The sequence below is a fragment of the Equus quagga genome, chromosome 9, assembly GCF_021613505.1.
Source record: "Equus quagga isolate Etosha38 chromosome 9, UCLA_HA_Equagga_1.0, whole genome shotgun sequence".
NCBI lineage: Eukaryota > Metazoa > Chordata > Mammalia > Perissodactyla > Equidae > Equus > Equus quagga.
Genome location: NC_060275.1, coordinates 12,747,231 through 12,891,409, shown reverse-complemented (window position 1 = coordinate 12,891,409; position 144,179 = coordinate 12,747,231).

Below are 144,179 nucleotides of genomic sequence, written 5' to 3'. Positions count from 1 at the left end.
GGCAAGGCTTTAATTTTATATAATTTGTGGCTTACTTCTCTATGAAGAACAATATTCAATGCTCCACCTTCTACCTCCATCCAGCCGGACTAAAATGAGACCTGGAAGGGGATATCTACAGTTTTACAGATCTTGAAACAACATAGCATATTAAGCTGCAGAGAAATACAGACATGAGTTTGCTGATGAACACAATGCCGTTTTGTGATGCCCTTTGCTTAATTTAAAATGAAGCTTCAAGTGGTGTTTGGCTTTTGGAGGGCTCCCTTTCAAGCAGTATGCTGTATTTTCAAGGAGAGAAATGTAAGCCTTTTTTGCTGCCCTTTCCACTATACATCAGGTAACTGCCTGGGTTTATATAAAAATAGATACAAGTATTGATTTGGACAAAGTGCAGAAAGATCTTCTGAGGTGTTGTTTTTAATAACCATCCTATCCATCTGTGTAACTCCTTTGCTCTTTCTGCTGATCGGCAACATGTGGGGATACTCCAGTGCTAAACAGAGCCTTTAGCTGGTAAGAAAGTCTTCCACTGAACCAACTGTAATCAAATCCAGAGAGAGAGAAAGATCTTTTTCTACAAGCCAATTGTCGCTTAGCATTTTTGAAATTCCTTTAATAGTCATCATTCTTGTCCTCTCTTAAAATGGTAGGCGGTGAATATTTTCTTCTTCCTTTCTTATACAATATGCATAGCTCTAAGCTGTTGGATAAAGCACACGACATGCACTTTTTGGAAGTTTCAAGAAAGCATTTTAAATCCTGGTGAAAATATATTGCTTGCACAAATTTGGCATAAGCTCAGGCCCTGAAAAAAAAAATCAAATGACACAGGTCTAAACAGCAATTAATACCATGAATTGCTATTTTTCATTTCATTTTATTTGGTTCCACAGTAACTCTTTCTGTATGTAAAACCTGAAGCTACTTTCTTCATATGATTTGGTTCTATGTGTTGCCAAAATTCATAACTAATAAGTCTTTGTTTCTCAACTGTTTCTTTAAGTTATACTTTGTTTGTTTTAACCAAATTTCTCTGGTTTCAAGGCAGTGATACAGGAGACAATCAGATGGATTTGATTCAGCTATGATAAGGCGATGCCTTTGCTGGCAATTTGAGACCAAACTTTGGGTGTTTTTTAGTGATTGCTATGAAAAACAAACAAACATACCAGAAACTCTCCCCAAAACAAAGATAAAAAAACTTTTTTCGTGGTTTCTGTTTATTTCTAATTTTATTTCAGCTTTTTCGGAAAATATTATTTGTATTATTTCTTTTTGAAAAGTATTGAAGTTGCCTTTGTGGTCCAATTTATCATAATTTTAAGGAATATTTCTTTAATACTTAAAAATATGTTCAGAATTTGATACAAATCTATAACAGGCTTATTTTATTATTTATATGATTTAAATCTAAATCCATTCTATTTTTTAAATTTTGGATAGTGAGCAGAAAATAGAAATATTTCATTTTTGGTGTCTTATTTATTGCTCCTTTCATGACCTTTTTTTTGTCCTATAAAAGTTGTTGCTGTGCTGTTGTGTAAATAAGTATTTATAACTCATGCCTTTATGGAGATTGTACTCTGTAGCGTTAAGAAGGCTCTTCATACTTTTTGGGCTGAATTCTGGCCCGTTCTTTGATTTGTGTTTGCCTGGTATATCTTTGTCTTTTCTTTTCTAAAGAAACCTTCTGATTTCCTTTGACCTCAGTCACGCCTCTTGTATTCTTGTATATTCCATCATCTTAGATGATGCTTTGTAAGACAATCTAATTTTTTTCTTTTGATAGATTAGATGTCACTTATTTCATTGATATGATTGAAGATTGCTTCACCAATATTTTGTTATATGTATAAATATGTATGTGTATATAAATATCCTTTTGTACTTTACGTGTGTGTGCTTACGTACAAAGATTGGTGGCCTCACTAGGTGGAAGAAATGGAGATCAGAATTCTGGATTAAAGCGAGATTTGGGGACAAAGTACTAGAAAAAACATAACCTAGGCAAAGAGCTCTCACATTCTCCATGGAAGTTCATCTTTGGGTCCTCTGCCAACTCCTGTGGTGAACATATTCAAGGCAGGACTTGAGAACCCTAGTCAAGAACAGCTCCTAAGAAACTGAGAGTTCAAATGACATTTCAGTCTGCACAGTGTTGAAGGAATAATAGTTAGGATTTTTCTACATCTGATGAAAGACATCAACCCACAGAAACTAGAAACTCGGTAGGATATATATACAAAGAAAATGATCTCTAGGGTTTCACTTGTTTGTTTATTTTACTTACAGTATTACTTCTGTGATTAGGATAGCATGAACTTGTCTTTCCTTTTTCTGTAGATCATGTCTGATTTCTGAGTGTATGTTCTCTTTTTCCACTTTCTGAAAGAATTTATATATGATTGAAACGAATTCTTTTTCTCACTCTGATCTTCCTTTCTAATAATTTGTCTTAATATTCATTTTTTTGACTCTCTATCCCGTATTGTACATATTTTCTTTCAGTTTACACATTCTCTTCATCTGTAATTTAAAATGTAGACAGTTTATAATTTGGGGTTTTACAGTTTTCTGGAAGTCTTATTTAGCTCTTACATCCAATTAATCAAATGTTTCAAAATTGCAATGGATACTCATTACTTTTAACTTATCTTACAATTACTTCATGATCTTTGATAATTCCATCTTATATCTTATGTGTTTGTAGGTCTAATTATATGGTTTGCTATTTCATTATTGAGGGCCCACTCAGAGAAGCAGAACCACTAGAAATTAAGTAGAACAAGAGATTCATTATAGTAATTTGACCTTTTGAAATTGTGGGAACTGGTGAAGTAAACTTAGTTCTTCTGTTTCTTCTGAATCTGTTTCCAAGTCTGATGTCACAGAACAGATGGTTGGGGCAAAAGAAGATGAACATGAAGTGAGGGAGAGTAGGGAAAACTAGGATCCTCATTGGCCTCTCCCATCTCCCAGTTTCTATCCTTGCTGCTCTGTGTGAACTGGTTGGCTTCTTTCCACAGAACCTCATTGGATCTTTTCAGGATTTGAAAAAACAAAAACAAAACTAAGAGAGGAGACACCACGGGAGCAGGAGCTGTGGGATGGACTGCTGCTATGCCAACAAAGTGAGCCCAAAGATACACCAAATACAAGCAAGCCTCACGTAATTGACCTTTTAAAAGTGGGCGTTTACTGCTCCACATTCAAATTTCATGCAGATTTCTCTTGTACCCAACACTAACCAAAAGTCCCTGTTTCCTCCTACCCAAGGTGGCATGTTACAAAGCCACCAGAGTTATACACACTAATTCTCATTCACAGCAGCTTGTTCACGTGTGCCTAGTGATTTTTGTTCATGAACCATTGGTTCTTAGTGCTTTATCTTCAGGGCTTCTCTGAGGCTTGCATTGTTTTACATCTTAGCATTTATTTGGACCATCAAAGTAATGAGAATTCAGGATTTGAATGTTTGAAATTTGAGCAATAGAATTTTTTCCCTTTTTTCTTCACTTTATCAAGAGTCAAAGCTAAGATAGACATATACTGCACCGTATCTTCTTTTCTTTTTTTTCCCTTCCCCAAAGCCTGAGTACATAGTTGTATATTCTAGTTGTAAGTCCTTCTAGTTCTTCTGTATGAGCCACTGCCACAGCATGGCTACTGACAGACGAGTGGTCTGGTTCTGTGCTCAGGAAGAAAACCTGGACCTCTGAAGTAGAGCATCCCAAACTTTAACCACTAGGCCATCAGGGTTGGCCCATATCTTATGTTCTTATTCCTAACTTATCCACTACAGGTGCTGCTCTTTAGGAATCTTAGCTTAATGCACACCATCTTCTTTGACCTCTCAACCTGCTCAGGCTACTGACTTTCCTTCTGAACCCAGCCTGACAAGTGCATTAAAATACATGCTCTGATATACCAGGAATTAGCTGATATCCCCATCCTAAAAAAACAGTCCTTTATTATTCTTCTGGATTAGAACTAGATTTTTCTGGCTTCCACAAAATCCCTTGCTTTCCCAACAGTTTATCAATGAATGATTTTAGGTAACCCAAGATTAGCAACATCAGAAAGTCACTTCCACCCAAATGTTATAGGAACAAAGGGAGAGGATGGTGCTACTGGTGCCCAGGGACCAAAGTCAAGTATGGCATCTGGAATCACAATGGTCCTGTCCAGGAGGAGTTGGAGACACTCAGATACCAGCTGTTACCAGTGACACTGTCCAAAGTAGAAAGGGACAGAGATAATGGTCTGAATTCTTCCTTTCTTCAGTTTTCTAACGGTGCCACCCATTGCTCTAACCTAGCTGGAAGCTAACAGGTCCAGCAGCTTGGGCCTCGAGCCTGGACTGGCCTGCCTTCTGCTTTAGAGACCAGAGCAGAGAAAGGTTAAGGAATGAATCCAAGGACAAGCAAGCCCAACAACCTACCCAGAACCTCAACACTATTTTAACTTGGTTCCAAGAAAGTAAAAGGAATTTGACTATATTTGGAAACCAAATCTGTGAAGCCATAATTTTACATTTATAATTTTGAAATTTGGTGTAATTATTTCCATTTTACAAATGAGGGGAAAAAATTCAAATTTCAAAAGGTTAAATATCTTGCCTGAGTTCATATAGCTAATTAATAATGGTGCCTGGAATAAAGCTTCTTAACTTTCAACTGCACTGTCTTTGTTTCTTGCTTTTTCTTCTGATTGATTAGTATCACCAAATAACCCAATGTCCAGACAACTGCTATTTTGCCCCACTGACACAGACTCTCATTCCAGACAACCAGGGAGACAAGTCGCACTTGAGATTCTAGTACTATGTATTAGAAGGATTGCATGTACTTCCCCAGCTTCATTCTGGGCACACTCTCTGGGGAGATTATGCGACCCTCAAGACAAGCAATGTTTGTTGTACAGGTATTTGCATCCACAAATGCCTTTGATTCTAACTATATGCAAATATCCAAAAGAAGTGAGAAGTGGTTCCTCCTGGTAATTGGGATCCTCCAGGGATTTAATTAAGGCAACATCCAAGTTCATCTGCCTGCCACGTTCTCCAGAGGCTGGTATCTATATTGAAATGCATAGCAAACCTGCCAGCTATTCCCAGGAAACACTTGGCAATGGCAGTCGGATTCTATTCCCCAGGGATGTGTGTGAAGGGTGGGGAGAATGGGAGGCTCCATTTCAATTTTTATCAGGGTTTTCCTGTCCAGGTAAGAGAGCTAGATAGGCAGCCCCTCCCTCATTCACAGACATCACCTACTCTTGACTTCATGCCACACTTGTTCTCCTGAACACGACATCCCTTGTAACATGTAATCATTCACTTGATTGGCCTGATCAAGTCTCATTTGTAAGAAATGTGAATAGATCATCTCAAGGCTTCTTTTTCTGCTTTGAAACCCCATGATGCTAGTCTGAAATCTGTTTTTAATTGGACTTAGATCTTTAAATAATAATGTATGAACACTACTACTCTAATTACCACCACTAATACTACTTCTGCTGTAAATAATAATGATGTAAACTTATCTTTAAATAATGATTTGCAGTATACACATCACTTTCCTAATATCATCGAATTTTCCTCTGCCAATAATGCTGCAGCTCAGCAGGGCTAAGAAATAGAGTAGTGAGTCTAAGGCCAAAGGGAATGAACTGATGAAATGCTCTTGAACATTACTTGCATGAAATGATAAAGAGACATCTCTGTGATATCAATACAAGGGAAAGTTATTTACCACTAGAATGAAGGCAAGAACATTTAGTGTAATACAGAAATACTTAACAACACGAATATGTTATTATTGGTTTTCCTAGATAAATTCATGTTTGGGATTCACAGGTCACACGGCCTGCATGTTAGTTCTTTGCTTTCCCTGGGATGTCCTGCCTTTCTATCCTAGATTTTCTTGGCTGGCTCCTTCTTTTAATATATATCTCAGCTTTATACCATCTCTTCTTACTACTTCATTTGTGTATCTATCAACTCTCTATCTTAATTAATTATTACCACACTCCTCTGTAATGTAAACTCAATGAAAGGAAAGATTTATTTCTGTAATTCACTGCTTTATCCCCAGAACGTAAGACAGTGCCTGAAATAGAGCAGGAACTCAATAAATATTTGTTGATTTAATTACTAAGTATTAAATCTATAATAGGAAAAATATCACAAACATTTTATATTATCTTTATTTTAAAATGGGATCTTTATTTTAAAATGGGACTTTGTCATAACTAATTAAATTTTCTGAAAAAGTACATCATTATCAAATATGGAGGGTAAATACTTCTTATAATCTGGAGTCATAGCACTGTCTTCTGTTAGAAAGCCTGAAATCAAATAAAATGGGCTTCCTTACTTTACTAGAAATTAATGGATTTGAAAAATTATTCAGAGAAATAAGCCAGTCATGAAAAGACATTTACTTTATGATTTCACTTAAATGAGTTATCTAAAGTAGTCAAATTCACAGAAATAGAAAGTAGAATGTGGTTACCAGGAGGAGGTAGGAAAAGGGGAATTGTTGTTTAATGAGTATAAAGCTTCATTTTACAACCAGAAAAATTTCTGGAGATCTGTTTCACAATAATGTGAAAATATTTCACACTACTGATCTGTACACTTCCCCACAGATTTACACAATACTTTTATTTGCCTTGTTTAGGATCATTTCATTACTTAAATCCCCCCATATCTCTTCAGCACATATTACAATGCAAATGCACTTAAACAATGAGTCAGGATGGAGATGAAGACACATTATCAGATTAGAAATGCACTTTTGTGGCCCAAGAGACCAGCAGTTACAAACAGATTTCAACATGGCTATGATATCCCACATGAGACCGTGATTCAGTAACTAGCATTGTGAAATGGTTTTACTTTGCAAAATGCAAGTGGCAAAATCGCTCACCAACTTAAAATATCTTAAATAGCCCTGTATTGTCTTTCGGATAAAGTTCAACATTCTTGGTTTGCCTATAAATCTGGGCCCTCCACAATCTTCTTCAGAATTTCCAAATTCATCATCTACTGCTACTGCGCCCACTCCTCTCAGACACATTCAGCGGTCCACCTACTTTCACATGCCAAGCAAGCTCGCATTTCAAAAGCCTTTTCACCATGCTCTCTTCTATTGCAGGAATGTCTTTCAACCAAGTCTCTCATCTGTTTAAATCCTGCTGAAAAGGACCTTCTTCAAATCGCTTTGTGAAACTCTCCCTGATGTGTTCCTCCCTATCCAGACCTCCCTTATAGCTAAGTTAGTTTCTCTGCCAGGCCCCTAAAAGCTTAGCATACTGTCGATGGGAGTAAGGGTAAGACAGTATTTGGCCTGGTCAGGGACTCAGGACCCCAAACGCTGATGTTTTCCTTCCACTTGTAATCCCTCTCCAAGAGATTCCCTTGATACATTATTTCAACAGCAGACACCAAATTGCTCGCGGAGAATAAATAAGTTAACTTTGAGCGTGAACATGTTTTACTACTCCTTGTGGAATAGGAGCTGAGCATATGAGAGCCACAATAGGCTCAGCTAATATTAAATCTGAAGTTATCTGAGTTGCTGAAATATAAGCATCTCTTCCATCTCTACATCACATCTGATCTACCAATTGTCTATGACACAAATGCTTTGTGTGATCATGTGTGTATGTATATGTATGTGTATGAATTTCTATATATATTTATTTGGAGAAATCAAGGAAGTTGTGACCTGCATCTTTGGCTCAGATGGTATGGAACGGAGACAACACATACATAGAAGCCCAGATCCATAATTGACCTGCAGAACAGAAGAACTCCAAGACAGGAATCTTTGGGCATGTTAGAAAAGAATGAGGGATTTTCAAAAAGGATAAAATAGCCATATAAACTCATCATTTTTCAGTCTCACATGTCTTGGAGGAACAACATTTGCTACTTAAGTAAAATTTAATATAATATTGAGTATTTTTAATGTGTGTTCTTTTTATAACAAAATTTAGTCATTTTACTGGATGTGTTTCTAATGGTGGTTTACATTTGCATTTTTCTGATAATTAATGATATTGAGCAGTTTTTCATGTGCTCATTGGTTATTCTCATGTCTTCTTTGGTGAAGTGTTGTTTCAAAACCTTTCTTCATTTTCTAATGAGTTGTATGTCAACTTATTGGAATTTAAAAATTCCTTTGTTAATATAACGATTTTTAAATTAGATATGCATTTGCCAATATTAGCTTCCAGGCTGTGATTTTTTTTAAGTGTCTTTGAAGGTGCAGATGTATTTGATTTGATGAAATGCAATATAGCATTTCTCATGGTTTATGTATTTTTGTGTCCTAAGAAGTCCTCACTAGCCCACAGTCGTTATATTAGCTTTCTATTGCTGCGTAACAAATTACAACAAACTTCGCAGTTTAAGAGAACAGTTAAGTGAGGTGAGGTAGAATTACAAACACACTGTGTCCTGCTTCTCAGCTGAGGACCTCATAAGGCAAAAATCAAGATGCTGGTAAGGCCATGTTCCCATCTGGTTCTCTGCTAAGCTCCTATGTTTGTGGAAGAATTCAATGTCCTGTGGTTATAGCACTGAATATCCCATTTCCTCACTGGCTATCAGGGAGGACCTCTCAATTTCTAGAGGCTGCCCAAATTCTTTGACATTAGCCTCTTTATTTCCAACGTCAGCATTGAAGACTCTTCCTCACATCAGATTCCTCTCATGCTTTGAATCTATTTCTCTAGGAAGAACTCAGTCCCTTTTATGGGATCACCTGATTAGGTCAGGCCCACTCAGGAAAATTTCCATATTTTAAGGTCAACAGATTTGGGATTTAAATTACAACTGCATAACTTTTTATAGCAGCCCCTAGCATAGTGTTTGATTAAATACTTGGAAAAAAGGGTATGCATTCCAGGGGATCTTGTAGGATCAGTTTAGATTCTGCCTATCACATTCCCTTACATTTTACCCTATATATTATTCTCAAAGTTTTATAGTTCTTTTACCTTTAGTGCTACGATTCATTTTGAGTTAATTATTGTATAAAGTCTGAGATAAGGCGTCATGTTAATTTTCTTTTAATTTGATGTAGATATACAATTGTTGTAGCACCATTTGATGAAAACACTATACTTTCTCCACTAAATTACCGTTGCACATTTTTTTAAGCCCAATTGATCCTATATGTGTAGGTCTCTTTCTAGATTCTCTATTCTGTTCCATTTATCTCTGTGTGTTGCTACTTCAATACTTCACAGTCTTGAATACAGTACTTTTATATTAAATCTTGAAATAAGGTGGTTCATTTCTTCTTCCTTTTCAGAAGTGTTTTGGTACTTCCAGGTCTTTTAGATTTCCATAAAAATTTTAGAATCGTCTTGTCATATTCTATAAAATATGCTGAACCTTTGAGATTTTATTGGATTTATAAGTCTATTTGGAGGGATATAATATTTTCAAAATATTGAGTCATAATCCATGAATATGGTATATCTCTAATTGTTTAATTTCTCTCAGCAATTTTTTTTTCTTAGTTGTCACTGGGAAATTTTTCCATTTTGTCCCTAAGTATTTCAAATTTGTTGATGTTATGGCAAATGGGTTATTTTATAATTCCAATTTTCTATGGTTTCTTGTTAGCATATAGAAATATATTTGATTTTTGTATGTTGCCCTACTATCTTACAGTTTCCTGAACGAACTTAATAGTTCCAGTAGCATTTTTGTGGATGCTCCAGGCTTTCGACATGAGCTATCATGTTTGCAAACAGAGCTTTACTACCTCCTTTCCAATCTATATATCTTTTATTTATTTTCTTTTATATTTTTCTTGTTTCCCTGGCTAGGACTTCCAGCAGAATGTGGAATAGAAGTGGTGAGAGTGAATATTCTTTTTCCATTTCTTATCTTAGGAGGAAAGCTCCATTCCTTCAAGACTTAGTATGACATTAGCTATATGTTTAAAAAGATGGCTTTCAATTGAGTTGAAGAAATTCCCTACCGATCCTAGTGTTTGAATGGTTTTTTAGCTTTTTTCTTTTATAACTAACAGTGGGTGGATTTTTTCAAATGCTTTTTCTGCATTTATTGAGAACATAGTTTTTCCCTTTTAGTCTGTTCTTATGGTGACTTGCATTGATTTATTTTCACATGTCAAATCAACCTTACATTTCTCTAATAAAACTCTTTTTGCTCGTGATTTAATCTTACTCATATTGTGATCTTGCTCACGATGTGACATATATACAGACACATGCACACACACACATTTACACACACATATCCATATATATATGGGTTTACTTTGCTAACATTCTCTTAAGGATATTTGCATCTAGTCTCAGGAAGAAAACTTGTCTGAAGTTTTCTCTTTTTTGTCGTAGGCTTGTCAAGTATTGGTATCAGGCTAACTCTGTAAAATGAGTTAGGAAACGTTTTCTCCTCCTCAATTGTTTTGATGATTATTGTAGAATGGGCATTATTTTTCTTTAGCTGCTTTGTTGATTTCATTATTGAAGTCATTTTGACCTGGAGTTTCCTTTGTGGAATAAATTGAACTACAAATTCAATATATTTAGAAGATAGAAAACTACTCAGTTTATTTATTTCCTTGTGAGTGAAATTTGGTAGATTCTAACTCACAAATTTGTCTTTCTCTAAGTTATTAGATTTATGGGCATAAAATTCATAATATATGCTTATTTTCCATTTTCTGCAGGATCTACATTGAAATTTCATTGTAACTATTTTTAATTTGTATTTCTTCTCTTTTTATTACTAATAAATCTGGGTAAAAGTTTATCAAATTTATTCATATTTTCAAACACCATTTTGCTTATTTTTCCTATTTATTTTCTCTATTAATGAATTTGGTGGCATAAAACAATATATATTATCCTACAATGTATTTAAACAACGTAATATTATTCTGTGATTCAAGACAATTTTCTTTCTTCAACACTTTAATTATTATTTTCTTATTCACATATGACATGTCATGGATTGAATACATTTTTGAAATCAAGTCACATTTTTGCAGTTATATTGGGGCCTAACTGACATACATGAATAATAGATAGTTAAAGTATTCAATGTGGTTTATTTTGACATATGTCTGCACCTGGGACAACACCTTCACAATCTAGATAATAAATAAAACTCCCTACCACCTCTTCTACAGACAACAAGTGATTAACTTTCAGTTACTATAGAGTAATTTTCATTTTCTAAAATTTAAATAAATGGAATAAAACTGGCTTTAATTCCCTCCATTTCATTCCTTTTCATCTGACTTGTCTCATTTAGAATAATTATCTTGAGTTTCATCATTGTTCCTGTTTGTATCAATAGGTCCTTCCTTTTTATTGCTAATTTGTATTCCATTTTATAGAAACACATTTTGTTTATCCATTCACTATTTTATGTGCATTTGTATTGTTTTTACTTTTTGGTTATTATGAATAATGTTGCTATGAACACCCACATGTACATCTTTGTGTGCACATGTGCTTTTCCTTTCTCTTGGGTAGATTCATAGAACCAGAATTTTGGGGTGGGATTGTATAGTAAATTTATGTTTAACACTTTGAGAAGCTCTAAAGCTCTTTTGCACAACAGCCGCACCATTTTCCATTGCCAGCAGCAATGCATGAATGTTCTGACAATTGTAAGTGTTATGGAGGATGTGGCAAAGCTGGAACATTAACATGTTGCTGGATTCAGGACTATTGGTAGAGCATAGCTGAGTCCTCTGTTCAGGGTATGACAATGCTGCAATCAAGACTTCAGCCAGGCTATGGTCTCATCTTAGCTCAGCATATTTTTCCGAATTTGTCAGGTTGCTGGAACAATTCAGTTCCTTGTGATTGTAGGACTGAGGTCCTCAGCAACGAAAAGCCACCCCCTTCCTTCCTTCACCAGTTCACAACATGGCTGCTTGCTTTTCCAGGATGAGCAGGAAAGACGGTCTCTGAATTCTAGACACTCTTTTCAAAGGTTCACGTGATTCAGTCAGGCCCACTAGGATAATCTTTTTCATTCAGTTAAAACTGACTAATTGGGTTGGCCTCGTGGCATACTGGTTAAGTTGGCATGCTCTGCTTCAGTGGCCCAGGGTTTGATGGTTCAGATCCCGGGTGCAGACCTATGCACCCCTTATTAAGCATCCCACATATAAAGTAGAGGAAGATGGGCATGGATGTTAGCTCAGGGCTAATCTTCCTCAGCAGACAAAAAGAGGAGGATTGGCAATGGATGTTAGCTTCGGGGTAATTGTCCTCAAAAAAAAAAAAAAGGGAAAAAAAGAAAGAAACTAACTAATTAGGGATCTTAATTATATCCACAAAAATTTTCATCTTTGGCGTTTAAGATAACATAATCACAGGCATGATATCTCATCGTCTTTGCCATATTCTATTGGTTAGAAGCAAGTAACAGGTCCAGTTCACACTCAAGGAGAGTGGATTATACAACAGCATAAGGCATTGGGGGTCATTTTACTATTCTCTCAACCACACCCTCCTTTTGCTCACTTTGGATTTAATTTGGTTTATTATTTTTATTTATTTTTTCCAGTCATGTTATTGATATCATAACTGTTTATAATATTGTGTAATTTCAGGTGCACATTACTATTTATCAGTTTCCGTATAGATGTCATTGTGCTCACCACTAGTAGGCTAATTTCTGTCTGTCACTATACATATGTGCCTCTTAACCCTTTTTGCCCACATCCCAACCCCTTGTCCCTCTGGTAACCATTAATCTATTCTCTTTATCCATGTATTTGTTATCTTCCACGTATGAGTGAAATCATGCAGTATTTGTCTTTCTCTGTCTGACTTATTTCACTTAACATCATACTCTCAAGTTCCATCCATGTTGTTGCAAATGTGACGATTTTGTCTTTTATTATGGTTTTTATTATTAACTTCTTGAAGTTTAAGCTTAGAGCATTGATTGAAAATTCTCTTCTAATAGAGGGACATAAAGTTTTAGGCATCTAAGCATCACTTTAGGTGCACTTTACATATTTTGATATACTATGTTTTGATTTTTCTCCAGTGCAAATTATTTTCTAATGTTTCTTGTAAATTATTTCTTCAGTCTTGGGTTTAGAAGTATATTTTTAAATGCTATAGAACTTGGACAGTTTCAAAATATTTTTGTTATTAATTTATACTTTTATGCATTTGTGGTCAAATAACACCCTCTTTAATATATTAAACAATTTAATTTTGTTGAAAATTGTTTTTTGGTCCAAAATATGCTCAGTGATGATGAAAGCAACATGTGAAATTGAAAATAATATATACTCTGCTATGGCTGTGCGGGGTGCTCTAAAAATTGTAATCAGGTCTAGTTGCTTGAGAACATTGTCCAAATCTTTTATATTATTACTCATTGTTGTCTTTCAGATCGCTTACCTTACCCTTTGTCTTTCTGATGAAAACTGGGTACAGGCTCATGGGAAAGAGTGTCGAGTGGGGGCCCCTGCAGCCGGAGGCTCCCAGGTTTCATAAACTTTGATGCTTGCCTGTACTTGTCCTTTAAGAATTGATTCAAATTTCACTGGATTTTTTTCTAACTGGATTTTATGGTTGCCAACTCTCCCACCAAGGCCAAAGGGGAAACAATTCTATATGACCTGTCTCTTGTCACAGGGGCTTATCACCTTTAGAATTCAGTTTACCTTGTGAACTTCGCTCCAGTGGAAACTGTAAAAATGATTTTCCCATTTTTAGAGTGTAGTTATCTTCTCTTGTGATTTTCTACATCCTAAGTACAAGCAGAACTATCAAACCTTGGGGCTTTGAAACTGCCAGAAACGTTTCTGTGACCTCACTCCCAAGTTGGAGCCTGAGTGAACCAAATGGGCGTCCCCACAGGTCTCTGTCCACCTCCCAAATGGCCACAACTGTATTTACAGGTCATATTGAGCCCTACGTGCCACCTCTGGATCTTTTACTCTGCTGTTGTGTGTGGTTTTCATGAGAATAGGAAAAAGTGGTGCCAATTTCCAGAGAGATACATCCTCAGTGCTAAATCCGCAACCTGGGGGGCGGGATGGTTGTTTTGTGATCATCCATGTCCTCATACATGGGCGTGTGCATGTGAGGGACAGCATGGCCCAATGAAATACTCAGCACCTACTTCCAAAACCAGTAAACACCTGTTCACTTTTAAAATGAGATACCTTCCAGATTATATGTTTATTTAAAATAGTTTATTTCTTCTATTGTTCTTTAGAGTACAGTGCAAATTACCGTAACGTATTTTCTAAAGTGGAGATGCATTTTAAAAGAAAATAAGGATATATTAAGAAATCTTATGAGTATATTAGGAAATAAGGACTGCACTGGCATAGGAGGGCTGAAAGGGCCACAGAGGGTGAAACTCTTCTTTCTTCAGGTCTCTGAAGACAAAATCTCACGGAAAAGATCTTCTTGTTCTGTGAACCAATCCAATCCTGATTATACTTTCTATGTGCAATTTGTTTAAAAAATCTAATCATCCTCTCCTGCTCCAGATATAACTTCTCCACCCCATGTGGTTCATATTATGCAAATGGAGTCAGAAATGTAATAGCTCAAATTTGATTATAGCGGCTTGTTGCTCATGGTATCATTAAAAGTGCAAGTTGACAGGTGAGCCTCTAGTTTATGGAACGGCATGTCACACGCACATTAGTTAAGGCAATAACAGCTCCTGTTTGCTTTTACACTGCAACTGACAAAAGACATGATATGTGTAGGATACGCTAACTGTTGTAACAAATAACTTCCAAATCTCAGTGGTTTATGCAACAAGTCTCTTATCAGCATCTCTGTGGAATGTAGGTGGGCAGGGAGCAAGGAGAGTCCTCCACTCCTAGGCTCTGTGCCTTCCTGGGGTTTCCCAGCCCTTCACTGGATCAGTTTGCCTCTGGTAACAAATAAATTAGGAAGGATTGCACAGAAGACTTAAACAAGACGTATAGAGTGGGCTGCAAGTAACACGCATCACTTCTGCCCTTTTCATTGCATAGATCTCAGTCACATGGCTGGTTATTACAAGGGCATTGTGAAATGTGTTAGCAGTGTACCACTAAGAGCAAACATGACAATTGTCGGACAACTTATTAGGGTCTACATCAGACAATGCACAGTAAATGGGAAAATTGATAACATACAATGTGATCTGGTCCCAAAGGTGTATGGTCAATGGAAAGAAACAATTATTTTTCCATAGGTCAATACACTGCAGACTCATCTGAGAACTACTTATAAAAATAATGTTTCCAAGGGTGATGTTGTAAGCTTTTATCAAAAAAAAATTTTCTAAACACAACAAATCACTAAGAATGTAGAAAGTTGAGTTCAGAAGTGAAAAATAATTTTTAACACTGTAGATAAAAATAGTTTTATTCAATAGATAATTTCATCAGAGTCACCGGCGAGTGGCAAAAGTGACAGGGAAATGAGAAATGAGAAGAAAATGCTCTCTATCCTCTACCATGCCACGGGTAGATCTGTCCAGAAATTCTGAGAGATGGTAGAAGTCCTCACAGAGCCACAACAGGGGTTTGAAGTGTTTACTCCAGCTGCAGGACCAAATGCCAGCCCCTTAAGCTATTACTTTGATGAGCATAGTTAAGCATGTACTGACAAATGTGTCAGGTTTTTCTTTTTTCTCTGGTTTTTACAATGCATGTGACTTCTTTCTGAACTTAGAGTAGTAGTCTAACTTCCTGCATACTATGATACCATAAAAAAGGATTAGATGGGTCATTTTCTTGTCACTCTAGTACCTCTGAAAAGTGGTATAATGCATCAGATCATAGTTTATTTTGTCACGGCAAAGAAAGACCAGATTGTAGTTTATGAAAAGCAACAGACTCTGGATAGAGAATCCTCAAGACTGCACATTCTGTAACTCAACCAGGCTATTTGCAAGGGTAAAGTTATGGAAACTGATGGTATGTAAGACTGAATGGCAAGCCTTGAGAGGGTTGACAATGATTCACAAAGGAACAGAATCAGCTTCAAGTAAGAGAAAAGGAACCAATTGTATTATATGTGTACACTTAACATTGAACAGTCCTAGGGTTTCCATATACATTGCTTTGTGTCATTGTTAAAACACCATTAAGTATCATTGTCGTTAACATCGCATATTACAAATGATGATAGATTTTAGTAAAGGGTGAAGCTACATATTTCATTACACAAAAAATTTGAGAAAACACAGAAGAGCAAAATGTGAAAAAGAATAAATTAAACTAATAACCTCACTTCATGGAGACAACTGTTAACATCTAGGAATACAGCTTTCCAAAATCCTTTTCTACATTTTAATGTGATCACACCAATGCGTTGAGGATGATCCATTGAGCAGTTTTCAGTCCATTCATTCTATTATCTACTTCCAGTGGTAAATTTATTTCAACATTGTTAAAATTGAGTTGATTTATTTTTATGACGTGCCTTATATATTTCATTAGAGTTATTTACTTATCTTTATGTAGAATAGATTGCACTGAGATTTCTAAACTCACCATTGCATTGAAAAAATGAGTCAGATATATCCTGGACTATAACATCCCTCTCATTCCAAAATGGCATTTCCCATTCCACTAGGTTACAAAAAGCACACAGATGCCTCAAAACTTTCACAAGCTTCCAAGAGTAAAGTGTCTATTTGGCCTCTTTTTTTGAATTGCATATTTAGTCATTTTTCTAGCAATCACATTGTGTCATTTACAAATGGAGTCTCATAAATATTCCAGTTTGCACTTTCTTGCGTACAGACCATTCATGTTTGAGGGAGTAATTTCATTTTGGTTAAGGAAAATTTTATGCATTTGGGATCCTTTTAGTTCCCAACATGACTAAACCTGTTGTTGGAGCTAAAAAGCACTTATGGCAATTTATCATGTTTTGGCTTAAAGAAATTTTCATTACTTCATCCCATGACATAGCTTTCTTTCTAAGTTGCAGAACAGATTTTTCACGTAAAGACACTGTCTCTTCTCACACTCTACTTTCCATTACCGCCCGGACTCTCTTTCATTCCAAACGTTTTTTTTCTTGAGGCAGATCCAAGAGAATACTTATACGAAGAAAGAGTTTCTTCATTTCTTCTTCTGAACCTTGGAATTAATTCTACAGACTTCCTTAGTCTTTCTACTTGTTGCCCATTTTTCACTAAAATACTTCACAGGAGTTACAAAAGGAAACTAGGCAATCTGTTCACCTGCTTGCAAATACAAACAATGAAACTAATTTCCACTTCTCAAAGTCGCACCATGTACTTTGATTTATTCTTGGTGCTTGAAGTTAATTATTTAATGTTTAAAGCCTCTAACCTAGAAGATTGTTCATATAAATTCATAGAAGAGAAACTGAGGATCCTAAATTATCTAGGGTTCAAATTCTGATAAGCAGAACAATCAACTTTCACTTCCAGACTCGACTGACTCCAGATCCTCAATTTATTACCACCCTGCCGTCTTGTTTGGCTACCAAACACCTGACAGAAGAGTTGTTTAGTAGAAAGAAAAGAAATGATAAATTAAAATAACTTTGTGCAATTTATATCTGTTACTACTCCTTTCTCTCACTATCACAGAAAATTAAGAGTTGCCTGTACCACAACCAAGAAATTTTTGGGGGCTACAGTGAATGTAATCTGCTAGTTTTCCTTAAGATCGAAATCGTGACAATATCTTCGAAAAGAATCTTAAAATGCTTTGTAAATAACTTATTTTTTAAACTTTTTAGAAATCTTTTCAAATTGACAGAAGAACTCCATACTTGTTTATAGTTCATTTTGTCTTTAGCCTGATGGTAAACAGTCAACAGACTGTTTCCAGAACATACTTGGTCTAGTTCTTCTTCCCATTTAGCATAGTTATGTCATTCATTTTAAATACAGTAAGATTTATTTGTTTGTGTTTGTATTCCACCCTTTCCCATCTTCACTATTAATTTTATTTTATTTGAGTGTGTGAAGGATTGGCATGATTCTAAAAGTTAGAACTCAGTAAAAAGGTAAATTCAAAGTGCCACTTCTTCATCCCTTTCTACCCAATTCCCGAAAATCTCCCCACCCCACAGAGAACTGGCTGGTTACTGATTCATCCTTCCTGTGTTTCTTTTTGCACAAATGAGCATTTACAGGTATATTCCTTATCCCAACTTTTTTCTTACACAAAAGGTGCACACTATCCATATTACTTTCAACTTTGTATTTTTTCATATCTAGCTTCTTTCGCTTGGCCTAGGGAATGACAAACTACAGCCTTCCAGCCAAATAAAGCCCATGGCCTATAAGCTGAGAATAACTTTTATGTTTTTAAAGTTTGTAGAAAACAAAAGAAAAATAAACGTTACAGAGATTGTATGTGGCCAGCAAGCTTAAACTATTTTTTTTCTGGTTCTTTATAGAAAAGTTTTCATACTCGTGACTTAGCATGATGTATTTAGGCTCATCCACGTTGTAGCATATACCAGCAGTTCATTCCTCTTTATTGCTGAATATTACTCTATTGCCTGGATATATCATATTTTGTTTATCCATTTATCAGTTGATGGGCATTTGTGTTATTTCCACTTTGGGACTATTATGAATAATGGTTTTATGAATATTCATACACACAAATCTTTGTGGGGACATATGGTTTCATTTCTCTTGAGTAGATTCCTAGGAGTAAAATTGCTGTGTTTTATGGCAAATATGTGTTCAATTTTTTAAGAAAATTCAAAACTGCTTTCCAAAATGGCTGCACCATTTTCCGTTCTTACCAGCAAAATATGAGGGTTCTTCTGTATCCATATTCTGGTCAATATTTGTTATTTTCTTTTCTTTTTATTATAGTCACTCCAGTGGGTGTGAAATAGTATCTCATTGTGGATTTAATTTTCATTTCCCTAATGACTGATGATAATGAATATCTTCAAAAGCACTTTTAAAGTATATTTGGACTGTACGTCTTCTAATTATTGAGCAAAAAGAGTTTGTTGTGTATTTTGAATACAAGTCCTTATTCAGACATGTGATTTGCAAATATTTTCTTCTAGTTTGTGATTTCTCTTTTCATTTTCATAATAGTTCTGTTTGAAATACAAAGGTTTTTATGCTACTTGATTTGCTTTCTTGAGGATTTGCACCTATATTCATGATGACTATTGATCTAGTTTTATTTTCTTGTAATCTCTTTGTCTGATTTTGTATCAGAGTAATACTGGTCTCACATAATGAATTTGAAAGTATTTCCACCTCTTCAATTTTCTGGAAGAGATTCTGTAGGATTGGTATTATTACTTTCTATAAAGTTTGATAGAATTCACCAATGAAGACATCTTGTTGAAGGATGATCTGTAATTATAAATTTAATTTCTTTAATAAAGACTGAATGCCTTCATTTGTCCTTGGGCTATTTCCTCATCAAGGCTAGATTCGAACTTTCATGGAAAAGTATAGTGGTAGTAGCTTTTATGTACCTATTTGTTGAAAATAGTTTTAACTTCTATTTTTGCTGGTGGGATATTGAGGGAGTAGTAACTTTAAAAATGCTCTTTTTTGATTTTTCCCTGCAAGATTTAGGAAAGAATGCTTTCCTGATGAGAGATGGAGAAAGAGAAGTTAGTTTGTACACAGCAAAGTGCCTATTTATTTATCTCTTCTATACATGTTCTCCACTTCTTGTAGGGTTTTTGTTGCTACCAGAAGAAATGCAATGGTTTTGTGTCTAAAAGTAACAGCATATCTGTTTTTATGGGGCACCAACTGTTAAATTCAAATCCAGCAGTAGGCTTGAAAAGATTCTATATAGCAGTAAGTCATAAAAATTATAATTTTGTTGATTTTCCTTTCATCTTTATTTTTAGTTTGTTGAATAAATTAAGTTTATTTCTTCTGGTAGTAATTTGTCAACTTTAATCCATTTTCATAAGATTGGTTCTATGTAAATTCCAAGGGCTTTATAACTACCATGTTTTTACTTCATACAACCAATTACCTCAATATTATGTAGTATTTACTTAATTGGAATTACAATGAAATGATTAAAAAAACCCAAAATTTATGTGTTTATAAGTAATATGTTTTTCTAAATGGAATAGACTATATTTATTATGCCATAAAATGTCTTGACATCATGGTAAATAATCGTCACTTAGTAATTACTACTCTTGTATAGTCCCTAGAGAAAAATGAAAATGAGAGGAAATGAGTAACCTCTTCAGTGACTTGTAACCCAATAACATATTGGAGTTTGGTAAGAGTAAACAGTAATATTGTGTTTCCAGTTATTTGCAGACAGAGAATCTTGCCAAAACCATGCAAATACAAGGGGTAGTGGGATGTTTAAAGATCCTTTTCAAGTCCGATGGTACGGGCAAGTTGAACATTAATCAGAGCAGGCAGGCACTGTCGAACATCAAGCTCATAAAGACGGATCACCTTGACAACGTGCTTCTGTGGTTAGAAATTATACCTTCCAGTTGATAAGCCCTATTTGCTGACTCCTGTTGGGCATATTTCTGTTTGTGAGATACATAAGAATTAGAATTTTAAACAGAATTCACCTGAAAGATTGCTTTTGAGACAGTACAAATATGAGACTTACCACCTCTGGTCTTAATAATGGAATGATTTTCATTTCTAAACTATTTCTAATTTCTCAAATGTTAGAAGATTGAACAATGCTCACTACTTCCTGCCTGAATACATATTTGAAGTTACGGTTTTGACTTCAAGTGGACATTTTCGTTTTGTTTTGGTTTTGTTTGTTTTTGATCTGTTTCATAAAAATACTTGAACATATAATGGTATTATGTCTTCTGTTCAGATTTATCTTCTCTGGATATATATTTTATTATATGTATAGAGAGAGTCACGTGTTAATTATCCACATCAATTAGTTTAGAACCCTATAGATCATCATGTAACATAATTGTCAGTATTAAGACTATTTCATACGGGGCTCACATACATACACACACATATGCACATACAGGCTTCATCTAATTTTGATTCCTCTTTAGGATTAAACTTTATTCCCTGTACTTACTTTGGTTCTTTGATCTGTATCTTCCCAAATTTCTACTGATTGGAACAACTCTTTGAATAAAGGGGATAAAAACCTTTATGTGTTTTCTGACAGCTTCTCCCAGTCCTGTCATCAGAACATCACATTAATAAAGTACCATAGCAAATCGTTCATGCCAGGTATAGATTTCAACTAATTTGGTACAGTGATAAAGTGGGATTAGATTTTTGTTTTGGTAGTACTAATCTGTGAAAAGATTTAGTTAAAAAAAGAAGTAGAAGGGCTGGCCCAGTGGCGCAGGAGTTAAGTTCACATGTTCCTCTTCAAAGGCGTGGGGTTCACTGGTTTGGATCCCGGGTGCGGACATGGCACTGCTTGGCAAGCTAGGCTGTGGCAGGCGCCCACAGAAAAAGTAGAGGAAGATGGGCACGGAGGTTAGCTCAGGGCCAGTCTTCCTCAGCAAAAAGAGAAGGACTGGTGGCAGATGTTAGCTCAGGGCTAATCTTCCTCAAAAAAAAAAAAAAAATTCACTAGGATATAATTGTGTTGAATACAGTGTATTAGTGCGTAAACTTTGCATTGATATATTTTCAGTAAGGGAATAATAATTTTGCATTAACTAATATGCATAAAGCATAAAGAGTTCTTCTCATTGCCATTATTCCAATTTTCAGCAAACTTTTCACCATTCCTTAAAAGCTACAAATGAACCTAAGAAATGATAAAAATCTGAATATTTTCATGAGACTCAGTTTCTTATCTCTTTTTGTCACTGAACTACTGTGCAGGAAACTATCTTTCACTTTCAATTTCAAAGTCATGACAACTTTGAACATTTGATAAACATTTTTCAGATGTTGATTTACTAAAATAAAAAAAAAACTCACATGATTTAGAAAAACGTCCCCTTGACTTAGATGAAACTAGAAAGCTTCCTTGATTTTTCAGACAAACTTTTATCAAAAAAAAACTGTAACCTTCAGCAGACATTCAGCAGGACTTGACAAAGTTTTGATTGAGGAAAGATTGATTCTCTAAAGTTTGAGTGGTCAGACATGCACTGAATTTGCTGCAGTTCATTGACACATCCCAGAAAGGATTTCTAGCCATTCTCGCCTAATGAGCTTATTAGTAAAAGGCTGAAAGGATCACAGATTGTCTATCAAGGAAGATTGTCAGTCACAAGCTGTTAGCAACTCTGCTGTGATTTATACACCACGAGTAAAGAACAGAATGGTGCTAAAATGCTGCTTATTATGTCCCACAGCTTGTGCAGTAACACAAATAAAATATGTGGAGCAAAGGTTTAAAGGAAAAAAATAAGTTCTGAAGGAGAAAATCAAAGGAAACTAGACAGAATCGTGCTCTGCCACCTCCCATTTCCTTTAGTGGTAATTATAATGCAGAGGAGAAATCAAGGCACCTGCAGCAATAATAGCCAAAGTTCAAAATGAGGCTATTAAACTCCTGTCGGAAAAAAAATCCCAACAACGCAAAAACTAAAAGTCTGCTTGACTGCTGTTAGCAACAGGTGGAACGGACTTTTCTCCTTGGAGATGTACTTTTTCCTGTATTGAACAGATTTTTGGAATTCTGCTCCATTTTACAATTCTTCATTTATACCTTAGTTTAGCTTTAAAAATAAGTATTTGGGAAAGATGGAGTCAGTATATCTTCTTTGTAGTCAAATAAGTATTTCTGGACCAGATGTATTTGTTGATGAAAACATCTGAATCTGATAAAAATTGGCAGGGGCTGGCCCCATGGCATATTGGTTAGGTTCAGCACTGTTTTGGTGGCCTGGCTTCACTGGTTTGGATCCCAACTGCAGACCTATACCACTCATCAGCCATGTTGTGGCAGTGACCCACATACAAAGTAGAGGAGGATTGGCATAGATGTTAGCTCAGGGCTAACCTTCCTCAAAAAAAATGGAAAAAATGGCAATACTAACTTTTATGTATTTGATCACGCTTTTATATTCTATTTTAACTCACATTGTTATACAACTAGTATAATTATATTTACATACTTTTATTTTCTGACAATCGATTAGGGACCGTATCTAAAACTCCTGTCTAAAGTGGATGAGGATTGAATTCTGTTGTCAATGCTTATTTAATACAGGCAAAGTAGTTTAGAATTTGGTTTGCTTTAAAAAGGTTTATAGAACTCCTCTTCAACGAATGAACACATTTCTTTCTTTGTTCTCCACACCTATCCCACTGAATTAGTTGATCTCTGATCCTGACATAACTTGCCAGCTACAAACTCTTCTGTACTGCAGTCATATTAATCATCCCCAGGGCTGATGGAGTTAAACTGATCCTCTTCTGATCTATTCACATCCTTTACCAGGGGATGGTACTGTCAGGGAGAAGAAAGGAAAACAGGCCATGGTCTAATTTTCTTGGATAACGTGATAAATGGACCTCTAGGTGAATACACCAATGACATTTGGTAGGAAAAGTGTCCTTATCATGGAATGTTCCTAATAGGATGTCCCTAGTTAAAGACTGCTTATAGTAAATAAATCCAGAATCTAGGAGTTTATTAGACATGATTCCCTTGAAAATATTATGTAAGGTGGGGTATGAAATGGAGATACTCATAAACTAAATATATTCTCTGGTGTGTGATAATAATCATGTACCTCATTTGGAGACCTCATCTACTCTGGGCCAAAGAATATATTTTAGATGCTGGAAGAAGGACCTATGGAGCTGTCCTCAATGTCTGGACTACAGCCTACTTTTCCTGAAGTCTTGGGAACTTATAACCTTGACATTATCAGTGAAACTTGATCTCATTTGTGGGAGTCATGAGTCTGATTTTCTTGAGGAGACAATCAGATTCTTTATGTTAAACCAATGCTACTTTTATTATGTCACTTTTTTGGTAAAAGCAAAGAACAAAATTCCATAGTTCCAGAACACCCGTTATAATGCTCTTGGAAGAGTCTTCCCTCCCCTATTCTCTTCTGTCAATCTTCTGGTTGGGGGAAACTCATTAACTCACAGTCCTGCAAAGCAATTCAAATATTCCCATTCCTGCACTTTTCTTGATAGTCTCCCACAAGCCTCCAAGATGTGGCTATAACCTACGTCCTTCTCGACCATTACAGTTTAAAAGTGATCTCTACATTAAGCTGGATTCCTACTACCTCCTCAACCACCGCTAAACCCCACCCACACAGTCTCATATTCCAAACAAATCAATTTTTCTTCAAATTTAAAAGGGAAAGCAAGAAAAATTAAGAAAATGTAGCTAAATTTTTTTAGGAAATTTGACTTGAAAAACTCATAAATGCAAAAGTGCATGAGCTTGACTATATAAAAACTTAAAACTTCTGTTGAAAAGAACAAATAAGTCCCCAAGAAAACTGATTAAGAAAACATTTGTGAGATAAATAATACATAAAGAGTCAACGTTCCTAATCTGTAAAGATCTCTCACAAATCTATAAGGAAAGTGTGCAAGACATGTGAAGAGGCAAAACACAGAGGAAAATAATCTAAATGACAAACAAATATGAAAATAATTCTATAATCTTGCTCAGGCATTAATGCCATGAGCTGCAGTTTTTCCTAAAAAGTTTGAAAGCCAAACGAAGTTCAAATACACGTCTTTAACGAAGAGATTAGGAAACTGAGATTTTCACATACTCTTCCTGGATATGTAAGGAATAAAATCTTTTAAAATTAAGGCAGCTTGTCAAAAATTCAAACGGATATCCCTTTTGCCAATGGATTGTGAAAATTCTACTCTTAGGATGCATAAACCAAAAAGATATCACAAATATAAGGTGTATGAACTGGAATGTTTTTTAAAATATCATTTTTAATAATATGAACTTAAAAATGCCTTAAATATAAATCAAACGTGTATAGTTAAATATATTAAAGTACATAAACTGGAATATAACACAGATCTTAAAATATATGGTATCCTATAATTATTCATGGGAGAATATATCCTATTATTGTGTTAAAAAATCACATATCAACATTTTGAATATGATGACATATTTGTGAAATATATATACATATATATGTATATAATTTGCACTATAATTATAGAAAGTACACATACAATACAGGTTGGAAAATATAAACCAATATTCCCAGTGGCTCTCTGTGATATTTGTATTTACAGTGACTTTCACTGTCTAACTATACATTCATTCAATATCTAATATTTTTAGATAAGCAGTATCTTTTATTCTTTGTAATGAGATAAAAATTAATATCTTTGCCACATTTTGTCTTTATTAGTTTAGCAAAATTCACATTTATCTTACTGTTATGCTATCCGATGGAAATGATGCCGGTGGAAGAGTAGGAGTAACATGGTTGAAAGACAACTACTCCTGCTGTAGCCGGCGACACAGAGTGATCAGGAGTGAAGCTTGGTCTTATGGGACTGAAAACTATCTCCACTGTGGCTGTTAGCTCTCCTGATAAAAGAAGTCATCGACAACACCTGCCTAAATGGCAAGCACAATAAAGACAACAGCCCAGGAGCACTCAGAGAAAGACTGGAAGCAGATAAAGCCCATTTCTTGCAGTCATTTCCATTCTATTAGCTGTTAGCCATTACATTACTGTAATCAGTAACTGTCATCGGGCATTTGTCGGGGATCTTTGTTAGAAAGCTCTCCTTTAAATGGAGTCAATAAAAGTCTCTATTACTAATGAAGAGATGTAGAATTCTCTGAAATCACTAAAAAGAAACCTCACCAAAACAAATAAATGAACGAATGAACGAGTAAACAACAAATAAAGTGAAGAGAGCAGACAATCCAGTGCAGTGTTTTATGTACCAACTTCATTGTGGGACACAGTGATAAAGATCTAGTAAACGTGGGGGGGAAGAAGAAAAGGAGAGGAAAGGAAAGAAAGAAAGAGAAACGAGAAGAGAAGAGCAAATTCAGCCTGGATTAAAGATATTCTAAGTAATTCCATTAAACTCATCTGGCTAAAAGTAGAATGGGAATATCATTTATGTTTTGAAAGTAATTATGCCTAAATAGACTGTGGAAAAATGTTCTCAGTCAAACTACTATTTTTGTTTTAAGTTCTGGGTTATAACATACTTCTAAGTAGTTTATACTTACATAATAGGATTGACCAATCAAGATGCTTGGGCCCATTGAGGGACATCAAGTAAGAAGCCTTTGAACGTCCACCTGCCTGTGCTGCTGTCTGGCTGAGCAGGACACAGCTATGGTTATAAGTCTGATATCCCTATGAGATGCATAAACTCCAAGAGTAGGCACAGTCATGTCACATGACCATCTGGTTTAGAATCTTTTTCATTATTTTTACTACTTATAACAGTAAGAGATAGAAGGAGGAGAAATAAATGCTCATTATAGATAGTCAGTATATTTATATATGCCCTTATGTCAGAAGCAATTTAGAGCAAATAAGTTTCACAATCTTTAGGAAATAGGGTTTTCTATTTGGATTAATTGTTCCTTTCATAAAATACCTGCAAATATGTTTTTGTTTTATTCTTCCACCAAATTGATCTACATGCTATTAAATAGCCAGACTAGCTGTTTTCACGAATGTCAAAGTCACAGCCTGGTTTGAAATTCAGCTTCTCAACCAAACTCTAAGGTTGTAGATTTCATCACTTCTATTATATTTGCTATTCAAGTATATAATTGACTTAAAGTTATTTTGTGAATTTTTTTGAAAACTAAACAATTCTTGATGTAGGTTACTTTTGCAAGAGAAAAGGCATATTATGTTATTATTATTGATATTGATACTAATTTTGTGTACGCAAGATGCTATTGAGTACATAATAAAATTATTCAGAATGAAGATAATCTTAACAGCAATTATATGTACAATAATCTTTTTAATTATAAATTTCTCTTAACTTCAAAATCTTTATAAATGCCAGTCATTTCATGTAAATATAAAGAAATAATGTAAACCTTATTATAAAATATCCATAAATTAAAATTTTTGTGTGATTTACTTATATTTGAAATATTTTCTCTATTACCATTCCTAGCCTCCATAGTGTATAAAATGCCCTAGAAAGAGACAGTTTTAGCTAATGGACTTCACTTCTAATATCAAAGACTGACAGTGACCAGCAGCTCTGCAGAAATGATGGTCTTGAAGTTTCTAAAAGTAGAGGGAACAGGTTGCACCTTCTTTCATCTACCTGAGTCCTGACAGCTGATAAGCTGTCAAGGGTATCCTGATGGCTCTCCAAAGAGACACTGTTGCCCTTCTCAAAGCTGTTCACTAGAACTAGTTCCAGTGGAAACAGAAGAGAAAGGAATAATTGAAGAGAAAATAAACAAACAAAAATGAGTGTTTGATGATAAAAATCAAAGTTCTTAAAAGTGATTAACAAGATGATCCCACTTTCTGTTGACATAGAAAACAATAATTGAGTCATTCTAAAATGAAAGATAAACCACACTCTTGTGAATTTTAAAGTACTGGTATATTGCATGTCAATGAAAAGAGCATAGAGAATGTAGCAGATAGGTCAGACTAAAGAGATATTGGGCTTTTCCTACTTCAAGCTAAACTTTTCTGGAACACGTGTTCTTTGATACAATTTGTTGTCTGCTAGCTGTTACTTTAGTTGTTAATTTTTAACTTATTTTTATTGGTACAAAACATTCCATTGTATTTTCCCTTCTCTATTATTAAAATGCACAATTTCCGTAACTTTTTAAATTATGTCTCCTGGTTCTCACTCTTCTTCTTGAAACTACTTCTGAGATTATTTTCCTTTTAGTACTGCTTTGTTTTCTCAATTTTATACTTGGAAACCAAAAAATAAAAGTTTAAATAGTCATTATCCTAAAAAATGTTCTTTTTGATATTTTTTGAAATACTTAAAATTGAAAATGCACTACATTTGATAATTTGAATTTTTTTCTCATGAAGAGAAATGCTTCACACACATGTATCTGGGCACATTTTCCTTTCAAATTGAACTTTGAATAACATTATTAAAAGATTTTATCAGATAGCTAAATTATCCATGATTACTAATTGTTATGGACTGAATTGTGTCCCCCTAAAATTCATATGTTGAAGACCTAACCTCCAATGTGTATGTGGAGATAGGGCCTTTAAAGAGGTGATTAAGTTTAAATGAGGTCATAAGGGTGGGGCTTTAATCCTATAGGTCTGTTGCCTTATAAGAAGAGGAAGAAACTCCAGAGATCTCTCCCTCTCTCCCTGGTGAGCACAGAGGAAAGACAAAGTGAGGACATGCTGGGAAAGCACCTTCTGCAATGAAACGAGACTCTTCACCAGACAGCAACTCTGATGTCACCTTGAACTTGGGCTTTTAGACTCTAGAACAGTGAGAAAATACATTTCTGTTGTTTAAGTCACCTAGTCTCTGGCATTTTATTATGGCAGTCCTAGCATACCAACCCACTAATGCTTCAACATTTCCTTTGGTTATTTAATATAGTTCCCATTGTATACTGTAGTTTTGGTATTCTGAAACTAAAAAAGGAAGAATCAAGTTTAAAGCATGTGTTCTCAATAATTTGGAGTGAAAAAAATGAATACACTAGTATTTAAAATCTATTGGTGGCTCAAAAGCAATTCCCTTTAGTATATTAAGAGAGAAAAGAGAGGAGTGACATCAGCATCATGGTGGAGTGAATTGTTCCCTTAGTCTTTCCCCCTTAAGTTACAAGGAAATGAACATTCATTAACCTACAAAGGATTCCCTACTAAGCACAATAAGATGTCTAAGAGATCCGTGCAGCCATACATCTGAAGGTGGGGGCATTAGCTCCCTGGAATCAGTGGAAGGAGGTGAGTGGATCCTTCACCTCTCCCAGCAGCAGTGATCTAGGTCACAGGTCCTCACACAGCAGCTGTTGCATGGCTGTATGAGGAGGCAGGGGGCCAGGCAGGCCTGCATGTGAACACTTTTGCTTTCAGAGTAGCAGCCTGACCCATGGGAGCACCCTCTGTGCCACAGTAGCCATGCCTGTGGGAAGGTTCCACAAAGAGTGGTGTGGCTCAGCCACTGCATGGATGCTGTCACCAAGCACAGCAGCACAGGTGAACTGCCTGTGAACACAGAGTGGGCCCACATACATGAAAGAAAGTGCCTATACCCTCCCGCCTAGTGCACCAGGTTGGGCAGTCCCTGGGCAAGGCAGCTGACCCACCCCAGAGCACCTGTGTGTGTGTGACCCACCAAGCGGCTGTGACCAGTGGACAAATGCAGACAAGCCCTGTCAGCATAACTTTCAGCAGATGTGACAGGTTCAGAAAACATAGCTCCTGCCCCCTCCACAAGATGGCAGGTGGAATCTGAAACCTGATACTACTACACATCAAACACCATGAAAAACTACAGTAACATTTCAGGGCAGAAGGAAAATGACAATTCTCCAGAACCAATTCTGAAGTCACAGAAATTTACAATCTAAATGACAGAGAATTCAAAATAGTTATCATAAAGAACCTCAAGGAGTTACAAGAAACTTAAAAAAACAAAACAGAAATTCTGGAGGTGAAGAATACAATGAATGAGAGAAAAAACAATCTAGAATCATTAAAATACACAGCTCGCATTAGGGAGGACAGAAGTAGTGATTTTGAGGACAGAAATATAGAAATATTTCAAGTGGAGAAGGAGAGAGAACTAAGACTTTAAAAATTGAAGAAATTCTTTGAGAAACATTCAACTCAATTAGGAAATGAATCATAAGGATTATAGGTATTCCAGAGGGAGAAGAGGGGGTGAAAGGAGCAGAGAACCAGTTCAAAGAACTAATAGCTGAGCACTTCCCAAACCTGGGGAAAGAACTGGACTTACAAGTCCATGAAGTGAATAGAACTCTTAATTACATCAATGCAAAAATACCTTCTCTAAGACACATAATAGTAAAACTGGCAAAAGTCAATGACAAAGAAAAAATATTGAGGGCAGCAAAGTAGAAGAGAATAATATATGAGAGAACCTCTATAAAGTGTTGGGCAGATTTCTCAGCAGAAACCTTACAGGCTGGGAGAGAGAAGAATGATCTATTCAAAGCACTGACAGACAAAAACTTTCAGAAAAGAATACTCTATCCAGTACAACTATCCTTCAGATATGATGGAGAAACAAAAGCTTTCCAAGATAAACAACAGCTAAGAGAGTTCATTGCCACCAGATCTCCCTTACAAGAAATGATGAAGGAAGCCCTCATACTTGAAAGAAAAAGGCAAAGATTTACAAAGGTTGAGCAAGGAGATAAACCATGAAAGATAACCACCAAAGTACAATGGAAGTCAGAAATATGTGGGACAAGAAACAAGGGAAATACAGAACAACTAGAAAACAAGAGATAAAATGGCAGCACTAAGCCCTCACATACCAATAATCACTCTAAATGTAAATGGCTTGAATTCTCCTATCAAAAGACACAGAGAAGCTGGATGTATTAAAAAACAAGACCAACAATATGCTACCTCCAGGAAACACATCACAGCTCCAAAGACAAACAGGGGTTCATAGTGAAGGGATGGAAGATGATGCTCCAAGAAATTTGGAAAACAAAAGAAAGCAGGTGTTACCATACTTATATAAGACAAAGCATACTTCAAGATAAAAAAGACAATGAGAGACAAAGAGGAACAGTATATATTGATAAAAGGGAGATTCCATCAAGAGAACATAACACTTTTGAATATATATTCACCTAACACAGGAGCACCAAAGTATACAAAGCAACTATAAACAGAATAAAGGGAGAAATTACTAGCAACACAAATAATAGTAGGAGCCCTCAACACCCCAATTATATCAATAGATAGATCATCCACACAGAAAGTCAAGTAGGAAATAGTGGATTTAAATAAAACACTAGATAAGATGGACTTAATAAATATAGAGAGAGCATTCCATCCAAAATTAACATAATACACATTCTTCTCAAGTGCACATGGAACATTCTCAAAGATAGACCAAATGTTGGTAAACAAGGCAAGCCTCAATAAATTCATGAAGACTGAAATCATATCAAGCATCTTTTCCAACCACAATGCTATGAAACTAGAAATCAACTGCAAGAAATAGTTGGAAAGTCACAAAACTGTGGAGATTAAATAACATGCTACTGAACAACCATTCAATCAATGAAGAAATCAAAGGAGAAATAAAAAAATACTTGGAGAGAAATGATAATGAAACTACATCATACCAACTCTTATGGGATGCAGCAAAAGCAGTTATAAGGAGGAAATTCATAGCAATACATGCTTACCTCAACAAATAAGAAAAATCTCAAATAAGTAATCTTAAAGTGCACCTAACAGAACTAGAAAAAGAACAAACAGCCTGAAGTCAGCAGAATGAAGGATATGATAAAAATTAGAGCAGAAATAATGAAATAGAGACCAAGAAAAACAGTAAAAGATCAATGAAGCTAAGATCTGGTCTTTAAGAAAATGAGCAAAATTAATAAACCCTTAGCCAGATTAACCAAGAATGAAAGACTGAAGTTTCAAACAAATAAAATAAGAAATGAAAGAGGAGAAGTTACAATGAATATCACAGAAATACAAAGGATTATAAGAGAATATTATATGCCCACAAACTGGATAACCTAGAAGAGATGGATAGATTCTTAGACTCATACAACATCCCAAAACTGAATCAAGAAGAAATAGAGAATCTGAGTAGACCAATCACAAGTAAAGAGATTGAAACAGTAATCAAAAACCTCCAGAAAAACAAAAATACAGGACCACATGTCTTTTCTGGAGAATTCTACCAAAAATCCAAAGAAGATTTACTATATATCCTTCTCAAAGCATTCCAAAAAACTGAAGAACACAGTATGCTTCCTAACTCATTCCATGAGGCAAATATTACCCTAATACCAAAACCAGACAAGGACAGCACAAAGAAGGAAAATTACAGGCCAATATCAGTGATGAACATTGATGTAAAAATACTTAACAAAATATTGGCAAACTGAATACAGCAATACATTAAAAGGATTGTATACTATGGTCAAGTAGGATATGTACCAGGGATGCAGAGATGGTTTAACATCCACAAATCAATCAATGTGATACACCACATTAACAAAACAAAGAATAAAAGTTACATGATCATCTCAATTGATGCCGAGAAAGCATTTGACTAGATTCAACATCCATTTATGATAAAAACTCTCAATAAAATGGGTATAGAAGGAAAGTGCCTCAAGATAATAAAGGCCATATATAACAAACCCACTGCCAACATCATACTCAACAGTGAAAAGTTGAAAACCATCCCTGTGAGAACAGGAACACAACAAGGGTGGCCACTCTTGCCACTCCTTTTCAATATAGTACTGAAAGTTTTGGCCAGAGCAATTAGGCAAGAAAAAGAAATAAAATGTATCCAAATTGGAAAGGAAGAAAGGAAACACTTGCTGTTTGTGGGTGATGCGATCCTGTATATATAAAACTCTAAAGAATTGACCAGAAAACTGTTAGAAATAATTGACAACTACAGAAAAGTTGCAGGGTACAAAATCAACTTACAAAAATCAGTTGCATTTCTAGAAACTAATAACAAACTAGCAGCAAGAGAAGTAAAGAATACAATCCCATTTATAATCACGATGAAAAGTAAAATATCCAGGAATAAATTTAACCAAGGAGGTAAGAGACCTATAAAATGAAAACTATAGGACTTTATTGAAAGAAATCAAAGATGACATAAGGAAATGGAAAGGTGTTCATGCTCACAAAATGGAAAACTAAACATAGTTATAATGTCCATTATACCTAAAGCAACATACAGGTTCCATGCATTCCCAATCAGAATCCCAAAGACATTCTTCAGAGAAATAGAACAAAGCATCCTACAACTTATATGGAACAACAAAAGACCCCGAATAGCCAAAAGAATCCTGAGAAAATAGAACAAAGCATCCTACAACTTACATGGAACAACAAAAGACCCCAAATAGCCAAAAGAATCCTGAGAAAAAAGAACAAAGATGGAGGCATGACAATCCTGGACTTCAAAAGATACTGCAAAGCTATAGTGATCAAAGGAGCATGGCACTGGTACAAAAACAGACACACATATCCATGAAACAGAAGTGAAAGCCCAGAAATAAAACCACACATCCATGGACAGCTAATCTTTGACAAAGGAGCCAAGAACATACAAAGGAGAAAGGAAAGTCTCTTCAATAAATGGTGTTGGGAAAACTGCACAGTCATATGCAGAAGAATGAAAGTAGACCATTATCTTATATCCATACACAAAAATATTCTCAAAATGGATTAAGGACTTGAATGTAAGACCTGAAACCATAAAACTCCTGTAGGAAAATATAGGCAGCACCCTCTTTGACATTGGTCTTAGCCGCACCTTTTTGAATACCATGTCTACTCAGGCAAGGGAAACAAAAGAAAAAATAAACAAATGGGAAGACATCAGACTAAAAATTTTCAAGGGAACCATGAACAAAATGAAAAGACAACCCACTAACTTGAAGAAAATTTTGCAAATCATATACCTGACAAGGGGTTAATTTCCAAAATATATAAAGAACTCATACACTCAATGACAAAAACACAAACAACCCAGTCAAAAATGGGCAGAGGATATGAACAGACATTTTTCCATAGAAGATATACAGATGGCCAACAGGCACATGAGAAGACATTCAACATCACTAACTATCAGGGAAACGCAAATCAAATCTACAATGAGATATCACCTCACACCTGTCAGAATGGCTGTAATTAACAAGACAAAAAAATAACAAATATTGAAGAGGATATGGAGAGAAAGGAACCCTCATACACTGCTAGTGGGAATGCAAACTGGTGCAGCCACTATGGAAAATCCTATCCCACTACTGGGTATTTATCCAAAGAATATGAAATCTGTTGATTTATATATATATATATATATATTTATATATATCAGAGAGATTTATGCACCCCATGTCTATTGCAGCATTATTCACAATAGCCAATAGCCCATCTACTGATGATTGGATAAAGAAGATGTGGAATATATATACAATGGAACACTACTCAGACATAAAAAAGACAAAATCTTCACATTTGAACAACATGGATGGATCTTGAAGGTATTGTGTTAAGCAAGATAAGCTAGAAAATAAGCTAGAAAAAGAAAGACAAACACCACATGATTTCTCTCGTATGTGGAATAAAAATAATTGGACAAAAAGAACAGATTAGTGGTTACCAGGAGGGAAGGGAGTTGGGATGTGGGTGAAAGATATAAAGGGGCACATATATATGGGAACAGATAAAAATTAGACTCTTGGTGCTGAGCATGATGCAGTCTATACAGAAACTGATAAATAATAACATGCGCCTGAAATTACTCAATGTTATAAATCATTATCACTTCAATAAAATAATTGGGAAAAAAAAGAGAAAAGAGAAGTAATCAGAAAGTAGCACACTCAAATCCTGAAAAGATGAGTTTGCATTGTATTGTATAAGTATCACATATAAAATGTGTTCCTTAATATATTTCATATTCTCACAATTAGAAATTATTTACAACATCTAAAAGGTAAATGTGGGGGAAACAATTTTAAAACTGTGTAGAAATAGGGATGAAGGGGTTACAGGCCTAAAGTAATATTTGATATAGCAAGTAATTGTTGGTCCTCTAAAATGCAAGCTCTAACTTTGCACTGTTTGCCAATGTTCTGGAGCTCCTGGAAGAGTGCCTACCACACAATGGGTGCTGAGGAAATACTTATCGAGTGAATTGATTTTTATTACTTTAATTACTTCTGTGCTCATATTGATACAAATTAAAAATCCATTCAGAAATCTCGATCTTCCACTCATGTTTTATCAAATTATCCATAGGCATACTCACCATCAGTGTTTCTTTATCACTAAACCCACCTTTTGAGTCTTCTAATTAAGATTTCCATATCAGCTTTACTTGTCTATAAATTGTCTGAGAAACAGCAATTTTGGACACATGTATTTTTTTTGTCCCTGGAAATATTTCCCCACATCACCCGTATCCAATCACACAAAATCAGGATGAAATCAGTTTTTCTCTCCTAAGCATCTTGTAGTTGTTTGTGTGTGGTCGCCACCTGATAATGACTTAGGATATTGCATTTTAACTGATTGGTACAAGGCTTGTTCATAGTTACATGCAAGACTTGTTATCCTGCAGCCACATCCCAAGAGTAATTACTCAAACTCTAACATTTATTTGTTTCCTTTTTAATACATTTTACAGTTGACTCTGAACATACTGAAAAATTGTGTTTTTTTAAACAGGCGTTAATCAGGCTCCCTACAGACCGACGCAGTTTTGCCAAAATGTACTTCGTCTTTTCAAAACATGCTCTGGATTTCCATTACGTTCCCCACCCCAAATACTCAAGAAACTCACTTGTCTGCTGTGCTATGTGTGCCCCATATCCTGAAATTCGTCTTCTCTCCTGAATGTTTTAATGTAGGAAATGCAACACGCGTAACTATTTCTTGTCTTAAAGCAAAACAAAACGCAAACGCCCCTGTACCCCAGAATTTCCTTCAGCTCACTATCCTATCTCTTTCTGCCCTTTCACAGTAAATTTCTTAAACCAGTGGTTTGCATTCTTTGATGGCACATCCCCCTTCTCATTTATTCCCTTTTCTGTCCCCACAACCCAAAAGTCGATTGCTTTTGATAAGGTACTGATAACCCCTGTGTTGTTAATCTTTTAAACATTGTAATACTGGAAATTCTGATAAAGCTGACCACTCATTCTTTCTTGAAGCACTCCCTTCCCACAGCATGGGTGGTAGTTACTTTCCTGGTTCGGTTCTAACTAGTTATTCCACATCACTAGCGCATTTTGTCTGGTCTTCCTCTTTTACAAAACCCAGATCTTTTCCACCTGTCTCTCTGCTCTCAACTGTACCTGCAGATGCGAAGAGCATCCGTTACTCCCAATCGTTACTTCAAGGAGAGGCCTCCCTTCTGAGCAGCAGATGTTGTAGCCAAGTGCCTGGTTCGCATCTTCCCTTGGGTACCTCACTGGCAAATCAATTCATACTTTATAACTTAAAATTTTCTTTAAAATATACACATACATTAGTGTTTCATATCTCCATCTGTGTTATTTCTATGCACCCACTTACTGAAAATTAAAATTTCTCTTCCCTTAACTCCATTTATTCAATATATCAATACATTAATCTAAACCATAACTATATCTCAAATTAATTACGTATTGCACACTATCTCCCTTCCGAAACTCTGGTCTACACAATATCTGATTGAGAGCAAAAATTCTGGACAGACTGCTTATTGTTCTCTCCCAGGTCGTCCACTTACCTGCTTTACGATCTTGTGCAAATCAGTTAGCCTCTCCGGAGCTTCAGTTTCTCCATAAATAAAGGAATGATAAAAGTAGTTCTCTTTTAATGTTCCTGTGTGGAAATAATATCAAAAACATTTTCTTTACACACTGCCTGGCCCATAAAAATTTGGTGGTCAATGAGAGTGAGTGATTACTATCAACTTGCCCAAGTCATTTCCAGACCATTGCTACAGCTTTTTCACCAATCTACCCATGTCAATTCTTTAAAATAAAAATATGATCTTTTCTCTCCCTTTCTGAAAATGCTTCAATGGTTTGCAATCTCTCCTAGCATAACGACAGAATCCACCATGTTGCCTGCACCATGGGCTCCTCCCAAACTGTCCAGTGCATCTCTCCCCACCCCCCCCCTTGCTGTCATCAACCCATGCAGAGCCACCTGGGTTTTCTTGAGCTCCATCTATGTACTAAGCTGCTTCCCATCTCAGGGCTGAGGCACATGTGATTTCCTCTGCCAAGAACAACTTCCTCTTTATTCTCTTCCCTTATAATATACGAGAAATTTTTAGGTGTCTGTCTCCCAGAATAATTTAGTGATATTCCTCCTACCACAAGGTGACATAGTCTCTGTAGTTGTTCTTAACTATTGTCTAAAAGATACAATCTGTTTAATTATTAATTTAATGTTGATCACTCCTTCAGACTAAATTTTTTGAAGTTAGAGACCATGCCTGCCTGGTTTACTGCTAAGCTTCAGCGTATGTTGTAAACAATCCTACCGATTAAGCAATTGATTTGTGTCTTTTAAATATAAAAATGGATGAATAAAGGAGAGCAAGAATGACTTGAATGGAGAAATGACTCTTTCAGTTCCAACCTAGTATCTGCAAAAATGTCAATTCTTCCAAACTTTATTTACTCACAATTATGAAGCAGACATTTTAGTTGTCTTCCAAAAAATATCTAAGTAAGGAAAAATTGATCTCCAATGCCACTTTTAAAAATACAATACAATTACAATGAACCAGAAAGATGCTGCACCTAGCTTAAGGTTGTAAAACAAGCTCCTTGGTACATATATGCTTTTATACCCTGCTTATAATGCAAAGTCTGAAATCCTTATTTTTATGATTTAATATATTTAGTCCAAATATATTTTATACAAAAACTAGTTAGCAACTATTTTAAGAAAAAATAGGGTACAGTTGCAGGCTTGCATTTTTGTCTACTATTACACATATCATATTCTAATAATTCTGAAAAGAACTATTTGAATTAGTGCTTTAGTTAGCAGGACTGGAGGAGGAAAATAAAGAGCAGCATAATAGAGGTGGAAGTTACAACATTTGTCATTTATATGGCATATATTTTACTTTCTAAGGCAAATGTTAACACTTTCCTTCTGTTACTTTTAAAAGTGGACAAAAATCTTTAGCTTTAACATGTACTTTATTCTGGACTTACTTAGAGAAAAGGTAATTACTGCTTAAAATGAAAACTACTTGAGAATTCTTTCCAGCAACACCATAGACAGTTGCTCATTTATCTCTTATACCTTAATATAAAATTAGATCACAATTTGGGAAATATGCATTGGCATAACTTACTTATTTTTCAAGCAAGTTATTTCAAAGTGCATTTTAAAATAAGCATGATTAGTGAACGTTCTTTGTCATGAACGACAAGATAAAACATACTATGTAAGTATCGGTGTCCTATATGTAATGAAATGGACACATTTCTCTCATGCTCCAATTATTAAATGAATTACTAAAATTCACTGAATTTCACCATATTTATAGAAATATGTTGTATTATATCAGTGTAAGAAAAAGAACAACCAATAAATTTGCTTCTGGTTAAGTGTTTCTTATTTGCTGTTACTGATTTTCTATAATTATAACATATTTACTCTTAACAAGAATGTAGCTTTGATTAACAATTTCATTCTCATATTTCAACTCAAAGGAGCAAAAAATTTTCACTTTGTCTATCTGTGATAGTTTGGAGTATTATTCAATAAATATTTACTCTGCTTCACATGCAGCTATGGAAAGAGTATACTTCCCCATTGATAGGACTACGTGCTTCTCTGTGGCCAACGGGGATGTTTAAACCTCTTGATCCCCGCTGACTCTCAGATGCATAAGCAAGAGGAAAGCATTGATCGGTAGCCACCAAGTTTTGGGATGATTGATTACAGAGAAATAACTGAAAGAGCTCCTTACATGGTTTAATGTACAAAGTGTTTTTCATTGTTTTCATAAAGTTTAAGACATATCCTCAGGGACAATTTCTATTTTAGACAGAATATGATCTAATTTCATGGAATTGAAGACAGGTAACATGCTAAATGTATGTGCCATTTAGACAAGCCCAGAGTTTGGGCATGATTTCCAAATATGTCACTCTGCATGGAGCACGTATGCCGTACACTTTCAAAAGTATAGAGGGGGAAAAAACTTAAATATAAGGAAGAATTAGTCATAAACAAATCCTAAGACCAATCCACAACCACATTTTTTTGAAATCTATTTAGAAGTCCTACTCAATAAAAAGGATTTTTGTTTTCTCATATTTCTAGATCACTACAATATTGAGATTGCTTAATATTATTGATCAAAGGTCAATATTGATAAAAGGTCGACCAATAATGAAAATTGATCAAAGATAAAAGACCATCAATAATAAATACAAAAATTATCATGACATATTTTAAGATAGTAAATTTAGCAACAGATGATTTTACTCTTCTTCAATTCATAAATTAGAAAAAATATGTTTATGTATACTTTTGTGTGTGTGTACACATGCAAATATATACATGCACACCCACAAACACACATGTATATTAAAACTAAAGTGTTTCTGTATCAATATTGTAACTTCTTTATTTAAAATACCCCCAGTTTAAAAATTAAGGAATAGACTGTGGAACAAGTATTTGCAGCATACATAGCAGATATGGGATTATTGTCTAAAATATATAAATAAAACCTGCATGATAATAAAACTAATTAAACAACCATTGGTAAATTGGCAAGAACAGGGACACAAATATGCAGATAAGTCAAAAAGTGAAAAATGAAAATATAAAATAAAATTCATTATTAATTGAAAATGCAAATTAAAACTCATGAGATTTGCAAAAATTAAAGTTTATGTCAAATGTTGGTGATTGTGGAGAAAAGGAATACTCTGTTATGTTATGGTTATGAGCACAATTTGGTTGTAATCTACAGAAATTTGCAATGTGCGTACCATGATATACAGCATCTCTACTTTTTTTGCATTTACACTAGAGAAAAAACATTTACACAATAAGACATATAGAACAACACCAATAATGCACTGTTTATAATAACACACCACTGGAAATATTTTAAAAGTTCATTAATAGAGGAATGGCTAAATAATGTATAGTATATCCATAACTATGACATATTCGTCAATTAAGAAAAATGGGGTAGTCCATAGTCTAACATGAAAAACGATTTAAATTTAACTAAAATAATGTGACAAAAGTTTTTTTAATGGTATTTAAACTAAATCGTACATATTATATGTATATAGTACACATATTAACTAATTCTCAAAAAATCAACAATATTGTTTTTGTTTTTATCTCAATTATATAAACAAGGAAATGGAGGTACAGAAAATATATGTAACATGTCTGTTACATGTTTAACAAGGAAACATAGCTATTAAATGGTAGAACTGAAATTCAGATGCAAGTACACTGGCTCCAGCATTCATGCTCATGAGCAAGCTATAGAATTACAAATACTAGGGAAAAAAGGCAAAGCAATGATATATATTTCATATATCTATATTCATAAATATATATTAAAGCATAGATAAAGAACAGGAATGTTATACATCTTATTGGTAACAGGGGAAACCTCTGGCAATGAAGCATGTCAGAATTTGAGTTAGTTACCCTTACTATTCATCTTTTAATCAAGGACAAGGAAAATGTATTCACATATAGTTCTCTAATTCAAACCTAATAAAAAGTAAAAGTGTCGATTAATTTTCAGTCAATAATAAAGTAACTTAATACAATTAATTTTTTATTTTTGAGAACAATTTAAGGCATATATTTCGTGAATATAAGCAGAAAGTGAAAAATTATTGAGAAAGTGACTTTAAAAAGGGCTTGAAGTGAAAGGAATTAATTGACTCAAAATTGAGTGGTTTTTTAATGGGCATAATACATGATTGAAAATTTAAATCAATAAAGTTTTTTCTTCTTTCTATACCATTTCAAGAAAATATCATTGATAGTATTGTTTTTCAAAAGACATCTCATAGAAGTTGAGAGAGAGAGAGACATTGAGTTCCCAACGCTTCGCTAACTTTAATGTATAAAAATGTAAACACACAGAATGAAATGAATACTAAATCTGGGATATTTTGTTTATAAGTAAGAAGAACCAAACTGAGAGGAAGCTTTGGGAAGAGTAAAGTAATTTATTAGTGACATATCAGAAAGTTTCATAAAATCCAAGTTATGACATTCATTAGGTTTCAGGAATGAACTTACACCAACTCAACATGTTTATTTTTAAAGCTCTTTTTGATTATTTCTATACGTTTTGTTTCCCCCTCTTTCTCTATAGACGTCTGCCTAAAATTAGAACCACATACAAGAAAACATCACTGCTTATACAGCCACCCAAAGAGAGAAAGAACTAGAGAAAAAGGTTTGTCTTTATCTTAATCATAGAGTAAGCATTAAGAACACCCAAGTTTGCGTCACCTCCTCTCCGTCTTCCAATCAACACTGGACAGGATGTAGTTTATGTTGTAAAATGAATCTTGGATTTCATTGCTTTAAACCATAAGGATTAGGTGCTGGCAATTTCCCAGAAAAAGGAACACTCAGTAAATGTCTCCTACTCTTACAAAATTCTTATTTTCAAAGAAAATAACTCCCTTCTAATGGAGAGGATGTGTGTCAATTGGACTCTACTACCTTACTGGTGAGAATATAAAAATGGTCCAACTACTTTGGAAAATGCTTTGGCAGTTTCTTGTAAAGTTAAACGTATATCTACCTAGAAATTCCTTTCCTTAGTATTTACCCAAGTGAAATGAAAACATAAACCCACAACCGGAATTGTAAAGCAATGTTTATAGTTATTGTATACATAGTAAGAAAGAACTGGAAACAATCCAAATTGTCCATCATAGGAGAATGGATAAATGAACTGCTGTGTCTTCATACAATGCAATACTACTTAGCAATAAAAGAAGGAGAAGGAGAAGAAGAAAGAACTACTGATCCACACAACAGTATGGGTGAATCTCACAAACATAATTATGAGCAAAAAAGCTAGACACCAAAAAGTACATATTGCATTGTTCCATTCATATACAGCTCAAGAACAGATGAATTTAATCTATGGTGCTAGAAATCAGAGGAACTACTACCCGTGAAAGGTAGAGATTACCTAGAAGGGGTTAAAGGTTATTTTGAGGGGTCAGCAATAGTTCTGGATCTTGATTGGGGAGTGGCTATATTGCTGTACACATTTCTGAAAACACATCTAACTGTATGTTTATGATATGTGAATTCTACTCTGTACATTTTACCGCATTTTAAAAGTTTATGTGCAATATCTTAAAGTAAAATACCTGAGGTCCTGAAAATAACCTGCAAATTGGAGACAATCCTAACAACGTGAGCACAAACAAACCCAGGGATGGGATCCTTGACCATTCCTCTGCTCCTAACATGCTCTCAGTGCTGACTACATTAAATGGTATTTTTTAAAAAATTGATACTCTAACCAGATTTGAAAATAAATTGGCAAAAAAACTATGAAATGGTTATTTTTCTATGTATTTACATCTATTGTTATTAATTATGATTTTCACCACGAATGCCTTGAGATTTTACCAATGATAAATTGGAACCACAAACAAACAGACTGTGAAACAAAATCAACATGCTTTTTCAATGACACTCAATCATGCAATATTCAATCCAAGACCTCATAATTTCACCAAATTAATGGTTAACATTCAGAAACCTTCTTTAAGTCTTTTACTAAATACCTATGAGAAAAAGATGCACAACATTCAGAACAATTGTTCTTCCTGCTATGGTGAAAACACAAAATAACATACTGAAATGATATGGCAAAAAAATAAAACACTTTTTTGTCAGCAAACAACATTCAAAAATTAATACAAAATATTTCTGAAAGTTTGAAGAATATTGGAGAAAATTATGGGATATAAGCAGGTAGAATACAATTGTGTAAAATTTTCTCCTGTCTTTCCTTATAGAACTAGCTAATGTTTTGTTTTTGTGTGTTCTTATTTTTTTCTTTCCTTTTGTTTTGTTTTTGCTATGAAATATAGCAAGAATGGCTTCTTGTGAACCGCTATAAGACACGTAAATCAGAAAAAATACATATTATCAACAGAAAATTATCTTTTACATAAAAATATGTGAAAATAAAATCACTTAATGGAAGGGCTACTTTGGGAAAAATTAGGCATCTTGTGTAAACTTACTGTTAAAGTAACTAAACCAGGAGGCCTTTAGTCAGACACAGCTCTGATGCCTTGACAGCCTGTCAGTAAACCAAAACCTAAGCCAGAGTCCATGCACTGGAAGCTGACAAGGTGAAACTTACAGCCAACCAACCACAAACAGCCAATTTCCCAAATAACGCACAGCTTAAGCTATAGCCAATCAAATAATTTCTTTGCTTGTCTTCAGTGTATTCTCTATAAAACCTCTCCCCTAGCTCCTGTGGGAGAGTTCCTAACCACCCTTGGTTTGGTGCTGCCTTATTCAAATCTACGTGCATATGCTCAAATAAACTCTTGAAATTTTTTTTGCTGAGGAAGATTCACCCTGAGCTAACACTGATGTCAATCTTCCTCTGTTTCTTAGTATGTGGGTTGCTGCCACAGCATGGCTGCTAACAGCGTGGTGTAGGTTCATACCCAGGAACCAGATCCAGCCTGTCAAAGCAAAGCACACTGAATTAACCACTAGGCTGCTTGCGCGGGCCCTAAACCCTTGAAACTTTTAATGTGCCCAGGGTTACTTTGTAGGATTACAAAGATGGTATCACTCCTCAAATTCAATCAAGGGATGATTCATAAGCTTGTTATTGAAGCCATTAAGTTGAACTTGAAGCCAGTTGTGAACAAATCCATGCAGGATACAATCAAAGTGATTATATTATGAAAACAAGAGGTACAAAATTATTTAGACTATTTCAATACTTTGCCTTGAGAGGGAAATGGCTGTGAAAATATTTTATTATTATCTGGAGGTTCACTGATCATCACACAGCAAGCCTGTCTCTACATACCTGCACACTTTAAAACTGTGGAGATGCTCTTAACTAAACTGTTTGAGAATCTATTAAATTGATACTTTCAATAGGTTTAGAGCCATTAGTTTAAAGTTATATATATACAATTTCTTCAATTCACAAAATTCACAAGAACAATGAACATCAGGAAGAAAGAAGGAATTACACTAGTCAAAACAAAATTAAGCAACGTAGATATTAAAGCTAAGTATCAGGATTAACTCAGATTTAGACCTGAATTGGTTTATATCAAATCATTAAAATTTATTTTTCAAAACTAATGAATCATATTTAATCACATTGTTCACTTTAGAGAATGTTATTGATAACATTTTAATCATTAATATACAAAGTAAAATAATTGAAATTATTGTTTATGGAATATTATTCTCATTTTCTTAAAAATCCCATGTTTATATGTGATTTAATGTGCATAATATGTTGGTACACATAGGAAAGACATTTTATAATTATCAAGGAATGAGAACTGATACTTTTTATCATTATTATTGTTACTTTTATTGTAATAATTTATTTAAAAGCCCTGACTCACTTTATAATCTTGATAGCTGTCAGATATTTTCTCTTCCAACCACATTTATCAAAGGAGTAAATAATGTAATGAATAAAACGCTTTAAAAAACGCAGAAAGCTATAATTTGAAGGAATTTTTAATTTCTTGTTTTGCTTCAGTTTGGGATTCTGTCCAGTCAAAGGGGACATGGTAAAGCTCTCACTTGTTTCTATAAGTTTATTTCAAGATTCCTACTTTCTTTTCTCCAAACATAGTGGAAATTAATTACACATTTTTAATTTTCTTGATGCTTCCAATTTTTTCATTTATACCAAATTCATTGGTTTAAAATATATTAGGCATTCTTAACATGTAGGAACTTGAAATCCATTAAGATATTTGAAAATACTGTATTGTGCTTATTTGAAATTAGCAAATCAGTGATAATGAATACTTTAATAGCTATTAAAATACTATCGAATTCTTAACTTGGCTTAAATGATTCTCATTTCTAGAATTGTTTTTGTTATTCTCTACCCTTACTTACATTTCAAGCTAAAAGTAAGCTTTGGGTATTAAGCGAGTTTTGTGATAAACCTCACAGTACAGACAATGCTTAATTTTCCCTTTGTTCTTTCATGTATATTATCTCTCCTCCTAAAAGCAGCCCTTAGATTAACTGGGGAATAAAATCTTCCTTGTTCCACCTCCCCGGGGTGACAACTACTAGACCATCTATGCTGGCAAACTATGGACCACATTATGACACGACTGGAAGATCAAACGTTTAAACGCTTAAATAATAAAGCAGGGATTCTCATTATTTGCATATACTCTTCAGGCTTTATCAGGTTGTGTCCAGAAAGTTCATACCTGTGAGCTGGTGCCAGGGCAGCCTGTTTCCTAGGTATACAGTCATCTCAGAAAGCCACAAGTTTCCTTTCATGAACCATATGTCTGTCTCTTGCCAGATGCCATTCCCATTGCTCCCCCCCCCCCCCCCGCCGGGTCCCTGCGCTGCCCCCCCCCACCCAGACAATGAAATTAACTAGGCCCCCCTTTCCCTGAGCCTTATGACAGTAAGAATTGAACTACCTCACTCCAGAGATCACTGAGTCTATGGGAAATCTTTCTTACTCTATCTATGCATGCTGTCATCTAATTCCATTAAATCCACAGCTTTTCACCTATTAGCTTTAATGAAGTGTTACCCTTCACCTCTCTCCATGCCATAATAGCTACAGCCCTGGGTAATTCAAGATCTCTTCACACCAGGGATTACCTCCAAGGGCCCCTTGATTCAGGCTGAGGACTTCTGTCCTTTGGGTATTCACTCTTATGTTACAGTTGGCTGGAGTCTAACCCTCAGACTATATTGGAAAGGAAGAATAATAATAAGAAAAATTATATTTCAGTAGAGCTAAAATTAAAATATTGATTGCTGTATAATTTATGTGTGAACACAGAGCCATCTTTTTTATTTCATTACAAGTCTAAAAGATTCAAATTTACTCCATTCTTCACGTACGCCTCATGCTGTATTTCTCTCAATTGTAAGCACTAAGGGCTCTATACTTCCCATCAACATCCTTGAAGGACACTCCTGAGAATAAACACACTCTTGCTTTACTTTGCTTATTAATTTTCTTCTTCTTAAGGGAACTGAACCACGTGCTATCTACATCGCATAAGCACTACTTTATTTGCAAACCTTTATGAGATTTTCACTTAATAAACCTTGACACATTTTGCAGTTGGTGATATTAATAGCCACACGGGAGCAACTTCAGTGGGTCATGTTTGATGGAACAGTGACTCCCACTCCAGGTTTGGTGACACCCCTGGGTGTCCTAATTATCACACGGGCTCTCGTGAAATTCTAAAATGACTCTCAGAAGAAAATTAATTTTAATTAGCCTTAATTTTGAAAAATACATCCTGTACAACATTTTTCATGGCCGAAATGTTCACAATCAAACATGGAATGTCATAAGGCTGAAACCATATCCCAGGGATGCAATTCGATCTCACGAACATAGCTTGAACACCTTGTCTACTTAAGGTCCTGAGACAGGCCCAGCGAATGTTCAAAGATGCATTAGAAACAGTGACTGCTATTGAGAACTGAAACTCTAATGGGAGACATAAGCACATAAGTAAGTAAGTAAACCATGAGAAAATTAATTTGCTAAATACAAGTTTTGCCATGGGAGTGCTGAGGAAGGAATAATTAATTCCGATGGAACATGTCAAATAAGGCTTTGAGGTGGAAGTCAAACAGCATCAAGGCTTTGAAAAGTAAACAGGATGCTCGGGAGTTAATAATGGAGGGTGGATACGGTGGGAAGGGCATCTGTTGCTCCTAAATGAGCAAAGAAGCAGAAAAGTGTTAGGTAGAAATTTGGGAGAATATAGTGATTTTCAATCATTTAGAAAGTGATTTTGTCTTTTAAAATTAATATGAACCACACATATGATAATTCACAATCAAATCTATTTCTTCCTCCCACCACATATTATTAACTAATATTCAACTTGATTACAGATGTTCTGAAATGTGGGCACAAGTTCTTGTGGCCTGTATTAGTAAGTGAGGATATCAATGTATGTTAAAGTTATTAAATGTATTACTCTTAATTAATCATTAAAAATGTGTCCTGAGCATCTGTCATGTGTATGGTATCATATTAATTTATTTAAATAAAAATTTAACAATTTTTTTAAATAAAAATAAAAAGCTATTTATTTTAAATAAAGTTGTAACTCCACGTGACATCCTCCAGCTTCTCGTCCTTTCTCTTTTTCATTCCTGCTCTCACACATACCTCTAAACCCAGACTGCTCCTTCTGCCATACATTATGCTTGCCTGGATATTCCTTCATTCTGACAAAGGATCATATTTGGTTGAGAAAGAAGCCAAGATACATTGCAGAAGGGAGAATATTAGTTATTTATATAGAGAATTTATTAATTGATATCATGCATGGTTATGAACACATGGACAAAATAAACAGATCCCTGCCCACAGGAGTTGATGCTCGTGCAGGGCTGTGTGTATTGATGCATGCATATGTTGTAGGGTATGTACGATCTCCATTCCATCCTATTTATCCCAGACAAAGGGAGGGGGACCAGTTTGTTAAGGGAGAGACAGCCAGGGAGAATGTGTATGGCAATGTTCTTTAAACATTTGAAGGACTGTTAATGTGCAATATGTTGATTAGTTTGCAAACGGAAAACAGTTTTGACTCAACAGATAAAATCAATTACCAATAGTTAGAGCTATAAATCAGTGGTCAGTGGAATCTTGTAAAATAATGTCTGCTGCTGTAATACACACAGAGCATAAATAGTTACCAGCAGAGGTGTTGGAACAGGGATTCCTCCAGTTTTCTCATTGGGGAATTGGAATACATTGCCTGAATATAAAATTGAACTCAAATGTCTCGTAAATTTATTCTATGTTAGTTACATAGCAATCTCACATTTTTACCCATTACTTGCCCATATCATTAGAATGACCATCCCATGTGGCTGGTTTGCATATGTTGAGATATTCTTCTCTTAGGCAGTTTGTGCTACTGCTAGCACACAACCCAAGTTCTAACTTAATCCTAGAATGGGATCTGTCACTAAAGTTTCTTCCTAAATTGTCTTTGGTCTAACTCCAGTCTTGGTTGCTTCAAGCCTGTCTTCAAGCTCTAAACCACAGTTGGTATACTACTTCTTGATGGCCAAATCCAGCCTACTGTCTGTTTATGTAAATAAAGTTTTATTGGAACACAGCCATTTCCATTCTTTTATGTGTTGTCTATGGCAGAGTTGACTAGTTTCAACAGAGACGGTATGCCCCACAGTGTGAAACATTTTCTATCTGGCAATTTACAAAACATGTTTGTTGACCTCTGCTGTAAACCACATCTCAATGTTCCCTCTAGAAACTCTTTTCCAATTCTCACTCCAGAATGTCATCCATTACAATGTTTCCAAATGCCCGGGAGACTTTTGTTGATATTGTTAAATATGAAATGCAGATAAATGTGACTCTTCTCCTTACTCCACTATTATATTTATTGTGCCTCTCTTTCCTTCCAATCCACATTATAGAACAAGCAATAACAACACGACAAAGCAAACAAACATGAATGCACCTGAGTTCCCATCACCCTGAGATTTGCTAGAGGGGCATTCTCATGTGTGGAGATGCCCTTCTGTTACTCTAAGCAGTAGAGCCCAATGCATTTTCTAGTAGTATCATAACTACAAGAATCGTTTCAGTTCCGTAGTGCTACTGCATAATACAATAACAGAGGCAAAATTCCCACATTCTGCTCCTAGTCATAAATTGGTACACTTTTTTCGTAAATCTAATTTTAGAACCTAACAGAACCTTCAAAAATATGTATTTTTAATGAGTGTGTACCCACAACCAGATGTCTTTTAACAAATCTGCGTTTCAATGTCCTAAAGAAATTACCTTATAAGGTCATCATCAGTACTTAATGAGACAAAATATATAAAATATATTTTTAAAAATGGTAAAATACATATGTCAGGCGTTGTTTTAGTAGTTTAGATATTTGTATGTGAGACATTCTGTCTCTGTTGCAACTAGATCAGTAATTCTGTGCCCTGGGTGGTAAGAGGTCCGTGGAAGCTCCCTTCTGTACGTGCTCAACTGTGCTTAGAAAGATCGCCAACAGCTTCCTGTCAAACTCATGCTGGTTATACTGTGCCCCCAATTCCCACCACAATAGGATATAGTCATTTATGACATGGCCTCGCTGACATAGTCCAAAATACCTGTTATTATTACATTTTTACACTCTAGAAATAATACAGAAAACTGCTCTGAGATGCCTGCAGCTGTTGTTGTGGAATGCTAACTACAAATGCCAGCATCCTTTTGAAAAGTCAAGAGGTATATTTTTATACTAACCCAGTCTTTTTCTTCTTTCTTCCACACCCCAGTCTTCTTTCACCCCTTACCAAAGATTATCAGTTTATTCTAATAGGATGTGATGGCTCTGGATGAGCCAGTAAAGGTAAAATCAAGAAAAGCTGTTGAAGATTATTCTGTCCTCTCCACCCAACACAAGCTTAGTCGCTACTTCAGGCTCTCTCTGGAGTTTTATGCTGACCTTGGATCACCACATGCAATTAGGTCAGTGTATTAAAAATAACCATCTTACTTTTGGGATTTAAAAACAGGCCAGCACTTTGGTGCCAATGCTTCTATTTTCTGTTGCAGCGTGATGAGGGATAATGATACTGAAGAATCCAATCCCCTTTCCAATGAAATCCAGCTCTTTTCTCTACCTGTTCATTGTTTTACAAAATGAGAGGCCTCTTCTTCATGAGCAAGAGTGTGAAGGCTCAGGGCATCACTCACAGGCTCTGCAGCCAGACTGCCTGGGCTCAAATGAGGCATGACCTTGGGCAAGGGGCCTTCATCTCTCTGTGCCTCAGTTTACAGCCTCTAAACGGGATGAGATTATACTTCAGATATTTGTCATAAAGATGAAATGAGCTAACCCACTTAGGCGCTCATTCAGCGTCTGGCACTGTGTTCAACTTGAACTATTATTATCATTGTTGTTATTTCTGTCCTGACACTTAAGAGTTGGGTGTCCTTGGATCCTCTAAGCTTTGATTACTTCATTTCTATAATAGGCAAAGTACATCTACTTTTAAACAATCATTGTGAACAATAAAATCTATACTGAACATGAACTTCTCCTGGATGAATTATAGAACAAACAATCCTGTGTGGATAAACAACACCCTAGTGCTTTACTTCAGCGTCTTAGAAAGTGCTGGGAGAGACTTGGAGGCTCCCAGGGAAGGAGTAACCCCTATTATGTTTGTTCTGTCATAAGAAAGAATAAATACTTCTCTGAGTATATAAACAAGTGTTTCTTTTTTGTTTACAATGATCTCAACATTGGCTCAACCGTCCAAGAATTGAATGGGTTTTGTGTTATTGTTTTTCCATGTGACTGAACTAAGAGAGAGATGTGTCCAAATCATCTGGCATTTTAAAAAGGGAACAATGTTAATCTGAGATAAAGTGACTGTTGACTTGAAAACTAAAACTGCCATTAGCATTTCAAAATAATTTCAAAGGTTTCTATGAAAATGCCAATTATTTTTTCTAAATAATTTTGTTTACATATAATAAAAAGGCTAACAAATTATTATTATTGGGAGAAAATTATGGGCTTCTGTATCTGTCAATCATTGTCTCTGTGGTTCTCTCTCATTATAAATTTAACATTTATTTATTAACAGCTTTTTTGCAAAAGTGCTATGTTTCGATTCAGAATCATTAAACTGGTTAAATTTCCAGAGTCACAGACACACATTTTTGTGTGTGTGTGTATATGTATATTTATGCAAACATATTTTTTCTACCAATTTCTATTTTTCCCTTTATTCTTATACTTTTATGGCTGCCAAAAAAAAAAACCCAAAAAACCCCAAAGGATTGTTACCATAATGCATGTTAGCTTTACTTTGCAAACGGAAGTAGTAATTAAGCAACCAACTTACTGGTTGTTACCACATTGTTACTGCCTCACTCTTTCCCACTTCAGTCTTTCTGTCGGAGAACATTGGTCTTCCCTCGGCCAATCAATCTCTTCAGCCTCCTTTACGCCTCAGAGCTTTTCTGCAGTATTTCCTCTCATCAGCCCGCACTTTCCCAAGTCCCATCTGCCTCTCTCTTGTATACATCTCATTCATCCTTCACTAGAGAAAATTCCATGATATCCTTTTTAGAAGAAGGTTCCCCCCGTGGCCTAAAACACAAGATAGTTTTCTTCTCAGGTCTTTTCACATACATAGTCACGTATTAATTGTGCCATTTTTTGTTAATGCAGGGAATACATATTTATTAATCGGATATGTTATTCATTAAGGAAATTTTTCTTAACTCTCTTGGCCTAGAACCAACCACATCACTTCTGTTCCCATTTCATGAGCAAGAGCTGTTAATACAGACCCTTCCAGATGCAAGGGAGCGAAGACTGTGAGCTGTAGCTTCTATTTGGGCAGCCACTTCTCACTCATTATTCTCTTATGGAAACAACAGTGAATTATCGGAGGATAGGTATGTTGGACAGAAGGTGACTAGTAACCAAGATTAGTAAAACCAAAAGGAAATTGCACATGATAGAGTTATGTTGAACAATATAAGATAAACAATATTATCAATGGCTAAAATTAGGTCTTAAATTTGTATTGGGCTTTTGCTTTTCAAATAGATTGTCCATTCACCACCACATTTCATCTTCTTTAAAACAAAGAAAATGATTTCCACAAAGATTAACAACAAATCTAAGATCTTTCAGCTTCTAAGGAACCAATCAGGTGCTTGAACTATAAGATTCCAAATGCAATTATTATTACTTTTATAATGCCTCTTTCTAAAAGAATTCAGTTAAACTTTTTTTCAAAAGCTATTCATCATGCTTCTATACCTTGAGCATCGCAAGGCAGGTGCTCTTCTTTGCAGCAGAGGAACACAAGAGGGATGAGGAACTAGAGCATATGACTCTGTTGAGACTAGTACTAAGGCAAATGGTACCTGCAAAGTCTAAAGCCAATGTAGACAAGTAATGATTACTTTTTTAAAAAGCATAAATGATTAGTAGTCACATTTGTGCTTTGGGACACTGAGGTACAGAAAGTTGAAGAATCTAGTTCAAGATCACACAGTCAAATGAGGAAGCTGGAATTCAAACCCAGGATTTTCTGATTATGAATTCCACGGCCTTCGCACTATACCAAAAAGTAGAGGAATTGTTATCCTGTATACATTTGACAGATGTTCTTTTTAAAATGTTTATGACTTTTCATTTTCTCTTAAGAACAGCATTTGAGCATGGAAATCCCTTAGGTTACCTGTTCAACTCAGACCGAATGACCTAGAGAAGCAAAAACAACTAGACTCAGTAGAAATTTATTTCTTCCTCATAGCTCTATTCTTGATAAGTATTGGCAAAATAGAATCGCTGTGGTTGCATGGAAGATTTTAGAAGAATAGGACAGCATAGAGATTCTCATTTTCTGTTAAGAACTGCAATGGTTAGCTATTCGTGCTAGTTATTCACAGACCAGTGGGCAGATGTCTACTGGTATAATAAACTTAGTGATCAATGAAATTAAATTAAATCAGCTACAGTTCAAATGAATATATTTAAAATGTATAACTAGTAAGCATGAAAAATAACGCTATCAAAATCATAAGAGTAAGCTTACCTCCTCTTTTAAGAACTATCAAGAAAGATAAATTATGTGGGCATTGGACTTGCAGATTCCCTAGACAAGGAAATCCACATACGTTTCTAAAGTTAATCTGAACTAACTACTTAATTAGGAACTCTGGGCTTGTTCTATGAGAGACAGTGACATTTCCAGTGGCTCTTTTTGCAAATCTTCAATGATTAAATTGATTTTGACTTTGGAACATTCACATCTGTCACACACCATCAAAGGGGAGAAACTCATCATCTCCTTCTTCTCATATCAGAGAATGGGAATTTATCAATACAAATGGAGAAGGACAAGAATACAGCTAAACCAAACAATTCCTATGACTGAGTGAGATTCAGGGAAGAAAAGAATCTGCTCAACTACTTTTTATAGTTGATCAGAATTTCATCTTAAACCCTGATAATATTTGCCTGGGAATTAGAAGAAGAGAGTTCTAAACTACTTAGTCTTAATTTCCTCATCTTTAATGAAAACACTTGCTGTGAGTTATCTGGGTAACTGGAAATTATGAAAATTACATGTAAGACACAAATTATAACCAATTAGAAAGTCTAAGAGAGTCTTAAACTATTTGCTGCTGCCACTGGCACCTAAACATGATATGAAAATGGGTAGCACAGTTTATTTTCCACATTCCAAAATACAGTTTTCTTTAAAGAAAAAACAAATTTTTAGAGTAGTTTTAGGTTTAAAACAAAACTGAGAGGAAGATATAGAGATGTCTTATATATCCCCCACCCCTCCATGTGTAGCCTCCTCCATTATCAACATCAGTCACCAGAATGGCACATTTTTTGCCAAGGATGAACCTATATTTACACATAATAATCAGCCAAAGTTCATAGTTTACCTTGGGATTCATTCTTGGTGTTGAACATCCTATAGGTTTACAAAAGTGTAATGACACATCCGTCGTTATAATATCACATTAAATATATTTGATGCCCTAAAAATCCTGTATGCTCTCTTTATTCACTCTCCCACCACCTCTGGCAACCACAGATATTTTTATTGTCTTCATTGTGTTGCCTTTTCCAGAACATCATATGATTGACTCATACAGTATGTAGCTTTTCAGATTGGCTTTTTTCACGTAGTAATATGTGTTTAAGTTTCCTCCACTTCTTTTTAGGGCTTGATAGCTGATTCAGTTTTAGCACTTAATAATATTCCATTGTTTGGATACACCACAGTTTATTTACCCATCACCTACTGAAGGATGTTGTGTTTGCTTCTGAGTTTTGGCACTTATAAATGAAGCTGCTATCAACATCCATGTACAGGTTTTTGTGTAGACATGGTTTTCAACTCCTTTGGGTGAATACCAAGGAGCACAATTGCTGGATCATATGGTAAGAATATGTTTAGTTTTGTAAGAAACTACCAAACTGTCTTCCAAAGTGGCTGTACCATTGTGCCTTCCCACCAGCAACGAGTGAGAATTCCTATTGCTCCACATCCTTGCCAGAATTTGGCGGTGTCGGTTTTCCAGATTTTAGCCATCCTTATAGGTGTGTAATGGTTTCTCATTGTTTTAATTTGTATTTCCCTGAAGACATATGATGTGGAGCATGATTTTTTCCACCTGTATAAATTCTTTGGTGAGATGTCTATTAAGGTTAACCCATTTTTTAATTGGGTTATTTGGTCCCTTACTGTTGAGTTTTAAGAGTTCTTTGTATATTTTGGATAACAGTCCTTTATCAAGTGTGTCTTTTGCATATACTTTCCGCCAGTCTGTGGCTTATCATCTAATTCTCTTGATATTGTCTTTTGCAGAGCAGAATTTTCTAATTTTAATGAAGTCTAGCCTATCAATTATTTCGTTCATGGATGATGTGTTTGGTGTTGTATCAAAAAAGACATCATCATAGCCAAGGTCATCTAGGTTTTCTAATATGTTGCAGATTATTTTTTTCATCTCTACTCAACTAGTTTAATGACCTCCTAACTACACATTACAGGGATTGAAATAGATGAATTCTATGGTACCTTGCATTATGTGTTTTAAATGACCAGGATTAAATTTCAAAGTATTCATTTCACATGAGCAAATCACCATAATATTATCATTCTTCTGGTGCGAGCAACAGAGCACAGCATGGTTTAAAAGAGAAAAACAATATTTAAAGGAAGAAATTCAGAGAGTCAAAGGGGAATCTGTAACCAATGTGACAGATTATAAAGGTGACAAATTCAAGACAACTCTGTTCCGAATGTTTTCAGTCCTTGGATTATCTATTCGAGATACAAAGACTTGAGGCCCACCATAGCTGAGTGGTTAATTTCGTGCGCTCCACTTCGGAGGCCCAGGGTTTCGCTGGTTGGGATCCTGGGCGCGGACACGGAACCACTCATCAGGCCATGCTGAGGCGGCATCCCACATGCCACAGATAGAACGACCCACAACTAAAAAAAATACACAACTATGTACTGGGGGGCTTTGGTGAGAAAAAGAAAAAATAAAATCTTAAAAACAAATGATACAAAGATTTTTGTGAAAGATGAGATGTTTTTGAGTGTATCACAAGCCCACTCCTTGGTTACGGAAATGTACATCTTACTGATCTTCAAGTGTAACTTCAAAAGTTCATATGGGAGTAATTCCTCAAATAATAACAAATATGTTAATAAAAAGATAAATTAAAACTTCTATATGGTATAGCATGTGTCTACCACACTCATAATGACGCTGTTGTTTGTGTATTAGTTTTCCATTGCTGTGTACCATATTACCTCAAATATAACAGCTGGAAACCACATCTATTTGTTATCTCAAAGGTCTGTAGGTAAGAGATCTGGGCAGGCTCAATTAAGATCTCTGCTTAGAGTCTCACATGGCCAAAATCATTTTGGAATACTTTTCCCTCCTTATACCTTTTCAAATTCCATTAATATCTCAGGACCCTTTCAAGTATCTTAATGAAATCGTTTGTGCTTCTCTAGTTCTCTCTGGCATCTTCCTTCTTCAAAAATGCAGTACACACAGTTTGTATTATGCAAAATTGGACAGTATTAACATTCTTCTTCTGTTGTCAAGTTTTGGCACATTTTTTGAAACTAGACTATGAGCTATCACAGAGGTTATATTTCACATATGTCTATGTCGCTCACAGCATCAACCAAAGTTTGAAATACGTAGGAGATAGTAGTTGCTAATTTTTCCTTATATATGGACATTTCCAAATAAAAATGCTATGTAGAAATAAAAATAATCCAAATCTGAATACTTTGTATTAAACTTGAGATATTCCCCTTGTTTTACATTCAAGGAAGCACTTCTTTTTTGAAAATCCTTTGTCATTTAGTTTTTCATTCTCTCTCATTCCTTTCTGTTACTGCTTTTTGTCCATACAATTATTTCCAATTGGTGACAAGGTGAAATCTGTAACTGGAAGGTTAACAATTGTACACACATGAAAAAGGCTTGATCATAAAAGGCAAAACAGAATTGCATAAAATTCAGCATCATACAAAAATATCATGTGGATTCCTCACTACCAGCTTTCTGTGCCTCGGGTAGACACATTTTGGAACAAGGTGGTTGGCTTAATAAGAGCTCTGGCACTAAATAAAAGGTTTTCAACCTTCAGGGTTTAGCATCTGAACATACTCTTCAGGTGCCAGATGGGGCTGCCCTGGAGTTGATGGGAATTTGATGAACTTGTATGTATGTACAGCATAGACGGATGAAGAGGCAGGGCCTGGAGCAGGCAAAGCTACTGAGAGAGAATTGATGGGAAATGACATCAGACTGTACTGTACTATGACAAAATCTAGTGGACCCAGAGCCAGCCAATTAAGGAGCAAGGTTTGGGCCATCAAACTGAGACATCTGGCCATTTTACCTTGGCCACTGATGGTGAAGTAAAGGCAGGCCATTCTGGATTCAGCAATAATTGGGATGGCTTTTCAATGCTCCCTGACATTTCCATTTCAAGAATGTATCAGAATGTTTCTATGTTTGATGTCTACTTTTCTTTTCAGTTTAATCACTTTTCATAGTAAGATTATATATATTAATGGCATTTCTTCCTGAATATAGAGGTCATCTATCAAAGAGAAAATGACATTAACTTTCCCCTTACTGATATTTGGAATAGTGGTTAAGATGGCTATATTTAAAATTCTTTTCTAGGAAAACAATTAGAACTTCCTCCACCTAAGGGCTATTTTAATTCAAACAGAAAGTACAGTGGGTAAATACTGGGTGAGTCTCTTACTTGAGCTTGCTGTGAATACTCCAACTCTATTAGCTTGTGTTCGCTGAAGAATAGCTTGTGCCTGTCAGAGCTGATAACGTGAAGTGTTGAAGAAAGTCCTGACGTGTTATCTCCCGACTGAGGACCTCAACCTTAGACAGTATAAAAAACATAGCTCATGTTGAAGGATTTCTTACGAATGTGAATTCTATCATCTCACTTGGAAAGAGGAAAGTGCAAACGATTTTGAATGTTTTGATTTAGGTTATACTATTTTTAGTACAGTCATGTCTTGAGTCACAACGCTTCAGTCAACAAAGTACCACATATACCATGGTGGTCCCATAAGATTAATATTATATAACCTACGTGTGCAGTAGACTATACCATGTAGGTTTGTGTAAGTGCACTCTATGATGTTTGCACAATGACTAAATTGCTTAACGACGACTTTCTCAGAAGGTATCCCAGTCATTAAGCGATGTATGACTATATGAATTAGAAACAGTCTTACAATGGTCAATGAGCAAAGCAACACAACTCTTTTTATTCCTAATTTGGGTAAAATTTTGGATTTGTAATCAATATAAATCAGTTAGCTAATGATAAAGCACACTACTTCTTTAAGTAGATCTAAAAAAAGAAATAAGCCAATGAAATATAATCTATAGCTTCTGATGTAACAGCTTTGGAGGTGGATAAACTGGTCTGAAGGAAGACTCATTCTGGTGGAGAGAAGAATTGGCAGGCAGACATCATAAATGATCTGTGTCCACGTGATTGATCAAGGATGTAAGTTGGATTATTTTTGGATGATGCCATGAGGCCCAACCTCATTTCTTCACTTTGTTTCCAGGCATAGGAGCCAGAGTCAGTCAGAGATATTAACTTTTGGTTGTCTCAAGCCACATCATTTCTAGGGGATAAATGCTATCCTGGGAGTAGAGGCAGGACAGTACAGGGAGAGGTAGCATACAGTCTTTCCTTCATAGAGTACATCAAACCAATAGGTCTATTTCCTTAGAAATGGTGCAGGTTTTGTCGTGTGTGTTTGGAGGAGAACCCAGACCAAAAGGGTCAGGGAGTCCAAGGTATTCTAACCCCTTGTGCAGGGAAAAAATGGCTTGATTTTCTTACCAATTTTCACATTTCTCTTCTATAGACTTAATGTTTCCAAAGCCTCCTGCTGTGTTTATGTGTTAAAAAGTTGAGCTTATGGGGCTGGCCCTGTGACCGAGTGGTTAAGTCCGTGCGCTCCACTGCAGGCGGCCCAGTGTTTCGTTGGTTCGAATCCTGGGCACGGACATGGCACTGCTCATCAAGCCACGCTGAGGCAGTGTCCCACATGCTACAACTAGAAGGACCCACAACGAAGAATATACAACTATGTACTGGGGGGTTTTGGGGAGAAAAAGAAAAAAATAAAATCTTAAAAAAAAAAAAAAGTTGAGCTTATAATGTTGTCATTAGTGTTGACGGAAAATGTGAATTTAGGTTAGTCATAAATGTTAAACATTGTTATGCAAAGAGTATATACAATGTAGGCATGTATAATGCAAAATAAAATAATGTAAAATCACTTTAAATATCACAAATACATTTTTCTTGACATTGTTGAAAATTTCCTAGGCTCATTATTATTTATTCTTTCTTATAAAATCAATTTCTGCCACTACGAATTCAATACAATTGCAAATTAATATGTTTTTTTTTTTTTTTCCTGAGGAAGCTTAGTCCTGAGCTAACATCTGTGCCAATCTTCCTCTATCTTTAGTGTGGGTCAATGAATGGTGTAGGTCCACGCCCAGGAACTGAACCCAGGCCACCAAAGCTGAGAGCACCAAACTTAACCACTATGCCACCGGGGCTGGCCCAATATCAGCTTTTAAAAGGATTTGAAAATCACATGAGTTAGTAAAACAAATACCAGTTTTAATTAGAACTCTACATGAGATGGCTCAGAGATGAACAAGAGGATAGCAGGAGTTTTAGAGGGAAGCTAGCAGTTCATAGAGTCACCTCACAGCATCACAGCAATCTCTCTTCTCTCATTTTCTCTCTCTCTCTCTGTCTTATCTTGGTCATCCCGATCAAAAAGAGGAAACCTCTTCCATTCCCCAGGAACAACATCACCAACAAAGTATCATCCATACGTCAGAGATTCAGGGGAGGAGGACTCTAAACCTCCTACTCTATCAAAAGGAGCCCAGTCAGTTCTAGAATCGCCAGCCAAGTTCTTCAAGTAAAAAGTTGATCCAAAAAATCAGATTTGGTGTCAAATCTCCAGGTATTAATAAAAAGTCACTCTGCTTGGCCTAGTACCATTGTGTATGCCTTTCTCAGGTTCCTCAGGAAAGGCTGAGGCAGTACAAGTCTTAGAACTAAAGATTTAATCAATCTCTATTACCAGAAATACACCTCACAAGAGCACTGGAAATTGAAGTACTCTTGAGTGATTTGGACAAGTCAGCTTATAGCTCTGGTTTTCACTTTGCTCATCAATAAATGACAGTTTAAACTCAATGATGTCGAAAGCTCTTACAGCACAAAAATTCTTTGGATCCACTTTCTCTCTTCTCTGTTATTATGTTAGAAAGTTTTCTCTTTTATGTTTATTTCCAAATGTGTATTGAATCAAATTTGCATATGTTATTACGGTGGCACTACAAGGCAATATATTGAAACTGTATCAGTTTATACAAGCAAAATAATAGTCACTGGGAGTTTGCTAAGAATTGTCTGAGTAGAGACTGCCATTCATATCTTCATGGCAATACGAACCCTGCATTGTGGGATATAAGAAGTGGAAGGAAGGGTAGATCGTACTTTGTGGTAGGTAGTAGAAATTTGTATTGGTATTTTCTCTAAGTCATTTTGTTGAGGTTTTTTTCAGGAAAAACAAGCTTTGGTTTTTATATCATTCACAAAAAGTGTCACTAGAAATCTAAAGATGTTTGTTTCCATTCAACAGTAGCATAGACATAATTTCAAGTCAACTTTGGGACAACGATAGCAAAATGTTGTTTTGAAGTCATTCAGCATGGAGAATCACGTCTTACGCCGTCTGTCGACAAAATGGAACTCTGCAGCCTGGAAGGCTGGCAAATAAACCCAAGGATCGGATTAGTGCTGGAAGCTAATTTAGTGGGGAGGAAAACAACAACAACAACACAGCAACAACAAAGAGCCATGGGGTGTCCTCGTAAAAAAGCAGACAAAAGAAAGATCAAGAAGCGCAAACCCGGAGCTTCCATGCTTCTTTATTTGCACACATCTGCTTACTGAACACATTCCAATTTAATTATATAGCCAAATTACCATCCCCTTACAGAACTATTGTCATGGTTTTCAGATTCTTCCAAGTGTCAATTTCAGTGTAACTCCCTGTATATTTCAAAACAACGCCTGGAAATGTTCCTCTCTCTGCAATTACTTAACATCTGAGGATATGGGCATCTTTTTTTCTCTTCTAATCAAATTTTTCATGTTAGCTTCCTAAAAAGCACCTGCCTTTGTACACATAGCTGCCCAGGTCATTTTTCTCTGGATCTTACTAGGATATTTTTTTAAATAAGTATTTAATTTTCACAGAAATATTAGAAATATAGATGATGTATGTCCTTTATTTCAAACTTAAGTGAGCTAAATTTTCTGCTTATATAATAAATGAGAAGAAAAGAAAAAACCTAATCCGTTAAATATGATTACCATCAATCTCTAGAAGTATTATAAAATGTGGGTGTTTTTTACAATAGTACCAATATTATCCAATTTTTTTGTCCTAAAAGTAAATTTCCACTATAACCCTACACCAGCAGGAAAGGAATCAATTTAGTTGAGAGGTTATCTCATCCAGTGTTTTTCAATGAAAGATACTTGTTGTCTAGTATGACATGGACTTATTTATAACAATTGTTGAGGTTTTAAATATATTTCTATAAAGGGGACTGGCTTTAGAAAAAGTAAAAATTTCATTTCCATCAAAGATGGTTTCTTACTCTTTGGTAGACTGACTGGTGGAACATAAGATATAAAAACCGAGAAACAGTCTAGAGCCTATATAGTCCACTGATAAGATGAATGTAGTAAGTTAACCACTCATTTGCTTATTCACCAAACATTTATTAAGTGTGTACTTTGAGTCAAGGAATGCACAAGGTGATTTCTACATCCATCATTATATTAAGTTTTTATGTCAATCCTTTAAGGCAAATTCTTCTTTCCTATGTAGGTAACTCACTCAATATTCCAGTTTTTAATTCTCAATTACTTGGTTATATTATCTGAGTACTATCCTGACTTCCTTTCCATAGTTTGGAGTCTCTGAAATAGAATATAAAACCAAAACAAAACAAATCAAGTTGCAGTAGTAACTAATTATGAAGATTTTAAGTTCTACTGAGCGTAAGAAGCTGAATCTGCATTAGCAGGGGTAGATCTAGATTGTGCGTGTCCTGGAGCTTAAATAACTTTTGATGTTTCTAAGCTTCATCAATTTCAAAGTAAATCCATCTCGGTGCATCACTCTTTTGCCTACTCGGAAACATACTGGTCCTAAATATCAAATATAAACCTGAAATAACAACCATGATTTTAAAGTCTTGTAAAAGGTAGAATAAGTCTGATCCGGATCTTAGCAAGCCTTCGATTATTGCAAAACTACGTGGTACCCTGAGGTGTTGGGGAAAACAGCCAATGAATTCAGGCAGAAGCCCATCCATTTGGCAAATAATTGGTTTCTCCAGTGGAGACAGCTGCTCTCCTGCCCTTCTGGCTGAAATGTACTGGAAAAAAGTCCCTACAGATGAAAAGGAGGACAAAAATATTGGTGATACAGGGGAAATCCAACAAAATAAGGACCTAAAGCCAAGAGGAAAGCAGTTTATAACAACCTGTTTAGGAAATTGGGCCCAGATCTGTTCATGGAAATGCCAGTTGCCTTGTCTTCCTTCAAATGTATTTTCTACTCTTTCCAAGCTAGTTTGTAAAAGTATTTAACCATGAGCTTTCTGTCAGTGACACAGGGTAAGAAGGAAACTGATTGACTCAAACATGGCTAATTGTTCAGAAAGTAGAAAGTTCTTTGGAAGAGTAAGAATATCCGCCATTGACGGCATGGCAGTTCACTGTCAACATTTATATGAGTCATCATCCATAAAAATGTCTCTGAAGAGTTTGTTGTAAAACTAATTAGTAATTTGAACGAAAGAGTGAATGAATGCCTAAACTTTATAATATTTATTTTAAAGTCTTGTGTGTATGACCAGTTGTTTCCGAAAATGATAAAAATTATTTTTAGTTATCTAAAACTATATTATACCAGAAAAAAATCTTTTTCAAGTATGTGGTCCAAAAGAATTACTTTCGAAAACTTCAATGGGAGGGAGAGCCTCTTACTAGAGAGGACAGAGGAGTGTCCCCAGAATGCATGTTCTCTGGATAGAAAAACAAAGACACACAGAAACAATAAACGAAAAAACATAGCATACCAAGTCTAAGCTTGATTCTCAGTGGTGCTTAACCAAGGATCCAGACACATCTAAAAATGCCTGGATGACGTGTTGCAACAGACCAAAGATCTACTGTACAAAAGGTCTAGGAACCTTCTGTGAACAATTTGTCCTAAGAAAAGAGAGAGTTGAAATACACGTAGTAATGATTAGAGATCTTACCCAATTCTACTTCATCTGGTCACAGGACAGTGTGTGACTTGCTTTACCAATGAAATATGAGTGGAAATGATGTCTTTCAATTCCCGGTGGAAAGTTTAAAAGCCTATATGCAGCTGGCCACAATACCCATCTTACCTCAGCCATTGTGGAAACATGTTGAGAGGAAGACTCTATCAGCTCCCCGGGTGACACTGTGAGCAGATGGTTCTTGCAGGTCAGCTCTGGAGAGCCTTGTGAATGAACATAACCATGGGGTGTGCTTTGTCACGAAGAGGCACTGGGAAATCTCAGTGTGAGAAGCTTCTTTGCTGCTCCCTCCAGTGGCTTTGAGAACTACAGAAGCACCATCAGCTGCACCTCACAGGGCGGGGCAGGAACCAGTGGCTTTGAGAACTACAGAAGCACCTTCAGCTGCACCTCACAGGGCACAGCAGGAACAGAACAGGAATCCCAGAGAAGGAGCAGACATGGGTGATATCCCTTTAGGGTTTCTAAAAATATGAGGGTGGACTTTAAATAGGGCCAGAAGTGCCTTAATTTCAGCAAGTCAGAGTTCCAGAGAAACACACTTAAGTAATAATCTGACACTATTATTTACTCTCTCTCTTCAGGGGACTGGGAAAAGCCTGGTTAATTTCAATTACTAATTTCAATTACTGCTTCAAATATTTTGTTCTGATCTTTCTTCTTTTGGTGATCATGCCAGAAACCATAGCTTTATATATAGCGTTTTCAACCTTTTCTGGTAAAGACAGTGTATGTTTAATGTATTTTGATCACCTTGATGGTAAGATAATAATGTAAATTTAAATAATTATAAAAAAATTCATGAAATAAGAGTTAAAAATGTAAAATTGATTCAACTACAATTGGTCCCAAATTTGAGCCTCCCAGAATAATAATGCCGTGCTGTCAACTCGGAATCTCAGAAGCTGCCCTCAGTCTCTGAAAGCTTCAATATAGTGCATATCTCAGAAGAAATGAGAGGCAAAAGAAAACAATCATGAATTAATATAGCTTACCAAAGCCTTCCATAAGCCCTTACAAATCTGTAATCAAGCATTTTCAGTTCATCCTATAATTCTGCTTAAAAAAATTTAAATGATTTCGTTGAATACCATGTAGCTTAATAATTTTATTATAATGTATTAATATTTTAAATAAAATCTCTTCAATTAAACAGTTCCAAGTGTTTAACTCTTCAAATTGTTTAAGATAATTTTTTCTCATCCCCTACTAAATTAGATTTATTCTCTCAGGAGCTGAAGAGATTTTGGACCCACCTTTAAATTAATGTTGAAAATATCTTATTGGAAGAAAATACCCTTTGGTTCTGCCTACAATCTTGAGTTCTTCTCATTAGTTGTTTTTTTAAATTTTTTCCTAAATGATTGTTTTCCTGTCTGCATCAATGAAAAGTGCCCCTTAATAATTTGAAATGGCTTGAGTAATAGAAATTGCACACATTGCTATGGAAATGTATAGTGTGCACACTGAAGTTGCCTGTAAATAATCTTCTAAAAAAGTTTTTAAAAATTATTTTATTTTAATTTTTATTTCTATGCAAGCCTAAGGTCAGTAACACTATTCACTCTTCCTGTGAGCAATTTGTCGCTATGAGGAGTATCTAGAAATCTTAGCCTTTATGTGGTAAATTAAAATGGTAAATTTCATGACGTTTCACATGTCTTAAAAGAACAAAGTATAATAGAAAATGTATTTTGGCTTCATTGTAAAATCTTGAGAACACAAGGCAAGCTAGCCTGCAAAGAAGCAGAAACAAGTAGCAACAAAGTCAGAGATACATAGCAGAAGCCCTGATCAAACCATACCTGAAGCCTGTATATCTCTCCATATTTCAGTTTGATGGGTCAATAAATCTTCTTTTCCTGAGTTGGGTCATCTGTTCCTTGCCACTGAAAGCAAGCCAACTCATTCACTCAAGTATTAATTCTTTAAGGCTTTTATTCATTTATAAATTCATTAAACTTTGAGTAATTAATGATTACATGACATTTAATTTATATCTCCACAAATTCTATATATATGTAATGACAGTTTGTCAATCAGAAATTCCATCAATCACACAAGTGGTGTAATGTGTCAAACAGACATTTTGACATTTTTGCTTGGGTGAGTTTTTTAATGAATTTAGTAGATTTAATAATAAGGCAGGGAAGTATAAAATTAAGCTTTTAAAAAAATCATTTTAATAACCTGACAAAAAAAACCCAAAAGGGATAAAGTCATTATGAGAGAATTTGTATAAAAATGCTAATTAAAATAATGATGATTTGGAGTAGCTTATTAAATTGCCCCAAAATATGTATATTTGACTAGGATATAGGAACTATGCATCACATTACACAGAAGACTGGGGCATAAATTGGTACTAATTTTTGGCAGAACAAACTGAAAATTTGTGTCAAAAATGCTAAGAAATGGGGGCTGGTCCTGTGGCTGAGTGGTTAAGTTTGAGTGCTCTGCTTCAGTGGCTCAGGGTTTCACTGGTTCAGATCCTGGGTGGAACATGGCACCGCTCATCAGGCCATGCTGAGGTGGCGTCCCACACAGCACAACCAGAGCCACTCACAACTAGAATAGACAACTATGTGCTGGGGGCCTTTGGGCTTAGGGGAGAAAAAGCAGGAAAAAAAAAGGGGGGGGGGGTAAGATTGGCAACAGATGTTAGCTCAGGTGCCAATCTTTTAAAAAAAAAGGGTGAATGTAATTTAAAAAATACTAAGAAACATGTTTTTTTGTTCATTGATTTGACTGTTAAAATTTTTCCTAACAAAACAATTGACTAATATACAAAAATACATACTAATACATTAATTTAACTGCTATTTTTATAACAGCAGAAGTTGTATTTAAACACACCCAAAATTAAGATTTAGCTGAAATAAATATGTAACAGAATATAATAATTTACAAAATTGAAGAATTTGCTTACATCTGGGGCAGAGCATCCAGTACTGAAAACAGAGACAGGAAGCTGAGGGGTGAGGAGACCCTGGCTGGAAAGCTTTAGTCTGCTTGCTGTGGGGTTGAGACCTCTCCCAAGGGCAGTGTTGGGCGGTTGTAGGGGCTAAGTCAGAGGACAGACGTGATCATACGTGCATTTTTTTTCCAACTCACTCTAGCCACAGGCAGGAGAATGAATTGAAGGCTATAGGTTTGTCATTGGACAAAGCTCTCAGGGGGAAAGAAAGCCATCCCATTTAAAAATACTATTTTAAAAACTGCACAACTATTTAACAACAATCATTTGTGGAGCACATACTATATGTCAGACACAGTGGGATAGTGATGTAAACAACCTAAGACTCCCATGTCACATTGTGCCTTGATTGAAACCGATCATTTATTTCACCTGTTCCTGTGAGTCTCAAGGCAAAAGGTGATGGAAATGCAGCTATATTTAGACAAATTTTGTTCTACTATATTTTTAATATTATGAGCAATGATCCATGCTACATGCGTACCCGAAAGTTCGGTCCCTGAACCCGATACCAATCCAAATAAGGAGAACAGACTCTTGAGTGGAAGAGTAGAGTGTTTTACTATGCCAGGCACAGGGAGCAAAGCAAGGGCTCATGCCTCAAAAATTGCTAGCTCCCTGATGAGGAATGGGTAGGGATTTTTATTTGGGGTTTTGCGTAGGGGAGGGGGGCGCATGTGGCTTGTACAGTTTGGCATTTTCCCACCAGCTTGCGTTTGGCCTTGAGAGGCTGCTTGCAGCAAGATAGGGGGGATGGTGAGATAGGAGGAAGGCAGGTGGGCGTCCTTCGCCGTTGTCGTATCTTCCTGTTTGAGGCGGGGTCCAGTGCCTCAAGTCCAGGAGTTGACGTCTGGGAAGCCTCCGCTCCTTGATATTCTTGAGACAGCGGCTTTCCTGGCAAACTTCAAGGACACATGATTAGTTAAACTTTAGTGTGCCTCCAACTCCAGACCACCTGGGCTTTTAACAATTTGTAACTCCCATTTAGTTGTAAAGCTCAATGAGTCAAAGTTTAAAGAAACAGGTATTTACATATGAGTGGAGCTAGAGAAGCAAGAAAGGGGGTGGTGGGTTTTAGTTTTAACTCCATATAAGGGCTCAGTGTCCGGGAACTGATATCAGGGCTGATGTTAAGAGCCTGTAACATATGGTATGCAAACAACAAAGGTTTGGTACCTAGGAAAATAATTTTGCATCACAATCACCTAAACCTTTCAAAAGAGTCATGTTATGTTTATAGATGTATGACCCTGTTCCATAGGTATAAATAATAGGAGCTATGGCAGATATGATACATTTGGATGCACTCTAAAATGTATCTTCTGGGTTACAGCAGTAAAGAGTTGCATAGAAACAAAAATTAAAAATAAGAAAAGAAGGGAAGGAAGGAGGAAAGAAAAGGAAAAAAAAGGAAGGAAGGAAGGAGGAATATTGGTCTCCAAACTGATAGCCACAATCGATTTATGAAATCTGATTCTTAAGAGTCGTAATTCTGGATTCTTCTTCATTCCATTAAAGAGAAATCTTTGGCTCTTCTTGTGGGGCACAATCATCTTTAAGATCCTTTTCATTTGGTAACAAGAAAGAAGCACCAGAGACAAGTGTTAGTAGGCATGGACGTGATTAGTTTCATTGGACATGTGGCCAGCTATTACGTCTCCATTAGTTTTGGAAGTAAACTTCTCAGTTGATGGGTGATGCAATTCCTTACAATTTCTGCTCTTATTGCTTTTGCACTGCAACATATTTAATAATTTCTAGACAAGGATTTACTCTGTAGAAACTGTCTGAATGGGACACATCATGAAAATTTCTGTGATTATCATGACTTTTTACACACAGCATTAAATGCAACTTGACTTCTATGGGTGCATACGGATGGTTTTCACACTGAAGAAATGAAAGGTGGGAGATCACTACATGTGTCCTTGCTCAGTTTTCTAGAAGGCTAAAGAACAGGCTAGATATTTGCAAAACTGAGCCCTTGGATCTTAAAAGTGAACTTACTGTGTACCCTTTTTCTCGTAAAGGGTAGTTCAATTTTGGGGAGATTAGCAACCACTAGGCAGCTGGTCTCTTATAGAGTATCTGAGCTGGTTGCATCTTACCTAGGATGCAGATCCCAGCCCAGTAGGTACACATGACATTGAATTCAACCAAAAATTTACATCACTTGCTAAGGTGGGTTAAGACGGATGTGAATGAAAACCTGGCAAGTGAAAGGGCGTGCAAAAACTAAACTTCAGAAGTAAGCTGTGCAGTATTAACCACAGCAGTTAACTTGGAAACTTAAAAGCTGATTGTGACGGTTCCAAATCAGTACAGCTTTTGCTGATATTACAATATGCCCTTTGGGATATATGACATATCCCGGGAGTTCAAACTCAGGCCATAAGAACGTTAATTTTTCTGTGTTTTTATAGAGGTTGTAGGGTCAGGAAGGAGCCAGGATGTTTCAGAAGAGAGTTATATGGGTATTTTGTCCAGATTTAAAACCACATCATGATACTATTCTAAGGGATTGTTGGAGAGGGTCGTTATGAAGCTGAAATGCTTAACACAATAGCTGAATGCTTGACTCTTCTCTGATGGCATCTCACTTAAGCACTTTCAAATATAAAATACTGGACAGCAGTGAGAGCTGACTAATAAACTTGCATTTATTTCAAAGTTTGCTGAGCCTAGACCACTTTTTGAGAGACAGGTCATTTAAACAGGGCCTGGCCATGAGCACAGAAAGAAAAGATAAACCACCACTTACATGAAACTTTGGAAATACAGGTAGCTAGGTGGTTGGCTAGATAGACAACCTTCCAAACAGAAGACATGGTGCCCAGTTGTTTTCTCTTTTCAAGACCTTTTCTCTTCTCTCACGACCTGGTTTTATCCCCTGATGCCTTGCCTCCTGCCTGAGACTCTCTCCTTACAAGTACACTTCACTCATAAATATTGATTGACCATCTCAGCAAGTTCTAGGTGCTGAGGATGTAACCACAGAGAAGAATATACAAGGTCCCTGACATGATGCTGCTAATATTGTAAGGAGAGATGGACAACAAGGAACAGCTAAGTCAACACAAAAATAAAATAAATTTGGTAAGTGATGGCAATTATTTAAATAATAGGGCCATTGGCCAAAGAATGACTCTGTGATGGGAGAAAGAACAATTGGTTTTATAAAGCAGGAGTAACATAAGGTTCTTTTCCTTCTCTTTTTCTTTTCATCTTTTGTGTTTGGTTGGTCTTCATTGTTCTTAGTATAATACTTTTTATAGCTTATTCTTCCAGAAAGAGGCCTCAAAGAATATATGTAATCAGTTCACTAAGTGCAAGTTTCGTTTTCTATCTTATTTTTGTAAACTTCCTGAGCAGACCTGGAAATAAAAAAAGAGTAAGCCTAGTAATATATATTACATTCACTGGTTGAAAGAAAATACTATTAAGCGTTTGGGCTTTTTTTTCTACATAGCCCAAATAAAGGAGTAAATGATGAAAAAGCAATTTAAGACAAAAGGAGATATTACGAACTGTACTAAGACAGAGGAAATGTTCCTTAAATGAGCTTAGCATTTGGGAAGAGTATTGAGTTGATGCTTTTACTATCTAAAGCTGTACATCAATATCTGCTGGAGGCTGTAGATGTTCTACTCAGGAAGAAATTAGCACAGACATCCAAAAACACGTGACCCCAGCACAGAAATGTAGAAACATAAAAGAACATTTACAGTTTGACAAAAACAATCCCTGCATTTTAAACAGGCATAAAATTTCTAATCCTCCAAAACCTAAGGGTTATTTTATTTGTTTGTTTGTTATTTCTAATATACAGTAACATACGCATTGGGGGTGAGGAATAGTCCCCTCTGTGAACAATAGCAAAGCTCCTGCTCTGAAATATCATCCCACATCACCCCAGCCCTTCCAAACCACTGGTTCTCTCCTTTCATGCAAACAATAGTTGCAACAACATCTTTCTCCTGCCATAAGCCTGGCCCGTAATAAACACCATTTGTTGAAGTCTTCATAGCCCAGTGGCAGACAGCCTGTGTTCCGTAATCATGGCTCTAACACTTAACTCTTGTGTGACTTGAATAAGTTGCGTAAACATACATCCATCAGTTTTCTCATTCATATGACCTCAACAATAACAGTACCTAACGTCAGGGTGTGGTGAGGATTAACTTAGTTCATGCATATAAAGAGCTTGGAACAATGGGTGACACAAAAATCTTTTCATATAAATATACTATCATCATCATCATCATCATTTATTTGGCTTCCATCAGTCTTAATCTATTTTATTTTTTAATTTAGTCAGAACTCAGGTGGAAGAAAGTGGATCATTATCAGGCACCAATATTTGGAGAATGGACCAGGAAAGTTGAAAAATAAGACCGGAAGTAAAAATTAGGGCTCAAAAACAAAACGAGAAGATTTAATAGGGTCAGGGAATATGTGAAGCGTGTGGTCAGAGATTTTGACCTTGTTAATGTGGAGAGGTACCGTGGCATAGAATGCAGCTGTGCATAGTTTGGGTGGAAATATTATACAGACTAAATTTTCAACCATATTATGGAATGAGCTGCAGTGGTCTTGATCCGTACATTACTACGGACTATGTCAGAGCCAGCCACCAGGAATGCCAGGGAGACACTTAAAAGCTCACGAAAGTGCCAGTAAGGTGGCATTGATTTTCTTTCTTGGGGATGCCGTACCTCTGGTTTTCCTCAAAGTTAATGGATAAAATCAGTGGGTTAGGAGAAGAAAAACTGAGGGGTTTCAGGAGGAGAATGCTTTCTTTCCAATCCTGGTGTTTCCTCATGGGAGAGGCCCAACCTGCCTCCCACCTGGCCAGTGTCTTGGGTTAGCACCTTGTCCAGGAGAGATATGGGCCCCTCTCTGTAGGCTTCTGTCCAGATTTCTGGAAACCTGAAGCTTGTTTAATTCTGAGTCCTCTTAAAGAATCTTAATTTATAAATACAAAAGTATGTACGGAAGTCAATATTATTTTTATCGAGATAATAGAAAGATAATTTTGTCATTCTTCTACCGTATTTATGCACAAATAAAATTTGTTTTATTTTGATATTTTAAGAGTATTTGTTTCAACTGTACAACTTGCAACCTGATGTCATGTAAATTTTTTAAATTATTGTCAGTATGAGAGAATCTCTTACATCTATCTATATGATGTGAGATTTAAAAGAATTTTCCTCAAGCTAACTTCTGGCTCTATACATTTCAAACTTTGTTTCTCCTCCAGCTGCCCTTATAGGTCTGACACTGGGTGCCATGGAGCAGGATATGGTCTCTGAGCCTGCATTTATATCAGAATGCCAGGGGAATCGACGCAATTGCATTTCTCCTTCTGAATGCCCAGCAATAACCTAACTATGCGTGGAAGTGAATAACACACTTAATTCCAATAAACCCAAACTAGGTGTATCCCCAACCCAGTTTCCCATTTGATGGATCCAAAGTCAAATACACACTACATCAACATTACCCAGCACAAGAGTACGTGTGATGGAGGGAAGGTAGCATGGAAGGAGACATCTTAGTTGATAGCAGTTAAAATATTTTGTTTCTGAAATTTTACAAAATATAAGACTCCATTGCTATAGCCTACATTGCCTTTCTGTTAAATATGGAAAGAATAAATTGAGTGTGCTTGTTTTCATTCTCATTTGTCTCTTGAGGAGAGAGCCTAATCATGAAGAACTAGAGTTCTCCTGTTTTTCAACACACAAATGCTCCCCATTGTCATCTCTAAAACCCGCTTGCCCGTGCACACACGAACTCACACACAGGGGAAGGCGAACCCAGTCTATCGTGCCCGTGACTAGTCATACAGTCTACTTAATTCTTGAGCTGGGATTCTATGTTTATATGGATTTCACATTAGATTACACATTCACATTTAACACTTGTTAATAAATAGGTTGATATCTGGGCCTCCAATCTGCCCTACTTTTTGTTTAATTTCTCAATGTGTCAAAAATTCAGAAAGAGAGAGAATATATCTTAGCTGTTTCTTGATCTGCAGTCACAATTTGCCCATTTAACTTAACACAGTGAAGAATTTTTTGAAGACACTAAACCAGTTACTACTTGCACTTTAGAAGGACATCTCTGTAAGATCATCGATTTCTCAGGTTTCTTCTTAAGATCTTAATTTACTATAAATGCTTACTCCCTAATTTTGAAAAGGCTTTCCCTTGATTGCTTCAAAACAATATTCTGGGAAAAATCAGGTATGAACCCACACAACAACTCTCTCATTGTATGGATATCATTTGTCCTTTATCCAATCACTTCTGAGGTAGTTTGCATTTTAAAAAAACACTCTTTAGCAGGACATAACATATTTTTAGGAGAGAAATGGTTCTTTTACATAGAGAAATGGAATTTTGGCTTTTCAAATTTGTCTCAGAGCCAGCCCTCTCACAGATACCTGCATGAGTCCTGTGAAGAAAGGCTGAAATAAGAAAAAGTGGAACAGATTTTGACTAAAATCCCAGTAAACTTTCCAAGATAAACAGGCATTCTTTAGTTCCTATTTACCAAAATATTAAGGGAAGATGAGCGACTTTTTGGTTCCTTTCAGATAGAACACAACAAGAGTGCAGACAGAGAGAAATGCAAATAAGAGACAGTGGAATTCAACAGAGATGATGCAGCTACTCAGGAGGATATGGCTCAGCTACAGTGACAAGTGGGAAAGAGTTTCAGGCTTCTGGAAACAGACATTAGTACAATTTGGGGGCAAGAGGCTATGGCAAGAGGGAGAGGTAGAGACTATTAAATATCTCATAGTCAGTGGACAAGAATTTCTTATATACGCAAGACACTCATTGGCTATTTCAGTAATAGTAGGGTGCAAGAATTCACAATTGGAGACTAGAGTCAGCAAAAATACAGACTATCAAGCTTTATTGTGTAATAGACAGTTATAGATGTTGCTGATTCATGATAACTGGTCCTTCCTATTTTAGGGGAAGAGGCCTTCAGAATATCTTTTGTGCCTAATGCCAGAGCTTGAATTCTACTCAATGTTCTCTCCTTAAGAATATTCTCTCAGCCTGGATATTACGTCTTTTAGAGTCTTTGAAATATTGGAGAAAAAATTTACAGGATGATGATGAGTGACCTGAGAAGAACTGAGACCCTACCATAGGCAGGAGGTCAAAGCCAGACTTCTTCAATAAACTTTAAGCTCTCTATGTCCCCAAGGCAAAACACTTGCCCAGAACACAATGGGGCATAAGACATACTTGTCGACTGGTGACTAAATATAGGTCATAAAGTTATTTCTAAATTTACCCATAAATTTCTTCTTATTCATAATGTATACATAGAATACTTAATTTAAACTGGGGATGAATGTTTAAATTGGAATATAATTATGTGTCATTTTAGTTAACTGAAGAGACACTATTGAATGACTCACATACTCAAGAATGAAATATTCAAAAATACGATCTAACTTTAGTTAAATTGTGAACTAGTTATACTTTTTCTCTTCAGATAGCGATGACTTTTTTTTTGCCATCAGGGAAATATTTTTCAAATGATGCACCTTATGCTTGTCCTTTTTGACATTTGATCCTGATAAAATTATTAAAAGGAATTTAGTAGTAATTATAGGCTTATGATGGCTTAAGATATCAATTTATCTACACAGAATATTGTTAACTTATTAAGAAAAACCATAAAAGAAAGAAAAAGCCCTAAGTGATAAGATAATTGAAGTCGTGAGTGTATTATAACTTCAGTGAGCACACAGCCCAACATCCCCTCAACAGGTGATTACATCTTCTATGTGTGCATGACCACATTCTGGAAACATTTGAATAGGTAATACTTCACAGGTCTAATAGTGTCCCGTGGCAACTCAGTGGGATGCCACACACTGTTTCCCAATTATTGACCCCTAAATGCTTTAACAATGGCAGATAGTCACAGGCACCCTCTGGCCTCTCTTGGTTTATGTACAGAATCTTTGCAAAACAGTACTATAATATTAGCAAATTCTCTTAGATTTTGTAGGGATTTGTAGAAGAGATTGTATGTTTAGGTTAACAAAAATATGTTGCTATTTATTTTGAAATGTTTGACATTGAGGCAAAGATTTCAAGTGTCTGTGATCAGAACATAGCTAAACAAACGTCACCTTTAGGTTTTGCCATTTGTTGCTAGTTTTACTGAGTCATCGGAATACTATGGAATAGTTTCATTAAGTTATTTTTCCTTAGGATTCTATAAGTTTTAAATTTCTTTTGCATAAGAAGGGATTTTTTTTTTAATTTTCATTATTTCTTTTTTTTTTTTAAGATTTTATTTTTTCCTTTTTCTCCCCAAAGCCCCCCAGTACATAGTTGTATATTCTTCATTGTGGGTCCTCCTAGTTGTGGCATGTGGGACGCTGCCTCAGCGTGGTTTGATGAGCAGTGCCATGTCTGCGCCCAGGATTCGAACCAACGAAACACTGGGCCGCCTGCAGCGGAGCACGTGAACTTAACCACTCGGCCACGGGGCCAGCCCCATAATTTTCATTATTTCTTAAAGGTTGACACCTGTCTAACATCTGTTGCCAATCTTTTTTTTTTCCCATTCTTCTTTTCCTCAAACCCCACCCCCATACATAGTTGTGTCTTCTAGTTGTGAGCGCCTCTAGTTGTGCTATGTGGCACACCGCCTCAGCATGGCTTGATGAGCAGTGCTGTGTCCGCCCCTGGGATCTGAACCAGCAAAACCTCAGGCCACCAAAGCAGAGAGCACAGACTTAACCACTCGGCCATGGGGCCAGCACCTAAATTTCTTAAAATGGAAAAGTATGGCAACTCAAGAATTAACAAAATGATGTTTCTTGCATTCTCTGAAATGTGACCTACCAAGTATGGAACATAAATAAGTTTAAGATGGATAAAATGAGGTTTTCACAATATTATTAGATCCAGCTTTCAATACAGACACTTAGTTGTACTCTGTGGAAAAGATATAGGAGTATAATCTCAAATTTGATAACTTAAATGTCAAAATATCTTCCCATAAATGGTCAATAATAATGACAGTGATTATAACCCAGCATTTTATAAAATGTTGCTTTCCTTCCCATCAAGAGTTTCAAAGATATATTGATAATGAAGTTGAGCTACATGTTGTGTTTACACTGGCAAGAATTGCATATGGCAGCTGTGTTCAAGAAGTAATGAACCCTGGGGAGAATAGAAAGGAACATGCCTGCATTCCTCAGTATATTTGTGTATTCATCAGTGTTTTTCTTACATCCAAGAAAGATATATGATAAATATAATAGCTCTGAAAAATCTGTGTGCAAGAAAACCTATAGGAATAAGTTTCCCTGGAAAGGTGCAGAGTATACTCACAGAGAGATTCTAGTTACTCTTTATTTGTATTGGTGTTTTGTATATAATATTTGAATTTCAAATCTTAATTATCCTGAGTTTGAAACTATTTCCTTAACGTGCATAGTACCCAAATCATCATCAAAGGGTTATTCATAGCCCTGAAAAGGACCCCAAAATACATCCTCTAGTTGATTGTTAACGCTTATACTCCTTTCACCAAAACTATCTATTGCAACGTTAGTCACGAGGCAGAAAATGGAATTATTTATTTAAAAAATATTGTCTTGACCAAAAATCACACTAATAGTAACACGACTGAGATCATACATTAAATTTTAAATCTCTGAAGTAGGAGAATGGAGAGAAACCTACAAAGTGGTAGTTTGTGGGCTTTGTTGATAAATTTAACAGAAAGAGTGTTGAGAAAAAAAGGCGACCTTTATCCACTGCCTGATTTTTGGCCAGATCTTGCCGTGCCTGGTCATACCTTTACACCATTTTAAAAATGATTTTTCTTATCATAAATATTTTCTAAAAGTTACAGGGAAAATATTCGAAGTTAGATGGAGCTGATCTATCCTTGGCCATCTGTGCTATCTATTGTGTGTGTGACCCTTTTCATACCCAGCTTACATTTTCATAATTGGTCTTCTAATCTAAATACCAAATGATCAACTATGAATGCCAGCTTGACTGGGATGAGAATTATAAGCATATGTACAGTACCTCGGGTTATTATTGTCAGAACACTACAAAATATGTTTGGGGCTCTTGTATATAATTACACCCTGGACTCATCAGAGCTAGTAATAACACAGTCTTTTATTCAAGTCCAGATTTACTCTGGACCCAGTGTAAATCTTGCTCAGCTGTATTAAGCCATTCAGAACGAAGATGACACTGCTGAAGGTTGTTTGGGAACAATCACAACTAAATTGGCAGATCTAACAGCCTAGGGGAGCCGACTCTGAATGCTAGGTTGAGAAAGGAAAATGTGCTCAGTGGCTTCACCTGTTAGTGAGAAGACATCAAAGTGTATTACTATTTTTCTTTCTACATATAGAGACATTTCCATTGTAGCTTATGTCTAATACGTTGCTATTATTTATCCCAGTAATATGATATAGTAAATATTTGGTTTTAACAATGATCTGGAAACAACATAGTAAACAAAACCTCACACCATTTAGATTTTGAATGAATTTGCTGGGAGATGTGCTTGGTCAGGATGGAACGCAATAGCAAAGAGATGGCAACTTTTCTCTATTATCTTAATCATCTGCAGTTGCCAATTTCAAAGTGATAGAAAATGTTAAGTTACTGACACTCCTGATAAAATACAGAGCCCTATGACCCAATTTATATGATGATCTGTTTATACTTTATATTCATTTGTTGCTTTAACTCAGGTCTTCTCACAATTGGCTCATCCCTGTCTTTACCTTCTTAGTTCAAATGGCATCTTGTCAAGAAGGCCTTCCCTGATGCTCTCTTTAAAACCTTCTGCAAATCACCAGTCCTCAAGTACATTACATTGTCTATTTTCTTTATGGCATTTATTGTAATTTATTTATTTAAATAATTATTTGTGTAGTCTTTCCACAATATAATGCAAGGTCTTTATATAAGGGCAGGGATCCTTTTGGTCTTGATCACAACTCTATTCCCAAGACCTAGCATGGAGTTGGGCATATAGAGATTGCTCAAAAAAATATTGTTAAATGAATAAATTATTGAATAAATAACAGACAACTGACGAACACTGCTTAATCCCGAACAGCTCGATTGACTTTGTCGCTGCGATGGTGATAGTCTATGATCCCTCTGAAGTTACCTCTAATTAAATCGTATATCACTGGTTCTACACATTTAAAATAATTTAGGAATTTTTACAAAACTGAATATTGCTGCTGTGTTCAAAATTATTTTATTGCTTTGAACCAGACAGGGCTTTTAACAAATTTTTTTTCTGGATTTACCTTTAACTTTATCCTTGTAAACCAACGAAGGATTCCTGACTTCTTTTTGTTACCTGGAAAAACAAAAGGGGTGGGGGAGTTTGATACTAGTTCAGCTTCATGATCAATTTCTTCAGAGTTTTAATTTTATCCTCAAGTCTGTAATATTGGGGTTCTTGCTAATCTTCGTATCCAGAACCCCAAGGGATAATCCACTTGATGAATCACTTTTGATTGCTCTTAGATCTGAATATTAGATAAATGATGATATTCACATTTTAAATAAAATATTTTTTCTCTCAAATGTCAGATATATTTTCTGACATTTTTATAGGTTATATCTCATAGTATGATAGAGATAACTTTAGTTATTTTTTAAAAATCTACCTTATAAAATAAAAGATGAAGTGACCCAATCATGAAAAATCAGAGTTGAAAGAGACCCTAGCCATCTGGACTGCTCTTCAGATGAGGAGCTGAAGGTCCAGCAGTGTTTAATAAATTGCGCTAAGTCACAGAGATATCTGGTAAAAGCTTCAGGGCTAAAGTTCAGGACATCATGTTCTTTCCATTAAAATATTACTCTGGTCATAAATTATTACTTTAAGTAATACTTCTACTGCAGAGTGTTGTTTATTCTATTGAGAGAGAAGTACACAAACAAGGCAAAATCATATAGTATTTCTGCAAAAATTTTTCTTACTTTGTGTTTTATTATCTTGTACATGATACTTGGATTACCTGCTCTGTGTGTATCCAGAGGTCTTCTATTAATCCTGGGAAACCCTGTTCTATTATGACCATCGTGATGCGAGTTTCCTTGAGCATCTATCCTTCATCCAATTACAGTTAATACCATTCAAAATGGATGCATTTTGTGCGTACCTTCCAGATACTATAATTGTAGCACATATTACTTATAATTCATTATGCACAATGGTCTAAACATCTTTGAATATGTTCATTTATATTTAGAGAGCAGAAGCAGTATCTGGTACAATATTACGTCTCCTCAGTGCCTAGCAAAATTATGGAAAATTACAAAAAGTCACAGAAAAAAATTCATAACTTGTAGGAGAGATTGTGAAGCAGCTCTATTCCTGTCTCCCTCTGCTCCTACACATTTATTCAGTGCAGTTAGTTCTCCCCCTGTCCGTGAATGAACACTTATGTGGGTTCCATGAGTCCACTCATCAATCTTTTACAGTAAAACATTCTACAGCCATTTTAAGTCACAGAACACACTCTCAATTCAGCAATTTTTGTGCTAAATAATAATACAAACTGCAAAGCCATTTTAAACTTGAGACCTTACCATCCCCCAAGTTGAACCTGCCCGTATAAAAGCCAGCTTTTAGAAAAGTGACGTGGTCAGCATCTTCTCTCCTCTCTCTAGGTCTCTGTTTTTCCCTCCACATCTTGACAGTCAAACTTTCCAGGGGCTAGAGCAAGTGGGATGGAGAAGAGGAAGGTCTTTGCTTTACAAGCCCTGACTGGGGAAGCGGGCATTGATTTGCTGTGTACTTTGGAGACGTTTAAAGTTGAATCTTTCGCTAGTGAGCCTGTCTATGGGTGGCTTGGAGTCTGTCGCGTTGCTGGGAATCTCTCCTCTGTGCTTCCCAAAAGGCAAATCCTTCTTTTTTCTGGTTGGTTGATGTTATTCCTCCCCCTAGATTTAGGAAGCTTTTGGTCCACTGACATCACCCCTCTGCTGAGGTCCGCTGTAGCGTATTTGGACAGAGCCTCAGACACACACTGACTCGTCCTTCCGCGTGACCTCTACCGGATCCCTAAGAAACACTCACATGTTCCTTATTCCAACAAATTCTGGAAATACAGCTGCTTCCCAAACTTCAGTTCTCTCCTGTTTTGTCACAGACAACTTCACAGAAATTTATATTTTGAGTTTCTCAGTACAGACTAAACAGTAGTGTGATGTGGCTAACTGTTGGCAACTCAAGTGAAGCTCATCAGTGATTTCATTCCATCTCCTCTCCCAACCAGGGGTGAGGAGAGCAGCTCCTCCAGGGGACACATTGATCTCCTTGAAGCACTTCTCTGTGCATGTGAGGCTGGAAGATGACACTCCATCAGTCACCCTTGGAGGTGGTAGGACTTACAGTCCAGGACTCTCCACCATAATTCTATATGAACTTTTCACAAAATCTTAACTCTTGACCATTTATGCCATCTGTACAATACCAGTTATATATGCATGTACTTACAATACTAGCTATAAAACTGGTTTTCTAACACATCCTGTTAAAAAATTTTTCATAATATCTGACACTTACAGTTTTTCTCCCTTCTATTCTTTGGGCCTCAATCCAGATTTCCATCTTAACAGCCTATTACATTAATATATTCTAGGTATAAATATGTAATGTAATACCTATTTATTGAATAAATAATTTATCACTTGAATAAGTGTTGATATAAAGTGATATTTAGGATTCTGGTAGTTCTCCACAGCAAGTAAAAAAAGTTGGGATATCTACTTATTTCTGGGGAAAAAATAAGGAGATTTAGGAACTCAAACTTATTAAGAAATTCTGAGGCATATAATATTGGGAATATATGTGCTAAAAAGTAAAATATTTTGTGGATTATTTATTTGTACATAAAATCTAAGAATTATATTTTATTCATGAAGTTGAAACTAAGTTCTCAAGTGGTATATTCTGAAATCATCCACCAAATAACATGCTTATAAAATGATTTTAAAGGCTTTCATTTAAAAAACTAGTAAGATATCTCAGAGGCAGTTGATGCTGAATGTATCAAGGAAACATTTAATGATTGTTTCCTTTAATAAGTTATTTTTCTGCTATTACTCAAATCATAGTTTGTGCTTGTTTATTTGTTTAAGCTATAGTAATTTTATAGCATATAAGAGATTAAGCCTCAATATTGTTCAGAAGTTCTGGAATACTTGAGTTATTTTGTAATGCCATATCCTTTATTATTGGAGAAGGAGGAGGCAGAGGAGGAGAAGAAAGCTGAGGAAGAGGACAGTTTACTTTTTCAGTCCCTCAGTATCTTTCTTTTCCTAGCACCAACCTGAGAAATAAAAATACATTGATTATTAGTCACCTTCAGAAAAGAATAAATTAAACTGGAATAGACGATAAATGCATTTATGTGGGGGATGAAGGTGAGGTGTGAAGTTGGGTGGAGAATCTCCCGTTTTACACTAGAAGAAAACGTTTTTCCCTTAAACGGTTTTCTCATTTGGGTCGTTGGATAGAACTTCAGACACTCCAGGAAAATCTGTTAATGACCCCACCATTGTGAGCGACCAATCTCTTGTAGGGGAAAGCATCAGAACTAAGGCCTGGTGAAGGCTTCAAAGGAAAGACAGACCAAAAAGAACTCAGGAAGTTAATAACAAAATGTCTCATAACTTTACTTAGTATTAACTGGTGCATTTCATGATAAAGATAGATTCAGAAAAAGGTAGTAGAGGTACATTCAAGTGCTCATGCTTTTGAAGATTGAAAGATGGAGTAATGACATTAAGAGGAGACAAAATTTTGCATCTCTTTAAAGGCAACTTATTGCAAAAATTTTTATATTGAACAGTCATAAAAAATTTACTTATCAAAAATACAAATAAAAGCGAGTTTTTGGTCAAATGCATTTGTGAAACACTACTGTCCATTGTAGAATATTTCATATCACACATTAATGCATGTACCATCAACCTCAAAAGGTAATACAGTAATCTATTTTAACTCTTTTTAATCCAGAATTTTACAAACTCTTTCAAACACAGAAGAATTTTTAAAATTTTTCCTTATGAACAAAAACAAATGACTGTTAATATTCCATCTTGTTTAGAGTCCCGTAAGAAGCAGAACTTGACACAAGGATTCAAATGCATATATGTCATTTAAGAGTTGACCCCAGGATATACCAATAGGAGAGTGGAGAAGCGACACAGGGAAAGGAAGGAAAATCATGAGAACTGCAGCACGAAGGAAATTGCCACTGTGGACAAGTGGAGTTCAATCCTACTCGCGGACTCAAGAGAGATAGTGCTGAATGTGCCTCAGAGTTCCCTCCACCAGGGGACAAAGAAACTGGGGCATTTTATCTCATCCATCTTTGATTGAGGTTTGCTCTGAAGAGCATGTTTAGGAGAGGCTGAAGCATGTTCCAGTGGTCAACAGGATGCCTTCACACAACACATCACATCTATTTCCAGGAAGCAACCTTCAGCTCGTGGAGGATATGGGCATGGTGCCTACAGCCTCATCTGCTGCACACTCTGTGTTCCATGGAACTTACTAGGGGAAAAGGTACCATGGATCCTCTAAATTCCTTTGATGTCATTAGGGAAAATGAAGACAGGAATTTTTTTTTTTTTTTTTTACCATAGGGACAAAGCATGTCCTTATATATGCTTCCAGTACATTTTTCTCAAAAATAGTAATTTTATATTGCAACAAGAAAATCTCTTTAATGATATGACGCTAAAGCCTAGAGATGTAATCTTTCTAAGTTCCCTGGCCATTATTTCATTCATTTAGTAGTTTCTCAAATATGGGTAATTGAAGGGTTATGAACTTTGTTGATGACACAGGTGAGCTGGAAGAACTTAAAGACAGCAACCTATGAAGTGTAATGAAATTTACTGGTGTCAGATCATGGATTATCACCTTGAAAACAAACAACCAGATTGTTTTGATCTTCAAATTTTTCTTTACAATTTGTTAAAAAAAATCAATTACTGTGTTGATTCTGAACTTTATGTCAATAGAACATAAAACTCACCTCAAACATTACCTACTTGAGAAAGCTTGCCCTATTCTGGACCCTAATAGAATTAGTATTTCACCACTTTGCAATAATTCTGTGCCTTCTCCATACTTTGAGACCATTATTATAGGTTTTTATAATTTATGATTTAAATCAAGTTTCCTGTAAGAGCTGTGACTGTGTCTTGTTTGACTCTATAGTTCCAGTATGGATCTCAGATGTTGGTACATATTTTGCTTCAGACAATTCAAAGACAACCAATGATAACTTAAAATAGATGCATAGAGGTAAGAAAGTAGGAACAGATTGCCCCAAGATCAGAGAAAGATAAACAGTACCCACAGATATTATATAAATATAACAGGCTGTTTTCCTAATTTATTTTAGGTCCCAATCATGTGAGCAGTTATTAAAAATGTGGTTATATAGTTTTAGAACAACTAGCAGTCCTTTCACTTTTAAAGGCCAAACGATAAAGAGCAAGTTGAAAAGTAGAAATCACCTCTAAAAAAAGAAATATGATAAGCTACCGTTTTTCAATAAAGGCTGTTTTGTTCCTTAGATGAACATAAGATGTGAAAATAGACTTGAATTCTCGTAGTTATATCTAGTTAATGGAACATCTCACTAGATAAAATGCTTTTGACAGTCAATGCAATGCTCTGTTTACAAATCGATACTTTTCCTTAATTTTGTAATTTCCCATTTTATTCTCCATAGGCAAATAAATATTTGACTTTGCAGTATCAAATACTTTCTCCTTTGAAAGCTTTTTGCTATCAAAGTTCATTATGTGGTTACCAAATATATTTTGTCACCTGAGCATCCTCCTTTGAGTACTCTCAAGTGGGAAAATATTGCATTCATTCCAGTACTTATTCTATACAGAAATTGTGAATCTTAACATACTGCATCGGGCCAGAGAGATTCTCGAAGAAAATAAAGAAAAATAGCAATTGTTTCAAAATAATCCTCGAGGCTTGACCAGAAGCCATTTGAAAGATGAAAGAGATCCACACATTCCACCAAATAGTAAATAGCTTTGTAACTATTTGGCAAATTATCCTTTGTATATATTTACTTAAGTAGAGCTAATGCTTATGCTTGTATGAAAATAGTGAGGCTCAATATTAGAAATATTCAAGAGTTGTTGAGTTCATCCTAAAACTAAGGACTGTTGTATGTATTCTAGGAAAAGTTTTATTTAAAAGTCTTCCACTTGCATATGCATATTTTCAATGTTTCATTAAAGGTGTCCACATCATTGATAAATTAGTTAAATATATCAGGGGCAGATATTCCTAAAACATGGAAACATGTATTTCTAAAAATGGCATAGAAATACATTTGTCTCATATTTCTAAAAACAACTCCTAGTCCACATAATTTTTTTCTTTTAGCTCACTTCAAATACTGTTGAGTGCATCAAAAAATGTACTCAGTCACTAATCCACCTATTTGTTTTCATATTTATTTGATATTTCTTTGTTTTGCCCAAATGTACGGCCTGATGAAAGTTATCAAATACCTTGCTGAAGTTTGAATGCTACTTCAGTGTTAATTTCATAATCTGCCTATTATGAGGCCTGCTAATAAACCTGTTTTGGCTTCTAGTGAGCATGAATTGCTTTTCTGTGTCATTCAGAAGCCATCCAGATATTACTTTGTTCTACAATCTTCTCTCTTGTGATGTCATGTTTATTGTTATTTTTGGGTGAATCGATCTCTTTTGTCCTTTTTAAAAGTCTCTGTTTTTGATATCTCTATGATTCACTAGATGATCCTGAAAAGAAGGATAGATCGGAGTGGGAGTAGATTTCTCAAAGTCTTACAATACAGAATCATTGGATTTCTCTGTGTGGATGGATCTTGATCCTTTTGATATTTTAAATTCACCCTATTTAGGTTCTTTGGTATCCAAGTCAAACATCTAGATGCTCTACATTAATTATACTTTATTATAAAGCAATAAAGAAAATACCTTTTTTTCACCTTCCCCACCTTCAAATGTATTCACCAGTTGCTCTACCACATGCTCTTTTACAGAGATTTTTCTAATGAAATTATGTAAAAAGAGGAAACAAAGAAACCCCACTAAGTGCGTGGGTGGCCATCAGAAGACAGATGCCCAAGACTATTTCCATCTTGCTTACTCACTGCGGTTTGGTTCATCCACACCAGGAGGCCAGTGGTGCTCAGTTTGGCAGCTCATATTTATAATTAGCTATAATATATATTAACATATTCTATCGTCCATTCTCTTTTCCAAAAATCAGCCAAGTGTAATAGTGCTTCTGTGGATACATTTTAATTAGTAGAAACAATCGTCTTATATTTACATTATAGAATTGTCATAAAAAATATGAATTGGTTAAATGTTAGATCTAAAAAGAATCTGAGTGATCACATAGGCAAATCTCCTCATTTTTCCAGTGAACATGCAGAATGATTAAAGTGCATTAGTTAATGACAAATTTCTAGGATGCGGCAACTATCAAGTCAATTTGACACAACTAACAACTCCCAATGCGGAGCACAGATTGTATCTCAGGTTGGAATGGAAATGAAGTCTCTGGATACTCAGGTGACTTTTCAATAGAAACATGGTAAACAGTGAGAATTTGGCTAATGCTTGGCTCTTCTAGTTGCTCAAATTCCTCACTTAAATCTAAAAATATATAGCTATCCAATGGTTAAAAAACACTTTTCTAAAATATAATCATGTGTGCTATTATATTATTTGTTTTCTAATAAATTTTTACTGGGTCATATTTTCTGTCATAGCTAGTTCATTTCTAATAATTGAAAAATTAGAATAAATGAAGATATTAAGATAAAACCTAGTATCTACAACATCCCTGTAGCCCAAACCTCTTCCCTAAATTCTAAACTTTATATTTAACTTACCAACAGCCATTTTCACCTGGATGACCCACAGTCGCCTCAAATTCAACATGTCCAAAATTAAAGTGCCTATTTTCTCTCCAAAAAATGGTTACTTTCCTCTCTTTCCATGTCACAAACTGTACCATCGCCAATCCTGTCACTGAAGACATTTTTCGTTATTACATACCTGACGAAATATCATTTGCTATTGATTTTGCCTCCTTTTATCTGTATTTCTTCTTCTTTCCTCCTGACACTTCTGTTCTTATTCTTAAATTTGTCACTGAGATTGTTGCAATAACTCCTAATTGTCATCTTGCCTCTGTCCTGGACTGTTTCAATTCATCCTTCTCAATTTAATGCAGATGTTTTATCTAAAACACAAATGCGATTATGTAGTTCCATGGCCTGAAATATTTCAGTGACTTTCAGAGCCTCCATTCAAAAGGCCAACAGCTTTTCATAGTGCGGATCCGCTTAGATCCAGCCCTTACCTTCTTGTATAGTTTCAGCTCCTCTCTGCATCCTAGATCCACATCGTATTCTAAACAAAGAAAAATTAGAATATGTGAGATCCCCAAGGCCCCGCCTCTCATTTTTCTCAAAGGCTGTTTCTCTATCAGTGTTTTAGCTCTCTGTCAATCCCTTTTCGTTCTTCTAATGCCTCATTTAGTCTTATTCTTCTATTCTCAAAAGAACTTGACATACAGTTCTATTATTGCATATTTCACATTGTATTGAAATTATTTGTTTGGTTGTTTGTCTTTCCAACAAGGCTTGGGCTCCTGTATCGGTCTCTTGAAACTAATTGCTACATAATTCCAGTGACTGGCAGCAGCTCTACTCAGAGTAGATCTTCAACCAATGCCTGCCCAACGAAAATGATTTTTCTCTCCTCTGATGTTTGGATGCATTTTGGAATCATTAGTACATCAAGGAAGCCTATCACCAGACATATAGGTCTTTTTAAAATGTCAATAACATTTCCTATAAAATTAGTCATTACACACACACACACACATACACACACATGGAAAATCAAACTCAGTAACTGGAAGCAGTATATCTTAATCTTCCTTATATTTTGATCTCTAGTTGTAAGTTACAGCCACATTTGCTTCACAAAAGAATTGTGTACCATTTCAGGACATCAGGAAAAGAAACTTGACATAGGCAGTCGTAAACCAAAATTCTTCATTCAACATTATCCAACATTTTTTCCTCACGTTCTTTTTTGTCCCTTACACAATTTACTCCTTTGCATCATTTTTACAAACTTAAGGAAAGATTAACACTTTGCTATGATACTCCCTTTTTTTTCTCCCTTGGTGGATAATTAAAAGCTGCCTGTAGCCATGGCAGCTTGTGTTGGAAATCAGTTATGCTGAACAAAATCTTTTGTCACATAGAAACTGTTACTGATTTAGAGACCTCCAAGCCATACTCTGAAATGACAATAAGTAGTTTTCTAGGGTCAACATATGACATGCATCCCTAACGGTTAGCATTGGAATAAGGTCCTAGCATGATCTTAGAGCAAGGATACAGTCCTACCCTCCAGATCTGGCATCAACCTCAAGGTTTAGTTGTTTGTGATTGTCAGATGTTCTAGGGCACTTTCTAAAGAGATGGACACTTAGGCAAACTGTAATCACCAATTTTTAATGGTTATTGACTTCTATTTATCTTCTAGGTTGTTTCAACTTTGTATATTATTCCTCCGCTGTACATTAAAAAAAAAATGTCCTTAGGTCAGTCTTTTGGTGAACCTGAGAAAAAGATGCCATGTGTGAATCTGGGAGAAAAGAATAGTATTACCTACACTTGGACATCCAGACCTGGCCCTGTTGACAGTCTTTAATGACATGAAGACTATGTTCCTAAGAAAACATAACTAAGTGCATCCAAACATGACAAATTAGATTGAGCTTATAGAAATTCAAGCTAAACAGAGTTTTCACATTTTCAAATATGAATGTATTTCTGTGACTCTATTTACATGTAAACAAAAAATATATTTGATTTTTTGTTCCTTTTTTTCTATAAATAATCAAGTTAATAGGCAATGGAGAAATACATTAAAGCATAAAATATACATATATACATAATACAGACATATATATATATATATATATACAGACACGTAGGTACATATAGTAATATAAATATATATTATAAAAATAATATGGGTTTAATGAAGATAACATGAAAATATAGAAAGTTATAAAGAGAATAAAATTCTCATTTAAACCTGCTGCCTCCAAATTGCTGCAAATATTTGCTTTAAAAATTTTTTAATCAATTATTTTTGCTGAAATCATGTTGCTCTTTATCTTTGAATTATGGGCACAGTAAATAATTGATATTAAATGTATATACATTTTCGTATATTATTTTCATACATTATTGAAAATTATTAAAATATCATTTAATGTGTGATTCTACATACAAAACTAAAATTTATTTATTATTGTTAGAATGTTTTTATTTTATAAATAACACTGCATGATCATTGTTATAATATATGAATGATTACCTGAAAATTTACCTAAAATTGATCTTAGTCATGGAATTACCAGGTCAATGTAATCTAAAGTTTTATGATTCTTCAAACATATTAAAAACGTATTTTTCTAAACAGGATATATTATACTTATTGCCTTCCATTTATAAGCATATTTTCATCACAACGTTCTTGGGTGCTTTGAGAAAAATCTTTTTTTCAGTTTCTTATTCTGTCTTTGTCTTTTTAAGTGTTCAAAATTGATCGTTTATTATGATTTAATGAATTTTTCTTTATTGCTTGCAAAGTGGAGCATTTTTTAAATACTGGTAAGCTATTTGCATTTCCTATGTTGCAAAATATCTTTACTTATATGCTTTGAGTCTATGGCCTTTTTAATATTTTCTGAATTCCAAGCTGCATTCTGAAATGGCAAGTTTTAACCTGTGATTTCTTCCAGGTTTGAATGGTGTTATTTTTACACTTAAACTTTATTCATTCATGTATTATTTAAGTCATGAGTTGAGAAACAATTTTTCCCCATTAGCTACATTTTCATGCAATAATTTATTTTTATGACATCTGCCATAGATAGGTAGATAGATAGAAAGATAGATAGATAGATAGATAGATAGATAGATAGATAGATAGATAGACAGACAGAGTCTATTTCTGGCCAATTCATTCTTTCCCTGAGCCATTACTTACTGCTTATATTATTGTTAGCTTAATAATATTTTGTAAAATTTACTAGGGTATTTCTACCCATTGTTATTTTAATAGGAAATTTACTAAACCTAAAATATAATTTGTCAAGAATTAGCATCATTATAGCGGCCAGCCTTTTTATCCAGGAACAATTAGTGTAAATATGTCAGTATATTTAATTCTATCTTCCAATCATATGGTAGTTGTTTAGTTTACTTCATTGATCCCATATTTGTGTTTAAGAATATTCTTTAAATTTCATATGGAATTGCTATTCTGATAGGAGCTGCATTAAGTGTAAAAAAAGAGAGAGAAAGGAAGACACAAAAACTCTGACTGATTTAAGTACAAAAGTCAGTCATTGAAATGATTTGGGGTAATTCACAGAATTTTCTGGAATGTTGGAGAACTGGGCTGGGATAACAGGAGCAGGAGCTGCTACGAATCAGTCATGTCTGGAGGCAAAGTAACATCACAGAAGCAGTCTGGTGAGAACATGCAACCACTGTCATTAATATCTGGATGCCCCAGGTAGCATGGCTGCTGCCACTGGCACAGGTATGTGAGGTTGGGCACGCCTAGTATGCACACCTGTGTGATAGCTGCAAGAGAGACTATTTGTTTTCAACACTGACAGGTAGGCTACACCGATCACAAAGACCCATGTAGTAGGAAATTCCAAATATAAAAAGAGATTTCAGATTAAAGATTTTTTTACTTTATCGACCCAGAATGTGTTGGATCAGTCTTCTATTTTGTGGTGTAGAATTGTAGGACTTTTGTCTATTGCCCATGTATTTCACATCTAATCTCCTCATGATCAATTAACCACTTTAATATATTTGTGGGCCAATCTATTTTGATTGACTCTCGATATTTCTCGCTTAAAACCTCTATAGTTACTTACCTCTGCCAATTAAGAGCTGCTACTTTGCCTTTGTCGCTCTAGAATCACATTATCTTCAATGAAATCCATGAACATATCATTAAACTCTTCCCCTAATAAGTTAGTTATCTATTGCTGCATAACAGCTTACCCTAAAATTTAGTGGCTTAAAATGACAAACATTTATTGTCTCACACAGTTTCTGTGGGTCAGGAATTCAGGAACTTAGCCCAGTTGTTCTGTCTTGGGGACTCCCATGATGTTATGCTTAGTTTTTCAACTGAGGTTGTTGCCATCAGGAGACTTGAATAGGACTGGAAGATCTACTTCCAATGTGCCTTACTTACATCCCTAGCAAGTTAGTGGTGATCAGTGGCAGGAAGCTTTCATTCATCACCGCATTGATATCTCCCTAGGCTGCCTGAATGTCTTCATGGCATGAAAGCTGGCCTCCAGCAGCTAATTCTCCAGGATTACGAGGGAAAGTCACAATGTCTTTTATAATCTATTCTCAGAAGCAAAACCCCATCATTTCTGCAACATCCAATTGGATAGAAAGGTCAGCCCTATTCAGTGTGTGAAAGGACTACAGAGTGTCATGAATGTCAGGAGATGAGAATCATCAGGGGCCATTTTGGACTCTGGCTACCATACCTGACTACAGAAGACAGAAGCTATAGTAGTTTTAAGGACAATGTGATCACTCGCCAATATATTTCTCAATGCAATGATGAAGGAATTATCTTCTGTTATCACTTAAGAGAGACGTTTATTCAGTGAGTAAGCAACCTCATGTGATTAATAAAACACTACAATATTCCTTTATCCCTGTTTTATTGTTTTATTTCTTCTTCTTTATCAAGGTCTAGCCCATGACCTGTTTTTTGTATGAAATCTGAGTTAAGAATGGTTTTACATTTTAGAGAGTTGCTGAAAGGAAAAAGAAGAATATGCATCAGAGAACTAATAAGGCCTGCAAAGCCTAAAATATTTACTATCTACATTTTCAGAAAAGTGTTATAGACTCCTGTTCTAGATTGTACCAGTAAACTTTTCGTATTTCAACTTTATTTATCATGTGCCACCATGAATCCAAGATTCAGAAAGTTAACCAGGCAAGCAAATAGGATTTCTCCTAGCATTCTACACATCCAATAGATTGCAAAACCTCCGATAAATTTTTTCCTAATGATAAAGTAATCACTATCTAAACTTACCTTCCTACCTTTCCTGTATAACAGTTTCTAAATCTATTTCACACATATTCCCCACACTTATGCTAATATAAATATACAAATGCATTTTGTGTCTAAGCTTTCTCTTCTTGGGTTTGCCCTCGTGTTTGACATGGGGACAACATAGTGATAGGAGCTAGAAATAATCAGATTTACCATTTCCTTCAAAAACAAAACAAAACAAAATACTACCTTAGATGAAGTCATTACAGAGTTCTCAAGCAAAACAGAGCCTGGCTCATTGGATTCAGTCATAAGGGAAGCTCAATGGAATAGAGAGGTTTACGGTTCTTGGAAAAATCTGGTCCTCCTAAATATCCAAATCTAGCTTTGAAGATCCCACTGTTACCCAGTTCTTGTCATAGTTTTCACATGAGAGCTAGAAAATTTTGAATTTACTATGTTATAATTCACCCACCTGGAGTATCCATGTGTTTATCAGGGCCTGTGCTATGTCAACTCTTTGGCTTCAAGAGATAGAAAAATATTATGAGGTGGTTGTAGTTGCTTTCTGGTTCTTGACAATGCCTTGAATTACACTTATACTTGTCATATTTTATTATTTATGTTCTCCAGCAGATTTAGAAGAAGTCTACCCTCTTGAAAAACCATGTTCTTTCCATCTTTCATTGTAGAGAATAGTAGTACTCATTGATTTGCCAAAATCTTGTGTTAACAGACATTGCATTCCAGGTGACCACAGGTGATAATTCAATAACTACCTTAACACTGTTATTATAGCTACAGGATTATCAGTGCTCCATTCTTTAATACCAAATGGGTTCTTACTGCACATAAAGAAGTTTGATAATCAAATTCTCATTTGGTTTCCATTTCTCTCAGTGATCTCTGTGAATACTTTTAGCCAAAAATTCCATATTTGTCAGCATTACTGGGTGAAGATTACAGGATTCACTGTAAAAAGAGTGCATACTGCATGACCCATAAAATCACTGAAGGTCCTGGGGCAAAGGCTCTAGGCTGAACTTTCAGGATCAACTTCATGAACTACATGCGGATTTGTCATGACAAAGTAGATGCTGACCTTGGAGCCATGCTGTTTCTGCCATAACTTGCATCAACAAAGTGAATATCCCATAACAAATGGATTTCTTCAAGTAGCTCACTTCTGAATCAAAGTTTCATGCGAGAGTGTCTAACTGGCTGAACGAGCCATATATTTTTTAATCCAATACCCATTGAATCTCAGATGTATAATTTACCTGTAGCTAACCTTGAAAAGATAAGTTTTACAATGTAATAAATAATCAAACTGTAGAAAATGTGTTCAGAGTTTTTGGGTAAACCAAATGACATATGACCAATACATGGTTCACTCTCTCTCCCCACTCTCTGTCTCACATGTTCTCTTGTTCTCTCTCACTCTCTCTTGCTCTTTCTATCTCAGTTATATTTTCCTGACATTATCATATTTACTTAATATATTTTGAAGCTATGAAATTTGTCTGGTGTTTATATTATCTGTATGAAATGGTTTTCCTATGTAATATTTTTATTTGATTATGCTTTGGTATTAATATTGCCATCACTATTTTCTTTCATTTGTGCTCTTCTAATATAATTTTCACCTTCATTTTATATTTGTGCTTGATGGGTCAATTTTTTAAAATATCTCATAAACATGAAGTCACTTAATGTTTATTTTTTAATCCAATCTGGGAGACATGTAGGGAGTTATTTTCCTAAATGAAGCTTTCATTTATATGCTGCATCATTAATTTAAATTCCTTCAAAGTTTAATCTGCTAGTTGCTACATCCATCAAGATTTTAATTCAAAAATCTTATTTTTCCTCCTTATTGAATCCTTTTCAAAATCAGGTTGTCCTTCTTCATGACATGTTGCTTTGATTTCATAGGGGCAACAAGCATCCTCTTGAAAGTTGTTGAAAACACAAAGCCATTTTTCAAAAATTGTGTTTTCCTTCTTGCAGTAAGTCTGTTACAGAGAAGTCATTATGTCAAAATTTGAAGGAATTGGATACTCACCTTATTTTGCACTGCAGGATTCCTTCATATTTCTCTATTTTCTGCCCTTATTATTTTATTTGTTGAAACAAAGGAGATTAAATGCTCTACACTGGCTAGGTATATGAAAGAGATGAGAAAATAAACCGTGTACAGAAAGGCAACTTAGACAGAATCACGAGCAGAAAGCATGAGCATCCTGCCCTGAAAGAAGTGAGGGGTGTCCCTGGTCCTGGAGCACAGCAGAAGCCACCGAAGAGACAGGGCCGGGCTGGAGAGTCCGCTTGAGAGCGAGAGAAAGAAATGCTCTAATTTTCCTTTCTTCTGCTCCCATTACCTTTCAATGCCTCTTTTCGGCCAAAATAATGAAAGGAAGTGACACAGAAGTCTGGGAAATGCAGCCTGAAAGGTTTGTGTTTCCTTCCATAAGAACCAGAGTAGAGAAAAGGAGAAGAAAAGATAGCCAACAGAACCAAGTAGCACTACAGACCTATTTGGCTCATCAGCAACATTCTCATTCACCTCCCAACTTTACCATACAAAACTTTATGCTCCCGCCTAATCTGAAGCAACTTGTGTTTATAATGACACTTTTATCCTCCTTATAACAAGGAGAGACTCACAGTCTCAACAATCATGATTTCTGGCTTCTGGTAATGGCAAAATACTTTCAGAGTTCTACACATTCTAGCAAGAGTAACTATAAAAACTTAACAAAATGTTAAAAAATATTTACTTGAAAACATTAGAGGAGACCCAATAGGGTGGCACAGACTGAAGGGACCTAGACGACAGGTAGGAGGGAAGTGCAGAGAAGTGAATCTACAAATTGGCCCTACTTTTCCTCTCAAGGCATATGGTAATTCTCAAAAGAACTGAAAGGCTGAATAGGTAAGAAGAACTTCCAGAAGTCTTACGAGGCTGGAGGGTCAATAACTCCACAGAGGAGTAGAGGCCCTAGGAAATATCTTGAGTTTTCAATTGCTTTTTCTAAAGAAAAGAGGAGAAAAAAATAAAAATACTCAGTCCTCATGGAGCCCGAAGCCTGCACCCTAACAGAGGAAGCTCTATTTGGATTAGGTTATCTGACTCCTGCTTAACTGCCTGTCAGAATCAAACAAAAAGTGTCTAGAGAAAAATAGTGAAATGCACAACCTCAAATGATCTCTCAAATATTTTATCCACAATATCTAGCATCCAAACAAAATTACCAAGAAAGAAGATTCCTATTCCAGGACAGAAGAATAAACAATGAGAGAGGGAGAGAGAGAGAGAGAAGAAGATCTAGAAACATACCATTGGAGATACAGATATTGAAGTTAATAAACACAGTAGACACAGCATTTTTTTTTTTTTTGAGGAAGATTAGCCCTGAGCTAACTACTGCCAATCCTCCTCTTTTTCGCTGAGGAAGATGGGCCCTGAGCTAACATCCATGCCCATCCTCCTCTACTTTATATGCGGGATTCCTGCCACAGCATGGCTTGATAAAAGGCACATGGGTCTGCATCCAGGATCCGAACACACAAACCCCAGCCCATGAAAGCAGAGTATGTGAACTTAACCTCTGGACCACTAGGCTGGCCCCTATAGACATAGCTTTTAATTTAAATGTATAAATATATTATAAACATGATATAAAAATGAAGACTATCTAATAGAAACTATAATAAAAAATTAAATAGGAATTCTACAACTGAAGAAATTTATAATGTAATTTAGGTCAAAGTAGCTAAGTTCAATTGTATTTTAGATACAACAAAAGAAAGGATTATTGATTAGGAAGGTCAGGAAAAAATAGCAAGACTGATACATGGAGAAAAAAAGATAAAGACTATAATCTAATAGTGTAAGAGACTCGTGATACAGAGTGAACAGTTTGAATACAGGTATAATTAAAGTCCCAGATTGAAACATAGAGGTGCAATAAGGATAAAAAGCCAAAGAATGGTTAAATATCTGATAAAATCTAAATCATTGCTGTTGTTTAATATGATTTCTTGTAAGGTTAAAAATATATAGTGTATGTAGAATTAAAATCTATGACAACAATAGCACAACAAGGAGGAGAAGTAGGTGGATTTAGAGTATTCTAAGACTTTACATTGTCTAATTAGTGATAAATAAATGAATTATTATTGGATGTAGTAAGTAAAGGAATTATGTTGCAATCTTTAAGGTAACTACTAAAAGAACAATAAAATAGTGTATACTAACAAGCTAATAGAAGATAAGAAATGGAATGTTTTAAAAAATATTACAAAGGCAATAAAAGATGTAAGAAGCAACATGGAACAGGTGGACAAATGAAAAAACAAAGAGCAACATAGCATATTTAGGGCAAGCCCCCATGTCCTAGTGGTTAAGTTTGGCGCTCTCTGCTTTGGCAGCATGGGTCCAGTTCCTGGGCATGGAGCTACCCCTCTCTGTTAGGGGCTGTGCTGTGCTTGAGGCCCACATAACAAAAAAATAGAGGAAAATTGGCAAGGATGTTAGCTCAGGGTGAATCTTCCTCAGTGAAAAAACAAAAAGATAGCATATTTAAACCCAAATACATCAATAATTGTATTAACCATAAGTAGACTAAATACTCTAGTTAAAAAGCAGTGCTTGTCAGATTGGGAAAAAACAACTACATATAGGCTTTTTAAAAGCAGACATAAATCCTTAAATGTAAGGATATAGAAAAGTTGTTAATAAAAAGGTGTAAAAATATGTCATGGAAACAGTAACCAAAAGAAAGCTGGGGAGCCATCCCCTTGGCAGAGTGGTCAGATTTGTGCACTCCACTTTGATGGCCCAGGGTTTCACTGGTTCGGATCCTGGGCACAGACTTGGCACCGCTTATCAGGCCATGCTGAGACAGCGTCCCACATAGCACAACCAGAGGCACTCACAACTAGAACATACAACTATGTACCGTGGGGCTTTGGAGAGACGGAGAAGAACAAAAAAGAATATTGGCAACAGATGTTAGTTCAGGTGACAATCTTTAAAGAAAAAAAAAAGCTAGTGTTCTGGATTAATGCTGGACTAAATAAATTCAAGGAAACAGTTATTACTAGAGGTAAATACAGACATACCACAATAATTAAAAGTGAAAGCAGCAGGAAGTTTTGAAAGATTTGAAACAAAATTTACAAAGTTGCCCTAAATAATCTATATCAAAAAATCACACCAAATACATTTTGCAAAATACATTTTCTTCAAATACACATTTACAAATTTAGATAATATGGTGGGCCATAAATACATCAAGAAATTGCAAAGAATTAAAATCATACGAAAAATATGCTCTGACCCCAGTGGAATTAAGCTGAAAAATCAATAAGAAAAATATAACTGGAAAGTTTCCAAATGTTTGTAAATTAAGCAATATACTTCCAAATAATCCATGTGTTAATGAAGAAATCACTATGAAAATTAGAAAAAAGTTTTGAACTGAGTAATTAAGAAAAAACACATCTGTAACTCTCCTACTGTGTCTTTTCAGAGGCTTGATATAGCATTCTCATTTACTTCCTTTACAGTTTTGAGCTTCATCAAATCTTCTGTGTCTTAAGGCTTACTTTACAGGTGGCTTTTCACATAGCCTAGACCTCATGCAGAGCTTCTCTTTCTCTAGGCCACACTCAAAACTAGGAGCCTTATAGACGATTTGGTAAAAGGGTTCAGGGAACACACGCAAATTTATAGTTGTTGTCTCCACAAGCCAAGGAGCCCCACAGGTGTATATATTTGGTCAGCATGAGTGAAACATGAGCCACTTTGCCTCATTTTAGGGGTCATGTACTGACATACCAAGACCATCTGCTCCCTAATTCTTAAAAGGCAGGCCCCTGAATTTTGTAGTTTTACTCTCCCTCTGGGAAAACGAATGTCTCACCAGTACATCTGGGCTGTTTCCCCTTCCTGTTCACCAAGGACAATCAGTGAGGTGGAGTCAATTATGTTCTGTGGGGTGTCTATGGGACTGAAGGTCTGGAGACTTCAATAGTTATATATTAATATATCAATATATCAATAGGATATATCAACAGGGAAGTTGATATATCCCTGAGGGAAGAGGGTGAACTTGTAATACTATCTCTCCCAGCTGAAGGCAAACTGCTCTGATCACCCTTGATGACTGGTATGGGGAAAACCCATTACGCAGGTCAACAGGAGTCTGTCAAAGCAAAGTGTGTGTAAATTTGCTGTAACAAAGATACCATATCTGTTACAGTGGCTGCAATTGAAGTGATTATCTAATAATATTTACAATAATCCACACTCATTTTCAAGATAAATCTGATTTTTATGACAGCCAAACAGGTGAATTGAAGGTAGATGTGATAGGAATAGTATCAGTCTTCAAATCTTTGACGGCAGCATTAACTACCATGATTCTCTGAGGGATGTGATCCTGTTTAGTTGTCACTACAGCGGCAAAGAAATTCAGTTCCATGAGTTTTTGCTTGGCCTTTTATACTTGACTGACCCTCACGCCACAGGTAAGAGAACCGTGTGGATGGAAATTCTGCCAGGTTCTGATTATGTACATTGCAACTGGTTCCAGCTAGAGATGGATTCCGAGCAAATCTGCATTTATTACCTGAGTTCCATTCGTCCTCTCTAACATTTGAACCAAGATGGCACTTCAGTTTCTTAAGAATCACATCAACTCAGAACCAGAATAAAATCTTTACAATTCGGAGTATGTGTTGCTCCTCAGTGTCTGCTCGCCATGTTAGATGGCCTCTGGTCCTTTTGGAAAAAGCCTGGAGAAATATTTAAGCATATTCTCAAGTGAGGTCCTTCCTCAAGGGATTCAGCCTGTTTTTCAATCAAGGGGCTTCGGATCTGTGATGGAGTGACTACTGGTCTGATTTGCCCAGTTCTGAGGGTTTTCCCAGGACATGGTACTTTTAGTGCTAAAGCTACGACCTAGGATGGTGAGTCTCTCTGTCTGTAAACTGGCTTTGGTTTGGGAAGTGGAAGAAAGGTTGTAGCTTCCTCTGGTGATGTCGCAAATTGGGTTTCAGTTCACCAAAACTAGATCTTTCCTATTATGTAGATCTAGTAATGCATCAACAGGCTGCACATCTGTTTTATTCCCAAAGGCTTCAATTTCAGTTATGTACCACCACAAAACCACATGTGTTAAACACTCTGTTTACCACTCCAGCACGGCTGCCTATTATGGTCATTGAACTCTCGTGATCTCCAACACTTAAACCCCAGTCTTCCACTTTCCAGGGTCCCATTACCACCACTGAAACCAAAGACCTCAATTCTACTGCAACCCAATTCCACTTTTATCTCTAGCCAAGGAGTGGAGTCACCACACAGCTTTTCAGAAATATTGCTATTCTCCTCACAAGTGCATTTATCAATTCCTTTGTAAGGGGAATGTCTTCTGGGCTCTCTCAGGATACATTACTGAGGGAGAGTGAGAGAATTGCACTTATCAAATCCATTCCAGCTCTGTTATGTCCTTAAGACTTCAATGCCTTCCTCTACATCATGCCAGGGTACGTCCAGCATTTCTGACCTCAGTAATATAAGATATTGAGTTAAGACTTCAATAGCCTACCGAGCAAACTGATCAAATTCCAACTTCTCTAACTAGCACTTATTCAGAGTGAAATTTAGTGCAACATTATGGTAAATTTGGCTTCATGCAAAAGTAAATTTTGTCCCTTTTGGGAAACTCTACAAATCCATTAGTATGATTTTCTCCAGGTATGTCTTTACAGATAAAAATTAACAATATTTCAGGCTTCCTTTGCTGTGAATACCATATCCTCCTGAAGGAAACCTATGATTCTCTCCTGGGGCATTTTTGGAAATTACTATTGTTATTGGCCTGGAGGCAGTTAGAGACTGTGGAGAAGGCTTGAACAAACTATGTCAGGTGACAAAATTAAGTATTATCTGTTTGAAGAAAGCTACATTTCTGGCAATGAAGTTGTTGCTGATTCTACTGGCAAGAAAGATGAGCGAAATTTGCTGGTTCAAGCTTCTCAGCTTTGTCCAAGTGAACACAGCATCTCCAGTTCAAATCTCAGGATTCCAGCACTTCTTCATGAATGCCTTAAACGTAAGCAATAATGTCTTGACCGTAACATAAGGGACTGACGATATTGTGCAGTCAACTTGTATTTTATTTATGTTTTTGCACATTTAAATTTTTGTTCTAATCCTCAGCCATGTCTTCCCTGTAGCTGTGGGAGATGATACATTCTTCTACATTTATCATAGAAGCTCTCTAATACCCTAAGACTGGTTTTAACTGAGAGCTCATAGACATGAGTGTATTATTTTTTCTTCTCAACTCTTCTTCACCTTTAGAAGTGGGAAGCACCCCTCTGTACTTGTCATTATCCTTCTTACCGTAAGAGTCGAATACAACAGCAACTTGACTTTTCCAAAGACTTGGCTTTGACCAGCCCTCCATATCAAGCATCTGTGGATGATGATTTAAGTAAAAATGATGTCACTGCATGTCACAAATTACCATTATCCCATTTGCCATCTGCAAGAGCATCATGACTGTGCTCATATTCAAATAGGAAATAAGCTCAGTGTGAAATCCCATCATGAGACATATTCTTCTGGGACCACTGCTGATATAAAGTACTACAACAATCAGTGACAAACCAGGAAATACGTACCTCTCTGAATGTTTTAGATCAACGAAACTTAATGCAAAAAATTAGTAGCAGAGGTGATAAAAGAGGCTGATGAGATAATTAGGGGACAGCAAGGCAACCCATAGACTAGGAATAGCAGGTTATCAGAACTACACTGAGCCTTGGAAAAAACAAATCAAGGAGGTAATGACACCAGAGCCAAAGAGCCTTGACAAGGACTTAGCAGGCAGAAGCTGAAATTATGGCAGACTTGTTCCATCAGTATTTGATCCATGGGTATGTAGCCATTGCTAGGAACACAACCCAAGAAAAGAAGGAGAGAGAAAATATCCTGGCTTTTCCCTTCCTTCTACCCTCTAATCTCTCTGCAATGCCTGTTATTAGCCAAACATGGCCAAAAGCCAGCTGACAAAGAGTCAAGGATCAGCATTTCTGTCATTCAGAACCCAAATGGGAAGAGTGAGGAACAACTATGAGGTCAAACAGCTTAGGGCCAGCTCAGTGGAACCAGTAGGAGTAGAAGGAAGGAAGGAATGGAAGAAAAGAGGAATAAGCCTGGAGTGGCGGTGATGGTGGGGGCAGGGGGAGCTGGTGATAGAGATGGGAGCAGTTTGACAGAAGTATGGAACTAGAGTGAAAAGCATATTTGTCACATTTGTGTCTCCACAATCCCAATTATGGATAGCATCCCCAGAGAAAAACATACCATAGAATTTTTTCTCTTGCAATTTTCTACTGAAAAAGGCACATCTCTGGGCCTACTAAAGGTTGTGGTCTCTCTCTGCTTAATATGGCAAACAAGACAACATCTAAGAGCAAATGTAGGACATTTCATTGCTTTGGGTGAATCTCTAATGTTAAAGCTTCACAGAGAGGAAAGATGCAGCAGTGAGAACACCCAAACGATATGCAAGCCACTTCACACCTCAAACCAACTCAGGAGTTACCGCTGTGGGTGTTCCAGGACCAAGTTCCACATTCAGGATGCTTTGCCTTTCCATTGGTAGTTCCGCTGGGATGCAAAAAATGCTTCTCAGTGATCCCGCCAAGGAAAGAGGGTCCATTTGTGCTGCTTATAATATCAGTAAAATCTGGGAGAGAGGAAGTTGATGTCATTTCTCAAGTCACAATTTAGCAAGAGCTTAGAGCTTTGTTTTTGAACCTAAATTTAGGTCCTTATTTTTAATGTGAATAATTCCTCTGTGACATATCCTAAACTTGTTTATATATAGTTTATGCCTTATACTCAAAATAACATATGGGATGTCATATGTTAGTTCTGGAAAGTTTGACACTAATGAGTGCAAAATAGCAAGACAAAGTTACATCTCTTATGATCAAAACTATGAAAAAACTCAACATGTGCATGTAAAAAAAAGTCTGCGTAGAAAGACACCAAAAAAAAAAATAACTTTGGAAGTCATTGGAGAGTTAGAATATAAGTGACCATGTTCTTTTTTGATGGTACTTTTATTTTCCTCTTATTCCTTAATGAGCATGTGTTATTATAGTGTTAGGGACATATTGTATTCTTAATAAAAGAAAATATTTGAGTCACTAATTTCAATTTTTACTCTATTTTCTAAGTAACCTGTTGCCTCACTGTCACTCCTTAATAATTTCGTAAAATTTTATGTAACTCCTTATTATACTAATATTAACTGAAATAAGATGTCAAGGTATATTATTGCACTACTGTTGTCTAAAACTTGATATTATTTGCAAAAAAAAACTCCAGGAAAACATCATTTGGAAGATAATAATCAAGTCTGGGTGACTACAAGTGTAGCTTATATTTTTAAACTTGTTGATCTAATCACATTAACTGAATTTACCACAGGAACTTCCATAAAAAATGATAGCAGATTTCTGAATAAAGTTTTTGTGTCTTTGGATAAAGTTGTGATGTCTTTGGTGCATTGATATAATGTTCTGTGACTTGCTTTTGTTCAGTTTGTATGTTAAGAATCTACTATACTTACGATATCAATTACGGCATTAACAGCAACGAACTTTCCCTAATTTTTATTATTTATTACATTATAATATTACTTTGCCACTTATGTGTCCCAGTCAATGAAAAAAATTGCTAAAATTAATCCTGTAATTGGTGTACCAAAGGTCACATAGAAATTGAACAGTAAAGAGTAAGGAAAGGCTGATAAATGTCCAGTTGCCACCTACTGCTCTCCTATCATGTCCTCCCAGGGGACTAGATAGCCTGGAGGATTTCCATTAATTTCAAAATCACTTGGGTAAATCCAGCTCACATTGGGATGAAGGAAGTTGTTACTTTCTAATGACATGTGTTGGTTTCTGTGGAATGCAGGGCTGCCTCAGCTGAGTTCTGAAAGCATGGATGTCTTTTTCACTAAAGCAACAAGTTTCAGAAGAGGAGTTAAAGACTGCGTCAACAATAAATAATCTCTTTATACTCATGGGTGATTTCTCTTGGTCAGGTTTAGTCGCACTAGCAGATCAATATACAAAAACATTCACTTTCCTAGCCTAAGCTTTTATCCATCAGGGAGCCTGGGGGGTGGATTTCGGATAATGCAAATCTGGCATTTTTCTCTGAAAATAAAACGCTCTTAGCAATGCAAATCTTACCAGACAAGGACCACATCACTATTCCTCATATAGTGGTCTCAAATGTAAATAAAATCCTGTAGTGCCCGAATTCCCACATTGTGCTTGTCTTTTGTCCTGAAGCCAGTAGATAATGTATTATTTTCGGTCTCAGAGTGGCTTAACCGACTGGGCAACAGATCAAAGACTTATCCTCTTGAGGTTAAAACACTGGTGTTTAGGGTTACTCCTTCATAACCCTGAGTAAATCAATTAACCTTTTTGCCCCAGTTTCATTCATGTGTAGAAGAAGTTGAAGCAAAATGCTGGCTTTATCCATAACATCTCGGTCAAGAATCACACTCACGCACGATAGCAAAACAAAAGTCATGTAAGTGGCACTTGTTTTAAGTATTGCTGATTTTTCTGCCAGGTATTTAAAAGATAATGCTGCAAAATGAAATCCCACAAGAATGACTTCCACTCAGACTCAACATAGCATTAGCAGAGGAGGAAATGAAAGCATTTACCGCATAAAAGGCGCAATTGCTTTTGTCAGTTCCTTCAAATTCCATATAGAATTGCCTTGATCAGGGGAACTGCTGAGAAGTGTTAGAAAATCCTATTCTGAAGGGAAACCAAGTCCCATTCTCCCAGGATCTGTCACTTCTCATTTGAGCTTGATGAAGTGTTTTACTGAATGCGTGTGGCGATCATTTCAGGTTTTATTGAATGGTCATGCTAAGGTGTACTGGAGCTTCTGAGGACACAGGTCTTGTCCATATTAGCTTCAAAGTGTCACAGAGAAGCCTGCTTGAGAGAAGTAGCAGTCTGAAAGACACGAACAAAGAAAAGCCTTCATATTGAAATAAGGTAACATCAGATTTGCTCTCAAATGTACCACGGTCCAGGTTACATCAGAACACCTGGTGATTTCTCAATATAAAAACTGTTAATAGGGGCAGACCCTGTGGCCCAGTGGTTAAGTTCATGTGCTTGGCTTCGGCGGCCCAGGGTTTTGCTGGTTCGGATCCTGGTCACAGACATGGCACCAATCATCAGGCCATGCTGAGGCAGGATATCACAAAGAACAACTGGAAGGACCTATAACTATGTACTGAAGGGCTTTGGGGAGAAGAAAAGAAAAACAAGATTGGCAACAGATGTTAGCTCAGCTGCCAATTAAAAAAAAAAAAAACAATTTTGGGGCCGGCTCCGTGGCTGAGTGGTTAAGTTCATGTGCTCCGCTGAGGTGGCCCAGTGTTCGGATCCTGGGCACGGACATGGCACTGTTCGTCAGGCCACGTTGAGGCCGTGTCCCACGTCCCACAACTAGAAGGATCTGCAACTAAGATATACAACTATATACCGGGGGGTTTGGGAAATAAAGCAGAAAAAAAAAACAAAAAGAAAAAAACAATTTTTTTAACAATGTTATATATTTGATGTTATTTCTGAGATTTAGATATAATATGGATTTTATTTTTCTCTTTTGTAAAGAATGAAAAATTTCACAAAATTTTACAAAGGATTCATAAAAAATGAGTGCAAAAACAAATGCTACTTATAAAAGTAACAGCAACAAAAAAAATAGATTAAGTGAGAAAGTATATTTTCTAAAATATCCTTTTGGTTGAAATAGTATTATTAACTATTAGGTTTTCTGCCGAAGAATATTTAAAGACAGTTACAATTATCAAATTTAGCAGTTTTCATACTGATTTTCCCTACTAAACTTTTGTTTAATTTCCAAAATCTGGATACATGATAATGATCCAATAATTAGCATATTCTAGTGAGTAAATTATTGCTCTAACATTTCTTGGAATATTTTTACTGTTAAATTTGTTGTTTTTCCTAACCACTACAAAACCTCACACATTTATATAAATAATCACAAGAATACATCCAGAAATATTATTTCAGAGTGTTAGAGAACATGACAATTTTTTGTCTGGACAAGTATTGTGATTTGCTCATTTCCATCTATAGTACCCAGAACAAAGAAAAATTTGAATAAAGTGTTATGTAAATAAAAATTATAGACTAAATGCTTATTTGTATACTAAATAATCTAAAAAATAAAATTGTGGACTAAACAATAACCCATCCCCCAATGCAATAAATTCTCCTGGTTCTCTCTTTTTCCTTCTCTTAGGAAAGTTAGAAGATGTGAGTTTTTGGAACTTTCTACTGAACTTATTTTTCATTCTACATGAGATATCCACTTATTATGAAAAACACACTGTAAAACAATTTGATTGACATTCAGTTAGTATTGGCTGTTTCTCAAAAAAAACTATTTGTAAAAGAAGGAAATTATCGTACAGATATGATGCGTTACATTGTCATCAGTGCTATAGAGATGTTGGTATATTCTTCAGAAAATTATGGAGAGGTTTCAGTGAACTACCGCATGTGAAAATGTTCTGCAAGGAGAAAGGGACCTTCGAAGTTGGAGCATCGTTTTCATTTCTTTGACGTTTTCCAGAGTCCTGGGGGTTCGGTGTGTTCTTTTTCTGCACGTGTATGTTTGTCTCTGTGTGTATACATACGTTCGTGTGAGTGTCTTAGGGTTTTATACTCACCTGGTGCTATACCTTGTACTTTTCTGTGCTTCAATTCATCTGGTTGCATTTTTCAATCAATGAAAATAATTCAAGTAGGAATTTAATAAACTTATCCTGTTTTCTAAGTATTTATATAATTTAATGTCAGTCCATCTAATCAATCCTAAAGCAGTTTGCACCTATAAGCAACATTTAAAAAGTGTAACGTAAAATTGCTCTTGCTTTGAAAGAAAATTACTTTACAGCAAAATCTGTTTTATAATTGGGTAAGGAAGGTCTGTAGTGTAAGGAGAAATATATTGCAAAGTATGAGACAGATTCCCAGCTTCTGCTTCTAGAACCGCAACTAATTTGTGAGACCTGGAGTGAGCTACTATGCATAACTGTGTCTACTTGTTTCCTTCTGTAAATTGAGCTAGATTATCTGTAGAATAGCTTTCCATGAAAGAATACATAAAATTCTACAAATTAAATTTAAAATAACATGCTCCTTAAATTTCAACAAATTTTACAGGAAATTTCTAACAAAGCAGGAAGTTAATATCTGAATTTTATTTCTGGTCTTCACAGATTGAAAAACTTCCTTGGGGGCTGGCCCAGTGGCATAGCGTTTAAGTTTGCGCTTTCCATTTCAGTGGCCCAGGGTTCACAGGTTTGGATCCCCAGCATGGACCTGCATACCCTTATCAAGCCATGCTATCGAGGTATCCCATATATAAAAAGTAGAGGAAGACTAGCAGATATGATAGCTCAGCAACAATCTTCCTCAAGTAAAAAGAGGAAGATGGCAGCAAATACTAGCTCAGGGCCAATCTTCCTCACCCAAAAAAGGGAAAAAACTTCTTCTAATATACTACTATGTACGTATGTAATTAGAGCGCATAAAATTAGAACAAGTGTTTCATAGCTATACACACTATTTGAATAATTATAAAAATATCTTTTTTTATTGGAGTAACATTGGTTTATAACCTTATATAAATTTCACCCCTTTCACCCTCCTCCCTCCCCTCTGATAACCACCAATCCAGTCTCTGTTTTTATGTGTGTGTTTGTCATTGTTTTTATCTTCTACTTGTGAGCAAGATCATATGGTATTTGACTTTCTCCTTCTGACTTATTTCACTTAGCATAATATTCTCAAGTTCCATCCATGTTGTCACAAATGGCCAGATTTCATCATTTATTATGCCTGAGTAGTATTCCATTGTGTAAATATAACACAACTTCTGTATCCATTCATTCCTTGTTGGGCACCTAGGTTGCTTCCAAGTCTTGGCTATTGTGAATAATGCTGAGATGAACATAGGGGTGCATGTATCTTTAAGCATTTGTGTTTTGATGTTCTTTGGAAAAATACCCAGCAATGGAATAGCTGGATCATATGGTAGTTCTATTCTCAATTTTTTGAGGAATCTCAATACTGTTTTTCATACTGGCTCCACCAGTTTGCACTCCCACCAGCACTGTATGAGGGTTCCCTTCTCTCCACATCCTCTCAGACACTTATTGTTTCCTGTCTTGTTAATTATAGCCATTCTGAAGTGAGTGAGGTGTTATCTCATTATAATTTTGATTCGCATTTCCCTGATAGTTAATGATGTTGAACATCTTTTCATGTGTGTGTTGGCCATCTGTATATCTTCTTTGGAGAAATGTCTGTTCAGATCTTCTGCCCATTTTTTAATTGGGTTGTTAGTTTTTTTGTTGTTGAAATGTATGAATTCTTTGTATATTTTAGATATTAACCCCTTATCAGATATATGGTTTGCAAATATCTCCTCCCAATTGTCAGGTTGTCTTTTCGTTTTGTTGATGATTTCCTTTGCTCTGCAGAAGCTTTTTAGTTTGGTGTAGTCCCATTTGTTTATTTTTTCTATTGTTTCCCTTGCCAGTCAGACAAGGTACTGAAAAATATGCTGCTAAGACCAACGTTTAATAGGTCTTATTCAATAACGTTGTACTGCCTTTCTTCTAGAAGTTTCATGGTTTCGGGTCTTACATCCAGTTCTTGAATCATTTTGAGTTAACTTTTGTGTATGGTGTAAGATAATGGTTTACTTTCCTTCTTTTGCATGTGGCTGTCCAGTATTCCCAAGACCATTTATTGAAGAGATTTTCCTTTCTCTATTGTATGCTCTTGGCGCCTTTGTTGAAAATTAGCTGTCCATGGATGTGCGGGTTTATTTCTTGGTTCTCAATTCTATTCCATTGATCTGTGTGTCTATTTTTGTGCCAGCCCCATGCTGTTTTGGTTACTATAGCTTTGTAGTACATTTTGAAATCAGGCAGTGTGACACCTCCAGCTTTGTTCTTTTTTCTCAGGATTCCTTTGGCCATTTGGGGTATTTTGTTCCATATAAATTTTAGGATTCTTTGTTCTATTTATGTGAAAAATGTTTTCGGAACTTAGATAGGGACTGCATTAAGTCTATAGATTGCTTAAGGAAGTATGGACATTTTAACTATGGTAATTCTTCCAATCCAAGAGCATGGAATATCTTCGCATTTCTTTGTGTCTTCTTCAATTTCTTTCAATGATGTTTTATAGGTTTCAGTGTACAGATCGTTCACTTCTTTGATTAAGTTTATTCATAGGTTATTTTATTCTTTTTGTTGCAATTGTAAATGAGATTGTATTCTTAATTTCTCTTTCTGCTACTAGCTTGTTAGCATATAGAAATACAACTGATTTTTGTATGTTGAATTTGTATCCTGAGACTTTACCGTATTCATTTATTATTTCTAAAAGTTTTTTAGTGGATTCTTTAGATTTTTCTCTATATAAAATCATGTCACTGGGGCTGGCCCCGTGGCTGAGTGGTTAAGTTCGCACGCTCCGCTGCAGGCGGCCCAGTGTTTCGTTGGTTCGAATCCTGGGCGCGGACATGGCACTGCTCATCAAACCACGCTGAGGCAGCGTCCCATATGCCACAACTAGAAGGACCCACAATGAAGAATATACAACTATGTACCGGGGGGCTTTGGGGAGAAAAAGGAAAAAAATAAAATCTTAAAAAAAAAAAATCATGTCACCTGCAAATAGTGTCAGTTTCATTTCTTCCTTTCCAATTTGGATCCCTTTTATTTCTTTTTCATGCCTGATTGCACTGTCTAGGACTTCCAATACTATGTTAAATAAAAGTGGTGAAAGTGGGCATCCTTGTCTGGTCCCTGAGTTCTTAGAGGGATAGTTTTCAGTTTTTCTCCATTGAGAATCATATTAGCTGTGGGTTTGTCATATATGGGATTTATTATTTTGAGATACTTTCCTTCTATACCCATTTTATTCAGAGATTGTATCATAAATGAGGCTGCATCTTGTCAAATGCTTTCTCTGCATCCATTGACATGGTCATGTGATTTTTATTCTTCATTTTGATAACGGGATATATCATGTTGATTGATTTGCAGATGTTGAATCATCCCTGCATCCCTGGAATAAATCCCATTTGATCTTGGAGTATGATCTTTTCAATGTATTATTGTATTTGATTTGCTAGTTTTTCACTGGGGATTTTTGCATTGATGTTCAACAGTGACATTGGCATGTAATGTTCTTTTTTTATGTACTGTCCTTGTCTGGTTCTGGTATCACAGTAATATTAGCTTTGTAGAATGAATTATGAAGATTCCCCTCCTCTTCAATTTTTTGGAAGAGTTTGAGAATGATAGGCATTAAGACTTTGAACGTTTGGTAGAATATACCAGGGAAGCTGTCTGGTCCTGGACTTTTATTTTTTGGGAGGTTTTTGATTACTGTTTCCATCTCCTTCCTTGTGATTGACCTCTTCAAAATCTCTATTTCTTCTTTATTCAGTTTTGGAAGGTTGTATGATTCTAAGAATTTATCCATTTCTTTTAGATTTTCCATTTGTTGGCATATAGCTTTTCATAGTTTTCTCTTATAATCTTTAGTATTTCTGAGTTGTCCATCATAATTTCTCCTCTTTCAGTTCTGATTTTATTTATTTGAGCCTTCGCTATTTTTTCTTGGTGACTCTAGCCAAAGATTTGTCAATTTTGTTTATCTTTTCAAAGAACCAGCTTTTAGTTTCACTGATTTTTTCCTATTTATTTTTAGACTCTATTTTGTTTATTTCTGCTCAATTTTTATTATTTCCTTCCTTCTTCTGATTTTGGGGTTTGTTTGTCCTTCTTTTTCCAGTTCCTTTAGGTGCACTATTAAATTATTTGAGATTTTTCTTGTTTGTTCTGGGAGGCCTATATTGCTACAAACTTCCCTCTTAGGACCTCTTTTGCTATATCCCATAAATTTTGGCATGTCTTATTTTCATCTTCATTCATCTCCAGGTATTTTTTGATTTCTTCATTGATCCAATCATTATTCAGTAGCATTTTGTCTAATCTCCCCATATTTGTGGGTTTTCTGGTTTTCTTCCTGTCGTTGATTTCTAGTTTCATACCTTTGTGGTCAGAAAAGATGCTTGGTATTATTTCAATCTTCTTAAATTTATTGAGACTTGTTTTGTGTCCTAATATGTGATCAATCCTTGAGAATGTTCCATGTGCACTTGAAAAGAAAGTGTATTCTGCAGTTTTTGGATGGAATGTTCTATATATATATCTGCTAAGTTCATCTGGTCTAAAGTGTCATTTAAGGGAACCGTTTCCTTATTGATCTTCTGTTTGGGTGATCTATCCATTGGTGTAAGTGAAGTGTTAAAGTCCCCTACTATTATTGTGTTACTGTCTACTTCTCCTTTTATGTCTGTTAATAATTGCTTCATATATTTAGGAGCTCCAATGTTGGGTGCATAAATATTTACAAGTGTTTTATCATCTTGTTGGATTGTTCCCTTTATCATTATGTAGTGTGCTTCTTTGTCTCTTGTTACAGCTTTTGTTCTAAAGTCTATTTTGCCTGATTTAAGTAAGCTGTCTTTTCTTTGCTATTTGCATGGAGTATCTTTTTCCATCCTTGACTTTCAGTTTGTGAGAGTCTTTAGGTCTGAACTCTGTCTCCTGTATGAAGCATATATATGTATCTTGTTTTTTATCCAATCAGCCACCCTCTGCCTTTTAATTGGAGCATTTAGTCCATTGAAAAGTGGCTATTGATAAATATTTACTTATTGCCATTTGGTTACTTTTTTCCTGGGTATTTTAGTAGTTCTGTTCTGTTCCTTTCTTCTTTTCTTGTTCTCTTAGCTTGTGGTTTGATGGCTGTCTTAGTATTATGTTTTGATTCCTTTCTCTTAATTATTTGTGTATTTATTACAGGTTTCTGTTCTGTGATTACCGTGAGGTTCATATATACAAATCTGTGTATATAGCAATCTATATTGAGTTGAAAGTCTCTTTAGTTTGACCTATTTCTAAAAGCTCTACTCTTTTGCTCCCCTCCTCCCACATTTTATATTTCTGATATCATATCTAACCTCTTATTTTGTGTGTGTGTATCCATTACCTTCTTATCATTGTAACAGGTAATTTTAGTACTTTGTCTTTTGACCTCCATTTTATCTTCATAGGTAGTTGATCTGCTACTTTTACTGTATTTTTGCCTTTACCAATGATTTTATTGCCTTTTTTGTATAATATTCATATTTGTGGTCTTCTCTTTCCCACTTAAGTATGTCCCTTTAGAATTTCCTGTAAAACTGATTTCTTGGTGATAAACTCCATTAATTTTTGCTGATCTGAGAAGCTCTTTATCTCTCCTTCCATTCTGAATGATAACCTTGCTGGTAGAGCATTCTTGGCTGTAAGTTTTTTCCTTTCAGCACTTTAAATATATCATGGCACTTCCTGCTAACCTGTAAGGTTTCAACTGAGAAGTCAGCTGATAGCCTTATGGGGTTTCCTTTGTATGTCACTTCTTGCCTTCTGTTGCAGATTTTAGGTTTCTGTTTATCTTTAATTTTCAACATTTTAATTACAATGTGTATTGGCATGGACCTCTTTGGATTTATCCTTTTTAGTGTTCTCTGTGCTTCCTGTACTTTGATATCTGTTTCCTTCCTTAGGTTAAGAAAGTTTTCAGCTATTATTTCTTCAAATAGATTCTCTGCCCCTTTGTCTTTCTCTTCTCCTTCTTGGACACCTATAATATGAATGTTAATGTACTTGATATTGTCCCAGCAGTCTCTGAGACTGTTCTTCTTTTTAATTCTTTTTCGTTTTATCTGTTCAGCTTGGGTGATCTCCTCTAGTCTTTTGTCCAGCTCTTCTGTATCATCAACCCTGCCATTGAGTCCCTCTAGTGAATTTTTCTTTTCCAGTATTGTATTCTTCATTTCTGATTAGTTCGTTTTATATTTTCCAATTCTTTGTTGACATTCTCACCATATTCATCTATTCTTCTCCCAAATCACTTAGCATCCTTATAACTTTTTGTTTGAACTCTTTGTCACGTAGATTGTTCATTTCTGTTTCATTTAGTTCTTTTTCTGGGGTTTCGTCCTGTTCCCTTGCTTGGAATATATTCTTTTGCCTCCTCATTTTGCCTCTTTTTCTTCATTTATTTCTATGTATTAGGTAAGTCAGCTACATCTCCTGATGTTGGAGAAGTGGTCTTATGTAGGATATGCCTTTTGAGGCCCAGCAGTGTGCTTCCCTCTCATCACCAGTTCTAAATGTTCCAGGAGTGACCCCTGTGTGGGCTAACTGTGTCCTTATGCTGTGGCAGGGTTGGTCTTGCTACAGGTGCCCAGGGAGTCCAGGCTTTCCCCCTGGCTGCTGGTTGTAATTATCAGCTCTGTGTGGCTGCTATGGACCCTTCAGTTACTGTATCAGGTTTAGGGAGCCCCAGCACAGTTGGCTACAATGTCTAAGAGCACATTCCTGTTGCAGTTTTTCTTTCAAGTGAGTAGGCCCCCTGCATGGCTGATGCTAGGTTCAGGGACTTACAATTGCTGTAGACCTCTGGCCTGCAAAGCTGTTGTCAGCTCTTTCAGGATTGCAGCTGAGTGGGGCCAGCCCCAGGCATGGGATCACCCAATTGTTTCAGGCTTTAGAAGGCAGGGCCAATCCTCTATGTGGCTATTTGTAAAGCACAGGTCTTCTGTTTCTCATAAGCTCCATGGCCCACAGGTACACACACACCATTCACACAGTCCTGGCCCATGCACATGTCCTGGACCCCTGGAGCATACCTAGTCACCCCACTGCAGAGGCCCCCACATTCCATTAATGCCCCACCCACTCCACTGCTCCTCATGTACACCTTGTCCCACAGAGGTGGACATACTCACATGCCTGCAGAGGATCCAGGCACCGTCTATGCAGGTGGAAAAGTTGCCCAAGGGCTTGCTGTTGAGTGGGGCCAGGCCTTACGGCAGGCTGCCTGCCCTGGCTTAGCTGCATTAAATTTGCATTCTAGTGGGCAGGACAGACCATGGGCTTACAGGCCAGGGGAAGAAGTCAGAGGACGTCTGCAGGGGTCTGTGTCATCACACCCGTACTAGGCACAGTGATGGCTGCCAACAATGTCTCTGTCCCTGGTGAGGTCTCACCTCTCACCGAGGTGCACCCAAAGTCTATCAGGAGAATCTCTTTTCACCAAGGGATTGTGCACTTTCTTTCTGCTGATTTTAGTTTGCTTTCCGAAATGGGTGAATTTGTGTGTGGAACCTTTAAAAGCTGGCTTTTTTTGTATATGTTGGATAGCTTTTCCAAGGGGATTCATAGTTGTAGTTAATAGCCAGCAAAGCCAGATATTATGACACTCGTCTCAGTTGTGCTAAGTCTAAAGGATGCTTATAGCAGTAATGCTCCCCCGTTCAGGTATCATACTCCTCCAGGGAAGGCTGTGAACCTTAGGCTTGCTCCTGGCCAACTGTGAAGCGCTGTGGCTTGCAGAGGTGGCTTTTCTCTCTCTAGAAGGAATTTCTGCCTCTTCTGCCTCAATCAGGACTGCCCCTTGTTGCAGGGCCAGCCCGGTGGCACAGCAGTTAAGTTTGCACGTTCCGCTTCAGTGGCCCAGGGTTTGCCTGTTTGGATCCTGTGTACAGACCTATGCACTGCTTAGGTCACACTGTGGCAGGCATCCCATATATAAAGTAAAGGAAGATGAGCATGGATGTTAGCTCAGGGCCAGTCTCCCTCAGCAAAAAGAGAAGAATTGGAGGCAGATGTTAACTCAGGGCTAATCTTCCTCAAAAAAATAAAATAAACTAAAAAATGAAAAGTTACACAAAATAAGATGTAAAATTCCCAATCTTCTTTTAATATTGAAATATATTTATATTGTAAACATACATGTACGATATGTGTACACAATACATTTACATTACTCTGAGGCAATTGATACTTTGCATCATAATGTCTTAAAAGTTAAACTCAGTGGAGTGAGCTAATAGAAACAAAATACATACAGTGCTCCAAAGCAGATTTGAAAATTTGATGAGAAACTTGATTAAAATCTTAGAAAATTTCAGTAGGAAAAAAGAGAAATGAGGACTCTTTGTATACTATTTATAATGCCAGAAACTCAATAAACTTTGTTTCTTCACTTTGAGCTAAAGATAGAAACTAGGGAAAAATTTCATAGTTTGATTCTAAAGTTTCCATTTATATAGCATAAGCTCATTTGGAAAACAGGGATAAATTTCTGCATTGCTTTTCATTTTATTATAATTATTAGAATCAGGACATCTGAGTAATTTTAAATAATACACTTTTCTAAGTATTTACTTCAAATTAGGAGCAAGTGAGTTTATCATAGCATATTATCAATAATTCAAGAGTTCAGATATTTTGAATTTTACTTATAATCAATTTCTTCATCTTAATAATACTAACACATGTTAATGCACTGTATACCACTATAACCTCCCCAAAATATCATTTTCAAATAGTATATTTCAAAATTCATTATCTATTTCTTCTACTAATACAACACAAATAATAAAAACATTTTTAAATGACTGTTTTTTACTCTTACATCATGTGATTTAAATTTTTTAAATAATTCACACTGAATTTATTGTCAGTGAGAAACATGATGTAATTCAACTACAATCTAGGGGCAAAACAAAGTTAAATATTTCTTTTATTTGTAGAATCATTCATTTCAATTCCAAAAATGGTTTTGATACATTGTTTATATTTTATCATAAGATTTATTTTTATAATAACCATAACTTAGTGAATAACACTTTAAAATTTACAGGTAAACAAGATACCGTGTGGTTTATTTTCCCCCAGTATATCGATTAATGTCTGTAACCAAAAATAACAGAATTTCTAAATACCCCCTTACCACGCCCCAAGAAGAATCCAAGATTGAATAATCTGCCCTTGAATTTCACTTCATCATATATGAATTGTGAGTTAAAAGCAATTCTTAAAGAAAAACCTGGTTTTGAAAAAATTATTGCCAAATTATATGAGGCACTGTTTTATTGTATTACGCTGTTTCACTTGAAGAACATGTTTCAATAATATAAATATAATAATACAAGTGTTTTATTTTCATTCATAGTTCTATATATAGTCAACTTTTACTCTATTTAATTATCTAAGAAATGCTTATAAGTTGATAGATTTTACAGGACAAGATAATTATAAACAGTCTCTTTACTTTGTCCTCCCACAACTCCATTCTCCAAATGCAAATCAGAATAAGCATTTCCACAAAACTATATGAAATTTGTCTAACATTTTATTTTACTTGTTTGAAGAGAAAAAAATCTGAGCTATTAAAGCCAAGCATATTTCTCTAAAATCTTATTTCTGAGGCTAATATTTAATTTATTTTTCTTTAAAGTAGAATGAGATTAAGGTTATCACAGAGGACTAATTATTGTCAGACATCATTAAACAGTTTTATGGCAGCATATTCATTAAAGGTAACAATGGAAACCCTTTCTCTAAGCCAATGGAACAATTTAACTATATTGTAAAGTTAATATTATGAACCCATTTTTTTTAAGTTAACAAATATTTTTTTCCATTTATATAATTATATTCATGGTCCTTGACCTCAGGGACCTAATGTACCCTTTGTAACAAAGTTTTTAATGTCCCCATACTGAAATGAAATCCATGGGAAACAAACAAAGCACCACAATAATATAAAAGAAATAGCTATCATGATTTAACTGTAAGGTGAGGAAGAAAAAATTATAATAAAATAATATCTTTCACCAAGTAAATTCTCATATGTGCCTAGACTAGAAAACCAAAATATGCCAAGTACTTGCTCCAATGTGGAATTAAGGTCCAGGAACAACTGCAAATGAGTGGACACAGGTGTGTTGTCACAGGGACGCAAATACTGACTGAGGCATCGCTACTGATGGAGCTTTCCCAAACGGTGAACAATTCCACACTGTATTTCCGTATTAAAATGCTGTAAAAAGTACTTAGTGTTTATCTGTGGGACAAAGTTAAAATCTCAGCTCAGCTAAATAAACCAAGCTTATCATGTACATGAGTGGCGGAGAGGCCATTTGAAATTCACATAGGACACTGACAAATATTTTGTTATGCACAACTGTCCTAATGTGCATTTATCAAAGTAGACCCTGCCCCCAGATACAGTAACACTAAAACATCCAAACAAGTTTCAGGAAAAAACAAACAAGTAACCACTAAATTCTTGGATTAACTCACAATTAAGAATTTGAATTCAGGGGCCGGCCCTATGGCGCAGCAGCAGTTAAGTTCGCACATTCTGCTTTGGCGGCCTGGGGTTCGCCAGTTGGGATCCAGGGTGTGGACATGGTACCACTTATCAAGCCATGCTGTGGTAAGCATCGCACACACAAAGTAGAGGAAGATGGGCACAGCTGTGTGCTCAAGGCCAGTCTTCCTCAGCGAAAAGAGGAGGATTGGCGGCAGATGTTAGCTCAGGGCTAATCTTCCTCAAAAAAACAAACAGACAAACAAACAAACAAAGAATTTGAATTCAGATTTCAAAAGTTGGTAGATAAACATTTTTCTTAGAGAAAATGTCAGGGCAATTAAATGCAATCAAGAGTTTAAGACTGTTCATAACTGCTGAAATAATTACAGTGTTTCTATTACTATCAGTTGACCTAGTTTTTGTTTATTGTTTTTCTCAATTTCTCTCTCTCAATCTTTCTCCATACCTAATTACAGACACACATATACATGAAATCATATATTAATTTTATAGAATATGTGTCAACAAACTATAAAACTCCAGCAAACATCTTGATTTTGATTCCAAGAGAAAGCAATATTACTCCTTCAGTCTTAGATATATTCTAATTCCTCAGTTCTTATGCATTTTAGAAGAATAAGGTAAACTCAAGATTATTAGCAAATCTCACTCATGACCTCTCTGATTTTTTGTAACTACTCTGGAAATTTCAGTTTGCTGGATTCAAATTTATCTTTGAAACCTCGTGTTGGAAATGTATAAATGGCCATTCCAAGTGTGTGTTTGACTCAGATCCCTAACCACACTATGTAATACAGACTTAATTTATTGCTCCCTGATTTATATGCAGTGTATAATGAGACTACTAGATCAAAAAGGGTATTGCTATCATTTTTCTATGCAACTTAAATTCTGCTGTTAATCTTTAGTCTACATAAATATTAGTATTCTCTGTTCCCAAAAGTCATTTTTTTGTTACTTAAATGATTATATCACATGTTATTTTTGTAGCTAATTATAATCTGTCTTCTGAGAACTGAAATTTATAAAATGTTTTTGTTTCTACATTATTTTTACATCAAATTCCCCTGGCAAAAATTTTTACAAATTTTAGCAAAATGATCTTGTGTAACTTATCATCTGAGCTTTCTGTATGTGCTCCTGTGTTTGATGTTTTCAAAATAAATGAATAGACAGGAATACATTTTAACTGAAATAATCTTTAAAATAGTATCTTCCTTGGGCCAACCCTGTGGCTTAGTGGTTAGGTTTGGTGCGCTCCACTTCCACAGCCCAGGTTCGTAGGTTCAGATCCGAAGTGTGGACCTACACTACTCATCAGCTATGCTGTGGCAGCATCCGCCAAACAAAATAGAGGAAGATTGGGAGGGATGTTAGCTCGGGGTGAATCTTCTTCAGCAAAGAAACAAACAAAAACAAAAAACAGTAATGAAAATAATATCTTCCTCAAATATATATTGGCAGAAGCAAATTTAAAAATATACTTTCTATAATGCCATTCTAAACATGGGTGTTGACCATAAAAATCAGAAATTTTCTTCAGTTAATTAATATGTGCTTCTCATGAAGGAAGCATAAGAAAAGAAATTAACAGTTACTACAGAAACTCAGAGATGATGCTAATACTCTGGAAGGTGATATTGCTCTGTGTATGTGTGTTTTAAATACTAACATCTTCATCATGTCTCTTGCAGAGCTCTTTGGAAAAAGAAATATCTGATGATTAGCACATAAACAATTTGCTTTCATTATTTTTTTATTTGAAGGGAGAAAAGCACCACTTGCTAGAATATTGTTGCTTCAAAATCAAGTTATTGGATGTCTACTACAAAGGCTGGATGTTGGAGCCTCTCACTTCATGAACCTCGATTATGTACACCAACTTTAGAAGTAGACATTTGGTGGGATTGGAATTCTTGTTCCTAGGCTAACACACTATTCTCTCTATTTATTTACTTGGCTAACTCTTCTTCATCCTCAATCTTTCAATTTCCATGCCACTTTTCTTTTAAGGCCTTTACTTCAATCTGGGTTTTTTCTATTACTATAGACTTCCATATGAATCTTATCTACTCTTATCATCTCTTTCCATTTTATTATAAGGATTTGTCTCATTTTCTGGTTTCTTCTATAGGTTGTAAAGTCTGAGGATAGAAGAAACCAAGTGCATCTTTGTTTAGCACTCTCTCCCTAACCTCTATCATATTACCTGGCTCTTCAGCTTCATTTGCTGAAGAAAAAGAAAGGAGAAAAAAGGAAGAAAATAAAGAAGAAAAATATAAACAATCATTTTACCATCTCCTTATTCATCTAGTCAAGAAATTTTTAAAAGTGCCTGAAACAGTGTATGACTCACAAAAAGTCATAAGAATGAGTGAATTAATGGATATATATAAAGAAATAAAATTAAATTAATAGTGGATATTTACTCCACTGTGCCTTGTAAATACATCTTTTGTTGCTCGTATTGTATTGTGTTGCTATCACTTGTTGCTACATTTGTGTTAATTACACTCATGTTATTTGACCACATTTTATCTGACCAGAGAGATGACAGCATGACATGGTCTCAGCCCAATGTTGGTGGCTGTGAAGATGGTGGAAGTGGCAACGAGCCAAGGAATGTGGGAGACCTTAAGAAGCTGGAAACAGCAAGCAAAAGAATTCTCCTCTAAAAAAGAATGCCTCCAAAAAGAACCCACGATGTAAACACTTTGATTTTAGTCCAGTGAGACCCATTTTGGACTTCTGACCTCTGGAACTGCAAGATGAGAAATTCGTGTTGCTGTAAGCCTCTAAGTTTGTGGCAATATGTTACAGAAGCAACAGGAAACTAACACAGATTTGACACATTTAGTGTTAGGAAATCATTGACGTCCTTTCCTTCTCCAGCTCTGTTTATAATGTTCCTGACATTCTCAGCCATATGGGCAGCCTCTGCCTCCAGTCTGTACAACTTCTGCTTACTTGTGGCCTCTTAGGGTTATTGCTGCCTCTTAGTCTCTGCCTCCTGCTTTCACTCTGGGTATCTTTTGGCTTTTCCTCTTGACCTCATTTCTTGAGAGTGATAATTCATCTGATTCAGCAAATTAACACCACACTCTATATTTAAAATCTTAATGCCAATCTGTTTCTTTAGCAAGAGTTAAGAATCTCTATAGGCTTTTCTGATTCCAGTGGCCAGGATTAAGGGTCACATGAAGCATGGCATGTCCAGGAACTAAGACTGATGCCAGAGGAGGTATACTGACTTGCACATATCTTATAGCAATTCCCTTTGACCTCTTTGGAGAGAAGAACTGTACCTTTTTTATCTTTGCATTCCCAGCACCCAGTACCATGACCAATGACTATCACATAGCAGATGTTGGATTGGTTAAATCCTTTTGATTGAAGGAGAATTACAAAACACACTGACATACAACTAATATGTAGATAGAACATTTTGTGGAGCGGGTGGCTTAGCCTATAGCCTTTGCTATGACTGCCTTGACAAACATTAAAAGTGATAATTAACTTTTCCAATCAAAACTGTAAACCATAACATTGTTATTTGGTAATTGACCTATCAGCTGAATGAAATAGTATTGACTGCTCAGTATAGTTTGATGAGTACAGATTCTCTGTTTCTAGTAATCAGGTGTTGTAGTAAAGGAATCATCTTTGAATTGCGTGTCTCACTTTTCGTGAGATTCCCTTTTTGCTCCACAATTGCCATGTGAATTTTGCGTGCATCTTAAATTTCTGACATTTTGATGGATTACAAAAGATACCAAAATATCAAAGTGATTACGTTAAGTTAGGAAAAGTTAAATAAAAAGTGTTTTAACATATTTGTAGCAAGAATAGAGCTGTTATGCATAACATACTTGATTCTGAGCCAAGAAAATTACAGTACATGATGTTTCTGACTTGTTATGATTTTGACCTTCTATCAAAAGTCAGCATCTTGGCATCAGAATATAAGAATAGTGTTCTCAACATGTCTCCACATAGATTGAAAATGACTTTGTAGAGATGAAGTGGTCAGAAACAAATGGAGTGAAACTTGATATGAAGGGGAAAAAAGAATTTAGTTACAAGATGGAAAGCTTTTGCTGTAGAAATATGTCATGAAAAGACGGGGAGGTCAAAAGCTGCTTTTATTAAAAACTGTTAAAAATTAGAAGATTTATGAACAGTTCTTCAACAATAATACAGTGCAGATTATGATAAGGCTTAAGCTACCACCAGACTTGTGATACTAATTTCTTTTTGTTTGTCAATTACATTGAAACAGTAAAATAATCAGTCAGATATCTCAAGTAATAAACTCTCACTTATTGGGGTGCAACATGGATTAATGGTGGAAATTAAGAGTACTGAATTCTCATCCTTTTAAAGATTTCCAAAATATGATGCTAAAAAAGTCACTTGTATAGTAGTTTTGGATAAAGCTTTTCCCAATTTTTTTGTAAAATATGTAAGAAGGGTAACAAAGGAGGAAATTATAGCCCCACAGAAAAAATAAAATAATAATCTATAAACCCAAATCTAGAAAGAATAGACATTGATCATTTTTTAAAAGATAGTTCAATTGAAGAAAATCTATGTAGGTACAACTTCATGGCATAAACAGACTTCGCTTTATGAAAGTGAGTTTATCTAAAACAGAGGAGCTGACACTTTCCACTTCTCCCAAAGTCTGATTTATGGCTCAGAGACCCAGGATTTCTAGAACAAGAGAACTAGGCTGCTGTTCCTCTAAAACACGATTTCCCACCTTAGCTGTGCAAGATTGAGAATATCTCTATGCTCCTGCAACCAGCCATTCTCAAATAAGATTTCTCATCTGGACCACTGAATACAACAAGCTGTAGGCGTGACTGTTTGCTCAATCGTACCAACCGCAGGACAGAGCTACTGACAGTCCAGCTTCACAGGAGGGAACTGAACTCCTTATATCCAATGGACAGCGGAGGTCATGAGGACTTTATTTTCTTGTAATTCTGGTTGAAAACGAGTCTCTCAGGTTAGGACCTAAGTATCAGTGCCCACTAGGGGTTGCCTTTTGAAGCAGACAGTTATGACCTTTCTACCGCTCACATCATTCCAAACCATGTTTCCAAATTTGTGAAGAGAATAAAAACCTTGGAAAACAGATGGCAAGAAAATAGAAAGGGGACTGAGGTATATAAAGCATGCCTTTAAGGCTTGAGATGGAACTGGCATAGAAAGGACTCCAGTGTCAATGTGTAATGAAATTGATATTTTTCAAGTAATCAATCAGATCCATTAAATCAGAACACAATACTGGGAAAAGAAGATAACACTTTGCTAAGCCAGCTGCAACTGGTGAATGCCTATTTGAATATGCCTAATTTGAATTATTAGAGAAATAATGTGTGTGCACAGGTCTGGCTATGTTTAAGGTGAAAGAAAAACAAACAAAATTCATAATTTTTCTTTTTTTGCGAGGATGATTGGCCCTGAGCTAACATCTGTTGTCAATCTTCCTCTTTTTGCTTGAGGAAGATGGTTGCTGAGCTAACATCTGTGCCAATCTTCCTCTGCTTTACATGGGATGCCACCACAGCAAGGTTTGATTAGCAGTGCTGGGTCCATGCCCGGGATTCCAACCTGCAAACCCCAGGTGCCAAAGTGGAGCCTGCAAACTTAGCCAGGCCAGCCCCAAATTTCATATTTTAAGTACAAAGACAATAGCAAATCCAGAAGAATTGATAGGCAAATGTAAGCACTACGTTTTTTCCTTTTTTTTGAGGAAGATTAGCCCTGAGCTAACATCTGCTGCCAATCCTCTTTTTGCTGAGGAAGACTGGCGCTGAGCTAACATCTGTGCCCATCTTCCTCTATTTTATATGTGGGACGCCTACCACAGCATGGCTTGCCAAGTGGTGCCATGTCTACACCTGGGATCCGAACCTGTGAAGCCCAGGCCGCCGAAGCAGAACGTGAGAACGTGTGCACTTAACCACTGCGCCACCAGGCCGACCCCAAGCACTGCTTTTTAAGGTTGATATAAGGAAAAATCTCTGCAAAGCATAATTCAATAAAAAAGGAAGTAAAGGAACTGCACATTATAAAAATCTTAAAAAGCAATATACTCAGATTAAGAAGGTGAAAAAGTTAGAAGTTTTTATTATGTGGAAATTTATACTAAGAAATTTTAAACCTGGAAAAATGAAAAAATTTCTGGGAATATATACGTAACTAAAGTTCACTTACCAAGTATAAATCAGCATATAACAATGTTCTTATGTTTACGCTCCTTTATGTATCAGTCTCTCATAATTCAATGGTAGAATGCTTTTTAAATCTTAAAGAAATAGATAATCCCCCTGCTTTTTAGTTTAATCTGAAGCACAGAAAATGATAAGTGTTTCAAATTTACTTATGCCTTCCTGTATTTGCCTGATATTCCAACTTATAAAGTATAGAGCGGGAAGAATATACAGACAAATCTTAATACCAAGAATTGGCCAAGATATGTAGGAAAATGGGTACTTTGATAAAAAAGCTGTTAAGAATAAATTAGGATGAGATTTCTGGAGCACAAATTGGAGATTTCAGAGGAAATATAGCACAGAAATGGTCATGGATATATTGAAAGAGTTAGCTGTGAAGATATTCACCAAACATTATTTACCGGAACAAAACAGCAGAAGCAACAAAAAAAAGAACAATTTAATATTCATTAAATGAATTTTTCACCATCTAATTAAGCAAAAGCATACAGCTAATAGGTTTAAGTTGAAGGAATATTAGATGATACGAAAATAAGAAGAAAAGATTCAGTGTATCTCATTAGTGAAAAAGAAATTTACACAGATACATATAAGTATCTAATTTTTCTTTCTTTCTTTTTTTTTTTTTTGCTGAGGAAGATTCGCCCTGAACTAAGATCTGTTGCCAATTCTCCTCTTTTGCTTGAGGAAGGTTAGCCCTGAGTTAACATCTGTGCCAATCTTCCTCTATTTTGTATATGTGTCACCACCACAGCACAGCCGCCAACAAGTTGTGTACGTCCACTCCCAGGAACTAAACCCAAGTTGCTGAAGTGGAGCATGCTGAACATAACCACTAGGCCACGGGGCCAGCCCCAAATATCTAATTTTTTAAAAAATAAACAAATATGCATTGACACATGTAACAAATTTGACACTAAAATGTCAACATAGTTGTTTTGGAGAGCTGAATTATAGGTGTCTTATTTCCTTTCTTTGTCTTTTTCAAAAAGAATTCTCAAAATTTTGTCATAAATATGCATTTTAAAATAATAAAAATATTTTAAAAATAAATAATAACAAAGATGTCTCAATCCTTAAATACTGCTTCATAGGTTATTGCAGAGAATTTCATGATAAAGCCTACTCTTGGTTATTATTTTCCTTTAGACATTTGGCCTTAACTTCATCCTGAATTTTTTATTTTGCAATTTCATTCTGTTCAATATTTTCAAGCAAACAGATTTGCCTATTCTATTATTACAGATTACTTCATTGACCAAAAAGATTTCTTAGCAAAAGCTTATGAACATGTCAAATCATTAGATAGACTTGTGATGCTTTTTAAAACCACAGATTCCTAGGCCCCCAATACACCTTTTTGTTAATGAAATTGGAAATGACATTCAGTCTTCTCAGCAACACACAATGTTAATGTGGTAAACATTTTCCCATGTAAACATTTCCTAGGCATACATCTCTGAGGTACATTGCATCCAGAAGACAGGGGTTACGCAAATGTTGGTAGCTTAATCAGGCATTATAGTAGCTTCATGTTCAGATAACAAGATTTATTTGGGAAATTTTGCTAATTTTTCATCCCAAAAGATAAAGATTCTCTTCATCATAGCAGGGCAAAAAAAACAAACAACAACCTTTCCTATAGTATAAGTAATAAGGAAAGAAAAAAATGCCTTTAATAGAGACAGTGTCTGATGATGTTACATTATATGGGGTGGGGGGGGCGCGGTACGGCTTTTAACCTAATCTGAGATGGGTAGTATAATGTGTCACCTAAGATGAACTGTAGCTCTTTTCTAACATAAACTTAATGATGAGTTTCATAATGAAGGAAACTGACACAAGAGTAAGGAATGAATAGGATTTTGTCATTTTCCATTTGTAGAAAGTTAAAGAGATCAATGCATTTGATTGTTGCTTTTACATTAATATTATCACTTACCCCAGACTTCTTGATCATTAATAACACTGACCTGACATTCTGTAGAGAGAAAAGCAATTTACTTGAGTCAGCTAACATATTTTGCTTGGAGACATGGAGACAACTAAATTCTTGGTAGAGATGATATTGTCACAAAACATGGGATCTCATGCAATTAAAAGATGTTTTTATTTAATAGAGCTGTCTTTTAGACAGATGAATTAGATGTTTACTTCCAAATAAATATGGTTTACTTTTCATAAAACCCTACTTTTAACTGCAAATATGTATACCTCAAAGAATATACAGTTTTCCTCTCATCAAGTCTAAAATTCCAACTCATGCCTTTTGAGATTGATTTTAAAATATATAACTAAATATTTTAAAATTTTATGTAAAATGCCATATCCAGTCCATCCCCAACCCACACCAAGACCACCATTAAAATGTGCTCAGGTTCCCAAGAAAGGAAAAAAAAGTTCTCTGTTTTTCTATATTTGCAAATGAGATACACTGTCAATTATATATTTATCTGAGATGCACAGGAAGCTGGTTGGGGAGGAGAGAGAACAAACAATTGTGAATGGGTTGAGGAGAGAAAGAAATGGGAGGTTCTGACAGGATTCAGAGCCCTGATTGGTAGATGGGCACCTGAGCCATGAGAGCTGAAGGAAGGGGGAGGGAGTCCCAGGAGAACATAGGTCAGGAGAGTCTGCTTGACAGGATCTGCCTGGGCAGCGGAAGTCTCCACTGCTTTCTCAGTTCTGCTTAGGTGTCACTCATGCCTTACCTGGCAACAACAAAAAAGCACAATTCATAGGCTACATTATTCAAAAACGGGACTTGAAAAATACAAGTCCTAAGAAAAATAAAAGCAACAACAAAAATAAACAGTACCATATTGGTTCTTCCACACTATATAGCGTCAAATACAGCAAGGGCAGATGGTCCAATTCTTCTGAAATCTAATAAAGTCATTATAATATTTATTGTCATATATTAAGTACTATATTTTTTATTAGGAATTATGCTAATGTATTGCATTAATAAAATTATCTAAATTTTACAGCAAAACTGTGAGGTAGGTTTTATTATATTTCTCATTTTAAAGATAAAGAAAATGCAGCTAAGAGAAGTTAAACAACAAAATTTGTTTATGGGTCACAAAGCTTGAGCGTATAGAGCTTGAGCTCAGAAGCAGGTTAAGTCTAACTCAACCCACTTATCACCAGGATTTAGTGCCTCTCTGCATAGAAACTACATGTCATCGTTTATCCAAGCAAATTTATGGAGCACCTGTAAGGTCCAAGGCATGATTTATGATTCTGGATTTCTGGACAGAATCATGCTCCCACTGCTCCCATTAGCTCTTTCTATGTTCTGGTCTGTGTTCTAAGTGATCATTTAATTAATGCAACAGCACAATGAGGTAAATGTTTTATTATTCTGATTTTGCAGTTGCAAAAAAATAAACAGAGATTGAAAACATTCTCAAGATTGCACAGTTAGAAGTGATGTAATCCTCGCTCTCACAGGAATATCTAAGTAGGAACATATAAAACACATATCCAAACAGTTATACTAAGTGCCAAATACTAAATGCTAAACACATCATTTGTTGCTTGGATCATACAATACACACCATTATTATACTTCCCATGTTGAATTTTAATTATGAGTATTCTTTCATTATGAAAGATGAATAATGCCTGATTTATATGTATATTCTCCAAAGAGTAGCAAGAACGTAGTAGGTGTGAATAACAATTTTTGATTGATAATAATAATGGTGATAAGAGAAATGTTTCATAGGAACCCGTAGGAGACTACACAAGCGATCAGCATTTGTGACATGTGATTTCAATAAGTTTAAAAACTGTCAGAAACCCTTTCAGCTGGTTACTTTCAAGCATATTTTTAAACTTTTTTTTTCAAAATTGAGGTAGTAAATTATGATGTTCATCTCAAAAATTTGTTTTGTTTTGTTTATAGTTTGGGACACAGAAGCGAGCAAACCTCAGAGAGGGTTTATGAAGCACAAAAACATCTGAAGACATTAACAGTAATTACTACAATCTTTAACCATTATTTCTTCCCAAGTAGTCATTCTCTATAACTTCTCTTAACTATATAAATGTTTCACAAGTTTTCACAGCCATAAAACTTTATATGTAGATAGATAACAATGTAATGCAATAGCAAGTAATTACTCATTTGTTTTGTTTTGTTTTGTGGGTTTACAGTGAATGACAAGAGAATTTTATAGGAGAAATCTACCATTTTTGACAGTGTGGAGTCAAATTTTTATTCTCACTTAGGCTTTTTTTTTTTTAACCTAATTAAGTAGCAAAAGAAGAAGCAGGAAGAGGAAAATAAGGATTTTAGAACCCAGACACAAAATTGTGTATCCTCTATCTTTTCTTATCAGTAAGAGAAGGTGATTTACATGGTGTAATACCTGAATGAACAAAAATTTAAGTTTGGTTGATCCACTATAATGTCCTTTTATTTAAATTAATTTCATACTTAGGGTGAGATTCCTATTTATGTCATATTTTCCTTGTTCGTATAAAGTCCTATTTTCCTGTTTCTTCCCTCTTGAAGGCAGGCTTGAATTTCTGCAAGCAGAGAATGGAAAAGAGGATTTCCAGCAGATTCACATTACAGATAGAAGCAAATGCACGTGACCAATTGTTTTAGTAAACCATTATTTCATGTCTATTTAATGGCATATGAAAGTCAATTACATGGTTAGAGAACGGTGAATAACCCAGTCAGAATAAATGGATATGGACATGAAATTGTTAGAATTGTTATATTGAGCCCCTGGAGAATAATAACACTTGCAATTAAATGTGATTTAAGAGATGATTTAGAAAGTGGAAACAGCCCAAGGTCACACATATACGGGAAGAACTTGGACCATAATCCCAACGTTTCTTCTAATTGTCAAGCGAATCTTTAAAATTAACTGCTGTTTTTTCTTAAAGAATAGATATGTTTGCGTTGTAAGCCTAGTCTTTTCTTAATGGCTACAAAATAAGACATATTTTAGAAATTCTTGCTCTAAAACTAGAAATTATACATCTTAGACTTTCTGTTAAAAATTTTTTCATTATTTAGACATTCAATGTGGTCACAAAAAAGACAAACAGAATTAGAGCACCTTATGTTGTTGATTGTGTCAATATTTTTTTTTAGACTCTAGATTGAATGAAAGGGGTGTAGGGGAGGCTTTTAAAAAGCTAAGTACATTAAAGGTGCAATTTCATCTGCAGATAAAAGAGTTACACAAAATAATTTAATAAAATATATGTATATGCTCTATATACTTAATCAGTTTAGAATGGCATTTTCTGGAAAGTTTTCTGATTAAGTAATTTTTGGTTTCTTGGCATTCCCAGATTAATTCTTAGTCTAGAATATCTTTCCTCTAAATACGAATCTATGTTTTGGTAGTAGAGAAAAAAGTTATAAAAGGTTCCAATATTGTGCTTATTTGCTATCTACACGGCAAGTGAAAAATACCATATCAATGGATTCAAAATAATTGATTTGTGTTAATTTAAGTATTAATGACTGCAGAGACTTCTCACCTTTTTTGTTTCCATGGTGGTCAGCAGAACATACTTCTTGAAAGCTCTTGAGTGAGAAATATAAGAAAGCATAGGCAGTATATTTGCTGGTCAGCGTTGAATAATAATCACAAAGCTCATTTGAGCAACAATGGGCTCTTATTTTGTTCACAAGTCTATGAGTCAGTAGGGCAGATCCGTTAGCCTGGTTTTCAGCCAGCTGGTGGGTTGGCCTTGATTGGTACACATCACATCTTACCCTCCTGCATGCAAGCATGGGCTTCTTCCCACAGTGGGGACAGAGGATCAACAGTGAGTGAGTGAAAGTGTGCAGTTTCTTGAGGTCTAGCCTGAGAACTAGTTACTTCCGCCACACTATATTGGCTAAAGCAAGTCAATACTAGCCAGCGTTCAGAGGATTAGGGAAAAAAGACTCCACTTTTTGATGGGAGAAGCTGTAAGCCATTGGCAGGAGACACGAATCTAGGGAGGACTGAATAATGGGAGACATTTTTGAAATCAAACACAAGCAGCATGTACTAATTGACCAAGATGGCCTTAAAATATCCTCCACTTGGCTAAACTTGGGATGGGCTTCCTCCTGACTCTATGACTTGGACCTCGATTTTCTTAGAGCATTTGCTTTAGAAAACATGTGACTACAAATTCTTTTTTTTTCTTATTTTTTATTTTTTTCGGATGTGCATCATATTTCAAATTCTGTATACATTACATCATGTTCACCACCCGAACACTAATTATAGTGCAGCCCCTCACATGTGACCCTAATCACCCCTTTTGCCCTCCCCCCTTCCCCAATGGTAACCACCAGTCCAATCTCCAATGCTATGTGTTTTTGTTTTTTTTTTTTTTTTTTGTCGATTTTTACTTTCTCCCTCTGACTTATTTCACTCAGCATAATACCCTCAAGGTCCATCCATGTTGTCACAAATGGCCGGATTTCGTCATTTCTTATGACTGAGTAGTCCATTGTGTATAAATACCATATCTTCTTTATCCATTCGTCCCTTGATGGGCACCTAGGTTGCTTCCAAGTATTGGCTATTGTATATAATGCCGCAATGAACATAGGGGTGCAAGTATATTTATGCCTTTGTGTTTTCAAGTTCTTTGGATAAATACCCAGCAGTGGGATAGCTGGATCATATGGTAGATCTATCCTTAATTTTCTGAGGATACTCCATACTGCTTTCCATAGTGGCTGCACCAGTTTGCACTGCCACCAGCAGTGAACAAGGGTTCCCTTCTCTCCACACCCTCTCCAACATTAGTTGTTTCCTGTCTTGTTAATTATAGCCATTCTGACCGGAGTGAGGTGATAGCTCATTGTAGTTTTTGATTTGCATTTCCCTGATAGCTAATGATGTTAAGCATCTTTTCATATGCCTGTTGGCCATCTGTATATCTTCTTTGGAGAAATCTCTGTTCAGACGTTTTGCCCATTTTCTAATTGGATTGTTGGTTTTTTTATTGTTGAGCTGTATGAGTTCTTTGTATATTTTGGATATTAACGCCTTATCTGATATGTGGTTTACAAATATCTTCTCCCAATTGTTAGGTTGTCTTTTCGTTTTGTTGATGGTTTCCTTTGTTGTGCAGAAAATTTTTAGTTTGATGTAGTCCCATTTGTTCATTTTTTCTTTTGTTACCCTTGCCCGGTCAGTCATGGGACTTGAAAATATGCTGCTCAGACCAATGTCATAGAGCGTATTGCCTATGTTTTCTTCTAGAAGTCTCATGGTTTCGGGTCTTACATTGAAGTCTTTAATCCATTTTGAGTTGATTTTTGTGCATGGTGTAAGGGAATGGTCTACTTTCATTCTTTTGCATGTGGCTGTCCAGTTTTCCCCACACCATTTACTGAAGAGACTCTCCTTTCTCCATCGTATGCTCTTGGCCCTCTTGTCAAATGTTAGCTGTCCATAAACGTGAGGGTTTACTTCTGGGCTCTCAATTTTGTTCCACTGATCTGTGTGTCTGTTTTTGTGCCAGTACCATGCTGTTTGGTTACTATGGCTTTGTAGTATAATTTGAAATCGGGGAGTGTGATACCTCCAGCTTTGTTCTTTTTTCTCAGGAATCCTTTGGCTATTTGGGGTCTCTTGTTGTTCCATATAAATTTTAGGATTCTTTGTTCTATTTCTGTAAAAAATGTTGTTGGTGAATGTTCTGTAAAAAATGTGAACTTTGATAGGGATTGCGTTGAATCTATAGATTGCTTTAGAAAGTATGGACATTTTAACAATGTTAATTCTTCCAATCCAAGAGCATGGAATATCTTTCCATTTCTTTGTGTCTTCTTCAATTTCTTTCAACAATGTTTTATAGTTTTCAGTGTACAGATCTTTCACCTCTTTGGTTAAGTTTATTCCTAGGTATTTTGTTCTTTTTGTTGCAATTGTAAATGGGATTGTATTCTTAATTTCTCTTTCTGCTACTAGCTTGTTAGTGTATAGAAACGCAATTTTTGTACATTGATTTTGTATCCTGCAACTTGACTGTATTCCTTTATTATTTCTAAAAGTTTTTTAGTGGACTCTTTAGGGTTTTCTAGATATAAAATCATGTCATCTGCAAAGAGTGACAGTGTCACTTCTTCTTTTCCAATGTGGATCCCTTTTATTTCTTTTTCTTGCCTGATTGCTCTGGTTAGGACTTCCAATGCTATGTTAAATAAGAGTGGTGACAGTGGGCATCCTTGTCTGGTTCCTGTTCTTAGAGGGATAGCTTTCAGTTTTTATCCATTGAGAATGATATTTGCTGTGGGTTTGTCATATATGGCTTTTATTATGTTGAGGTATTTTCCTTCTATCCCCAATTTATTTAGAGTTTTTATCATAAATGGATGCTGTATCTTGTCAAATGCTTTCTCTGCATCTATTGAGATGATCATGTGACTTTTATTCTTCATTTTGTTAATGTGGTGTATCACGTTGATAGATTTGCGGATGTTGAACCATCCCTGCATCCCCGGAATGAAACCCACTTGATCATGATGTATGATCTTTTTAATGTATTGTTGTATTCGATTTGCTAGTATTTTGTTGAGGATTTTTGCATCGATGTTCATCAGTGATATTGGCCTGTAATTTTCTTTTTTTGTGTTGTCCTTGTCTGGTTTTGGTATCAGGATAATGTTTGCTTCATAGAAGGAGTTAGGAAGCCTCCCCTCCTCTTCAATTTTTTGGAAGAGTTTGACAAGGATAGGTATTAAGTCTTCTTTGAATGTTTGGTAGAATTCACCAGGGAAGCCATCTGGTCCTGGACTTTTATTTTTTGGGAGGTTTTTAATTGCTGTTTCGAACTCCTTACTGGTGATCGGGCTATTCAAATTTTCTACATCTTCTTGGTCCAGTTTTGGAAGGTTGTATGTTTCTAAGAATTTATCCATTTCTTCTAGATTATCCAATTTGTTGGCGTATAGCTTTTCATAGTATTCTCTTATTATCTTTTGTATTTCTGCGGTGTCCGTTGTAATCTCTCCTCTTTCGTTTCTGATTTTATTTATTTGAGCCTTCTCTCTTTTTTTCTTGGTGAGTCTAGCTAAGGGTTTGTCAATTTTGTTTATCTTTTCGAAGAACCAGCTCTTGGTTTCATTAATTTTTTTCCATTTTTTTTAGTCTCTATTTCATTTATTTCTGCTCCGATTTTTATTATTTCCTTCCTTCTGCTGATTTTGGGCTTTGTTTGTTCTTCTTTTTCCAGTACTTTTAGGTGCACTTTTAGATTGTCTATTTTGGATTTTCCTTCTTTGTTGAGGTAGGCCTGAATTGCTATAAACTTCCCTCATAGAACCACTTTTGCTGTATCCCACAGATTTTGGCATGTTGTGTTTTCGTTTTCATTTGTCTCCAGGAATTTTTTTATTTCTTCTTTGATTTCTTCATTGACCCAATCATTGTTCAGTAGCATTTTGTTCAATCTCCACATTTTTGTGGCTTTTCTGGTTTTCTTTCTGTAGTTGATTTCCAGTTTCATACCTTTGTGGTCAGAAAAGATGCATGTTATTATTTCAATCTTCTTAAATTTATTGAGACTTGTTTTGTGGCCTAATATGTGATCAATCCTGGAGAATGTTCCATAGGCATTTGAAAAGAATGTGTATTCTGTGGTTTTGGATGGAATGTTCTATATATATCTACTAAGTCCATCTGGTCTAATGTGTCCTTTAAGGCAAGTGTTTCCTTATTGATCTTCTATTTGGATGATCTATCCATTGGTGTAAGTGGAGTGTTAAAGTCCCCTACTATTATTGTGTTACTGTCTATTTCTCCTCTTATGTCTGTTAATAATTGCTTTATATATTTGGGTGTGCCTATGTTGGGTGCGTAGATATTTACAAGTGTTATATTTTCTTATTGGATTGTTCCCTTTATCATTATGTAGTGCCCGTCTTTGTCTCTTATTACAGTTTTTGATTTAAAGTCTATTTTGTCTGATATAAGTATTGCTACCCCCGGTTTCTTTTCTTTGCCATTTGCATGGAATATCTTTTTCCATCCTTTCACTTTCAGTTTGTGAGTGTCTGTAGGTCTGAAGTGTGTCTCTTGTATGCAGCATATACAGGGATCTTGTTTTTTTATCCAGTTGGCCACCCTATGGCATTTGATTGGAGCATTTAATCCATTGACATTTAAAGTAGCTATTGATAAATACGTATTTATTGCCATTTTGCCACTTTTTCTTTTTTTGGGGTGTTTTAGTAGTTCTTCTCAGTTCCTTTCTTTTTCTCTTGGTCTCTTCACTTGTGGTTTGATGGCTATCTTTAGTAATATGTTTGATTTCTTTTGTCTTACTTTTTTTCCTGCTTGTTATAGGTTTCTGGTTTGTGGTTACCATGAGGATCCTATTTAATATACTATGCATATAACAGTCTGTATTGAGTTGATAGACTCTTTAGCTTGACCTCTTTCTAAAAGCTCTACTTTTTCACTCCCCTCCTCCCACATTATATGTTTTTCACATCACATATAGTCTTTTGTTTAGTGTGTGTCTATCCATTACCCTCTTATCATTGAAATAGGTAATTTTAGTACATTTGTCTTTTAACCTTCATATTACCTTCACAGGTAGTTGATCTGCTGCCTTTACTATACTTTTACCTTACAAGTGATTTTATTGCCTGTTTTTTCTTGTTGTTGTTTTGGCTTTTTTTGATAATTTTTTTTCTTTTATCTCTATTTGTGGTCATTACTTTCCCACTTAAATAAGTCCCTTCAGCATTTCTTGTAGAACTGGTTTCTTAGTGATAAACTCCTTTAATTTTTGCTTGTCTGGGAAGCTCTTTATCTCTACTTCCATTCTGAATGACAGCCTTGATGGATAGAGTATTCGTGGTTGTAGGTTTTTTCCTTTTAGCACTTCAAATATGTCGTGCCATTCTCTTCTTGCCTGGAGGGTCTCGGCTGAGAAGTCTGCTGACAGCCCGATGGGCCTCCCTTTATATCTCACTTGTGGCCTTTCTCTTGCTGCTTTTAGGATTCTCTCTTTGTCTTTAATTTTAGACATTTTGATTATAATATGTTTTGGTGTGGGCCTCTTTGGGCTTCTCTTGATTGGAGCTCTCTGTGCTTCCTGAACTTGGATGTCTGTTTCTTTCCTCAGGTGAGGACAATTTTCCTCTATTATTTCAACAAATAAATTTTCTGCCCCTTTGTCTCTCTCTTCTCCTTCTGGGACCCCTATAATCCGAATGTTAGCATGCTTGATATTGTCCCAGAGTTCCCTTACACTGTTCTCATTCTGTCTAACTCTTTTTTCTCTTTTCTGTTCTGCTTGGGTGATTTCCTCTAATCTTTCGTCTAGCTCGCTGATCCGTTCTTCTGCTTCCTCTACTCTGCTATTGAGTCCCTCTAGTGAATTTCTCATTTCAAATATTGTATTCTTCATTTCTGATTGGTTCTTTTTTATGTCTTCCAATTCTTTGCTGATGTGCTCACTGTGTTCATCCATTCTTCTCTGCATATCTGTGAGCATCCTCATTATATTTTGTTTGAATTCCTTGTCAAGGAGGTCGCTAGTTTCTGTTTCATTTAGTTCTTTTTCTGGTGTTTTGTAGTGTTCCCTTGCTTGGAAATTATTCCTTTGCCTCCTCGTTATGCCTCTTTCTCTGTGCTATTTTCTTTGTACCAGGTGAGTCGGCTATGTCTTCTGATCTTGGAGAAGTGGCCTTATGTATGAGATGCCTTATGAGGCCCAACAGTGTGCTTCCCTCTCATCACCAGACCATAAGAACAAGGAGTGACCTCTTTGTGGGCTACTTGTGTTCTTCTGCTGTGGCAGGGTTGTTCCCACTGCAGGTACCCAGGGAGTCTGATCTTTCCTTCCCTGGCCAGCTGTTTGTAAATCCGGTTTGGAGGGGCCTCAGCACTGTTGGCTACAAAGTCTATTAGCACACTCTTATTGCAAGCGTCCTTTTAATTGGGTTGGTACCCAGTGTAGCTGGTTGCTAGGCTCAGGGGTGTACAGTTGTGATAGACCTGAGGCCAACAAGGCTGATGTCAGTTCTCTTAGGAGTACAGCTGAGTGGGGCTAGCCCTTGGCATGGAGACACTCAGTTGTTTCAGGCTTTGGAAGGTGGGGCTGATCCTTTTTATGGCTATTTGTGAAGCACAAAGTCTTCTGCAGCTGATAAGCCTCACTCCCATCTGGACCACATACACTGTCAACACAGTCCTGGTCCGTGCACACTTCTCAACCCCATGAAGCATACCCCACCACCACACTGCAGAGGTCCCCACCTCTGCCCCAATGCCCCCCAGAGTTCTCTTGGTCTTCACACAAGCCATGCCGCACAGAGGCAGACACCCTTGCCTGCCTGTAGAGGATCAAGGCACTCAGTCAATGCAGGCTGAAAAGTAGCCTGAAGGTTTGCTGTTAGGTGGGGCCAGTCCCTAGAGTGGGTTGCCTGCCCTGGGTGAACTGGATTAAATCTGTGCTCTAGTGGGTGTGGTAGACCCCTGTACTAACAGGCCAAGGGACGCACCTCAATGGCCCCCACCGGTGTCCATATCAGCACACCTGGACCAGCTCAGAACAACGGCCCCCACCAATGTCTCCGTCTCCAGAGAGGATCCTCCTCTCACCAAGATGCCCCCAGAGCCCACCAGGTGAGTCTTGTTTCACCAAAGGACAGTTAGCCTTCTCTCTGGTGATTTTAGGTTGCTGCAATGAGTGAGTTCGTGCATGGGCCCTTTAAGACCCGGATCTGTTCGGCTTTTGGCCGGTAGCTTTTCTGGGGCGTCCTTGCTGCAGTTAATAGCCAGCAAAGCCAGATAGTAAGACCCCCATCTCAGTTGGGCTGAGTCCGAAGGATGGTTATAGCAGTATTGCCCCCGCTCCGGACCTCACTCCTCCAGGGAGGGCTGCATACCTTAGGTTGGCTCCCGCCTGGCCAGCTGAGAAGCTCCGCTGCTCCCAAAGGTGCTTTCCTCTTCCGCCGGAGTTACTGCCTCTTCTGCTTTCGTCAGGACTGTCCCTTGTTGTGGGTGTTCTTTTTATCCATTTTTCAGTTTTCAATCCAGGGTGATTCTTCCCAAAATTGTTGTAACCTGGTTGTGTTCATGGAAGGAGGCGAATTCAACGTCTTCTCACAGTGCCATCTTGACGATAACCTGTGACTACAAATTCTTAATGTGCCTCTTAGAAACGTATATAAATCTTCTCCCAACATCTTGACAATTTTCCCACCCAAGAATGTCTTTCTCAAGGACTTGGAGCCATCCCTTTGAAATGAAATCATCAAGGAAGATGGGGCCCTTTTCTCCCAGTTTCTGTGGGAAAGTAGTCACCAGTTAGCAAACAAAGAGGGGCTAATCACGGAGATGAACACTTACAGACTCACAGATAATCCAATGTGCTCCACACATCCTATTGATGAATCTCTGCCGCTAACCGTCCTCCTGTACTTTGACGATAGCTCACCTCAGAGCTTAAAAACCTTCCTGCCTTTTGTTTCGGAGGCATTGACTTCAATCTCCGTCCCCTATTGCAATAATTTTGAATAAATTCACCCTCGTCTTTTTGACTTTGTTCAGTGCAATTTTTCTTAGACACAATTAAAAAGGAAATTTGGGAATTCTGCTTCTGAACAGTTTCTGCTAATCAAGTTTATCTTCATGACCACGCTAAAGCTAAATTGAATTAGGTTTTTGCAGAAGCAAGCCTGGTCCTGTTCTCTATGGAATAAATGGACAGAAATAGACACAATTTTAGTAATTAATAATTCTTTAAAATTAATCATCTAAGTTAATTCAAAGTAAAAGGCAATGTGCTATTTAGCAATTACGTAAACTTTCAAGTGTGTTGAACATTTAGTAAGTGTACAATACTTAGCCCTACTTTCTTGGTAAAGAGATAACTTCAGTTTCAATCTAAATCCTGTTGGAAGATAAGATCCGTGGCAGCAGCCACTTGACATCTTTCTCAGCTTACTATGAACGGAAGTTGCTTGGTAAAAAGGAGGAGTAAAACTACATCAGAGGAAGCATTCAAAACACTGAATATAAGTGATGCTGAACTAAAACTAAAACGGGTCATCAAACTTTGCTGCCTGTGATCTTCCCTCATTCGATCATGAGAGATGTCTCAGAATTTAATATTTTCATTTCTGAATTTGTCATTCTATCTCTTGGAAAAATTTAAGAAAAAGTTTATAAAATCCTTATGACTAAATTTAAAAATAAATATTTTTGTGTGAGGTTTTTTAAGCAAAATAATCAAATTATTAATAATGTTTCAAATCAGTATTACAGAGGAAAACTTGCTGGCAAAAGAGATCGATTTAAAATATATGAAAAAAAGACATGAGAGCTAGAATTGAACAGTGTAAACGAAAGTGCATTTGAAAGAAAAGTGGAAACAGAATAGTTTGAAATTGAGATTTTTGGCAAATGTAGATTTTGCAAGTAGGTGTTGATTTGTTTGTTTTTTTTCTAAATATAATTGAAAAATTGATAAAGTTAGCGAACAGTAGACACTATTTTCAAAAAGTTCTATTTGTTTTTGAGGTACAGCAGAGTTTCTCAATCGCGATCCTCTTGGTACTTGGTTCCAGGTAGTTCTTTTGGTGTGGGGAGTATAGTCCTGTGCATCATGGGATGTTTAGCACTATCCCTTTCCTCTACCCATTACATGCCAACAGCATCTCCCCACTTTTAGCAACCAAGAATGTCTCAATCCATTTCCAAAAGTCTTCTGAGAGGGAAAATTACCCCTGTTGAGAACCACCAAACTAGAGTATAGGCATGAAATAAATATTATGTAAATGACCTTTTAAAAATGTATTTGTGTTTTGAAATAGTAGAAGATACCTAATATTTACTGAATACCACTGTATGGCAGATACTACACTGAGCAATTGTTTTTTATGTCATTCAATAATACCTCTATGTGCTAGATGTTATCACCTTAAATATGCAAAGAAGGTATTCAGGAATGCACCCAAGATCACATACCTAGTATACCCAGGAGCTAAAATTCAAACAATTGGTTATGACTCATTCCACAGTCCTCTCACTTCACCAACCTGTCTCTATTTGTTGATTGAATAGGATTAATCATGACCTCATTTCCAAAGAACATGAAACTTCTACTGTAGAAAAAAGTGTAATTTTATATTATGGCTTGGGGTGCTAAAAGTTATAAAATATTCATATTCTCTTTAAGTGGAATTAGCCTTTGAATTTCTATTTTTACAAATATATGTTTTATTTTTATCTTAGAATATTTTATTTTATGTGTCTTAATAATATACACACATAATTTACTCCATTAGATTGCAAGCTGTGTGAAGTTAGAGTGTTTTCCTTTCCATTATCCCATGTTTCGTTTGTTTAATGCTGAGCTGTTCATATGATAGTCACAAGCCATACACTGTGACTGAGTACTTCTATCATGGCCAGTCTGAATTAAGAGTTGCTCTGAGTACAAAATAAAAATCCTAATTTCAAAGTCTTAGTATGAAAATATGTAAGATATTTTATTATTATTTATTATATTGATTATAGGCTGAAATGATAATATTTTGGATATATAGTGTTAAATAAAACTTATTATTAAAATTATTTTTAATTATCTCATTTTACTGTTTCCTGTGTATACTAAAACATTTTAATTTATGTATGTAGCCTGCACTATATTTCCGCTGGACAGTGCTGGTCTGGTATTAAGTAACTGTTAAATAACTATTAGGTTGAATGTCAACCATACTGAAAGTATTTATTAAGACTTTTCATTTTATTTATAGATTGTTTTTATCATAACCTTTTAAAAGTTTAATAACCACGTGTCTGCATGTGAATATAAATTAGTATGTGTCTGTATTTTAAATGAATATACCCACAATGAATTCTAGCAATAGAGTAATTTATGGTCATATTATGACCCTGGAATAACTTCTTTTTGTAATGACCTTCTGCTACTTTTAATAGTTTATTTACCAAGTAAATAATAATGCTCTTATTTTGTGCTTATATGGTAGATAAACACAATTTCATAACAGTATATTGCTAGAATCACCTTTAAATATATATGAAGTTTGTCTAAAAATGAGGTGATTTCAGAATCAGCAGAATTGCAGCTCTGCCTCTCCCCACCATCCCTTCATTGTGCAGGTTGGTACTATTTCTGTAATGTGTTGCTCCTCTAGGACTTTAATTCCCATTAAAATTCAACATCCTCACGTAACATTTCATCAGCAATTAAAAAGTGCACAGATTTCAGATCAGAGAGCAAAGGGTGCTTGTTGACAAATGGAGACTAGTAAGGTGGTGAATGGAGTTTTAATGGACGAGTTTCAAAACAGCTGGAAAACTGGTGACACTACAATCAAAGACAGCTTACCGAAAAAATGCTAGTCAATGTTGACCTCTTTGTAATCTCAGACACGAACCTTATCCACCATATTGAACATCACAGATATAGAACATTTCTATCATCTCCAAAAATTTTACTGGACTGTGTTGTCTAGACCCTTCTATATGATAGCAAGCTTGTTAACCATGATTAATCAGAATAATGGCCTCCCAAAGATGGCCACATCCTAATCACTAGAACCTGTAAATATGTTACACTACATGGCAAGGAAGAATTAAGGTTGCAGATGGAAGTAAACTTAAAATAGGGAGATTATACTGGATTATCTGAGTTGTCCAAATGGAATCACAAGGGTCTTTATAAGAGGAAGAGAGGGAGGAAGAATAGAAGGGCAGTCACAGCGTGATCTAAAGACCACAAAGCAATGTGGAAAATGTGATGATAAGAAATAAATAAAATACCCTCATAAGATTCCATTATCTTTTGAATTTATTAATTTTTTAAATAAAATTTAAAATTTAGTTTAATCAATCAATACTGGCTAATCAATTTTTTCAAATACACTTATAAACACAAAATTCCATTCAAATATAATCCATTTTACTACTTTTTTTCTTTTTTTTTTGCATTTAAAATGAAGGAAAATAAGGACTTGACCTGACTGGTTGGCTTTGAAGATGGAGGAAGGAAGATATGAGCCAAGGAATGCAGATGACCTCTGGAAACTGGAAAAGGTAAGAAAATAAATTTGCCCCTAGAGTCTTTGGAAAAGAATGGGGCCCTACTGACACCTTGGTTTTCACCCAGTGAGACCTTTGGTTTTTCTGACCAACAGAATTGTAAAATGGTATATTTATTTTAAGCCATTAGTTTGTGGTAATTTGTTATGCCAGCCATAGAAAACTAATGCAGATAGTTATCCAAAGTAATTCCACTCCTTGTTCACCCAAATACATAGAATCTATTTCATCTATTTCAAATTGGGGATGAAAGGTCAGAAGTGGGGATGGCGCAGTTTTTTCTGGGTAATGGTTTCTGTTCACGCTTAGGATAAAACGTGGAAATTATCTCATCCTTTTATCTCTAATGCATTTTACACATTCAAATTCTGAAGCATGGTAAAACTTTGATTAATGCAACATAATTAATGGGATATCCAGTTGACTGAAAATTTATGTTTTTTCCTTTATTCAACTTAAAGGGGAAAATGATAAATGTAAGGAACCTTGTATGAAGAATTCACGCCAAAAAGCAAATAACAAATGTTCTGGGGACAGAATCTACACAACTCAATTTGTTTAGATTTTTAGAAAAGAGATCATTAGTAAAACATTTAAATTATTTTTAGAGTTCTGTGTAACACTCAGTATTGGGTGGAGGAATGTAAATGATCATTAATGCAAGGAGTTTCAAAGGAGAAAACATTTCACATAGAAGAATTCATAATAAACAGTCCATTTTTAAAAACTGTAAATGCTGGCTTCTCAAATCCCTTCAAAAGCAAAAGGAGGTTTACAGTCAAGACAGTTCTTAAAAAGAAATAAATAAAATTTTGTTTTTTTAAATTGTGATTTCATCTACTAGTCTGCCAGATATTACAAACCAAATGTCTATTAACTCCATTTCTTTTATTTGACAGCTAAAAGCATCATTTTCTTAAGCTCTTTGGAGATGCATGAGTTTCTATGATCCCATGTGTTATTTAAACTTCCCATGCTTTGAAGTTTCCTTTGAAATATCCAGAGGTATCATCATAACTTTTCTACATTCAGGCTTATGTTTTAAATGAGGTAAACTCTAGTACTTCTGAATTGGCTATTTTTTTATGATAAAGATATGTATTTATCAAAATTCTTTGCTTTATTTATCTTTTGTATTTATTTTACTTTTCTTCACCTTAAACGCAAAAAAAAGTAGCAAAAATGGATTTTATTTGAACTGAATTTTGGGATTTAAAGATAAAACATTTTTGAAAAAACACACACCAATATGTTGCATTGTAATTGTTCCAACTAACCTTTTAGAAAAAAGTAATATTTTTTAAAAACCTAATTGGCCAGTATTGATTGAATTAAAATTTAGTATAAAAAATTGATTAACCCAAAAAATAATGAAATCTTATAACGGTATTTTATTTATTATCATTACATGTCCACATCACTTTGTGATATATGGACCTGACTGATGAGCATTTCAAACTATCTCCTGTAATTATCTGGAAATTCTTCCGTGACTTTTTTTCAATTTATTATTCTTGGTAGTAACTTTTCAATTCACAATACCTGTGTATTACTCAGAGCCCATTTAGGTCATAGGAAACTTTACTAGACTTTTAAAGTGGAGGGAAATTAATACAGGTGATTAATTACAGAAGAATTGGCTGTCGACAGAACAGAAAAGGATCACTGTGGTAGCCGAGAGATAATGAGTGCAGGAACCTGCTACAACCTCTGCACTAGGGAAGAAAAGGGAAGACATGGGATATCATGAACCTAAGAACTGAATGGAGACCCGGACAGAACATTTGAGGAGGAAATGCACCAGCTGCACCTATATCTCTGAGATTGACTCAGGGGACGCAGAAGGAGGTTGAAACCGATTGGCTACGTCTGATACCAAGATAAGTTGGAGTGCCTCTGACAAACACATATTTCCAAATTCCCTTGTGAAAACTCTTATCTTAAAGCCCATTCCCAAACTTAATAAGTCTAGAATCATTTTCATTAAGAAAAATCTTCACTTTAGGAAATGCTTTTGCATAATTATTTAAGCTTCCAAAGTGAAGGAGAGTATATTTATATATGAATGATTGAATTCTTGTTTTACGATGTTCATAATTTTCTTGAATCTGTACATAAAAGGGGAAAGTTTAATTTCAAGTATATATTAGTAATATTGCATAACTATTTCAATTATTAAAAGAATTTGATGAATTTCTTATTCTATTTTCAGAGAAAATTCTTGATTTAGACAGCAGATATTTTTGTTTGGGATTCACCTGCTACTTGCACTACACTGTCCTTCTGTAGTAGTGTTTCTTTTTGCCGTCATCACAGCCTGGTCCAGGTGGTTCTTGTGAAGTGACTTCATCCTCCACTCTTGGGAGTAGCACCAAATCCAGGGAAAGCGTATTCATGCCTCACATTTCTTTGGGAAAGTAATTGGTTCCAGGATTGGCATACGATCTAATCAAAGCCAATAATATGCAATTAGATTTTGAATTTCTGTTCACAGAAAAAAACATTTCCCTTTTTAGCACTACTCAGGAGACTTGAGATGGTTTAGAGACTGCAGCCTTTATGCATCATACTTCATATTGCAGGATGCTGGAGGCTGAAGCCAACAAGCGAGGACAGAGCTCAAATATGAAGTCTGGGCTTGGTTGATGCTGGTTCTATGGCTTGAATTTTCACTCAACAAATACCCTTTTAACTTAGCTAACTTGGGCTGAGTTTTCAGTTATTTGTGACTGAAAAAGCCCTGACTAATTCAACAGAATATAAGCTCCATGAAAGATGGTGGTTTCATATATTTATTCACTGATATATCCCATATGCCAAGAACAGTTTCTGATACATAATAGATACTTAATAGCTATTTTTGGAATGAAGGATTTTTTAGGAAATGGATTTTATGCAAGAGAAGTTTCAGTTTGTAGACTTTAAAATCACAATTAGTTAAAGAACGTAATCTAGGTTTATTAATTTTCGGTCATTTCGAAATGGTCTTTTTAAAGGAAAAGAAAATGTCTTTGCATGGTTTAATGCATTTTTATCTTTCTCTTTCTAGCCTTTACTGAGCCAGAGTTTCAATGTGAAGAGCAAGATTGAAATAACAATTTGAATGAAAATATTTTACTTTGACAACTGGTTAAAATTGTTTATACCATGACATTGTACAGTACATTGTGGACTAATTAATTGCATTTTCACTTTGTTACGGTAAAGAATTTTTAATTTCTTTTAAATATCTGTGGAGTACCATTAGATTTCACGTCTTTTAATTATTACTAGACGTACTTAGGATACTTAGCACCATAGTCTTTCATCCATTGACAGTTCAACAATGGCTTTTCCACCTTATTCCATTATACCATTGTTATCAGTGACACAGAAATGGCTTCATCAAGTATTCAGGAAGCATAATATACATTTTCATCCTATTCTCTTCCTCTTTACTTTCAAGCATTAGGATCTCTTGAAACAAAAGGAAAATTATCAGTCTCTCTTATTTTTTAATTGCATTTTAATTAGTATAAATCCTGCATGTCTTCAATTACTTTCTGTATTTCTTGTGATTCCGTTTACTGCTTAACCATAATAATTCCTTCTATCAGTATTTTAGTTACAGTATAATGTAGTGAAAACATGGAGAACTTCAAAAATTACAAATTCTTATGCTTCAAAATATAAAGAACTTTCATATTCATGATCTTATTTTGTTTTTATATTTACATCACCTCTGTGAACTACATAAGGTAGATTTTTACATCAAGGATTTGATTTCAATGATCTTTAAGGTCAATTGTTTTAAGGCATAATTTCCCTTCTCTCACTCTCTCTCTCTCTTACATTTTATTTTGACATAATTTTAGACTTACCAAAGAGTTGCAAAAATAGTACAAGGAGTGTCCACATACCTTTCAGTCAGTTTGTTCTTATGTTGACATCTAACAAAACCATGGACAAATTATCAAAAGTAAGAAGATAACCTTGGAATAATACTATTTTAACTAAACTATAAAATGTATTCAGATTTCAGCAGTTTTTCTACTCAGGTCCTTTTTTTTCCTCCTGTTGTAGGATCCCACCATGCATTCAGTTGTCATGTCTTCTTAACCTCCTCCAATCTCTGAGAATTCCTTAGTCTTTCTTTATCTTTCATGACCTTGACGCTTTTGAAAAGCATTAGCCTTTCATTTTGTAGAATACCCATACATTTAGGTTTGTTGATGTGCTTTCATGACTATATTGGGGTGAAGAATGGCAGAATATACCACCTCAAACTATACCACTTAGGCAAAAGGATTATTTTGAGATAAAGGTACTTAAAAAAAAAGAACAGCAGATGGGGGCCAGCCCAGTGGTGTAGTGGTTAAGTTTGCATGTTCTGCTTGGTGGCCCAGGGTTCTCTAGTTCAGATCTCAGGTGAGGACCTAGCACTGCTCATCAAGCCACACTTTGGTGGCATCCCACATAAAATAGAGGAAGTCTGGCACAGATGTTAGCTTAGTGACAATCTTCCTCAAGCAAAAAGAGGAAAATTGGCAACAGATGTTAGCTTGGGGCCAATCTTCTTCACACACAAAAAAACAAAACAAAACAGAAAACAAGTAGCAGATGCAAGAAGGGCATTCTAATCTTCCCTTTCCCTGCTGAAAACAGGAGATAAAATCTCTCATGTAAAAGATGTTCTCCTTGCACCAGAAGGAAAGTAACATTTTTGTCATCAAGAACAAGAACTTGAGACCAAGAGAATTCTGTGAACAGAGCTTGTTAACATAATTCTTTTTTTTTTTTTTTTTGCTTTTTCTCCCAACATCCCCCCAGTACGTAGTTGTATATTTTAGTTGTGGGTCCTTCTGGTTTGGCTAAAATAATTCTTAATTCTTATCTTCTTTTATCTTCCCCATGTATTTAGCTGCTTTTCCACGATTGTCTCTCTTTGTCCAAACTAAAATGAAAACCTATAGGTTTTGCCATTTCCTTAGGTCTTCATTCCTCATGAGGTCTCCATGTCTCATAACAAAATAAATTTGTGTGTTTTCTCCTGTTTATGTGTCTTACGTCAGTTTGATCCCCAGGCTCAGTCGAAAACCCTAAGAGGCTAGAGTTAAAATCTTGTCTCCCTCCAGGGCTTATCCATTCCTGGAAGGGATACCACAGGATGATGTGCCATTCCCAGTACATCCTATCAAGGGGGGACGTGATGTCAGTGTGTTGTACTGTAAATTGTAGAGTGACTGCTTGATTAAGGGGGATCTGCAGATTTTCCATTGTAAGGTTACTATTTTCCCCTTTGTGAATAATAAATAGCTATGGGGAGATACTTTGAACTTATGTAAATATTGTTTTTGCCTAAAATATGTCCCATCTACAATGTAAGATCTTTTGTAACATACATAACTTCTTCGGATTAGAGGAAGATGTGAGCTATATGCCTTGTGTGTCCTTTCCCCTCTATGCTCCCTCTCAGTTGGTAAGTTCTAAGAAGAGGACAGAAAGTCTATCTGTGAGCTTGGTGAGGTCCTCTCTCACTCTGGCCTTTTAGCACTTGGACAAGTGTAAATATCTACTAGCATCATCTGTCAGGATCCTAGCTAAATCAGATGTAGAGTTACATAGGACCAACCTATTTCTAATCTAGAGCACGTCTGAGTAGTCAGTCTGGTGGACTTGTAGGATTCTTAACACTCTGTTCGTGCAAGGAGAGCAACACCCATATAACCTTTCTAAACACCTAACATTCATCATTCCTCATTTCAGCCATGAAAAGCATGTCTTACTTCTTTATGCTAATTGAAGCCTTCTGGATAAGATTTAGATAGAATTCTTTGAAGTCACTTGTGCTACCTCTGGAGGGTGTTTCAAATGCTAAATAACCACACTAGGAGTGCGGGTTACCCATTAAGGTATTTGGAATTTTAGCAAACCTCTTCTGGAGTATGGAATAAATACGTATAAACATCCTATTGCACTGATCCCAGAGTTTGGAAGTCCGTGATAGGCAATAGACCATCTCAAATTGGAACCATTTTCCTCTGGTCCTAACCACATCTGCAGTTTCTATCTTTTTTCAGTTCTATTTAAAGTCTAAGTTATGTCACTTTAAAATAGTCACTAACATCAGCACCATGTTGTGTATCCAATTTGGTTTGAATGAAATTATAAAATGGCTGAATTTCTGAATCCAATGACAGTTTTTGTCCCTATCAGTTAATGCCTGTGTACTCATATATGCAAGTAAAAGCACTACTTTCATTGGAAATTGTTCATTCTTCATTTTTTATTAGTCTGTTATTCCTGACAACTCCTACGCTTCCACGCTGATCCTCATCCTACTTCTTATCCATAAAAAAAACTGTCAATTCTTCCCCAGTGACACCATTTAAATCTGTTTCTTTCTCTCCATCCCTGTGGCTATTCTGTTTTCAAGCTCTGCCCACCTATCCCATCCTAACTGGCCTGCAGCCATCTCTTACGTCCTCCTGGTCCACTTCTGCTGATGTTGCCCACTACAATTGTCCACGGTGTCTCCGCTCCTCTTAAATACCTCCTACTCCACAGAGAAGAAGAGCATTCTCTGAAAACGGGCTGTCCGGCCTCTTCTCTAGCACTTTGCATTATCAAATGTGCACTTTCTTTTCCCTCCCTCACTCTCTTTCCGCTGACTAGCTCCCTTACTTGCACAAGAGTTCATTTACTCCATACTTAATGGATATCCATCCATAACTTTTTGCATGCTACCATCTCTGTTCTTTTATAAATAATTCCTTTTTACCACATATTTCTCCATCAGGCCATTCTTTTCTGCCCTTTGCC